At 43.9% G+C, this 116,029-nt stretch overlaps 2 protein-coding genes across 7 annotated transcripts; one reads left to right on the forward strand and one right to left on the reverse strand.

The window, feature by feature from the left end:
* Positions 1-22,179: 22,179 nt before the first annotated feature.
* Positions 22,180-54,046, reverse strand: SYNDIG1 (synapse differentiation inducing 1). 2 transcript variants are annotated; one of them, XM_082234662.1, is made up of 4 exons: positions 53,985-54,046; positions 36,969-37,521; positions 26,293-26,430; positions 22,180-23,465 (listed from the first exon to the last, which is right to left on the reverse strand). In XM_082234662.1, the coding sequence occupies exons 2-4, from the start codon at positions 37,461-37,463 to the stop codon at positions 23,307-23,309; spliced, it is 792 nt and encodes a 263-aa protein (XP_082090788.1). In that variant the 5' UTR covers positions 37,464-37,521; positions 53,985-54,046; the 3' UTR covers positions 22,180-23,306. The 2 variants fall into 2 exon arrangements, with proteins under 2 accessions (XP_082090788.1, XP_082090789.1); XM_082234663.1 differs by lacking the exon at positions 53,985-54,046 and adding an exon at positions 41,503-41,604.
* A 9,561-nt stretch (positions 54,047-63,607) lies between these two features.
* AFAP1 (actin filament associated protein 1) lies at positions 63,608-109,495 on the forward strand. 5 transcript variants are annotated; one of them, XM_082234303.1, is made up of 18 exons: positions 63,608-63,708; positions 73,817-73,945; positions 74,752-74,849; positions 78,436-78,544; positions 79,923-80,134; positions 80,582-80,761; positions 86,488-86,580; positions 88,875-88,959; positions 89,310-89,459; positions 92,890-93,101; positions 93,879-94,024; positions 95,709-95,826; positions 97,015-97,272; positions 99,283-99,397; positions 102,276-102,440; positions 102,883-103,073; positions 104,185-104,346; positions 106,735-109,495. In XM_082234303.1, the coding sequence occupies exons 2-18, from the start codon at positions 73,819-73,821 to the stop codon at positions 106,759-106,761; spliced, it is 2,448 nt and encodes an 815-aa protein (XP_082090429.1). In that variant the 5' UTR covers positions 63,608-63,708; positions 73,817-73,818; the 3' UTR covers positions 106,762-109,495. The 5 variants fall into 5 exon arrangements, with proteins under 5 accessions (XP_082090429.1, XP_082090430.1, XP_082090431.1 ...); XM_082234306.1 differs by having other exon boundaries at positions 63,690-63,708; positions 95,709-95,844; XM_082234302.1 differs by lacking the exon at positions 63,608-63,708 and adding an exon at positions 64,251-64,368 and having other exon boundaries at positions 95,709-95,844.
* Positions 109,496-116,029: the final 6,534 nt, after the last annotated feature.

The following is a 116,029-nucleotide window of genomic DNA, read 5'->3' on the forward strand; positions in this document are numbered from 1 at the left end:
CACATTTTTTTCTGTCGATCACTGATTCTCCAGATAATAAGGATTCCATTGTCACAATCCCTCTAATGAGATCAATACCGTGATGAATAAGGCAACAGGACCAAACAGAGACCTCTGTCTCTTCTTCAGATCAAGCACCTGTTTAAAGGGAAGGAAATAAAGAATCTGAAATCATCAGTGCTTTTTTCCCCTTAAAAAATATTTAGGGGTACTCTCATTTTCCTACTCATATTGAAATAGTGTCCCTCAATGAGGCCAAACTTAGATTCACAAAATGTTCTGCGCCCTCCCCCCGAAAAAAGCCCTGGAAATCACCTTAAAGATCTGGGAAGCAAAAGGTTTTTTAAAGTGTGTTTATTATAAGTTTAGAAGAAAATCATCATATATTGCTAGGCTGACGGTTGCATCTCTCTGCACTGCAATATCCTACATAACTGATTATTTATCTACAATCAAATTTAGGGCAGCGTGGGCATTTTCATTGCATAGTATGCCAAGCCAAGGGGGCACAAAATTGACAAGATCCATAAGGAGACAAGTTAAATCTACATGATTAGATTTAATGGAGTTAGAGGCTTCCAAGAAAACTGGAGCTGTCAGACATAGACAACATGGTCCGTGGCAGCCTTGGGCCTGGAAAAGGCCTAGAATGGATGCCAAGAGATGGCAATATGGCTTTGTAGTTCAAAATGTTGTGCAGGGAGCTAGCAAGTGACCGGAAGGCAGCAAGTGTTGGAAATGCAGGATTGCTAAGAGAGGGGCTCAGACATGAGACCTTGGCTGTGGCAGCATAGAAATATAGTATAATGTTGCATAAAATTATGACAAGTTCTTTCCCTGGGGGAATGCGCAAAAATCCCAAAGAAAGGGAAGCAGACACAAGTGTATAGGTTCAAAAAGCTTTATTAATCCAGTACTGGATGGGCAGACCTTAGCTTATGCTACTCAAAAAGAGGGTCTGACCACCACATAACGAACTCATGACTCCTTTATATCAGAGCTTTCCAAACTGTGTGTCGCGACACATTAGTGTGTTGGCTGCAGTGTGTAGGTGTGTCACGCGAACACTCTCCGCTCTCCTCCCGGAGACTTTTTCACAACAGTTCATGAGTCCAAGCAGCAAGATTCAAGAGTAATCAATAACATGGCTAGATCCCTTTGGAACAGATTTGGAAAGAATTTTTATATTTGGAGAAAAATTAGCCTCTTATATTGCTGTCTTGTTTAACAAAATAATTGGGGTGGGGACTTACCAGACTCTTGGAGAGAGTCTCATCCAACTGTGATTGCCAAACCAGACAGAGATCCCACTCAGCTGGGGCTATATCGTCCCATTGCCCTCATTAACCAAGACACAAACCTTCTAATGCCCAGGTTGAACAGAGTGGTGGGATACTATGTTCATAGCAATCATCAGGGCTTTGTTCCTTAGAGGACATACTGGATTCTGTGCACAGAGCTCTAAATATGATGCACAAAAGTGAGTCTTTAAAGATACCAACCACTTGGATCTCATTAGATTTGTTCAAGAAGTTCTAACTGTCTTGAATGGTTGTCTCTCTAGAAGGTTTTTGAAGTTATGCAATTTGGAGGTAAACTTATGAAAGTGATATATACTCAGAGTCGCAAAGTGATTCCATGCTCTTTATTCAGCTCATAGTGGTGAGGAGGAATGAATGAAAGTCCCCTCAAAGTATCTGCTTTATATACATTATTTACACAATGGGCTGCACATGATTGGCTAATTCTGGAATTCTACTGTAGGCCAATCAGGTTGTGGATTCACTTATATCTGAAGCATGATTGGGTGGTTCCTGCCAACCAATCATACTGCTGCATTGTTCTAGGACCAATCAGACTGCTGCATTCTGAATCCTATTGTTCTAGGACCAATCAGACTGCTACAATTTGGATCCTATTGTTCTAGGACCAATCAGACTGCTTCAGTTTGGATCCTATTCAACTCAGTACATAACAGAAAGTTATCTGAGTAATTGACTCTGAAGCACGAGCAAGTTTGAACTTTGGTGGACTTGATGCTGTTTGCACTTTTATACGGGAATGTGGGATGTAAAGGTGCAGTCAAGTGCAACATTCTGACAAAGGACTAGCGGCCTCCATGTTCTAACCGGTTGCTGTGACAACCAGTTTGTCGGTTGCTGGTAGTTTTGAAAGGTAACTGCTCAGCTGCAGTCACCTCAGAACCAACTTCCCCCTGGTTTAGTTTATTTGCTTGTTACGTAACCTAAGCCTGCCTTCAGGGACAGTTCTGTAAACCTGAATGAATCTGAGAGTGAAATAGTTTTATATTAACATGAATCAGATTTGTGTGTGTGTGTTCTTTAAGAGGGATTTAAAGAGATTTTTAACCAGGAAGCCATCTTTATTAGTAGAACTCAGACCGCTGCATAAACTTATAAAGGGGATTGTTTAACTCTGCTAAAGTAAACCTTCCCACAGGGAACACAGCAGGGGTGTCCACTATCACATCTGTTATTTATCCTAGCTATCCTGCCCCCAGCAAGAGGCTTAGGCAAGCTGGTTTTATGAAGATGCATGCAATCTCAATTGATTCTGATCCTACGAAGTAATTATAGGGTGGATTGGGTATCTGTGGTATTTTGATGGAGCTGGCTTGGCTATTTGAGCACTCCTGTACCCGTTGAAGAAAACTCCGCAGAAGGTGCTAAATCTTTTTCTTAGGACAACTATTAACAAAACATGGAATGCCATGCAGTGGTGGATTCATAGGTATGCGCAACATGCAGTTTTAGGGGCCCCTGAAGCTGAGGGCCCCACAAGTTATTAATATGCATTGTTAACTGAGAGAATACATCTGAAGCATAATTACAATGCATTGCCATTGCTGAATTATAGTATTTGAATCTTTTGCGTTGTTTGCACTCTTCATTTCTCCTGCTTCCCAATTAAAGTCAGTGGAGGTTGCTTCACCAGTTTCTGTTATTATAAGCACCACAGCAGGAATTGGGGGGGGGGGCAGGGGGAAATACATGCAAAGACAGAAATATTATTACTGTCATCTCCTCATGCACCCCATATTTTCACATAGTTGCATTAATTAAGGTAAATGAATAGAGTCACCCGAAAATGTTTCGCACAGGGTCTTGCAGATTATAAATTTGCCGCGGACACCATTACTTTAAACTCCATTTGAAAATCTATTGCTGCAACAGATTAGAGAAAATAATTTTAATTCTATCTGAATTAAAGAGAGAGCAACTGACATACAGGAAAAAATGGGGAAAGAGTCTATTGAAAACCTAATATTATAGTGCAACAAACTGAATGGGAATGGTTGTTCAAATTCATACTAGCAACTCTAATTAGTACCAACAAGAAGGAAAAACAATTTCAGAACAACTGACCAAGGGTAAAGGTAAAGGAGCCCTGACGGTTAAGTCCAGTCGTGGCCGACTCTGGGGTTGCGGCACTCATCTCGCTTTACTGGCCGAGGGAGCCGGCGTACAGCTTCCGGGTCATGTGGCCAGCAGGACTAAGCTGCTTCTGGCGAACCAGAGCAGCGCATGGAAATGCCATTTACCTTCCCGCCGGAGTGGTACCTATTTATCTACTTGCACTTTGACGTGCTTTCAAACTGCTAGGTTGGCAGGAGCAGGGACCGAACAACGGGAGCTCACCCCGTCACAGGGATTCGAACCACCGACCTTCTGATTGGCAAGTCCTAGGCTCTGTGATTTAGGCCACAGCAATGGTACTTTCCCACATATAGAATGAATAAAATATATTGCCAGCACCTGCTTTGTAGGAAGTACATTAAAATAAAAACATTCTGGGCCACTGAATATAATACAAGAAACAACAGGATATGAATTTTTTTATTCTGAGAACAAGTCTTCTGTGCATGATACGGTCAGGAGTTAGAAGCAGTTGCCATGCTTATTGGCTAGTGTTAAACTTTGCATTACCTACCAATGGGGGGGGGGGAATCCTTTGGCTATAACAGACTAATTGAGAAAATTCTGGGAGATAGCATTTATGACAAAACAAACATCCAAAAGAAAAGCTTTAAGTAATAGCCAATAGGACTAATTCACTGAGATACAGGCTTTGTTTATCCAATTCTGGAATGAACAAATAACAGACATTTCCCCATATAGGCTCTTTCTCCTTAATATTGCTGTTTATTGCTGTTTATTTCCCCTTCTCTCTTCAGGATCTTTTCTTTCTTTCTACAATTCATTTTTTTCCTCTCTCTAACAATTTCCATTGTATAAGCAAATTATAAAAATGTGATGATGAAACAAAACGTGTCATCTGAATTTCTACTATGCAGGAGACTGAGGCTGTTTCTGAGTGTTTTTTAAAATGGTATCCAAAGATCCATTTTCTACCTCATGAGTACAAAATGATATTTATCAGAACTCTTTCAGCTCTTTTCACTATCTGAGGTTAGGTAAGTGGTGACCATGGAGAGGTTTTTATTGCTTGTGGTTTGTTTGGCACTCACCTTGACAAGTCTTCGGTGTCAGGTGAGGTGGTATTTGCCCAGGTATTTTATAGTTGTTTGCTGTTGCTTTTACTGTATTGTGACTGTTGGATCTTGCTGATATGTTGGAAATTGTTACTTTCTGTGGTATTCTTGTTCACCTTATTATTTTATTGTGTGCATATGAACTTTGGACATTTTGTTAATCAAAGATGAAAATCAGACGAGTATTTATATTAAGCAGCAGTACCACTTTTGACAACAGGAAAAGCAATTTCCTAAATCAAACAAAAGAGGGAAAGAGAGGAGAAAGTTGGACTTATATGGTTAATTTTAAAAATCCCATGCTGTGGGTTGGAGGTTAAATGTGGAGTCTGTTTCTAAAGAGGCTGCTGGAGACTGTACTGCTTGAATTAAGAAAGGCAGCAATCTGTAGTAGCAATGCTGTTAAAATGATTATTCTCCCGAGGAGCAACAATATCCAAAGGGTCACTGGTGGTAGTTTTCGACCACATCTCTCAAAAATGGCTAGATTTTCAAACCAAATATTTAAAACTATTCATTTGCTTCATTCTTGAATCTAAAATTTCCCATTTGTTCCAGATTTTTGTTTTGTTTTTTGCACCTGTCTGTGCTCTTGTGTGCAGTGCTTGCTACAAATTTATGGGGTGCCAATCAATTTAAACATGAAGGGTCAACTGATTTCATGGGATGGATCCAAAAGAGGGAAAATAATATGGTAGATTATTATGAGTAGCACACAATAGAGTAGCCTGTTAAGAGCTGACCACTTTCTACTCAGTAGCTGAAATATACTCAGAGTCGAGAGTGGATTTCATGCTCTTTATTCAACTCATAGTGGTGAGGAGGAAATGAAAGTTTCCCCAAAGTATCTGCTTTATATATATTATTTACACAATGGGCTACACGTGATGGGTTAATTCCAGAATTCTCCTGTAGGCCAATCAGGTTGTGGATTCACTTCCATCTGGAGCTGGATTGGGTGGTTCCTGCAGACCAATCAGACTGCTGCATTGTTCTAGGACCAATCAGACTGCTGCATTCTGAATCCTATTGTTCTAGGACCAATCAGACTGCTGCATTTTGGATCCTATTCAACTCAGTACATAACACCAGCCATGTGGGTTAACACCCAATACTACGCCAGAGGGCCTGGTAGTCAGACACTCCTCTTTTGTATATATGTTCCTGATCCCGCTCATGAAATTGGTGGGGAATATAGGTGGATTGTGGGGTGAGAAGATCTCTCGTGTAGATAAACATGGTAGAGACAGCTTGAACACTGTAGAGAGAGTGATGATGGAGGAGGGAGGAGAGCCCAAAACATGTGTCACATTATCAGACTGAATGCGTGACCAGTTCCTGAAATACATTTGGAGGGTCTACACCACCACAGGTGCTGCTGTGTGGTTAGCTTGTCAGTGATTGCCCCTTTGCTCCTGAGGTGGCTCCCTCCCAGATGTTGGTGAGTTACAACTTCCATCCGCTCCCAGCCAAGCCAGCATGGCCAACGGTCAGGGATTATGAGTGCTGGCATCCAGGAACATCTGGAGGGGACCACATTGGCTACACCTTGCTCTGTAGTGACAGCGTTGGCAGAGAAGGGTCTCCTTTCTGTTGGATGTTCCAAGGATGGAGTATCAGTATGGCATATACATCACCTTGGCGACTCGTCCCCAGAAACCTGCAGTAAGGGACAATTGCCCGGCTCTTGCTGTTGTGCTTTGTCAGGGATCCTTTGAAGCAGAAGTTCTGATTAATGAGCAAGGCGCGATACACAGAACACAGCGGCAGCTGCCAGGTGTTCAGCATCCCAGAGTGCTTTTCATCTCCCCCCCTCAACAGCTGAATGTTTTCAAGTGGGTCTGTGGCAAGTCAGAGCACCCTGTGGATAATTTGCTGTTCTCTCAAATGAAGTAGGGCAAGGAGTGTGAAATGCTTTAAAACAGATCCCGTTTAATCAGTTGTGCGGATTCATGTCAGAAAGGAAGGGCACAAACTGAAAATAGAGCTAGCAGCACTGCAGGCAGAAAGTTCCCCTTTCCCAGCCATTCACAGATTCTTTCCTTCAGCTGATTTCATTTTAGATGCTAAGAAAATGATTCATACTGCGAGGTCTTGTAGCTGTCAGAAGGAGAAAGCATGTGGGAGAGGAGTCATTTGCTGCATGCATCTTGTACAGCTCTTGCTAGTTAAAAATATTAAGTTGAATCGCCCAAGTATTGCTCTTGCCTGGAAAGTAGAAACCTGCAGTCAAATATTCTGGGATGCTCAGTCGGTAACTATGAGACTTAATCTCAGCATCATGGGTTTGAGCCACACATTGGGCAAAAAATCCCTGCATTGCAGGAGTTGAACTAGATGACCCTTGCGGTCCCTTCCAACTCTACAATTCTATGAAATGATAGGTTGTTAAGTTAAAATCTACCGTATATGATGTCCAGTACCAAAACCCATTATAACTTTGTTCTTATTGCCCCCTGAGCATTATCAGATCAAACACCCCTCCGTATAAGGATTTTATCAGATTTAAAACCTTTGAGGTTTTAACCCTAACCAAACTGAGAAGTAATCAAAACAACAACAAAATTCCTTCCAGTAGCCCCTTAGAGACCAACTACGTTTGTTCTTGGTATGAGCTTTTGTGTGCATGCACACTTCTTCAGACGAAAGCTCATACCAATAACAAACTTAGTTGGTCTCTAAGGGGCTACTGGAAGGATTTTATTTTTTTTAATTGTTTCGACTACGGCAGACCAACACGGCTACCTACCTGTAATGAGAATTAACCCTTTTGGCAGACAGGTTTGTTCCCTGAATGATTAGGATGTTTGTGAACATACAATGCCATCATACCAGCACAGTCAATCTACATCAGAAGCTTTACTCCTAAAGTACAAGGTGATGAAATAGAGAAGCAAATTACTTGGATTTTTAAAAATATATGCTTAGTGCCACAGTTTTTGTCATAGAATGGGTATCAGGGCTGGCCCAAGATATGTTGGCACCTGAGGCAAACCACAAAATGCTCCCACCCATGTCTGGAAAGAAGGGCTGAGTGATGATTTACCTCAGGAACGGGGTGGGGGGGAATCAAATCAACCTTACCTGATGGTTGAAGTGGGAATTAAAGGCTGCTGGGGAGGGGCGTGCTCTGTGTCACGCTGGGGTGGTGCAGACCCCAGGAGACCCCAGAAGGCAGCCCCTGCTATTTCCTTCCCAGCAGTGGGAGACCAGCAGCACCTCCTGTTCACCAAGAGGCTACTGAAGAGGGGGCATGGGGGAAGGGGGCTTCTGAGGAGGCTGCAGATCTGGCCTCCAAGAAGGAGGCCACAGTCATGGTGGCAACTGTGGAGGCGGCAGCAGGCGGCAATGCATTTCCTGGAGGTTGGATCTGTTGTCCTTGTGGATCCTGCCGCCTGAGGTGCTCACCTCACCTTGCCTCATGGGTGGGCCACTCATGCCTGGTATGAGACTGACTGTGGGCCTGCTGTCTTGAGACAAGACCAGCCTGCAACACCTCAAGTTACTGCTACCACCTCTTTATTAATTTGCTTCCCTGGTGAGAAATGTTAATCTGATAATCTCAAAGAGATAGAGTTATTGTTGCGTGCATCCCGGTCTCCAAGTGACCTCACCTGGAGTACTGTGTCCAATTCTGGGCACCACAATTCAAGAAGGACACTGACAAACTGGAACGTGTCCAGAGGAGGGCAACCAGAATGGTCAAAGGCCTGGAAACGATGCCTTATGAGGAACGGCTAAGGGAGCTGGGCATGTTTATCCTGGAGAAGAGGAGGTTAAGGGGTGATATGATAGCCATGTTCAAATATATAAAAGGATGTCACATAAAGGAGGGAGAAAGGTTGTTTTCTGCTGCTCCAGAGAAGTGGACACGGAGCCATGGATCCAAACTACAAGAAAGAAGATTCCACCTAAACATAAGGAAGAACTTCCTGACAGTAAGAGCTGTTTGACAGTGGAATTTGCTGCCAAGGAGTGTGGTGGAGTCTCCTACTTTGGAGGTCTTTAAGCAGAGGCTTGACAACCATATGTCAGGAGTGCTCTGATGGTGTTTCCTGCTTGGCAGGGGGTTGGACTCGATGGCCCTTGTGGTCTCTTCCAATTCTATGATTCTATGAGATACTCCAGAGGTTCCAGCACTTTCCCAGGGTTTGGTTTCCTTGCATTTGCCTCTCTTGGCTGCTTCTAATCTTTTTAAAAAGGTTATGAAGAGACTGTTAAGCATACCTACCATGTCTGGCTCTTACCTCCATCCTTGGGAAAACTTCACCAGCTCCTTCTCTGTGTGTTTGGGCCACTATTAAAGGTTCATGAGGTGAGGGGAGAAGGTGCAACCATATAATGTGTGCCAAGACCATGGAAATACTGCTTCAATTTTTCTTTTAAGTTAATATGCTTATTTCCCCAGAAGACACAAAATTTAAACGTCAGCCAGTGAACATAGCAGGAGCCTTACTTGCTTTGTGAGTCAAGATGATTGCAGTTTGGAAACTTTTTTTTACACAGAACACCACTTTTGATCTTAGTGCTCTTTATGCAGAACATAAGCTCATTATCAAATTATATTCTAGTAACATTTAAGGTTATTTTTTACAATGAATATTTGCAGTATTAAGAGTAATCTTTACCAATGAATAGTTTCTACATTGGTGCAGGAGTGTACAATGCTGTTTTAAATAGCTTAAACTCTTTATGTGGGATTGAAAGGGGGGGGGATTTCAACTCATATCTGAATATTTGCCACCCACCACTGAACCACCTACTGATTCAAGTATGCAAATCTGCTAACTGTGCTACCAGCTGCACTAGAAGAACTCCAGCCCAGGAAACACTGCACACTGTGAAAATAAAAGATCATATGGAACTGCTTGAATATTGGCATGTGAGAGGTCAAGGACAGAGAAGGGCCTCCATGAGGCAATTCTGCTTGGTTACAGAAGTTCATGTACTGCTTCACTCAGAATCAATAATCCTGCAGCTGTGTCTGTCTGCAGATGCAAAATGCCCTCTACCCTGGAAGGAAGCCACCTGTCAATCCTAAAGCATTTGACCTGCAGTGCTGTCCTCCAGCCAAGCCAGAGGGTTGATTTTTCAATCTCTTTGAGCTGTGCGCCGTGTATCTAGAAATATGTTTGCACTGATGATGGGACTTCTAATTGTTTGATTTTTATTACTAATCATCCTTCTCATTTTCTGTTTATGAGCAAAAATTATTTACATTGCCCGTAGGTTAGCTCACCAGCAAGGAATTTACCAGACCAGAGTCTCCCTGCACCCCATCTCTTGGAGGAGGGGGAGTCCTGTCCTACAAGACAGGGCGGGGGGGGTGTCTCTGCAGGTTTTGCAAAACACTAATAATAGTCAAGCCCTGACACCCCCCCCAATTGCTCGTGTGGGGCAAGCAGTGGCTTGGGAAAGGATTTGTCTCAGGATGATGGCAGGAGGGGAACAGGTTAACCACTCTTCCTCCAGAAATACAACCCAAATCCAAATGGAGCCTTTGCACCTGCTATTACTTTTTAAACTTGTTATACCTTATTCTCGTATCTCCACATCGTGTCTGGTTTGGCAAGAACATAGGAAGTGCCTTGCTCAGTTAGGCCCAGGCCAAGCTCTTGATGCAACTGCTTATTTTCAGCCAAGCTCTTGATGCAACTGCTTATTTTCTGACTTACCGTATTTTTCGCCCTATAGGACGCACTTTTTCCCCTCCAAAAATGAAGGGGAAATGTGGGTGCGTCCTATGGGGTGAATGCAGGCTTTCACTGAAGCCTGGAGAGCGAGAGGGGTTGGTGCGCACCGACCCCTCTCGCTCTCCAGGCTTCAGGAGAGCCCCAGCGCCAGCCCCACAAGGTCGGGGGACAGAGGGAGGCGGAACGCCGCCATCCCACTGTCTCCCGAAGTGGTTTGGAGGCTGAGGCGGGGAGAAGAGCGCTTCTCCCCGCTGCCTGCCCCACCACTCCGGGGACAGCAGGGAGATGCGCTGCGTCTCCCTGCTGTCCCCGGACCTGATCGCAAGGCGGGCGGCGGGGAGAAGAGCGCTTCTCCCCGCTGCCTGCCCCACAAGCGCCTGGGGGGGAAATAATTTTTTTTTCTTTATTTCCCCCCAAAAAAACTTGATGCGTCCTATAGGCCGGTGCGTCCTATGGGGCGAAAAATACGGTATTCTTAGACTTGCAACCTAAGGTTTTATGTCACTAATTTCTCAAACTCCCCAACCAAATGATGTGATCCAATGATGTGAAAAAGCTTTCCTTCCTCGCAAAAACAAAATATTTCTGCTTCTGATCTTAACCTTGTTTTTCCCCTCTACTCCTGCCTCGCCCACCATGCGCACACTAATTTCAGGAAAGGCCGGCTGGGTCTCCCATGTGGAGAGTGTCAGTCCGGCCCTGCAGAGCAGTGATGTTGCTTGGCTTCCCACATGCATTCCCACTTAAACACGTGCCAAAAATAGCACTGAAAAGTGGTGGGGAGGAATGGGAAAATCCCCACTTATGCGTGTCCTGTAACAGAACCTCAGTGTAAGTGGCTTCCACAGGGGAGCTGCAGAAAAATGTGGATGGTCAATGTTATATACGGAAGTTCTCACCCTGGGCCAGCATGGGGAGACTGTAGATAGTTTTCACTCAGGTCCACATATGCAAATAAGGGATTGGAAGTGACATTCAGTGATTGGATAGTTACAGAAAGTGTTACAGTTGTGTTGTTGTGGAGCTCTATATAAGCAGGCTGGCTGACCCCTTCAGTGCAGTTCTGTTCTGGCCTGTGAATAAACAAGAGCTGTTTGAAGAATTGCTGTGTCGTCTGATATGTTCACCCACAACATAACAGTCAAGAGAGCCGTGGACTCAAAAATGTTGAAAACCACTGATTTAGGCAACAGGATAAAGGGATAGGACTCCAATACTGGAAAAAGCAGTTTTCAGAAACCAGTGGGAGAACATTTCAACCCACCACTATGCAACTGTCCTTAAAGTGACAGTTCTTAGAAAAAAGGAACGTCAAACAGTTCCCGTCACATGTTATTCGTGTGAATGGGCAATTCAGGTAGAAATTGCCTGACATTAGTGTGGATGCTTGAGGTGCAAAAGTCTCCTTCTGTGGACTTCCTTGGTTGTTCTAGGTTCCAGGACTTGGGTAAAAATACACACAGGCTTCCCCAATTAAGATGTTCACCCTAGTGTGTGAATAGCAGCATCCGGGCCAGCTGCACATCACTGGGGACAGGGATGCAGCCCTTTGTACCTGTTATGCCTTCACTTGAATAATGTATAACGAGGGCTAAGAAGTTCAGTCCTACTACCAGAGGCCTAAATGTAGATAATGGGGTCTCCTCCCACTTACCAATGTTAAAATGTCTGTTATCATAAAGAACTAAGGTTGCCATGTTTTGAAGAGCAAAAAAAAGACACATTTGCCGACTTCTACTTTTAACTATGGATCTCTATGGCAACTGTCATCATGAAAAAGAAGAATTGTCCTGGAAAAAGAGGACATATGGCAACCATTTGCATAAGAAAATAGTAACTTCATATAGCTTATGAAGTGGACTCTAATCCACAAAAGCTTTTATCATAATAAATCTGTTTGTCTTTAAGATATGATATGACAAGACCTAGACATGTCTTTAAGTTACACTATAAATAAAGTCCAGCCAAAGACGCACAAGGTTTGAATAAGGGTCACTTACAGTCTTAGGTTTGGGGAAACTCAGTCTGACTGAGAGCACAAGAGAACATCAGTGTTGAGAACACTGCACTTTCGACTGTGGAAAGGATAGTGCCAGTCTGGTCACTGCATATATCAGAAGTATGCAATTAAGAAAACTCGTTTTCTGTTTCTGTGGATCAAAGGACATACAAGCCCCAAAAATACATCCTATGTAGCTGTAGCACTTATTGGTACAGTATATGCTATCAAATGCCCTTGTAGGAAATCATACCTTGGTCAAATTACAAGAGCTTTTGAGAAATGTACAAAGGAAAACTAATATAATATAATATAATATAATATAATATAATATAATATAATATAATATAATATAATATAATATAATAATAAGCTGGACCCTCTCAGGGAATGTTTTTGGACCATAATAATATCATTAATTTCTTCTTTGGTAATAGACAAGCTGAACAAACACAACACTGAGCTGTTATTAAAGAAGGAAGTGTGTTGTAGTTTGAGTTTGCACAATTATATGTGGTGGAGTCTCCTACTTTGGAGGTCTTTAAGCAGAGGCTTGACAACCATATGTCAGGAGTGCTCTGATGGTGTTTCCTGCTTGGCAGGGGGTTGGACTCGATGGCCCTTGTGGTCTCTTCCAACTCTATGATTCTATGATTCTATGAACACCCACAGATTTTACTGAACAACATGATTTTATTTCCCTACTTTAGGAGGCTGCTTTTCTTCATCTTTTCTACAATAATTTTGTTTGTCAATTTCGGCATTTCAGACAAGTATAATGCTTGTGGCAAGCGCCTGCACTGGGCTACCTCAGCCTTCCTCAACCTGTGTCCTCCAGATGCTTTGGACTACAGCACTATCACTCCTAGGAAGCCTGGCCAATTATCGGTAATTATGGGGCTGCAGTCCAAAATACCAGGAGGCCACCAGGTGGGAAAAGTTTGGGCTACATCGTCTGTTTATTTCTGAAATCTCTTCATTTTTAATTTTTTGCAGCTAGTATCCTCCCTGTTATGTACTGAGTTGAATAGGATCCAAACTGCAGCAGTATGATTGGTCCTAGAACAATAGGATCCAAATTGCAGCAGTCTGATTGGTCCAAGAACAATAGGATTCAGAATGCAGCAGTCTGATTGGTCCAAGAACAATGCAGCAGTATGATTGGTTGGCAGGAACCCCCCAATCATGCTCCAGATATAAGTGAATCCACAACCTGATTGGCTTACAGTAGAATTCCGGAATTAACCAATCATGTGCAGCCCATTGTGTAAATAGTGTATATAAAGCAGATACTTTGAGGGGACTTTCATTCATTCCTCCTCACCACTATGAGTTGAATAAAGAGCATGAAATCACTTTGCGACTCGGAGTATATTTCACTCCCATTTTTCCTTCTCCACATAGCCCTGGCTGTTAAGGACTGGTCACTGTTGGTTAGAGAGGGGAGTCTAGTGAGGTGGAATGAGTATGGCCTGGTGGAGAAAAAGGGTCATGCACTTCCCTTGAAGGCACTGCGGGAAGTGGAAAAATATTGAAAACTCCAGGTCATACTCAGACTGGGCAACCCTGTCTGAAAGTTGCTAGTTATTTCTTTAGCAACTTTTCTTTAGGCAGCTCTGAGCATTCATTTAGTATGTAGTCATAGCAACATCTGAGGTGATTATTATATTTTTGAACAATGTCAGGTAACAATCAGGTAATTGTAAAATGACAAAGGAGTGATAATGTATCTCTGGCTCAGATAATCATCTATTGGAAGTGAAAGACAAGGGCTGATCTAAATGCCACTGATGGTGGGTGAGATTTTTGGGGTGATTGCCGCCACCCAGAGCAGACCTCAGTAAAGATGTGGAAGGAATGAACAGATTGGGGCAGAGCTCAAACACAAAAGAATATTTCCTGTATGTGAATCTCTATCAATTATTCTGTACAGTGGTACCTCGGGTTAAGTACTTAATTCATTCCAGAGGTCCGTTCTTAACCTGAAACTGTTCTTAACCTGAAGCACTATTTCTGGGTTAGCGGAGTCTGTAACCTGAAGCATATGTAACCTGAAGCGTACGTAACCTGAGGTACCACTGTATAGGCTCTAGTATAGAAATTAGGTTTAGTAAAACACTTCCCACTAAAAAGGCCCAAAGCGATTCACAACGTAGTAAAAAAAGTCCCAAAGCGATTCACAATGTAGTAAAAAAAAGTACAGTGATAAAATTTGCATAGTCATATTAAAAACAGATTTAACAATACCATGTTCTAGTTATAGGAAGCAGAGCCTGGTGAGATGGAGGAACCACAAAAGGGTGGCACCTGGTGGGACAGCAAGGTTTTGCTGTGGTTGGTGGAGCCTAATGAACATGGGTGTTGAAATGTAGGTGGGTTCAAGCATAACCCAAGGCCAAGGTTCAGCTGTGTGTGGCCAGTGGGCTTGCTGGGGCGGTGCTGCAGCAAGTGGCCATAGGGGGTCATGAAGATGAACGACCAGAGCATGCGGGGGAACAAGATCTGTAGGGTCTGGTGCAAAGAGGCCTAGCAGTGGCTTGTGATCTGTGAATATTGTGAAGTGGTGGCCATAGAGGTAATCATGAATGAAATATACCCAGCGTCAAGTGTGAATTTCATGCTCTTTATTCAGCTCGTGGTAGCAATGAATGAAACTTTCCCCAAAACGTCTAGCTATATATACATTATTTACACAATGGGCCCCGTGTGATTGGCTAATACCAGGCTGCTCCTGTAGGCCAATCAGGTTGCAGATTCACTTCCTCAGGAGCCTGATTGGCTGCTCCTGCAGGCCAATCAGGTCGCTGATTCACTTCCACCTGGAGCTGGATTGGGTGGCTCCTGCGAACCAATCAGACTGCTGCATTCTGGATCCTATTGTTCTAGGATTCAGCTCAGTACATAGCAGTGAAACTTCTTTACTCCAGCCACAACCGCCAGGACCTCCTTGTCAATTTGGGCACAGTTCCACTCAGCTGCCGACAAGGTCCACAAGCAATAGGCAACCAAAGCCTCCTGGCTGGCCAGCGAGCAGTTGCTGAGCACAGCGCTGAAGCTGTATGGGGAAGCATCACAGGCGAGTACCACAAGCAGGGACTCACTGCAGTGGGCGAGCACACTGTCTGAGGAAAGGATGCCCTTTGCAGCAGAGAAGGTGTCGCCATGCATGTGGCCCCAGACCCAAGGGGACTTCTTGTCCATGAGCTGGTGCAGGGGCTCCACAACAGTTTGTGCGGCAGGATGGAATGATAAAAGTTCAAGGGTCCCCAAAATGCCTGCAGCTCCTGCTTAGAATGTGATGGTGGAGCGTTCTAGATGCTGGCTACCTTGGGTGGAGATGGGCGGATGCCGTCAGCATCAGTGAGGAAGCCCAGTGAGGACACCCATCTGGCACTGATGCCAAACCAGAGGTGCTTGACTCAGAAGCCCCCCCCCCCCATGTGTCACAATTGTTTGAAATGATGGACATATGTTTGCAACAGGAGCGGGAAACCTGATTTTTAAAAAAGAAATTGTATTAAATTAATTTGGTTTGATTTGTAATAATTTGGAAAACTAATAAAAATAATTTGGAAAAAATAAATAAATTCTCAGCATACACTTTTCAGATTCCTGTGCAATATCTGGTGGATATTTTTTAAATCTGGTTTGCTTCTGCAGTTTACTGGTTTTATGCAAATCTGAAGAATCTTCTCTCTCTCTCTCTTCTGTTCAGGAGCATGCCAGGAAGCACGGAGGAAGGAGTGGGCATGGAAAGAGGAATAGAAGAAAGTGACTGTTGATCCATCCACCCCAAAACACTGGACTAATTTGGAGTCCATTTCTACCCAATTTAGTGGATTAGCCCCATATCAGGTAAACCCAAATTTACAGGGGGGGAAACGTAGATACTAGTGGGTTTTTTGGTGTAGCATCATGTGGACTACAAAAATTAAATGGGAACACAATCATCTTGAAACCCACATTAAACTCTGGTGTGGATAAGCCCTACATAAAAAACTTGGTTCCAGATTGTTTCTTCTTATTTAAAACACCTCACCATCTTTTAACATAATAACTGACATCCTAAAGGAAAGATGAGTAATGCTCCAATCTTATTGTTCAGAACATTGCTTTGGTAGGTGGCCCTATAATTAGCATCCACCAGACGCATCGCAGGAGCATTTTACAAAGGTTTGAGCTAGTGCTGCTGTATAAGTGCCAGAGTGGAAAGTATTTAGAATCCCCTGACATAAAGCGATACAGACAAGGAAGGGATAGTATATCTGGAGGCAGATAGTATAACTCTAGTCCACCAAGAAATTTAAGAGGCATTTAAATAAAGTTTTGGAGTGGAGATGGGGATGTCCCACTGTTTCATTTTTAAGAAAAGAACATTTTACAAAGAGGTTGAGTGGTAGATATTCCACTCTTGAATATTATCCCTCTTCTTGGGTTTTCGTTTATCATCCCTCAGCCATGGCTGAGCACTTTTGGGTTTCAGATTTGTACACAGAGGCTTCTGAGGAATTCTGAAGTTGCCCATCTCAGCCCTGTGGCACTATGGTTGTACTATGACACCAACATTGACAGTGCAGCGTCTTAACATGCTTTCATTTGCCTTCAGCCATAAAATGGAGCAGGAGCCCACAGTGCCTCTTTTGATGTTTACATGTACCAGTTCTCTAGCAATGCTTGATTCCAGAGGGTAGGGTTGATTCAAAGGCTGTAGGAAAGTTTTTGCCACCACTGATTTGGGCCACTTGCTCTCCAAAGAGATGAAAGAAAACTAATTTTGTAAACAAGTTTCCAGCTTAAGGTCTGTTTTAATTTAATATATTTTTCCTGTAAAGGTTTACTGTCTGTGCTGTGTTCATGTGTGCACTAAGCCTATTGCTCCTAAGAGTGACTGATTTCACTATTTTAGAAAACAAATTCACACTTGTAAACATGCAGTTTAAAATTTTGCATGGTGCAGCACAACAGCCAGCTTCCCAAAAGCTCAGTGCAGAATTTATTTCCCATCGCCACATTTCTTTGGGAATAAATGACTTTCCATATGCCGAGGAACAAGAGTCTGTAGAGTGTTAACAAGCAGACTGTGAAAGAGCATCCTTTTTGGCAGACTTCTTCTTAATTGGTGCTTGATTAAACAATGTGCAGAAATGTGCTGAGGCACTAACTTTCCCTGTGAAGTTCAATACACTGTCTGCTCAGGCATTATGAACACAGGGAATATTGGATTTGCAGTCAGGAAGGGCTCCACAGATCCAGACAGATCGGCTGTAGCAGCCCTCGCAAATCTGCCAGCCCTTGCAAGCGGCAAAAGCTGAGTGATGGAATTCTTACACCCCACTCAACACCCCCAGGACAGCAGATTCTAATGTCTTCCAGCCAGCAGAGTTATTTGTGATAAGCAAGGCTATTTATTAATAGATATTATGCCTTACATAAAGTCTATGAAGCAACAATAGAACAGCTCTTTTAGGAAAGGATCGATGTGGGGTTCATACACCCAGCTAAACCTTAAACTGCTGAAGGTAGTTTGGCATATTCACATCCACTCATTTGCAGTAAATGTAGACGCTAGTATCTTAAAGTGACTTTCCTGTTACTCTTCTGGAGCATTCATAACCTTCAAGAAGAAAGCTGTGCTCTTAAACTAACCTTTGTCAGTCCTACATTCATTCCAGATCCCTTTGTGCAGGGCCGTATTAAAAGTTGGGGGGCCTTTTTGCCACTTTCTGCTTTGATAGCCCCTTCCCTTTTTGTCCATTTAAACTTGGCTACCTCACTGTTCAGAGTCATACACCCATTCAGGTGCACAAAGAAATCCATTTACAATCTTCCTGCTTGGGCCACTTCACACACTAAGCAGAGACACATATTTGCCACGGAGTAATCAATACACTGTACAGGCAGGTGCAGCAAATCCAAGTAGAAGGGGCAGGTGAGGAAAAGGATAGCACTCTTGTGCTTTTGATAGGAAGGTAGAAGAGGGTATTCCAACGGGTGTACCTTACATGCTGAACTGCCCCTCTTCTACACACCTATTAAAGATACAAAAGTCTTGGCCGCTTTCCCACCATTCTAATCACACTTTCCTTCTGAGCACCTTTGTATAATATATTTGTTTGTAAACACATTTTTTTTATTTCTAGATGCATCTTTAAAAATCTTAGGTGTGCACACCTAATGTGTGAAGCAGGCAACACTCTTTTTTTTGGGGCCCAAATAAATTATACTTATACTTTGAAATGTCACATACAATGTATTGAATGTTTTAACCAATCCTAAGCATGCTTACTCAAAAGTAAGTCAACAGGGCGTGTTTCATGTTACTGTGCTTATGACTGCAGCACATCTAATGTGGACTTGGGCAGGTAGTGGGGAAAAGACACTCCTAGCCACCAAAATTACCCAAGCCTCCAGTGACGGTGTTGCATCCAGCAGCAAGCTCCCCTTTTCTGTATATCTGTCCATCAGAGGTTTCAATTTTTCCCAGTGACTTGGTCACTTTGGGATTTGTTTTTAATACAGACTGATAATACTTTGTTTTTCTTTCCTACTTTCATTAATAAAGTCCAATTCGGCGGCAGCAGGACAATCCGGCCTGCAATAAGCTGGTTCACAGTGGAGGCCTGGGACCCACCGGCAGAGCTGCTCGCCCGAGAAGGGCAAATGGAGGCTACAACGTCCCCTCCAGCCAAGACTAGGCTTACCCAATGCCTATCCGCCAATCAAGGCGTTATTGAGTAAAGAAAATTCAGTTATTTTCTGTTTGTTTTTCCTGGCACTATCAAAGCTCACATATGGCAACCTTTGCTTGCATACACATAACTGCGCAATTACAGCTCCCATACAGAGCACTGCATTCTTCTTCCCTACCATCTTTCAAAAGAGAGCCCCTGATTTATGTCTTGTTCCCTTTTGAAAGGCAACTCATGCTCTCCACCTGAGATGCTTGCAAAGAAGCTTTCTGGAGTGGCAAAGGCTGCTCCTTACTCACGACTACACATTGTGTTGCTTGCCAGGGATACCCGAAGCCTTCTTAATGCCAGGCTGGTAGTATTTGCTGAGGTGGTTTTCACCATCCCTGAAACTGCTTTTTCCAGACAGGCGAGAGGGGGCATGCATTAGATCTACTTTTAAGCATTAATATCTCCTGTTAGTTCATGTGATTCATTGTGCAGTAGTAAATTGCACACAATTCTGTTTTAGCTTCAGCGTTTTTTAAGAATTAAAATACAATAAATCAAAATAGGAATCCCTGGTTTCAAATTCTGCTTATATAGGGTTATATAGGGTTGCTGTCATGGCGTGTGGGATTTACTTCTAAGTTAGCATGCAAAAGTTTATATGGCAATGTCTGGGAGCTTCCTGAAAAGTAACTTATGATGTTCTCCTGTTGATGTTGGCATCCGTCTGTCTTAAGAGACAATGGAGTGCGCCTCCAAAGGTGAAGTCAAACCACTGGAGAATCGCAGTGCCTGCTGTGGCTGCAGAGACAGGTCAATCGTAACTGCTGCCTCCTGCATTGTTTTTGTTGCTGTGCTGGTCCTGGGGGGGGGGTTACTATGCGGCGTGGTCTAAGTCCGGTCCTAGGTCGAGGGTAAGGAGGCTGTCCATCAGGGGCGAAGCAAGGTCCAAAGATGGGAGTCGGGTGTGGTCAGGAACTCAGAAAAGCAGGTCAGGGTGCCGGCAGGAACAGGTTTCCAACGACGCTATTCCCGCAACCTGGGACTGGGCGGGCTAGCCTTTATCTCCTCCGAGGCCTAGGGCGGCCCTGGTCCACAGATGCCTCGCCTCTCCTGGCCTTAAGGCGAGTACTCCTCCTGAGAGAACTTAGTTTCCTCCGCCTCTCTGCCCTGAGCCTCTGCAGCTCAGGAGAGTCTGGAGGGTTACTGGACCCAGAGGCAACCTCACCTCCCCCTGACAGGGCTGAGAGTGGAGCACCTGCAGGCAATGGGTCCTCGATCACCTCCGGAGCCAGAACGGATTCAGCTGGTGTCTGCTCCTGCACAGGTGAGGGCCCTTCAGATTCAAGCCCCTGCCCCGGCTCAGCCGGCCCTGGAGGCGGGGACTCCTGTGCAGGCTGGGACTCCTCAGGTTCAGATTCTGAATCAGATTCCCAGGCCATCACAGTTGCATTCCCACCACCCAGGCAACAAGACCCTGCTCTCGGCCTTGCATGGTCCAAAGGAAAGCAGAGCAATACATTTAGCACCAGTTTGACTACAGGAGTTGCTGGAAGGAAGTGTACAAGACACCAACCGTCCAACCGTCTTAGGGAATCCACTCTGGATTTGTATAGGGTTTACTCCTTTGTTTTTTTTCTTCCCAAGATGTCTCACAAGGGTGCAGACAGTGCTTTTTCTCAGGGGGGACTCGAGGGGGTGCAGTACCAGCACCTCTTTTTTGTTATTAGAAAGTGTGGAACTTGCTCTAACAACTTCATGGTGAGTACCTCTCTTTCTAGAAAAAAAGTACCGGGTGCAGGTAATGTGGGGAGATGGTTGTGTGCTTTCTAGGATGTGCTGTTAGTTTGCATGGTGAACCAGCAAGACCAAACAGGTTTTGTCAGGTGCGAACCAAGAGTCATATCTGAAGATATCCCAGAGACTCTTCTGTCATGACAGAGCTTCTCCTGCAGACAAATCCATGTGATATTTCAAAACTACAGAACTAAGTTTGAGTAATTAGGAAAATAATATTATGATCCTCAAAAGATTTTTTTGGAGTGGTGGTGGTGGAATCAACATGTGGACTGGTGGCTTACCTTTGGGAGTTCTGGCTTCACAATCCATTTCTAATGTGGACTTGGACAAGTAGCATTCCCAGCTCTAGGACCCTGTTTGTAAAGCAGGGTAGGTATGATATGTGGAAACTGCCTTGTGAGAGAATATGCCTTGTAGGGCAAGGCAAAAAATAAATAATAGGATTATTGTGGGAACAAGAAGTAGCTGTGGAATGATTGTGTGATCTGGGCAAGATGACCACTGTACTGCAGCATGGTTTGCTGCACCCCAAGTGGCGCAAGCCCACATGTGCATGCTACATTCTTATTGCACTGAGCCAGCAGTCACCACACCCACATATTACACAATGGAAACAACTGGTATTGACAATTTCTGTGCAAATCATCGCAGCTGGACAGCATTTCCACCCATCGCGCAAACCAGAGTGTAAGCATCAAATCTAAAGCCCAGTAAACTGTGTTACTACCAGCCATCCCATAGCCACTAAAAGTTCCAGGCAGAAGAGATAGCAAGCTTCCCTCGAAGGCACGGTGGTTAGGAATGTAACTGGCAGGCTCAAATTAAAATTCCGCCTCCAACTCCATCAAGTGATTTTCCAGGGATTGGTTTTATACCGAGCAATGTATCTGTAATATTATAAAAAATAAATACTGTGTAGAAACATATACATACCCCAAATAAAATGCCCTGTCATTTAGGGAGGGAGGTTGTGGTAAAGGCCCAGAATTTTATAACAAAGTCTCTTGATGTTAGTATGGGCTTTCTATATGGACAAAAGTTTCCTGTAGGATATCTTGTAAAATGACTGTCTTTCATCACTTTTGTCACAGTTGACAGTTGTCTGTCCCCATTTTGCTAACTGACTGCGCAAGATCTATGAAGTAGGTAAAAGGTAAAAGCCACCTGCTCCCCTTATAACAAGTAGGCAAATTACATGAACCAACACCTGCATTTCTTATATTTTAATGAACTTCCTAAACTTGCACAAAAATAGTTCCACATCTGTATGCCCTTTAATTTCAAGCGGCACTTTTAAAAAATGGAAAATAAACAAATTCAGTGTTAACAGGACCTTAGATTAACAGCCTTGATTAAAAGCAATAAATAGAGATAAATACAATGGTTCATTGCAACGAGTGGTTTCACAGAAATCTGCAAAATGCGAGGTAAGATGTTGCTTCAGGAGATCAGAAGAACATCAAAGAAATAGAAGCACAGTAATACACAAAATAAATATTATTTTCAGTTGATTTTTAATATTAATTAATTCTTTTCAATATGCCCATTGCCCACTTGAGTTTATTTTAGGCAAACATCGCATCTAGAGAATGGGGAATGTATCACAGCATGACTGAAAGTCCATAAACCAAGAATGAAGGTTTGTGCCATCAGGCTGACACTCCAGGGTCCTGTAACCAGACCTCTTGGTCCATGCTGTGATGTGGAACTCCATGCCTTGTCGCGAAATCTGTGGACAGGCTTCTTATATTTAGTTGCAGGAGAGGCCCCTTTCGTTAAGAGAGATGCTGCCAGAAGGAGCTGCATGCTTTGCAAGCCAGTCGTTTTCAGGGTGGGATCAGGACCAGCCCAAGACACTTTGGCACCTGAGAGGGACAAATCCTCTCGTTAGCAATGCACCAAGAAGCTCAATGTAAGCTCCGCTGAAATGAACAGGAGCTGCGCAAGAACATGACTGTACTTATGCACACCTCATTTTGGTTTCAATGCAGCTTGCACAACAGCTTTTTCCATGAGTTCAACACCCCATATCTGCTGCCCTCAGGCAGCCACCTCGTTTTGCCTCACCTCTGGATGTGATGGACGAGAAGAACGTATCATTTTGAGTTTGTTTTTCCCCGATAGGGCTCCTGCTATTCCTATATGACATTCACTTTGCAGGTAACATTTGAGCCATGGTCATGAATATGCACTGAACCAGCTGTTTCATCCTCTCAATCATCCAAAGCCGAGAGAGGAATCGCCTTTCTTATGTAGGAAACAGTCAGCTGTGTAGAGCTTTAGGTCTCTACATTCAGATGCCTCTCCCTTTTTGACAGATGAACCTCATGTTCAAGGGTATATATGCGAGAGAGCTCCCTTTGGGTTCGTTCCAGCTCAGGACAGCAACAATCTCTGAAGACGTATATCTGGCTCTCAGGAAAGAACCTGCATTTCTTGGCTTCTTGCGATGACTGTACTGCCAACATTCAAAGTGAACTGGAGGGGGTGTATAGATCCTGAACATTCTTCTTCAGAATTCAAATCGTACAAAATTACAGCAGCCCTTCTTACCATCAAAACAAGTGATATTTGAAATGTCATGGCCTCCTGTGGCTTTCTACAGCAGTTCACTTCTTTGAGTTTCATATGTGATTGTTTTTGGACAGGTACGCTATGAGCGCCACGGCAACCCCCACATAGATGCCTGTTCCAATCGTGATGGACAGCACAGCCAGGAAGAGGGCTCGTCGTGAACTGGAGCTTGCATGGTGGAAGTCCCCTTTAGCAATGGCTTTGTTTGTCTGTAGGGGGAGGAAAAGCTCACTTTAGTAAACCTGGATATGGCGCACTCTTCAATTTGAAAGAGGAAAATTATTTTTTTAGTTTTGTTTTGTTTTTAGTATACTGTATAGTTTGGACTTTTAAAGCTGTTGCTAAGGTAGAAATAGCCAAACACTACAAAGTCAGATCCATTCCATCAAGCACAGGAGGATAAAGGATTGCCCTGTCACAGACAAACTGGTGCATTGAATAGGACTTTCTGAGTTAGTAATTTAGTTGTCTTTGCCACCTGGTATCCATTTTTGGCATAAACAGATGAACCACATTAAGCTGCAGCCCCACTTCTTAAATGTCAAATAATTTTGACATCTCTTTTACAATAATGTGCTTTATCCTGCATTGGCTGGATGCCTGATTTAGGGGGTCTGTTTTCTTTTTAGGTGGTTCTTCAACTCCTGTCAACTGCATTTTTTATGAACATAAATGGTGGAAGGCAATTACACTGCAGCTGTTCTGTTTTAAAATTACTGATGAGTTAATTTGCGATATTATAACTGAGCATCTAAATGATAACACTTAAACTATTATAATGTTGAGACAAGCATGTCTAAATAAACATGGTGTGTTAAATTATTGCTCAGCTAATAAAGGCCGGGTGAAACACTTTTCTATGTGCCATGCGAGGTCATAAAAGAACACCTCCTTTGCATGCAGAATGCCATAGGGTTAAGCTTTCAAATCTTCAGTGGTATGCACACCCACACACCCCGTATTTTTCCGTGTAAAGGATGCCCCCATGTATAAGACAACTCCTATTTTTTAAAATCCAAAATGAAGAAATCAATATTTTAAACATGTTGTAGCATGCTGCAACTAGAGTAGGTCATTCTGCCATGGTGAATGGCAAAATCTTGCCTGTGAGTCCTAGAAAACCTGCCCCCTGTCTTGCAGGCTTTTCCACCTGGCCTGGGAGGGTGAGACCCTGACTGGCTCCAGCTACAAAAGCTGAGCCTGCTGAACAGACACTTGGGCTGGGGAATTGCTTTTGGCACGTTTGTAATTATGTAAATCGTTTCATGTTGTAAGCCGTCTTGAGCATGGTTTTAACTACAGAAAGACAGCATACAAATTAAATGATGATGAAGAAGAAAATCTGACCCCAGAGACATCTATCTCACATGACCTTGAGGAACGACATTGCCATCCCCCAAAATCAGCCCTCCTTTGCTGTCCTGCAGGACACCTCTGCAGCGGCTATGAGTTCCAGCACTTTCCTTTCTGGAGGAAAAAAACAAAAAATACTTGGCCAGACTGTGGTTGGCATCAAGATGACTGATGAGCCAATTTAACACAGTCTTCAGGCTGAAATGTTTTCAGTAGCAGGCCAAGAGCTTTAATAAATAAAAAGCTTTAATAAATAAAAAACAAAACACAAACGGAATTCTAAGTTGGGGGATTCCGATCAGCAGCAGCACAGGGCAAGCCAGCTTGTTCAAGAGCAGACAGAATTAAAGATAACAGTGCAGACTTCCTTGTAAAGGTCTTGGATCCTTCAGCACCGATCATCTTTAAATGTCTATTGCCTAGAGCATCCTCACTCATTAAGAGCATCCTCACTCATTAGCCTAGGATGTCTCCACTATTTTAGTTTTCTCTGCAGTAATGTATTTGTAATAGCACTGTACAAGTGGCAGAATGGCAAGCCTGACAGCAGTTCATAGGGGCTGGTGACATTTATATGATCATATGTGCCATGTGCTTGTGAAAATGGGTATATTTTTAGGGATTTTGCAACAGAAGGAAGCCAGTTGCTTAAATCAGTCTATAAAGTGACTGTCAAATTCACAGTAGCAAGAATGCACATTTGAATGACTTCCTTCCACCCTTTAATTTTATTTCTAGAGTGCTGAAACAAAGTAGGTGCTCTATATAAAACACTAGTCAGTGTAAGATGAGAGACACTCAATAGATGGAGAGAGGTGGGAAATAGTAAAGGTGTCAGGTGAGAGAACAAAGATTTGAGTTTCATTGAATTCAATGTGGCTCCTTCCCAGGTAAGTGGGGACTAGATCACAGCCTTGCACAGGCATTTAAAAACAGCAGTGGAAGGAACCAGGTGGATTCTCAGTTCTATCCTGCATTCACAATGTTGGCAGATGGGGAAAATGCACTAAAGAGCCTCAATGCTTCTTTGATCTCTCATCAAAAATGGTCTGGAATGTATTCTAGGATCAAAAGCCCTTCAGTTTGAAAGAAAAATTAAGGTACTTACAAATTCAAATGCACCAAGTATAGACATTATACATTAAAGTGCCCCCATTAACGTCTGCCCCATGTAAGCAATAACCACATCCTGAATATTGTGTTTGCTTTCAACTTATGCTTCATGCACCACATTTCCCCTTGGTCTTTCAGTCCCAATTCTCTTCTTTTGAAGGGTTGAAACTTTCAGTGATATATCAAATTTTAATAAGCTAAGCTTTAGAATTCTAAATTATTACTTCTGACAACTAACCTCTTGCGTGATGAGCTTATCTTAAATACAATCTTGTGCATATTTAGCCTAAAGTAAAGCCATCCAAGCACCTGCACTGAGAATTTATCTCCTCTATTTCATGAAACGGAAAGAACTCCTGAGTACAGTCAATAAGGCAAGCTTAAAATATCAAACCAGGGAGGGGAATAGTTGCTACACAGAAATAAAAATGGAGGCGCAAGGTCATCCTGCCACCTACATACTCAGCTCTGTTTGCCCAGTCCCTGGATGGTTTCATCATGCCCTCAGCATAAACAGGGCAGCGCATGCCTGCACACACTGCTAACTGAGATAACAGAATTCTACATCACCTCATGTGACAAATAGAAGGCAGCAATTCCCAGTGGCCAGAAACAGCAGAGCATGGAGAACACGCTGAGTCCAAGGTGGTCTCTGGGCGGCATCATAAGGAAGTGGTCTTCACTGTCGGTGTCACTTGAATAATCGCTCTGGAACAGCAAGAAGAAGGGCACTGTTTAGAGGCAAGTTCTTATTGCCTGCCCCTTTTGGATCTGCGCTCATTTATTTAAAGTTTGCTATATAGCCGGGATAGTTTAGCTCAGGGGTCTGCAACCTTTAAGACAAAAAGAGCCACTTGGACCCGTTTCCGAAGGGAAAAAAAACTGGGAGCCGCAAAACTCGTCATTATAAAAATAACTTTTTGTCACTTTTTATTATTTCTTTGTTTGACCCCTCAGAATTACTCCTCCTCATAGAAATAAATGTTAAATTAACAATTACCTTTTTTGTGTGTGTGTGTGTTCTTCACTCCCCTTCAAAACAGTGACCAGCGTACATGCCCCCTTTCAAAACAGTGACCAGCGCACATGCCCCTTACAATGTAGCGGGCGGGCGGGCGGGAAGGTGACGTCAGGACGGTGCGTGACTAACGCACGCACCGCCCCCATGCGACATCACAGCCAGTACAGCGCCTGCCACAGTGGGGAGTGTCGGGGCGCACAATGCGCCTCCTCCCCTCGCTAGTATCCGCCCCGGAGCTGCGGCAAAGGTGTAAAAGAGCCACATGCAGCTCCGGAGCCGCGGGTTGCAGACCCCTGGTTTAGCTGGTAGACGATGAGGCTCTTGATCTCAGGGCTGTGGGTTTGAGCCCCACAAAAGATTCCTGCACTGCTAGGAACTGGATTAGAAGACCCTCAGGATCCCTTTCAACTCTACTATTCTATACCCTAAGAAGATATCTTTTTAAAATAACTCACAAAAATTGAACTGACTAGCCAAAAGCTTCTTAAAATCTAGCAAACCTTATTAATAATACTGTTGTGAATTTGGCTGCCCTGACCACTGGGAATAAGCAATCGGAACCTTGGCAAAAATGTATTCTTTCCTAGCGACTGGGTGCTTTCTTGGCTGAGTGTGGGTGGGGTCTCTGGTGGGTGCTCTGCGGTGGGAGGGGGTGAATTAGTGAAACAGGCAGCTTGCCTCAGACCTGGAAGAAAGACAGCTGAGAGTCTGTAGCTGAAAGCGGGGATATGGTTTTGTGAAAGCTGCACAAGTTGCTCTCAGAGAATCTGCTGCCTGTTTTTAAGAGTCTGCATGCTTCTTATAGGCTCTGCTTTATTTATCTGTATCTAGCTATATATCTGGCTAACATTATAAAGAGTCCTTAAGACAGTTGGATGGTGCCTTGTACGCCTCCTTCCGGCAACTCCTGAAGCCAAGCTGGTGCCAAACGTGTTGCTCTGCTTTCCTTTGGAGCACATCAGGACCTTCAGGCTTGCACCCTGGGGCTGGTCCCTTCAGTGCTGCTACTGCAGCAGTTTGACTACACACACACACACCTGCCGCCAAGGTGCACTCCATTGTGTCTCAAGATAGGCTGTCTTTGTCATTTCTTGCTGGGATCTGTCTAAGTCTGCAGTGTGCTCTTGTTCAAAGAAAAGTAAACACTGGCTGTAGACAGTGTGTAGCACATTTCAAATGTTAAAGGCAGGTCAATATCATGATTATGTAATATGAATTGGGGCAGGCAAGGTAGAGACTGGTGGTTTGTTAAGGCTACCTATTGAGGAGTCTCTCTCTTTCATCTGCCTCAGGCCCTCTGGAAGCCAAGGGACTTGTGTGAGTGATCATGGTGACCCTGGATTTCAGAGGTGGGTAGCATCATAAGTAAGCCATCAAGTTCAGACAGAAAGTCCCCTAAACCTAGAGAAGGTGGTATAAAGCCCACAGGCTGCATTCAGTTGTCCTTCCCAGGAAAGTTACACCCTCCCTTTTCCCAGAACCACCAACACATGGATGAGTCACCACATGGCAGCAGCAGAGGACTACATGGATCATAAGGTTGCCACTTTGTGAAATGAAAAACAACAACACTGGGAGATGGTTTGGTTGCAGTAGGAAGGAGGCTTCTGAGTCACAAGGCAGGTCCCAAAGCACATCCATCTGATGAAGCCTAGTGCGCTTAGCCAGGCTGAAGAAGTGTTGAGAAAAACAAGCTTGCTCCATTCATTTCTGGGAATTGACCCCAAAGCAAAAAACAAAACCCAACAGCCAGGCATTTCCCTCCTAATCAATTGGCAATGTTAATGTTTCAAGGGAAATTCTGGGAGGGCTGATGACCGTTTACTTCTATTCCAGAGAGTTCTAGAATACCGTATTTTTCGCTCTATAACACGCAGATTTTTTCTCCTAAAAAGGAAGGGGAAATGTCTGTGCGTGTTATGCAGCGAATGTGTGGTCCCTGGAGCCGAAAAATAAGGCAAAAATCAAACCGCGCTTCAGGGAGAAGGGAAGCCTGAAGAGAGGAAGTGGCGGCTTTCCTGCATTCTGCCTCAGGGTCTTACTGCCTGCCCTCTCTGTTTCGTTACTGTGTTTGCTCAAACGGAACAAAGAGCAGGGAAAGCCCCTCCCCTCCAGGCAAGAAGAGGGGAAAGCAGAGCGTCCGTCCTTCTATCCTCTCCCTGCTCCGGAGGGAACAATGTTTGTGAAGGGAAGAGAGATTACAGGTTCGGCTTAAAATTCTGATTTGACTTCCTGCTTTTTGTTTTTGGAGACACACAGCATTCAAATATGCTTTCTTCCATTTAAAAGGATGAAATCCTTAAACAGTGGCTGGCTTGTGTGGGTGGGTGGGGGGAAACTTTTGCCTTCCTTTCCTCACGTTATAGCCCTCTCCTGCATTCTTAGCCTTCTGTGTTTTTCCTTCCCTCCCCACTTAAAATGTGGTTACAAAGCATGGATCCACATGGATCCTCAGGATCTTTGCATTGGGTCAGCCAAAATTCACCATCAGAGCACACAGCATGTCCATGGCTACAGCCTGCCCCCCCCAAAATCACACACCCATTGTTGCCTGGGGCTGCAATGGTGCAAAAACGTGGTTACAAAGCATGGATCCACATGGATCCTCAGGATCTTTGCATTGGGTCAGCCAAAATTCACCATCAGAGCACATAGCATGTCCATGGCTACAGCCTGTCCCCCCCCAAAAAAAATCACGCACCCACTGTTGCCTGGGGCTGCAATGGTGCAAAAACGTGGTTAAAAAGTATGGGTACACATGGATCCTCAGGAACTTTGCATTGGGTCAGCCAAAATTCACCATCAGAGCACATAGCATGTCCATGGCTACAGCCTGCCCCCCCCCAAAAAAATCACGCACCCACTGTTGCCTGGGGCTGCAATGGTGCAAAAACGTGGTTACAAAGCATGGATCCACAGGGATTCTCAGGATTTTTGCATTGGGTCACCCCAAATTCACCATCAGATCACATGTCTGTGGCCACAGCATGAAGCACAAAAATGATACGTCCACTGTTTCATTCAGAATATTTTTTCCCTTGTTTTCCTCCTCTAAAAACGATGTGCGTGTTATGGTCAGGTGCGTGTTATAGAGCGAAAAATACGGTACATTTCCTTATCTGGGGAAGGTAAAAAAGGTAAAGGTAAAAGTAAAGGACCCCTGGACAGTTAAGGCCAGTCAGAGGCGACTATTGGGTGTGGCACTCATTTCGCTTTCAGGCCAAGGGACAGCTTTCCAGGTCATGTGGCCACCTGTCATGGATGCTTTAGCTGAGATTCCTACATTGCAGGGCGTTGAACTAGATGACCCTCAGTGTCCCTTCTAAGGCTAAGATTCTATGATTCTAAGAAGCCAGGGTTAGCCCACTATGTGTGGGACTATGAGAAAGCATTTGACCAAAAGGGGAACGCAGTCAGGTTTCATCTTTATGATTAGCATTATTTAGAACTTGAACATTAATCTTGGCTGCTTTTGGAAAAAGAAAATGGGGCACATCACAACCACAACCAAGCTCTTTTTCGTTCTTGTAGCTTCTCAATGGCAGAAAGCTGAACAGATGTTCTTAACATTCTACTCTAGGTACACTTTCTCCTCTCCCCTGTTGAATTAAGTCTGTTTGCCCTCCTAGGCAGGCGGTTTTGTGGACGGGCTCTGAGCTGCTCTAGTGAACCAATGAATAGCAGGCAGGAGGTCTTGGACGTTGCCCTGGGTGTGGGACCAATGGACCAACAGGGGCACTTGGACAGAATAAGCTGAGGCCTGCCAGGCTAATTGACCTCTTCCTTTTGCTGGAACTTTGTGCAGCAGTGGATCAAGGGTCAGGACCTGTCTTGAGACTCAGCTGCGGATCCAGGAGGAGTGGCTTCTGTCCAGCGCTCAGACAGGGGCCATACCACTCCTCAAACAGGGACCTCTTGGGGGCACCCCTATCTGATGTAAGTCATAGGGTGCCCCCACCGCCGGCGGGGTTTACCTCCAGACCTCCAACAGACAGGCTGGAGTGGATTAGTGGTGGCTTCACCCAATGCCTATTGCCAAACCTTCACATCTGTAACCAATAAAGCTGTGGCCTTCATTTACCCCATAAATCATTATTCTGTGTTTCGACTGGTTTTTTCACCTAGGGAATGGGGTGGTCTCGGGGCCTTGGCACACGAAGGTCAGGTTATGTTTTGCATCTGGAGAGGCCTTTAGGTGCAGTGCACCAATAGCCACCTTGTATGTTCTTGGAGAAGGAGTTTAATTTGCTGCTCTGGACTCTGTCTGGAAAATGAAGACTGGTTTGTTCTATTTCATCTCTTGCAAAGGTAAAGCCAACAAAGACCGTGAGGTTTTTTTTAAAATGACGTCTATACTATAAGATTCCACCGCCATACTGAGTGAATTCTGTAGACATTCAATTGGCCCAGGCCCAGCAAACATTTGCTGTGGAAAGAGAGACTTTTGGATAAAAGAGCATGGCAGCTCAAGTGAAAAGCTCAGTGCACTGACACCTCCCATGAAATGTTAATCTAACTTTTCATAATTCAGAACTTTTGTTATTCAATATTTCTCAAATCTTAACATCTATCAATCAGCAATAAATGGCTGAAAGGAATACTAATTTATTCATAATCATCTGAGGTTGCAGCCATTATTCAGGCATGGCAGCTTCAGAATGGTCATAAATAGTTTAGTGCCTGAATAAAGTTAATCTGCAGTCCCCCTTCCTGATTTGCAGTGCAATCCTGTACTGTCTATTTAGAAGTAGGGTAAGTCTCAGAGTTCAATGGGGCTTCTCCCAGGTAAGTGTTCTAAGACTGCAGACTAAGACATTTGTCTGGGTATGTCTGCTTTTATCTTTGTGTTCTCAGTAGTCTGTACTAGCTTTCCCGCCCCCATCACCAGCCTTCCTGAATATTGAGTGTGTGTGTGTGTGTGTTTGAGGGAGACGGGGCAGAGAGAGAGATAAAGACGTGACTTGGCAATTATATAAAAAGCATCTCACACACGTGCAAAATCTCAAGGTTCTGTCATGCTCTCTAGAATAACTCCAAAGCCTGCCTGGGTTAAGATTGTGCCTTCAGCAGGGTGAGTGAGGCACAAGAAAAAAGACTAAGGCTAAGGAAGAGGTTATCAATAGATAACCTTCAGAATGAAATGAGAGAGGACCTACAGTACGTTCGTGAGGAGGGGTGAAATTCATGAAAGTGGAAAATATATCAGGGGCAACCAAACTGTTTGAAATGTTCAGTGCGGGCAGTTTTATCATGGGTGACAGATGCAAAGTAACAATTTCTTTAGAATAAAAACAAAAAAGAAAAGATATTGGTGGTGCAGCTCTTCTCAATAGCCATCAGCTGGCACCTGCCGTTTTTATTTCCCAGAATGCCTTAGACATAACATTATTCTGGACTTTCTGGGAAACAAAAATGGCAGCTGCCCACTGGTGGATACTCAAAGGAGCCCCACCATTTGTGGCATCAACTCTTCAAAGAAACTGGGGAGGGGGGAACTGCTACTGCTAATAATTTCACTCTGCTGGAAAAATCACCTTCTGTGCATAGTGTGTCCATTCACCTTCTGTGCATAGTGTGATGAATTTAGAATAGTGGCAGTATTTTTGCTCGGCCATAAATCAGTCCACAAGTTTACTGATTTTAACTTCCGGGAAAGTTTGGTGCAACACGGGCAGGGACTCAACTAGCAGCTCATCTGCCAGCAGTTGAATCTCCAGCCCTTCAGCTGGTTGATGTGTCTAGGGAGGCTGCCAATATGCCACTCCTTCTGCCCACGGTAGCTAGCATGCCAGTCTCAAGTGACGCATCTGTGGGGATATCTGAGAAACATATCACCACCACCCCTTGAATATGGATCCTGTGGGCATGAGGAGCCCACTTCAAAAAAGAAAACAATCAAGTGACCACTCTGCCTCCACAAATGTGCTCATCCCTTGGCATCTGAGCATACAGTGCAAAGAAGTCTATATCTGTGGGTATATCTGCATGTGTGAAGACTTCTGCACAGTTAAGAATCATACACAACTGGGGTTCCAGACTGTGTGAAAGTCTTCATGCATGATGCTCATTCTGTATGTGTGGCTGCTGGGGGCAGAGGAATCTGGCTGTGTGGAGGGTGGGCACTCAGTGCGCCCTTGCGTCCATCTTGCACGCTGATTCAGTACATCAGCAGCTCTTCTGAAGGGGAATAGAATAGAGCGCTGAGTCTATAACAGGTGAACCAATACCAATAAATATATAATTTGCTATTGAAATTATCTGGTGAAAGCACCAGCTCCTAGCTACCAGCCAGGAATCCAGGGAGAATTCCTTCTCAGCCATGCCAACTGGTGACTGACAGCTTGTTCACAGAAAAAGAAGACAAGGCGGTAGGCTGGCAAGAAAGCCATGACTAGCATCAGGGCTACACCTGGAATTTACAGCCCAGGTGTGTATCAGAAACAAGTTCCTACTCTGGTTGGCATGCATGCCTCTTTATCCTCACAACAGTCCTAGGAGGTGGATCAGGCAATGTGATAATGGCTGGTCCAAGTTCATACTGTGTGGGGGATTGAATTTGGGTCTCCTCAAACTAAATGCAGCACCCGCAGCTACACCATGCTAAATCATTTACCATAGTTTCTTCTTCCCTCAATTCCAATACAGTACTTGCTCTCATTCGAATGTTTAGTAAAAAGCCTTCAGATTTGTAGACTAATCTCAAGATTACTGCTGAGGCTGAATTAAAAATATTTCTACAGGTTTCAGTGCAAGCACAGATTATTATTTTCCTGGAGAAAAGAGAACTCTCCAGTGTATCAGCATTTTGCATTGTGTAGATCAGTACTGTGATCAGAAACTCTTAACAGCGAAGATGCAATTGAAGACAATCTGAGTAACACTAAAAATAAGAACACAAAAGAATTTTGGAAGCTGGCATGAAACCAAGTAAGGAGAGACACTTTGGATAAATATCCAACTTAGGAGGCATTCTGAACTGTCTTTTGGAAGGACACCGTTGTTTACGACAAGGGGTGGGACAGATTTTTCAACCTGAGGGCCACATTCGTTTGAGAGCGTCTTCCCAGGGGATTTGTGCGATCGGAGGGTTGAGCCAGAGGCAACAGTGGATGGAGCAAAGGACTGTGCATTTGTACAGTCGGCGACATGCCTCACCCTCGCTCTCTGTGCTGGCAAGCAAGAGGCATGATCTCACTTCAAAGACACATTATGGCAAGATGAAAGTACCGTATTTTTCGCCCTATAGGACGCACTTTTCCCCCTCCAAAAATGAAGGGGAAATGTGTGTGTGTCCTATGGGGCGAATGCAGGCTTTCGCTGAAGCCTGGAAAGCGAGAGGGGTCGGGGCGCACCGACCCCTCTCGCTCTCCAGGCTTCAGGAGAGCCGCAGCGCCAGCCCCACAAGGTAGGGGGACAGCGGGGAGGCGGAACGTCGCCATCCCGCTGTCTCCCAATGTGGTTTGGAGGCTGATGGTGGGGAGGCGCGTGCTTCTCCCGCCGCCAGCCCTGCAAGCTCCGGGGACAGCTGGGAGGCGCAGCGCGTCTTCCCGCTGTCCCCGGACCTGGTCTGCAGGCGGGTGGCGGGGAGAAGAGCGCTTCTCCCCGCTGCTGGCCCCACAAGCGCCTGGGGGGGAAATAATTTTTTTTCTTTATTCCCCCCCCAAAAAAAACTTGGTGCGTCCTATGGGCCGGTGCGTCCTATGGGGCGAAAAATACGGTACTTGCAAAGGGCATGGAGAGGAGGCGCAGCCTAGGTGAGGGGGCCCACCAGGCCTGAAGCTCCCCCCCCCCTGATTTAGGCATTTCACTGAGAGGCACGGTAGAAAGCATATTTCCAAGGAAAAGTCACTCAAAGCAATGCATTAGCTGCCAACAGAGAGGAATATTGCCTATGAGAATTAGTATCTAAACTCCAGTGTGTTGTTGGTGACAGTATTGCCAAAGAAGCAACTCAGAGGCTTGCCAAGCGAAGAAAAAGGCTTGGGAAGACTTTCTTTATTTTAAGGGATTTGAAATTGAGCCATTTAAGACTGTGGTCCCGTCCCCCCTTTATTGATTTTTTTTTTTTTAACCTGGCTGAGAGAATGAGGAAAGCAAGATTATTGCTGTTCATGGACTGTCTTAATTAAATTAAGCCAATCAGCAGACTAAATATCAATGAACCCAAGTTTTACAGCTGGGCAATGCTGGAGTTTTTTGTGCACATGGACTGGTGTCAGTGGTGCACTTGGATAATTTTAGGCTCTGGACTTAATGGAGGATTCCGGTTTTGATGGCTACCACTTTGTTTACTTCAAAAAATGGCAAGCCACTCCTACTCACCCACCTGAGTTGGGCTTTGAACCTCTGCCCAAAGTCCTGCCCTGATGGCGCCATTGGCTGCTGAGATAAAGGAAACTAGATTTTGGTTTTGTTGTTGTTTTTTAAATTTTGGCTGTGTGGAGAAATACCCCTGGTATCTCTATTTCTCTTGAGGGCTGCATTTCAATTAAAATGATAGCATGACTTTAGGGAGGGGGGCTATGATTCCTCCAATCTTAGTAAAAAATAAATAAATAAATCAGATATTCAGTTTGACTTTTTTCTGCTCTTGCAAAAAGAAAAATCAAGAACATCTAATGACTGTGCAATGGAAAAGAAATTGCGCCAGCATCCAGACCTGCATGAATTCATTATATATTCTATACACATTTTGTAATTTGCTTCCTTATTGGCATGGGACTTTTTGTTGGCTGAAGAATGTATTGCTGGCGCTATTTAATGTATAGGAGCAAGTCTTTGCAACAACGTCAGGCAACTAATATAATTGTCTGCCAGGGACCCTGCATCTGAGCAATGATATTAGGGATGGCCGGGTAACTAGGCAAGAATATTAATTCCAGCACAAATTGTACTGCAGTACTTTAACTGCTTCCCACAAAGATTGAGACAGCACACGAGACTACAACTGACGTAAAGCACCTTTGAGTCTCATTAATTTCACGTGTGCTTAAATGTCTTCCATTGAAAACAACTGAAATTAAAACAGTTTCACTTTGCTGCATTGGGCTCTGCAAGGGAAGAGTCTCATTTGCTTCCAAAATAAAAAAATTAAAAATGAAAGACACAAAACAATAGCAGTCTATTTTCCCTCAGTCTTTTAGGACATCTCATAGGGTTGTCACCTGTCCTGTATAATACAGGGTTTTTCTGTATTTCAATGTAAAATGCTATGTCCTGTACTGATAGTCTGTCCTGAATTTCATGTATTCTCTCTCTCTCTCTCTCTCTCTCTCTCTCTCTCTCTCTCTCTCTGCCAAGTTAGGGATGCTCTCCAAATGCATGTTTTCAATTGAAAGGGTGCGTGTAAGATCATGTATTTAAGCTCTGGGTAGCAAAACACAGACTAATTTACAAATTTGTGTGCGTGTGTGTGTGTACGAGAGAGAGAGAGAGAGAGAGTGAGAGAGAGAGAGAGAGTGTGTGTGTAATGGATCTTCCTTTACTCTACACCACATGGTCAAAGGCAGAGGATATTGCAAGTACCAAGCAGGGAGCCAAATATTTACCTGCTCCCCCACCTGATGTTTCAGGACTGTCCCAAGTGTAGCCTAAAAATCCACAAACTGAAGATGATGGTAGTTTTGAGGGGTTTTACTTGTGACTTTTCACTTACACTGAAGCCACACACCATTTTAAGAACCGACATCGTACAAGCTTCGTTTAAATACATGTGTTGACTAACAATCACTCTGAGCAAACTGAACATGTTTCAACTATACGTATTCTCCCACACTAGTCATAATTAAATACATAAACAGCAACACATAAATAGCAACACACAAACACTAGAATCTTAGTGGTGTCATCTGAAAAACAGAAACAAAAACTTGTTTTAAGTTTGTCTTAAAATATACAGTATTTTTCAAAACAAACTCACCACTTGAGCAGGGAAGGATTCTCAGACTGCGTAATTCTGCTATGTCTCTGCACTGGGAATACGTGACCGAGCCTATCACACCTAATGGAGAGATGTAGCAGAATTACTCACCTGCAGTGGAGACCAGCTGGAAGGGTGGCAGCCCAGAGTAGCCACTCAGGCAGAGAGGGAACGGGCAACCTCTTTTGTGGGTGGTCCCTTTGGACTCCAAGTAGTCTTTAATCGTGTAATAATAAAGGCATGCCATTGGACCAGATCACATCATAGAAAAACTCCTGCAACTAATGACAAGAAGACCTGCCTGACCTCTACTTCCTGGAAGTCATCCTCTTCTTCCACTTCATAGGAGAGGGTGTGGATCTTGATCTCATCCGTGGAGAGGCTAACAAATTTGCCATCAGAGTATCCCAGGCTGTCTTTGGTGGGTGACCTGTCTTCAATGAAGGTGGTTTCACAGCACTCCGCACTCACACTCTCTCCCCACGATCGCAGCATGCTTTCCGAATAGAGGATGATATTCGGGTGGTAGCGGGACTCCACTGTCTGTGGTAGGGTATTGGGGTCAAGGAGTTGTTGCACCGGGTCATTCCGTGGGTAGCCTGGAGAGTAGAGAGTACCAATCTGCCGACTCTGATACTGGGGGGTGGGGAACACAGACACCAAGCCTTCCCTGCCCTCAGCCATCAAGTTTCTGGTGTTAATCAGCCCATTCCTCTTTTTGGCATCAGCTGCCTTGGTGTGCTTAAGGACACTCTTCTGCTCAGCCAAGCCATCCATCCTGTTTCCCTTTTCCTCTACCATCTCACTGAAGTGGAATCTTTGTGGACGATTATCACATGGGATGAAGAGATCCTATATCCTGAGGCATGAGAAAGGGAATAAACCACAAATTAGCACAAAAGCCCCATTCATCCCTAGGCCTTACAAATCACTTTTCCTGGGCCATTTGCTTCTTGTGTGGAAATGATAGGGCTAAAAATTATTTCACCACAGAGGATTCTCATGGCATTGAAAAGATACTGTAGTAAAAGGGCTAAGAGACAGAGCTGTTAACCATCACCATCACTATATTTGTATGCCATCTATTCCATACATGCTCAAGGAGGCTTACAACAGGAAAAAGTTTACATAATTATCACTAAATGGACTTAGGTAAGTTAGTGTTCACTCAAACTCAGCACCTGCTCCCCCTTCTGCAAGATGACAATATGGTCTAGACCAGGGGTCACCAACCTAAGGCCCAGGGGCCGGAAGCAGCCCACGGAGGTCGACTGACAGGCCCACGAGCCGCCCCCCAACTGAGCTGCCCACTCACATGCTGCGCTAAACCAGCAGAGCGCAGCGGGGCAGGGGACTTGCTTCCAAGGCGCCAGAAATCGCGTCTGCGCATGCGCAGATGCCAAAAAACGCGAGTGAGCATGCGATCCGGCCCACGGAGGGATCTCTACGGGACCGATCCAGCCCAGGCAAGATAAACCTTGCTGACCCCTGGTCTAGACCCCTGTTTCTCAAACTATCTGATGTGGTGGACTAGCAATTCTGCCAACGCCAATGTGCCAGGGACCAGTACTATATTTGGTCCCTGAAGCACCCCCCCCAACCTTGGGTGTCCCTGAGGAATGACAACAAATGGCTTGTGGACCATTACCCAATTCATGAACCACCACTTTGAGTAGTCCTGGTCAAGAGGGACTGCTGTTTTACCCCCACCACGTCTCCTATGTTCTAACACCCAATTTCATTTGATTGACAAATGTTTACACACTTGTATTAGCATGGGAAGGGAAAGTCAAGCCAGAATTGCAAAAACTATTTTTAGCAGAATCTTTTCATGTTGTATTTGGCACTACAATGGCATAACCTGCTGTGAACATAAAACGAATGCAGATTTATCAGGCAAATCAGGGCTGCATTTCACACAGGAATTAATCTTAATGCTTAAAATCTCCTTTCACAATAAAGATAAAAAAGGGATTCTCAGGAACATTACAGAGTCCTGAAATACAAAGGTTTTAACCATGTATGTTTGACATTAATTTCTGCAGCGACAGTATTTTTCACCCTTCTCTAAATGTGCAGGGTGGGTGGGAATACACTCCTATAAAGATTTTTATACCATGTCTGGTAATGTGTCCCAATGACATATGAGGCCAAAAATATTCTGTAGAACTTGCTACTCTTATCACAGTGCTGCAGTGAAGGGTGAAGTGGCAACCTCAAACTTCTCCCTGCTGCACAAACCACCTATGGCACTTCCTGGGGTGGGATTGCTGTACTTGAGCTATTCATTCACTTGTGAGATTTGCACCCCGCCCTCCATCGTAAGACACTAGGAAGGGTAACAACAAACATACAAATCCACAAACAAAGTCCTGAACCCACTCATCAAATCAGATAAAATGTCAACTGTCTGTCGGCTTTTCTTTTTACCACAGAGACCACCTCCACAGCATGCAAAACATCTGAAGCAAGAGACAGATCTGCAACTGGCACCTAAAGATAGCGCTGGCACTGGGACATGATTCTGGCCTACCGAGAACCAGTCCCTTTAGATGACCCAGCTTCACTAGTCCTCCATCATGTAAAGAGGTTGCAGCTCCCTTCCAATACACAAACTGGTATTTTGACAGCTCCCGTCTCCTTCCTTCTGCTATCTTGCTTGCTTCTTCCTCCACCCCTGGGCATCTTCTGTGCTATGTGCAACCCCAGTGAGTCACCTGTCCATCAGAGCCCAAGCTGCCAATATTGCTTTGTCCCTCATCCCCCCCCCCGTGACCATCCAAGATGCTGCTTTCCCTGAAGAGAACCCTAGGTTTGTGCCATGAACTCCTAGGCTAATCTCACTTTCTAAAATTATTCATTCGCTTTCTTGAAGCACCATTCTGCTTTCCACCTCTGCCCTCTTGCCTCTTATCCTTAAAAAACTTCTAAAAAGTGGTTGTTGGGGTTCTTACATGTCTGTGCACCAGACCCAAAGGTGCAAAATGAACACTCAAGCCTTTCAAGGTCCTATTAAGCAGGATTGCTTCCAAATGATTCTTAAGGACCATCTGCTTTCAGAGTTCCCTGATAACATTGAGGAACACTAGGTAAAGGGACACCTGACTGTTGGGTCCAGTTGCAGACGACTCTGGGGTTGTGGCGCTCATCTCACTTTATTGGCCGAGGGAGCCAGCGTACAGCTTCCGGATCATATGGCCAGAATGACTAAGCTGCTTCTGGCACAGAAACGCCGTTTACCTTCCCGCCGGAGCGGTACCTATTTATCTACTTGCACTTTGATGTGCTTTCAAACTGCTAGGTGGGCAGGAGCTGGGACCGAGCAACGGGAGCTCACCAAGCTAGAAACATCTATTATTGCAGCCTGTGAGCAAACTACAGTTTTGGATACCAAACCAAGAAACACCAGGACTGGTTTGATGAGAATGACAGTGGGATTGAATGAATGACTGACAAGAAAAGGAAGGCCTTTCAGATCTGGAAAAGAGATAGAAACTGCGCCACTAAGAAAAATATCTATGCCAACGCTAAGGCTGAGGTTCAAAGAAGAACCAGAGAATAAAAAATGTTGGATAAAAAATGCTCAAGAGATCCACCACTGAGCCCACATTCATGATGTACAGAGTTTCCTTAAAGCCACAAAGACCATCTATGGGCCATTAAATTATGGTATAAACTTCCTATGCTCTACAGATGGTACCACATTTCTAAAAGATAAAGAAGCTATTGAACTGCACTGGAAAGAACATTACCAGCATCTCCTTAACCACAACTCCCCCGTAGCTGCTGAGGTGTTCTCACAAATTCTGCAAAAACAAATTAGAGATGAGCTTGCAGTATCTCCAAATCTGGGAGAGTTGTGTACAGCTATTAACCAAATGAAAAACAACAAAGCTAGAGACCTGGTGAGATACCTGCCAAAGTCTTCAAAGTGGGTGGAATTTAACTCACTTAACTTCACAATCCCATCAAAAAAATCTTGGAGACAGAAATCCTAGCAGGCTTTAGGGGTGTCAAAATTATCAATCTTTTTAAAAAAGATGATCAAGCGGGTTACGGAAACTATCAAGGCATGTCTTTATTAGCTGAGGCTGGTAAAATTCTTATAAAGATCTTAGCAAACCGTCTCTTAACAATATCCAATATCCAATATCCAATACCCTTCCTGAATCCCAAAATGGTTTTGACCTTGTAGGGGAACAGTGGACATGATTTTCACCGCTCGACAGCTTCAAGCAAAATGCAGAGAGCAAAACCAACCCTTGTATATGGTGTTTATTGACCTGACTAAAGCCCTTGACACTATAAATCGTAATGCCCTGTGGACTGCCCTTCTGAAAATTGGCTGCCCAGATAAACTTGTGAACATCCTTCAGCTCCTCCATGATAATATGACAGCAATAATTGCAGATAACAATGGCTCTCAAAGTGACCATTCACAGTGGAATCAGGTGTTAAACAGGGTTGTGTTATTGCCTCTATTTTTTTCATTGCCATGATCCTACACTTTGACGAAGGGAAACTCCCCACCAGAGTAGAAATCATATATCGAACAGATGAAAAGCTCTTTAATCTGAGCAGGCTGAAAGCAAAGAATAAGGTTACCATAACTTCTGTCATAGAGCTTCAGTATGCTGAGGAAAATGTAATGTGTGGACACTCAGAGGGTGACCTCCAAACCATCCTAAATATCTTCGCAGATGCTTACAGAAAAAAATGCCTATTGCTCAATATCCAAAAAACCTAAGTGCTGTACCAACAAGCACAAAAGAACCCATCTGCAGTGCCACAAATCCAACTCGATGGTGTAATGTTAGAAAGTGCTGATCACTTCTCCTACCTGGGCAGTTGTCTTTCCACAAGGGGCTACATTGATGCTGAAATCCAGCATCGCCTGAGCTCTATGAATGCAGCCTTCTCCCAACTGAAGTGCAGAGTATTTGAGGATTGGAACATTTGCAGGGAAACCAAAATGCTTGTTTACAAAGCTATTGTACTGCCAACCTTACTGTCTGCTTGTGAAACATGGACCTCTTATAATTGTCATCTCCAGTTCCTCAAAAGATTCCATCAACAGTGTCTCTGAATTATTTTTTTTATATCACTCGAGAAGGCAGGCGAACTACTGTCAGTGTATTGGAAGAAGCAAAGATCACCAGTGTTAAAGCAATGGTTCTTGAACATCAACTTCGCTGGACCGGTCATGTTGTTTGGATGCCTGATTTTTGTTTTTGAAGACAACTAATCTATTCCAAACCTAAAAATGGAAAGCGTAATGCTGGTGGTCAACTAAAGAGGTTTAAAGACTCTCACTTCCGGGTTAGTGCCATCGGCAATGGCGGAGTTCCTCTGACCGAGAGGAACCCGCTCCGCAAAAATCGGGTCTTGCCGCCACGGCGAAGGCGGAGATCCCTCAAAAATCCCAGGCGGAGGAAGCCTGGGAACGTGGGATTCGGCTGACACCAAGAGCGCCTCCCCTACTCGCAGGGAAACCCTTTTTCGGGGATCCGAAGCGAAGTGGGGTGAGTGGCGCGGTGTTTTGAATCGACCGCTACTTTTACGGAATGAAGCCGCATAGCCGTTGCCGGAGAGCGCTGACTTTTTCCTGTGGACAATTGGACTCTAAACAAGTACCAGTGAGTAGAACGGAAAATTGGACTACAGAACATTTTAATTTGGCACCGAAGCGGGAAGGTTCTAAACAGGAAGTCCGCCTTCCGCTTTTGTAAATAGATTGAAGCAAAAATTTGCAAGCTAAAGTCTGGAAAGTCGTATATAAAGGACTAAATTTCCTTCAGTTTAAACCACCAAAACCCCTCTTGGAAGCAGGAGAAGAGGAGGGGGGAATCTTAGATTGTTTAAGCCTGCAGGAGAGAGAGTAAAGAAAGATAAATTTCCACCGTCTCAAACCTGGGAATGGGGTGTTAGAGACAGAATTTTTTGGGGAAGTTCATTGACTGTGAATGGAACGTCTTTTGACAGATAGTTAAAAAAGAGAAACATATTGATCCCAATGTTGCCTTTTGCATCCAAAAGAAACAAAATATTTGAAAAATGAAAGTAATTTTCTTTTGTTGGACGTGCTTTCAAAAGATGGATACAAATTGAAATTGTCTCCTCTAGAGGGAGCTTGTTAAACTGTTGCTGGAGTCGATCTGGGGAATTTCACAGCTGTGGAGATTAAGGATCGTGAGACCAGGCTCTGACCTTGGATAAGAATGTGTTTAGAAGTTTTGGTGCTTGCTCTTTGCAAGACAAGCGCTTTGTTGGAGCAGCTGCATGAGAAGATGGATTTGATGACTGTTGCAGTCAAAAACTTTGGACAAACAGTGAATACTCACATAGAAACCATTCAAGAACCAACCCAGGAATCTGTTTTGACAGGGCAAGTGCAAGTGCAGAAGATAATGGAGGAGGTTGTTGTTGAACCTCAAGTAACACAAATGGAGAGACCCAAGGCCCTGCAGGAGCATAAGCTGCTGTTTTTGAAGACTGAACCTGGAGAAAGTCAGATTTGGAGAGAGGGAGTATTGTTTGGCTTGGAGATGGGAAGTTGGTTGGATTCCCCCTAGGCAGGGACATTTTGGCTTTTGGGATTTGGTTTTGGGCCAGGGGGGGTCTGGAGTTGTGGGGGCTCTTAACTTTGGAGGAACTTTGAAACATGCTTTTAAATACTTTCTGGATTACAGTGCTGACTGTGGAGAATGGGCTGACCTGTCGAGGGGGGACGGAGATATTGTTGGGTTGGAGTCTCCCCAAGACCTACTCCTCAATGAGAAAGGAAAGAAATTAAGAAAAAGGTCAACAAAAGACAAAGTAAAGTGCAGGTATAAACAAGAAGAAGATATGCAGAAGGGACATGGAAAAGACTTAAGAGCCTCGGACACAAGATCACCAGGTTGATGGACTAGATGGAATGGATAGAAAGGACTGACATAACCCGAGACCAGGAAGAAGAGACGTTGGATGAAGATTGGAAGAAAATTTTCAAAAATTTATTTTGAGAATTAGTGTAAAATTAATGAGTGTTAGGAAAAATGTTGGAATGAAACTATTTGGCTTTAGTAGAAATGATATAAGGAGTTATGTACAAATAAGTATTAAGGTTTAAGTTTTAAGGCTTTTTATGGTAAGATAAGGTTAAAATAAATTAAGGTAAATTTAATGACAGAATATAGTGAAAGATGGAAAGGATTTGCTGAGTTAATTAATAGGTTAGACCGTTATACAACAAAAATTGAGAAAGATGGAAAGAATTTGCTGAAACAATTAATTAAACTAGAATACAAAAAGGGAGGTGTGAGGAGGTCGATGAAACAAGTAAATGAAAGATAATGATATGGAATATTGGATGTGTGTTTTAATGTTATTGTCCTTTTTTGCTGTATTGTTGTATTGTTTTTTATGTTTTTTCTTTTTATATATTGTAATGTATGTCCTGTTAAATTTTTTGTTGTTTTCTTTTCTTCTTTTTTCTGTAATTTTTAAACTTCTAATAAATATCATTAAAAAAAAAAATAAAGACTCTCTCAAGGCAAATCTAAAAAAATGTAGTATAAACACTGACAAGTGGGAAACAATGGCCTGTGAGCGCTCCAGTTGGAGAACAGCCTTTACCACAGGTGTCATGGACTCTGAAGACGCTTGAATTCAGGACGCAAGGGAGAAACGTGCTAAGAGGAAGGCACGCTTGGCAAACCCTCACCGTGATCAACTCCAACCCGGAAACCTATGTCCCCATTGTGGAAGGTCATGTGGATCCAGAATTGGCTCCACAGTCACTTACAGACTCACTGTTAAGACTGTGTTTATGGAAGACAATCTTACTTGGCTTCGAGTGATCGCTAAAGAAGAAGCAGCTGTGTCTGATGGCAGCTGAAATTTCTGTTTCTTCTCCCAAGGCAAGCTCAAGTACCCTGCACTGGAGTAATTCGGCCACAGTCCAATTGTGCACCAATGACCACTCTCTGGTTTTGTTTTTTTGTTTTTGGTTTTTTTAAAAAAAGATATTTATTGAGCATTTTAAAGTTACAAAGAAAAAAGAAGGAAAAAATACGAAAGAGAGAAAAAGAAAGAAAAGAATAGATAAAAATAACAATTAAACAATACAAATCAATACAAACCAAAACCAAAAAGAAAAAACAAAACACACAATGCAGCACAATCAAGAAACAAAAATATACAACAAATTTAAAAACAAATCCAATATTCCCAAATCCTTAACTTTCATTAACTTATTTCATCGGTCTCCTCACACCTCCCTTTTTTGTATTCTAGTTGTTAATTATCTCAGCAAATCCTTTCCATCTTTCACAATATTCTGTCATTAAATTACCTTGATCTATTTTAACCTTATCTTACCATGAAAAACCTTAAACCTTAAAACTTAAATCTTATTTATACCAAATTCTTTTAACCATAACATATTCTTACATATTTCTTTTTAACATTTCTGCTAAAGCCAATTAATTTCATTCCAACATTTTTCTGATACTCATTAATTTTGCGATACTTTTCTAAATAAATTTTTAAAACTTTCTTCCAATCTTCATCCATCGTCTCTTCTCCTGGTCTCGGGTTTTGTCAGTCCTTTCTATCCCATCCATCTAGTCCATCAACCTGGTGACCTTATATCCGAGGCTCTTAAGTCTCTTCCATGTCCCTTCCGCAGGTCTTCTTTATATTTATACCTGTACTTTACTTTGTCTTCTGCTCCTTTCACTCGGGGAGACTCCAACTTGACAATATTTTTGTCCCTTCTCGACAAGTCAGCCCCTTTTCCATAGTCAACACTGAAATCCATGTGGCATTTAAAAGCATGTTTCAAGGCCCCTCCAAAATTAGGGGCCCCCACAACTCCGAGCTCCCCCCAGCCCAAAGCCAGACTTGAAAAATCAAAACATCTCTGCATAGGGGGGTCCATCCAGCCCCCCATCTCCAAACCAAGCAGATCTCCGTCTCTCCAAATCTGACTTTTTCCAGGTTCATTCACCAAATCCAACGACTCATGTTCCTGCTGGACCACAGCTCCCTCCATCTCTGCCACCCGAGGTCCAGCAACAGCCTCCTCCATCATCTCATCTGTCAAAGCACATTCCTGGGTTAATTCCTGAGTGGGTTCTATATAGGTACCCACTGCCTGTCCAAAATTTCCTATCGCAACTGTCATTTCTGTTTTATTTATTTTTTGATGGGTTTTAACTTGTGAGTTAGCCACCACAACAAGAACCTTTTGGCTGAGTAGTACAGTGTAAACAAAGTACAACAAATATACCAAAGCAAATTCTAAGTATGATAATTCCTAGTTTTAGGTTTTAAAAATTATCTTCTGAATTAATTTTTTAATCCTCCTTGAGATAAACATATGAGAGCATAGCATCTAATTATAATATGTAAATGACAATCTGTCTTATAGTCACACTTTGCTACATTAATTTAAGAAGCTAAGTTTGCAAATTGAATTCTAAACTGGTTTCTGAACCTGCAGACATGACCAAATACAGTGCAAACGAACACAGCTACCGCTAGTCAGTCACATGCATTATGCTCCTCCTATCAAAGATAGTGAGGGTGACTGGCTGCAACATTGGTTACCCCACTGATCGCCAGGGTTGATCTGGCTCACTTGCCAGGAGTCCCCTGCCTCCCTCACCGCTCAGTGTGCTCCTCCTCTCCCAAAGCAGTGAGCTCAGTGGAAGAGGACAGGTATCCCAAATGGAGAGGGAAGGATTCTGCTGCATATTCCGAAAACATGGCAACCCTAAATTGTTCACACCCAGCTATTGGCATGCACCGTGCGCTTTGAGACTGCAATGCAAAAGCTGGTTTGCCTGTTAACCTTCAGAGTGAGGAAACACGTACTTGTTTTGCCTGTAGAAGGGAACAAACTCTGTTGCACCACCAGAGATACAAGAAGACCTAACCCATTCATGTCTTAAGTAGCAGAATAGGAACCAGTCATACTTCGTTTACCAGGGTATATCAGCTATTTTCTCTTCATTAGCTTTTTTTTTTAAGCTAGGTGCCATATCACAAGAAGAGGTTTCTCACTTACTGTTCAAAACATGTGACAATTTAAACCAATCTTGGGAGCATCTCATTCCCGATCTCTTTATTGGCCTCTGGTGGAAGATTTACAGAGGAGTAGCACAGTTAGCCTGCTGCAGCAAACAGGACAGAGTCTTGTGTCATAAGCTTTGTGGACTACAGGCCACTTCAGCAGATGTATGAAGCTATGGCCAGAGGGCAATGAAATGCAGTCAAGTACAGACAGTGATATTTATGTAATTAACAGTACGTAATTTGCAAACTGTTGTTGATATCACAGATAGCCTGGCATTGGTAAATCAATTTAAATCCTTTGCTGGATATCCACTGAAATCTTGATGGATAGTATTGCAACGCCGCAGTTTCATGCCAATGTTTAAGCTTCCACAGGATTCTAAAACAAGGTCTGAAATACAGGCATTTTCCTCATTAGCAGAGTAATGTGTGAATCTACTCTGTCACCTTCTACTCTGAGAAACAGACTACTTAGAGTTAATGCTGATGCTCAGGCTCAGCACCACACAGCTCTCCCCAGATGGCAAACAGGTTGGGTGAAACATTCACCATGAGCAGAAGCTGCAGTTTTGCATGTTTCCACAGACAGACTCACTCAAACTCTGTGGGCACAAAATCAAGCTCTTGTGCTTCATGTTAATTAAATCTATGTTTTAAAAAACAGCCTTTGCCTCTGTTTGCAATCATTAATGCATTAGAATGTTGTTTGCTACAAAAGCACACAATAAAATAAGGTAATGGATTTATCTAATGTAACACTCCTGGAGAACAGGGGAATTCCTCACCTCCTCTTCCACACTGCAAGCTCCTGCGTTCTCCCCCAAAACAACACCTTTCTCCCGGTGGGGAGCTCAGGAAAGGCCTGGAATGCCCTCTGTGCATCTGCTTGCTTGTTTTTTTCCATCCCACCCCTTTCCTAACTCTTAGGAGAAGCTCTTGGGTGCAGGGAGAGAGACTGCAGTGGGGAATTACATTTGTGTGACTCTACATGTCCTCACACAGCCATGGTTATTTGCAACCTATTAATAAGCATTTATACAGCGCTCTTTTTTTTTTTAGCTCTCAAAAAGTAATTCACAGCAATCCTTCCCAGCACTTATCAGCACCCCTGAGCTAGGGCTGGGGAGCAGAGGCTGAGAGGACAATGATTTACCTAAGGGTGTCCAGCATGCTTATGGCAGAGGCAAGATTTGAAGGGGCACTTTCTGATTTGCTGCTATGCTATAAGGGCTTCCACCTGCACTGCAAATGCAAAGAAAACCTACTTTTTAGGGCTTCGCAGCTCCTTGCCATGGCCTCAGCTGGTGTTTAAGGGGAGGAAAGAGATCACCAGGATGCATTATGACCCCAAATATGCCACCTAAGAAGCAATGCGCTTGATCAAGTTACTATCTGGATAGAAAGTGCCCTTGCCCTGAAGCAACTGAAGATGCCCACTTTTACCACAAATTAAAGACTGATAAAACTAATATGGCATTTGTGATGATAAATAGTTCTTATCCTCCCTATTCATACAGGTTTATTATTACCTCGCTCTGAAGGTGGTGGTGGCAAAAGGCTAGATGTGTAGTGAACTCTGCAAAGGTCAGTCTCAATCGATTTGAGGTTTGCTCAAACCTAAACCTTAAACTTCATTGTATTCTTGCTTGCTCATTGCAGACCACCAGTTTTTCTGACATTATGGCCTCCTGTGTATTGCAGCAGAAATGGCTTCCGAATTATATAGAACATTTGTGTGGAAAATTAATGAGAATTAAACTGAGAAGTGCACTTTGGCATCACGTGGATTATTTCTGCTTCAGCATTACCAGGATTACAAAGGTGGAATTGACATCCGGGGGGGATTTCTGAAGTGTGGCCCTTTGTCCTGGATCTTAGGCAAGTCAATGGGAAAACTGCATTTTTTTGGCATTATTGTAAAAACAACACATCTCAACAATTTTTGGGGTGTCCTGGTTTTTACCTTTTGAAATATGGCAACCCTACAATAATGATCTGAGACTATGTGTAACAATCATCACATTGACCTACTTTTGGCAAAATGCAAACTCTGATATCCCACTGATACTTGCCAAAATGGGCTTCATCCTGAATAAAACTACTAAAATTATTCAGGTTGTTATATTGAACACTGCTTGTGTAACCTGTATGTATTCAGGAAAAGTATTTATAACCTTATGAAGCAATATCTTGCATTCAGATAATTGGTGCTCTTCCATTTCCATTAAGAAAAACTGTGAATAGCTTTTGTAAATACTATAAATATTTCAACAAATTCCACATTAACAGGAGCATTATGTAAAAATTTTACTTGGTTGTCTCAAGAATCTCAGGAATTAGTTATAGAAAATGGGCAAACCTGCAGTAAAAATGCATGAAACTGACAGTGGCTGGAGACCCAAGGTCCAGAATTCACAAAGAGAAAGGAAAAATATATGAAAATAACAACAAGAGATGTGGAAAAATAATAAGAAAGGACTGGATAGTACTGTGAACATCATAAGGTTAGATTTGTGGACATTAAAACAGCAGTAAGAAGCAAGAAGTTGATTGGATCCCTTCAGAACTTGAAATATGGGTACCCCCAACAAAAATTTAAAATTCGGCTGTGTAATTTGGAATTTATGTAATTTGGTTTGATTTGATTGGTCGGTTAATAAAAATTATTCAGAATTCATGTGACAATAAATCAGTGTCACTATATCAGGTAAATTTGGAGTTGTGGACTACCATGCTAGAACAGGTGTGAACCACAGTTTGGTCAGTATCACTGAGTCTTTTTTCAGTCAAGACATTTTGGCATCTATCTGTTTCTCCATTTCCTTCTCTCTGGACTTTCAGTGTAGCTGCATTAAAGTGCAGAAGAAAGAGTTACAATTTGACATTTACGGTATCACCATTTGTCCTGGAAATACAGTTTAGAAGCTTTTCTGAATTACTGTCGCTGTGATAATGGGGACCACCTGAAGGAACGCCATAGAGCACTGGTGGCCCATGGACCACAGCTGAAGAATTACTGCAGTAATGCATTGGATCCATAGGCGCCGACTCCATGGGGCTTGAGGGGGCCCGAGCCCCCTTAAAAATTTTATTGGGGGGGCGGAGCCCCCCCAATAATCTCGGGCGCCCCTCCAGCAGAGCGCCGCGCTGGCTCTGCCTGTAGACGCTTGGCGCGTCCGCGGCTTTTATAGGGCGCCCGGCGCGCACCAGCTCGATAACGGGCACCGGCGCGGCGGGGGGCGCCGGGCCGGGGGCGGGGGGCGGCCGGCCTGTCTCCTTGGCAACCCCATTGAGCAGCGCCGGCTCCCCCGGGAGGGCCATCCCCCCGCGCCGCCGATCGCCAACACCGCCGACGCTGTGGCTGCCCGAGCCCGAGCCAAAGCCCGAGCCGGAGCCAGAGCCCGAGCCGGAGCCCGAGCCCGTCAGTCAGTCAGGAAGGAAGGAAGGAAGGAAGGAAGGAAGGAGAGAGAAATGGGGAGGGAGACGAGGGAGGAAAATTGCGCGCAGGGTGAAGAAAGGAGAAGGGCGAACGAGACAGCTTCCAACCCAAAAAAGGGCTGGAAGACTCGGAGGATGCCTATGGCGACGTCGCCCACTTGTCATTGGCAGCGCAGCGGGCGCCCAGAGGGGCTGGGCACTGGTGCAGGGCCACTCCGCAGCTGCGGAGGACAGCTGCGCGGCTAGCAAGGTGCGCCGCGTAGAGCGCGGCCCTTGTGTGGCCCGGTGGCCAGGCAAGCTCGGGCGGGGACCCCCATGCGAATCTAAGACGGGAGAAGAGGGCAGAGCAAAGGGGGTCCCTTCCCCAACCTCCGGCTCTGAGACTTCCCTGCACCCCAGAAAAGCGAAAGGATTTTCTCTCTCTCTCTTTTTTAATAAATATTTTATTAAGTTTTCAAATACAAAGTTAGAAACATACACTGAAGAAAAAAGTAAAAGAACAAGAAAAAGAAAAAAAGAAAAAGAAGAAAAGAAAACCAACCATTCAACACATTTTTTATATAACTAACTGGACTTCCTCGCATCTCCCTTACCCTGCATTCTTTATAATAAAGATATCAGCAAATTATTACCTTGTTTCGTACCTTATTTTGTACTTTTCAAATACTATACCTCTAAATTTAACATACTTTTCATCAGTTACTTATATCTTAAATTAAACATAGTATTACCTTAGATTTTGACCTTTTCTTACTTAAAATATAATTTCCTGTTTCCCAAATCTAATTGCTGAAGCTATAGTTTCCGAATCGTGTAAATTTTTAACATTCATACAACTTATATTGTTTTTGTAAATAGTCCTTAATTTTTTTCCAGTCCTCTTCCATTGTTTCTTCTCCCAAATCTCGGATTCTGCCAGTCATTTCAGCCAGTTCCATGTAGTCCATCAATTGCGTCTGCCACTCTTCCAGTGTGGGCAAATCTTGTGTCTTCCAATATTTTGCGATAAGTATTCTTGCTGCTGTAGTTGCATACATAAAGAAAGTTCTATCCTTCTTTAACCCTTTCTGGCCAACAATGCCCAAGAGGAAGGCCTCTGGTTTCTTGGGAAAGGTATACTTAAATACATTTTTTAACTCATTATAGATCATTTCCCAGAAGGCCTTCACTTTTGGACAAGTCCACCGGAGGTGAAAGAATGTCCCTTCAGCCTCCTTACATTTCCAACATTTATTATCAGACAGGTGATATATTTTTGCAAGCTTGACTGGGGTCATGTACCACCTATAAATCATTTTCATAATATTTTCCTTCAAGGCATTACATGCCGTGAATTTCATTCTGGTGGTCCATAACCTTTCCCAGTCCTCAAACATGATGTTATACCCAATATCCTGAGCCCATTTTATCATGGCTGATTTGACTGTCTCATCCTGAGTGATTTTCTCTTCAACCTGCCCTCCATCCTCTTGCGGAAAACTCTTTGCCTGCCCTGCCCGTATCTCGTTTTTGCTTTTTAATTCCACACACGCACCCTTCGGACTTCATGGCAATCGGGCGCGCGGGTGCGTTTCCTAAGAGAGTGAGGACCCCCGCCTCCTCCCCACCTGCTCCCTCGCCAGCCAGCCAGCCAGCCAGCCGCGTGCCCTAGCCGGAGAGCCCCGGCCGTCCCCGTCGCACAATCGGCTGGATCTCCCTTCAGCAGGCCGGGCTCACAACTCGGCCCAGGGACCCCCCAGCAGCGGATCTCCGGCCCAGCTGAAGAATCCGGCAACAAGCCCCCTCCTCCCCAATCGCTCCGGCTCCGCCGAAATACGCTCCAAAACCCCCCAGATAGGCTGCCAGCCGCCAAGTCTCGTGTCGCCCTGAGCGAGGGTCTCTCCCCAACACCGCCACCTCGAACTGCGTTCTCCCGGCTACCCGAGCGAAGCAGCAGCAGGACCCCGGTATGGGCCCCCCCAATATTTTTTATAAGTCGGCGCCCCTGATTGGATCAATTTTTAATTGGAAATAAACAGCAGTTTCACCCACACAATCCTATAGACATCTACTTACTTCCAGGTTCCATTGAATTTTGTGGGACTTCCAAAATTCAGTGGAGCTTACAAATAGTTGCACTTTTACGAGCAATGGCTCTTTCTACCTGCCTTGCGCCCCCCTCCAGGCCTGGGAATCTTTCTCAGACTATGACTTTGAGAACAGCAGGCGCAACTGGGAAGAGAGGAGTTCAGGGATATTTTTTTTTTTTAATTTTAAGAATAATTTGTGTGTCCTTGTTTCTCAATTTGATCATTTTATATGGTTTTGTATGTTTTGTGGTATTTTATGCATTGTGATTTGCTGTTATTTTTATTGATTATACATTTTTTAAAAATAGCCTACTAGTTTTTGTATAAATTTGTTCCAAATATTGTTGTATTTATCCAAGCAGAGTCTATGTCTTTAAGCAGTCCACTCATAAATTACAAGTTCATATTATCAATCCACTGATTAAAGGAGATTATGCCTTTAACTAAAATTTTCAGAAAAAGTATATTCTGCTGTACTATATACCTACTGTATGGAACTTAACAACTGGACAACGAAAATGGATTTTACATGCTCTAATGGTAGCCAAGAAATTTATATTGATGAACTGGAAGAATACATGATCTCCTTTATTGATTATAGATTAGTAATTATTGTAACTGATAAGTGTAAACAATTTAATTATTATTTGCTGATGTTTAATTTTACTGTTTACTATTAGATTCTAATGGATTATTGAATATTGCTTTATTTGATATAAGTTGTTTATTTTTAAATTGTTGTGACTGTTTTATATTGGATCAGATTGTTGCTATTAATGTTTGATGTTTTATTATGTTTTTGTATGAGTTGGAAGCCACCCAGAGTGGCTGGGGGCAACCCAGCCAGAAGGGTGTGGTTGTTGTTGTTATTGTTATTATTATTATTGCTGCTCTAATAAGTTTCAACCTGGGAGTAAGGCCCACTGCATTCATTGGGACTTACTTCAGAGTAGACTTGCATAAGAATGTGTTGTTCGTCGTTTTCACAGAAGTTTGTTCTGCATTCTAAGCCAAAGGGACTTCCTTTAGCATCTCCCCATAAATCTTCACCCTTTGGGAAGGAAGCAGAGAGCGCGTCCCTTGGGGAGAAATCACTGGAAATGGTGGCGGAGCTGAGCGCGGGCGGCAGGCAGTTCTCCGCCCGATGCACCCAGTGGCCAGTGGCAGCCTCTCTTCCGCGGAGGCGCCTCTCTGCCGGCCGGACCCCGGAGATGCGTCCTGCTCAGGGGCTCCCGGCGCGCCTGTGCAGCTATGGGCAGAGCAGGAGGCTACTATCTCCAGGTCGCGAGTTCGAGCCCCAGGCGGAGCATTGCAGGGGGCTGGACTAGATGACCCTCCGAGTCCCTTCCAACTCGACCATTCTGCGAGCCCAGGTTCGCAGGTGGGGAATTACCGGAATGGATTTGTCCCACGGGAGCCCTTCTCGGAGTCTCCCCGGGCAGCAATGCCCCACGCGGCGCCTTGGGGGAGCCCAGCTGGCGAAACCACATGCCTCGCCTGCCGGAAGATCGGGGCTGCCGACTCCGCGTTGCCGTCGGAGGACCCGGCGACTCAGCCTGCGCTCCCGCGGGCAGCAGCCGGAGCCCTTCCGTCGAGGGTCCTTCCCCGCAGCGCTGCGCCACTTCGGAACCGCGGGAGAAGAAGGGGAAGGCGTCGTGTCCCCCCCCGTCCCCCCCCCCGCGAGGCTTCGTCGCCGTCTTGGCTGGGGCAGAGGCGGGACGGACGCAGGCTCCATCTCCCTCCCGGGACTTACCTCCGGGCCAAGCGGCGGCCGCAAGGTGACCTCCGTCGGGCGGGCGGGCGGGCGGGCCGTCGAGGCTGCGGCTTCACCCTGCGGCGCCCCCGGGCCGGGCAGCCCCGCAGCGGATGGCGAGCAGCCCGCGGGGAAGCAGTCGCCGCGGCGGGGGGAGCTGCCGCATGTCACGAAGGCTGCAAGCCGGGGCGCAGCGCCGCCGCCCGGGGAGAGCCGAGAGCGGCGAGGCGATGCTGCTGCTGCTGCCGCATCTGGGGCTTGACAGGAGGAATTTACAGCCCTGCACCGAGAAGCGGTTCGGCGAGGGGGGGGCGCGCAAAGATCCCCCCGGGTCCTAGAGGGAGCTCCGGGCTGGGCAGGCGGCAGCCAGGCAGGAGGCTGCGAATCTGCGCGAAACGTCGGCGCCAACCCGCGAAACGCAGGCGATGCCCAGCGGCGGAGAATGGCAGGCGAGCCAACGCGGTCGGGCGCCCAGCCAGCCAGCCCAGGAAAGCCTTCTAGGGCACAAGACCAACAGCAAGCCAGCTTCCCGTGAAACAGGCAAATCACATCACTGCAGGAGCAGTGGCGTAGCGTGGGGGGGGTGCAGGGGGGGCCAGCCGCACCGGGCGCAACATCTGCGGGTTAGGGTTAGGGGGCGCAAATCCACGGGTTAGGGGGTGCAAATTACTTGCCTTGCCCCGGGTGCTGACAACCCACGCTACGCTACTGCAGGAGTAAGCAGCAGCCGGGCTCGAGAGCAAAGGCAATTGGAGCCCCCAAGTGAAAGGCCTTCTGGAAAAGAAAGATCACCTTCTGATGCTGCAAAGGGCAGGAGGGAACTTCTTTTGGGAGAGAGTAGGCAACTGTGCTGGAATGTTCTGCTCATTGGCCAGAATGCTGGGATGGAAATATTGTTGCATCCGGCCCCAGTCTCCGAAGGGTGCAAGACTCCAGGGGTTCCAGGGGTTTACCCAGGGTTTGGTTCTCCAGAAGAAGCTTGCCTGGTCAGTTCAACAATTGAATCCTCCATTAGATTTTAACCCTTGCTGGATCCAGGACCCCAAGGGACTCGGGCATCCTGCAAGCTAACCCCCACCAACTCACAAACATATAAATTGGGGGCCAGGGGGCCAGACTGGCCCTGATTCAAGCAAGTTCCTCCCTGCTTCCTTGGCCACCACTCTTCAGTAAGGATACCTCTCAGGAAATAAAAGAGACCTGTCTCTTAAACAACCCACTTGACAGGATCCCCAAGGACGTCCTCTAGGGGGCGCTGGCCTCCAGCACCAGGGCAATTGGCAGATCAACTCTGTGTTCACAAAGATTTCTGCAAATGTGACATGAAGGTCGGCAACTTCAACATCACTGTGTGGGAATCCTTTGCAGACGACCGTAGTACCAGTCAAGTTCATAGTAGTGATGGGGGGGGGACGACCACTGGGAGGAGTGCAAAGCAAAGAACTGCTGCGGTGCATCTGCAGCAGCACAACAGGACGCCTTAATCTTCCCCAGCTGCAACAAAACATATCTGTCCTGTATCAGTCTCTACAGCCACAACAGATGTTGTAACCTTCCAACAGCTTGATCTGAACCCCAAAGGTTTACTCCTTCATTGTCTCCTGGGACAGAGAGAAGCCAGCCATTTTGGTCTCTGGTAGGGATGAAGGGGCCTCCACTGTAGGCAACTCTGCTGGGCTTTGGAACAAGGATTTATTCTCTGTCTTGTCCACTCTTCTCCAGGGCGTGTCTGCAAGGGAGGCTGGGAGCCCTGAAGTCATCCAGGGACAATGATTTCTGAAGCAGCTCACAGCTTCCCCCCCGCCCCCCCCGCCACCCCTAGAGCAGCTTCCTGTCCTGATGGTTTGCTACTGGTGTGTGCTTGCCCTCTCTGCTGGTCACTGTCACCTTTGTGAAACAGCGTGAGCTGAAGCCTCCGTCCAACCCATTTTGGGCAGGACTAGGAGGAGGGAAGGAAGGCACTTTGTCCCGAAAACCAGACCTGTATAAACAATGGCATTAAGGCCATTGGTTTATGTTCGGTTTTTGAAATTCCTGCATTCCAGCACTTTTTAGTTCACATAATAGCCTTAAACGACAGAGAGCTAGAAACTTGACATTCACTTTCCATCCTCTTTATTTAAAGTGGGTCTTTATGGTCTGGTTCACATTTTTTAACATCTAGAAATATCCTATGTAAGGGATTTCCATGATAAAAACATTAGAAAAGCTTATATTTGCTAGTGAAAGGTTCTCTGCATAAAGCGCTTATCATTCCAAGGCCACAATCCTGCACAGAGTTAAACACCCAGACTACTATTCTGTGTGCACTTCTCTGGAAATAAGTCCCATTGAATTTGAGTGGGGATTATTTCTGATTGAACACGTTTAGGATTGCTCTGCACAGGACACTGAAATCCATTGTTATGACACAGATCTTTGGGTAGAAGCACGGAGGACCTTACATACTGTTGACGCGTATTTGTGACTTTCCTTTTGAATCAGAGCCATTTAACCATGATAAATGCAAATGTGTATGCTTCTATTTTCCAAATACTTCACTTCTCAGATGTATGTCTGAGCACAATTCCCCTCCTTTAAGCACATATTAGAAGGAGAGTGGGTGGTGGTGCTGAGGGGCCCACACCTCGTGGGCATCTGATTCTCCTCAGTGCCGCCTGCCTCTGCTTCCTCTCCTTTTGCTCATCTGCACCGCAGACAAGGCAAAGTGTGAGGTCAAGGCAGCCAGAGGGTTGCTCAACATCACATTTCACCCCTATTTTTAGAGAAATTTTAAACACATTTCTGGTTTAGTGCTAAAGTGTCAGCTCAGAAGTGTATGTGCCATCATCCTCCCATTTTAGAAAAGAGCTAGAATGGCCAAACTCATTTAACTTATGTTCAGTCCTGGAATCATGTTAGTTGCTCTTGGAGATGCTTTAGCTCTAACCTGACTTCCCTCTTCAACACTGAATACACAATGACAGATGAGACTTGCCTTGCGCCTGTTAAGAAGACTTAAGCGGATGCTTCCAAAAACTGTATTTTCTCCTTCTTTCATCACATTGTTGGCTCAAAATTATGAAACTGCTTCAATCTGCACATTTAACACTTCATATAAGTTACTTCTTTTTGTGTGCACAATCAAGACTGCAATGTGACCAGGTGTACATTTACTTTGCTTGTTTGAACAGAAAATTCACATGCATTGTTACATATGCAAGTTGGGTCTGCTTCACATCACTGATAGCAGTTTCCTTCCCTTTAATCATAGCTACAAGGCTGAAGTTGATTCTCAGTTCCCATTTCTTCTGATTCAATGCAACATTGCTTAAGTACCCTGAACAAAGGTTGCATGAACACACAGACACACACTGCTCCCAAAAATAAGTTTCATTGTCGCAATGAAGTACACACAACCTTCCTTGTTCACTTTTTGTACCCCTTACATAGCCATTCTTATAACACTGGTTGTTTGCTGTAATATGTGATTCCCAACAGCCAGTGGCATAGCGTGGGGGGTGCAGGGGGGGCCGGCCGCACTGGGCGCAACATCTGGGGGTTATGGTTAGGGGGCGCAAATCCACGGGTTAGGGGGCGCAAATTACTTGCCTTGCCCCGGGTGCTGACAACCCACGCTACGCCACTGCCAACAGCTTTGGGTAAATAGATAAATTAAAATTCAAGATGATGAAAGGAAGTGATATGGTAGCTTTCCATGTTAGGTTTCGCTCTTGCTTTACAATATGTGTGTGAAGTGCATTTCCCCCCAATTATCATTCCCCTATTCATGAAGTTATGGAATACACCCTGTTCCTTAGAGGCCTGTCTCCTCAGTCACTTGCCACTGCCATAATATGTGGAGGGAAGGATGCAGGTCTGAATGTGAACAGCCACCACATGCCTTGTAGCCAGATGAGATTTCTGCATATATATCTATATCTATATCTATATCTATATCTATATCTATATCTATATCTATCTCTATATCTATATCTATATCTATATCTATATCTATATATTGATGAAAACTCCTCTGTCCTCCACACATAGAGATGTGTGAGGGCTATAACCCAGTGGTTCTCAGACTTTTTTATTGATAAGAAATACGCTGGAAAACAAAAGGAAACAACTCATAGCAATCTTTGATTTATAGCATAGAACACAACTACATTATTATGTGATCAGGGGACACCCGGAAAGTATCAAACAATGCAGCTGCATAAGAACACGAAACTGGACAAAAGAAAGTTGTCGGAGCCCGAGCACGATTCAGAATCACCTGAGCACAAAAAAGTAAAATTAAAAATCAACCCCCCACCAAAACCAGGCAATTGCTATAACTTGTAAAAAATCCCCAGATGGGCATGTAGCCCCCCCCCAAAAAAAGAGGACGTGTGCAGGATTTCCTTTCTTTCTTGTTTGCTTTGTTACACAAGAAAATCTTTAATAAAAACTAATTAAAAACAAATCAAAACAAGGATTGTCCTCAGTATCACTTGATGCTCTTGCTCTCATTTTGAAAAGATATCTATCCATATTCTGCAATTTTTAATATATATACTATACTACACTACACATTATTGAAATGTTTAATTGTTTCTTTGACTGTCCTAGAATCTTCCAGGCACATGTGCCATCAAAGTATTGGTGCTGACCTTTAAAGCCCCAAATGGTCTCAGACCAGAATACCTGAAGGAGTGTCTCCACCCCCATCGTTCAGCCCAGACACTGAGATCCAGCACCAAGGGCCTTCTGGCAGTTCCTTCCATGTGAGAAGTGAGGTTACAGGGAACCAGGCAGAGGGCCTTCTCGGTGGTGGCACTTGCCCTGTGGAACGCCCTCCCATCAGATGTCAAGAAGATAAAGAACTGCACAACTTTTACAAGACATCTGAAGGCAGCCCTGTGTAGGGATGTTTTACTATGTTTTTATATGTGCTGTAAGCAGCCCAGAGTGGTGGTGGTGTTGTTGTTGTTGTTGTTGTTGTTGTTGTTGTTGTTGTTGTTGTTGCTGTTATTAGGAGAGGGGTTGGAAGATTGTATTTTGTGACAATCCAACGTTCATATTACAAGGAAAATTTCCCAATACCAGGGGCGCCATCTAGTGGGGGCTGGGAGCCAAGGCCCCTCTCCAAAATTTCCACTATCCCACAGCCTGCCAGCCCCATTGGGTCTTCCTGCAGCTAGTGGAAGGCTGCCCCAGACTGCATGGTGTCCGGAAAAGCAGTGGGGACTAGTGCGTGAGGTTCCACTGGCCTGCACAGCATCCTCTGACGCTGCGTGAAGGGGTGATGCATGTGTGAAGGGGTGTTACGCACATATGTACATAAGCCTAGCGCCCTTCCCTGTGAAGAGAGAGTCTGTGCTAAGCAGTCTCCTCTTTGTGCAAAGGAACTTCGTACATGTCTGTCACTCCATGCAGAGAGAGCCTTCCTCTTTGCTGAATGTGTGGCCAATGGGAGTTAGCCTGTGAGGGCTAACACAAATGCTATAAGCCTTTTAATGCTGATTAAGCTTCAGGTTAAAATAAAATAAAAATTAATATTTTGGGGCTTTCCTTCTAAGCAACAACATACCGACAATAATATTCAACCAGGGGTGGCGAATCCCTTGGGGCCAGGGATCTATGGTCAACTTTCTGGGGGCCTCATGCCCAAAAGGGTGTGGCCAAAATGGGCTTTTGAATTGTGTGGCAACAAATTTAAAAGACAAACTGGGCACAAGACTAATAATAGAATCTCAGTAGGAGACTTGCTAAAGTGGTTAGTGTGTGTGTCATACCCTCCAACATTCTTCAGATAAAAACAGGGACATTTCTGCCTCCCTCCCTGACCCTCCTCAACCTCCCTGCAGAACATTTCCTACCAGAGGAAGGGTGAGTGCCACCACTTCTACACCAACGGCACACAGCACATGCCCTCCACTGTCCTGAGAAAACCCATAATCCTGATTTGATTTTATTCGGTAGATTTACGAAAAGAAAAGCACACACCAATAAATTTTAGACAGGGGCAAGATTAGACACACACACACACACAAGTTTTTAAATCAAGGCTCCTTGTGTCTTTCTCCTCTGCCTTTCTTCCCACCCAGGGCGGTCCTGCCCCTCTGCCTGCCCCTCAGAGCCAGTGCGTCCCATAGGGCTGGCCCACAGCAGCAGCAGACCCCCCCCTGCTCTCCAGCAACCGCTACAAGCTGCCCAAGGGAGGAGGCCAGCAGCTGTGTCCATGGGTCCCACATCTGCCTGCAGTATTGCGCTCGACAAAAGAAGTGTTGGCTTGTTCAACAAATTGTAGAACATGAAGTGTTTCCCAGCTGGAGAAGCCAAGCTACTCTTTACTGGTTTTAAGGCAGAACTGGGTAAATTTATGAAGGGTTTTCAACTGTGTTTATTCTGGCATGTCAATTGCTAGCCCGAAAGTTAATGGAAGGCACCTTCATGTCCACATCCTCATGTGGGTCACCCCCTTTCTCTGAACATGGCAGCCACAATTAGAGACAGGCACGACATGTGGCAATGTGACACCGCACCCCAGTGAAATGATGTTTCTGAGCAACTTGTTGAGTGGGTTTAGTTTCAGAAGCCTGGTGCGTTAAGCCAGGGGTCCTCAAACTACGGTCCAAGGACCAGATCCAGCCCGCCAGGGTCCTGAACCCAGCCCACCCAGGGTTGGGAGAGGAAGATGAGTTCTCTTGTGTTTGGAGGAGGAGGAGGCAGTTAGGGAGGGAGGGGGTTGCGGAGGAGAGAGGCGCTGCCTGGGCCTCTCCCTGCCCGTCTCCCCACCCCGGATGGGTTGCAGCCGTGAGCAAGGAGGGGCCTGGTGTGAGAGCCTTGCTGGCGCTGCAGCACACCGCACTCTCATGCCACCTCCCGGGGTGCCCGCCTCGCCCCTGGCTGTGCCATTGGTTCTGATGCGCCTGCAGGGCTGTGACATGGAGTTTGTGATATGCCAGGCGACAGTGACGACTGGGGGTAGGAAGACGCACGGGCAAGTTGGCGTGTGGGGATTTGGGGTTGGCGGACAGGCGTGCAAGCTGGGCGGGTGGGTGGGGGTTAGGGAGACACGCGGGCAAGTTGGGTTGTGAGGATGGGGCTTAAGGAGACACAGGTGTGGGCTGGGTCTTGGGGATCTGGTTAGGGAAGCACATGCATAGGCTGGGTCGTGGGGGTTAGGGAGCCATGTATAAGCTGGGTTGTGGGGATGGGGGCATGGAAGGCCCACATGTAGACTGGGTCATGGGGGTGAGGGAGATCCATGAGTAGGCCATCTCATTAGCCAAAAGCAGGCCCATACTTCCCATTGAAATGCTTATAAGTTTATGCCGATTAAAAGACAGTGGTACCTTGGGTTACATAGGCTTCAGGATACATACACTTCAGGTTACAGACTCCGCTAACCCAGAAATAGTACCTCGGGTTAAGAACTTTGTTTCAGGATGAGAACAGAAATTGTGCTCTGGCGGCGTGGCAGCAGCAGGAGGCCCCATTAGCTAAAGTGGTGCTTCAGGTTAAGAACAGTTTCAGGTTAAGAACGGACCTCCAGAATGAATTAAGTACTTAACCCGAGGTACCACTATAGTTCATTTTAAATATTGTATTGTTTTTCCTGTTCTTTGTGCACTACAAATAAAATATGTGCAGTGTGCATAGGAATTTGTTCACATTTTTTTCAAAGTATAGTCCGGCCCCCAACAGTGTCTGAGGGACAGTGAACCGGCCCCGTTTAAAAAGTTTGAGGACCCCTGAGTTAAACTATTTTATCTGAGAGGAAAGATGGGGTGCTTGGCATAGTCCTTACCACACAAAACAATAATGCCAAGCACCAGTCTCTGCCCACAGATCTCGCTGCCTCTGACAAAGAAGCGAGGAAGGACAATCCTGACACAGTTCCATCTTGGTTGATTTTAGTCTTTTTTTAAAAAAACAAAACCCTCCAAGATTAATAGCAAAGAAGGGATAAGACATCTTACTCTTTCGTACTGCTGCCTTGTTCATATGAGGTATAAACAGTGTCTTCAAAAATGAGTGAACCCTGTTTGTTCTCCAGCAAAGATACACCTCTCTTGAGGGAGACCAGGGAGCTCCCCCCCCCCATCCTGACTTACACCACCACCACACTATGGACACTTTTATTATACGTCATTTTTAGAAATCCCTGTCTCCTTTCACTTCATTTTCCTCTAGTGTGAAGCAGGGAGGTACCACCATTTCTGGCTCCTGGGGATGCAACTACGCTTCCAGATCCTCAAGTGTAGAGGGGAGCGACACAGAAGACACACTCACACCACCTTAGGCCAGGTCATAACCCCCAGTTCCACCAGCTTTTTATAGTCAGCTGGCAAGGTGATTCAATCTTCACAGGGTCCCTAGCCTCCATTTTAAAGAGCAGCCTCCAGGACGCACCACCAAGACAAATCCCACCAAAGTACTAAAAGCATGCACTTCTGTTGGGATAAAGATCTGGGTGTCACAGGCCTTGCAGCAGCTACTGTGGGGTCATGGGGAGTAAGCGCTGCTCTTCCTCTGTTGATGGCAGCGAGTTTCCTGCCTGCGGTGAGGATTTCAGCATTTAGTCAAGGGTTCCTAGTCCAGGCCTGCTCCCTCTGGACTACCTTCCCATCGGAGGTCCACCGATCCATCAACCTAAGGCAGGAGACTGAGAAGAGATATGATAGCCATCTTCAAATGTCTAAGGGGCATTTCGCATGGGAAATGGAGCAAGCTTGTATTCTTCCATTAGGGAAGGCAGGACTCGAACCAGTGGATTCACGTTCCAATCAAATCTTGACTAAACATCGGAAAGAACTTTCTGCTGGTAAGGGCTGTCCAACAGGGGAACGGTCTCCCTCGGGAGGTTGCGGTCTCTCCTTCGTGGAGGTTTTTAAGCAGAGGTTGGATGGCTGTCTGCCATGGATGCTTCCCTTGTGATTCCTGCGCTGCAGGGGTTGTACAGTACTGGATAGCCCTGGGGATCCCTTCCAACTCTACGATTCTATTAGGATCCCTTTCAGTGGCGTAGCGTGGGGGGTGCAGGGGGGGCGGCCGCACCCGGGCAACATCTGGGGGTTAGGGTTAGGGGGCGCAAATCCACGGGTTAGGGGGCGCAAATTACTTGCCTTGCCCCGGGTGCTGACAACCCACGCTACGCCACTGATCCCTTTTATAAAAGAGAGAACTTTCATGGCCCGGCCATTATTTATTTCGTCTTCTCCCAACGGGGCCACCAAGGATCAGAAAAGCTGAAGAAGAGACCCTTCCTCAGAGGAGGCGGGAGACCACCGGACCCGCCCGGGAGGGGAATCCGGCCGCCCTTCCCCGCAGAGGCTTCGCTTCGCCTTTTGCCAAGTGGCGCCGCGAGGGCTCTGCGTGGCTTCAGGCGGAGCCCCGGAGCCGCTTCCCGGCCGGGAGGGCAGGCTGCGCGCGGACCCCGCCGCTCTCGGGGCGCGACCCGGACCCGCCTGCCTTCCAACCCGGCGGAACCGGGGCGTCCCGGGCGAGGCTGTCCGGCGCAGCCCTCGCCCCTTCTCCCGGGCGCCCCCTCCCTCCTTTGTTCTCTGGGGCCCCGCCTCCCCCTCTCCCCCAGCTCGCCCATTGGCTCGCGCCGCCGCCACTCGGGTGGGGGCCCGCTTTGGCCCCGCTCCCCGGCCGCCGAGAGAGAGAGCGAGCGCGGGAGCGCGCGGGGCGGGCGGGCGTCTCCTTCCCTGCTTGGTCTGCAGCCGCCGCGGGACCCGGCGGGCGCCAGGTAAGGCGGGCGGGCGGGCGGAAGGGGGGGGGGTCGGCAGCGCCGCGCTGGGCTCCCGGGAGGCGGAGGAGGGAGCCCGGCGGCGCCCCGAGCGCGGAGACAAAAGGCGGCCTCGGGGAGCCCCGGCCGCTCCCTCCCTCCCTCCCTCCCTCGCTGGCTGCCAGGCCGAGGCGCGGGAGGCGAGGGCGCCGCGGCGGAGGCCAGCCCTGCCCGGCCGCTCGGAAGGAGGCGTCTCTCCGCCGGGCAGCCGCTGCCTGCGCGCTCCTCGCGGATGGCGGGGGCGGCAGATGCGGATGCACTTTGGGGAATTCCTGTCACGGGGAGCAGGGCAGACGCGGAGGGCGGCGGGGCGCGGTCCCCGGGGGAGCCCGGCCAGTCTCGTCCCACCACCCTGGAAAGGCTCTCGCGTAGCCTTTCGCTAATGGGAACTCCTCCAAATCCGGCCAAAGTTAGTTGTGAGTGGCAACCCCCGTTGGAGGCCGGGGAATGGGACTGAGCGAAGCCACGCAGAGTTAAGCGGATATCCTGTGCATACCTGCCTAGATGCAAGTCTGTGCATTCAGTTGGGCTTACTCCCAGGTAAAGGTGCCTAAGATGGCCCACTGTGTGTGTTAGGCTCCTGGTGACTTCTGGCAAGGAGACTGAAAAGTGCAGCCCCCAGTAAGTTGCTGGTGTCTCCCTCAAGGATCAAATGACTTTTGCATCTCTAAATAGGGACTTGCCTGGTGCTGAGGGGAGTTGCTTCCAGGTGACCAGGGATACATTTATTATTATTAGTTTGCACTTTCTTCTTCCTAAATTAGCCTGTCAGTATGCTGCAAATTGCTAACATACATATTTGTAAGCAGGTTAGTAAAAATCTTTGAGGTAGCAACTTTTGTGGACTTACTAGCAACGGGATGCTACCAAACACATTGTTACTAAAGCCTGATAAAAATCTGACCACCTGGCTAAAGGAATACTTTAGTTACACTGCAGAATGTGTCAGGTTAGTCCCAATTAATAAACTTGTGAGGATTAAGGAAAGCATATACTGTAACTGAATAATGGATATGAAAATAATTGCCATCCTTAAAAGTATATTAGAGTAAGAAATGTAGAGCAATTGTCATTCTTACAATTTATTTTTAATTCTTTGAGAAATTGTTTTAATTTCTACTCTCAAGTTTTCCATTTAAATATACAAAATTATAGCTCAGGAAAATATTACTAACAGAAAAATCTGTAGAAAAATATGCCTCAAACTGAGAGAAGGACATGATGAAGTAGAATGTCCCTAGATATATTTCACCCATATTTTATATTTCTAAAAGTTCAAACAGTGGTTCCACTTTCCACAGAATACACCTGGTTTCTTTCTTCACTTTAAATATTGGCGTGTAAGTGCCACTGTCAGCAGAGTATTCCATACTTAGATATTTTTCATATGCTTCCTTCTTAGATGCCATCTCTCTATAATTAACAGATTAGTTAATGGGTTCCTTCATCATACAGTTAAAAATATATTCCAGCAAACTGTATGAGGACATAATGATCTCTAGCTTCATTTATTTTTTATTGCATACAGTATTTCCAAAAGAAGGAAAATAAACTTTATTTTTGTGGACGGCACCAAAAAAAAAAAAATGCCATGCTTGAGCTTCATTTTTTATTTATTTGGCTCTGGGTTTCCTCCTTCACATTGGAAATTTTAGTTCTCCCATGTTAATTCAATAATTTTGTTCTCCATATAAGTATAAAAAATGACAGAAAAAGCATAACACATACTCTAATTCTGTTGAACCAATCATTAAGATTCAAAACTTTACATACTGTGACTCTGGTTCCCTAACCCCTTAATCCAACAACATATTTTAATTCTGATGATTTCCAGGAATGTGAGCCTGAGTACTGGGTAGCTGTAATGTTTGGCTTTAGCATCTTAAAAGGAAGTCAGTGTCTTAGCAGTCATAAGGAACTGTAGAAAAATGGAGACAGATTTTCAGGTTCAGCTCTGGTCCAGTCCAGGCCAAGACATATTTAAAAACAATTATGCTAAATTTGGGACCCATTTGCAAGAAAGTTATTTTTCCATTGAAGTGCAGTCCACTTAAGGACTACTTTGCTGAGATATTTTAGTAGCCAACCAGAGTACCCAAATGGGATTGATATCCTGTCCCCTCAACTCCCTGAGCTCTTGTAACCATAAGTGAAATCTGAAAGTTAATTGTAAGATTGTCCAATAGAAAGATGCCGGAAGAAGACACATTGCCACACAAACTTAAAATGATGGCCATCAGTCCTTGTTATTAACAATACAGGTCAAGTCCCCAAAGGTTTGACCCGAATCTGCAAATGTGCTCGCCATTGGCAATCATACTTTTTAATCTGGCAAGTGCTCCCAATCTGCTCTGGAACCTAGAGGACGGCAGGGTTTCTTCCCATCCTCTCACTGAACCCTAAAAACACTTGGAAAACAATGGATCATCTTTGTGCTTTCCAAGCGTCTCTGAACTCAGCACAAGCTCAAAGAGAAACTGCACCCTTATTTGGGCTCCAAAGAAAGGCAGAGGCTCTCCCTGACTCCCAGTGGCCCTCTTTTCTTCTGCAGGGTCCTGCAACTGGCAGCCCAGGGGGTGCATTCTGCCCCTGATCTCTTTTGATGCCTCTTGGTTGCCGCGTTCTTCCATCTCATCAGAGTCCCTTCCTACCAGTTTCCTGCTCCTTTTTCTGGTCTTTTCAAAATGTGTTTCCCCTCTTTCTGTGTGGTTGGAGAAGGGACAGAATTTTACTTGACTAAAATATAATTTATGCTTGGTTTTATTTTATTTATTCCTGGTTGTATGGTTTAGGGGACAGCTGTGTTTTCCCCAGATGACTGAAAACAAATTGGTAGCCTTCTGTGATTTGTGCATCTGTATAGAAATTACTTTCATGTACTTTGTTAGAACCGTAGCTATATTTGTCTGCTTTAAAAATATATATTTAAAAATCCTCTGTATACTTAATTTAAGACCAATCCTATTATATTTGGTAGGGCTTGCTTTTGAGAAGAATTGAAAATTTTAATTTGAGGTAGTCTTTCTGAAAATTTTCGGGGGGTTTTTTTATACCAAATTAAATAATTCCATCATTAATCTGCTCTGCATCTCCTCCTGTATGAGGCATTGCCTCAAGAATGACCAATTGTCATCTTTATTCCAGATTCAAGTTCAGTTCTCCACGTTCCCATATAGGTTTGCAACTTAAAAAATCATTGTGAAAGTTTTCCAACATTTTATTGCCAGTCTCTTAATATTTGCATGTAATTTCGTTTGATTTACACATTTTTGCAAATATAATGCATTTTGATATGCTATTTTAACTAATATATGTGTATCCTTGTGCACATTTTTATATGCATCATTTGGACGGAGAACAGCATCACAAAATTTGGAGAAGTGAAGATTTAGAAGGCTAGCAGTCTTTGGGTTTACATATTAGGCAGGTTAGCATTAAGATCCGAACTGAATTTCTCAATAGGTTAGTTGGGTATGACCCATTATCTTTTCCTTTAGGCAGAGGATTGAGGAGAGGACCAGCAACTAAGAGCTGCAGAACAGGGGGATCAAAGAAGAAAAGTGTTTTAGTTCAGCAATTTCCTATAAATTGGAGATGACTAATATTCTTGGAGTGAGGGCCAAATTTGTCCTTGGCCAACTCTCCAGGGACCTCATGCTAGTGGTGGGGCTTTGCAAAAGTGGGTGTGGTCATCATGCAAACTCACACATGCGCTTTAGGATGTGCAACCACGGGCAGACAAGCACAAAAGGCTCCCACCCATCTCTCTAATCGATCTCATGACCAGAGTAGAGGCAATTTACATCCCTATCAGTGTGCTGGGCTCTATCTCTGCTCACCCAAATATCTATTTTAGTTCTTCATTCTTTATTTTGCCTGTGCCACCAAAATCTGTAGGGTCTGAGGGACAGGAAAAAAATATTGGGGAGTTCAGATCAGGACCCAAACTGGGGTTAGCCTCCCCTTCTCTAAATTATTTAATTCCCTAACCTGCAGGTAAAACTCGATAACTTCTCTGTTTGACTTTGATTTGACCTGGCTGTTTTGGTAAGCAAAATTTGACTTTGATTTAAACTGTAACTTGCTAATATCTGGAAAAGGGTGTATGACCATCTTATTGATAACATTGCTACCACCAGGGGAATTTGGGAATGCAACCTTATCTGTCTATTCAAATTAATGTCATTAACTCTTATGTCCACAATATATTTTGAAGACGCATTTGGAAGCAACAAGATTCCAAGGTCTGAAAACAATAAACGAGTTAATGACAAATATGCTAAATATTGCTTAATCTAAGGGAGATAATATATTTTCCTGCTTTTAAATAACTTTACATGGAATATTGCCTTTCAAAGATGTTTTGGGACTGAAGTATGGAGCACGGTGGACCCAAAATTTGTTTTTTTGAGGTCTGCTGCAGTTAGGTCTTCGTACATAGGAAGTGGTGTTGAGGACTGAAGTAGGCTTTTGGACAATGACCTCCTGAGTGTGTAGCACATTTGCTTCAATACTGGTTGTAGTTGCATTTCATAAGGTGGCAGTTGTTTGTTAACCAAGTAGTTCTCTTTGAAGCTACTTGCGAAACCCACATTCAACAATTGGATCTTAGAGAATGAAAGCTACTCCCAGATGATTTGAGGGCTGATGATGATAATAGAGCTAGGAAATGAATGAAGCACAGATTAAAAGGAGGATGTGGAATGAATTATAACCTGCACTTTTTTTTGCTGGTGTTGCCTTTTAAAATCAACTCTTATTTTAGAATCTTGAACGTATGATTTACATCTAGTTCCTTGACAGATGCTTGCACAGCCGTTAACTTCCAGACTATGTGAACCACCCTGGGACCTCTGAGTATAGAGCACTATAATAATAATAATAAGATGTCAGTGACCTCTTTGGAAGGAATGCAGAAGATGGTACGGGTTGGCAGTCATTCTTATCATTGTGATATGGTTGGCCGGTTTACTCACTGTGAAAGAATGGTCATGGCCTTGACAAAAAGAATCATAGAACAGTAGGGACCCTGAGGATCTTCTAGTCCAAGCCTCTGATATGCAGCTGTTCCATATGGGAATAGAACCTGCAACTCTGGTGTTATTGCCACCATGCTCTAACCAACTGAGCTATGCAATTTTCTTAGTGTCCCCTTTCTCTGGAATGGACAATTCATCTGCATGAGTAGGGGCTTGGACCTGTGCACCGCAAGGTGTGTTTATATGTGTGTGTGCGGTTTTTGGGAAATGAATAGGTAGAAGAACATAAGAGCAGCCTGCTGGATCAGGGCAGTGGCTAGCCAGATGCCTGTGGGAAACCCGCAGGCAGGATTTGAGCACCAGAACAGTCTCCCTTCCTGTGGTTTCCAGCAACTGGGGTTCAGAAGCAGGCAGAGAGAGACAGTTTTGTAGGGTGCCACTTTAGAGCAGTGTTTCACAACTTGGGTTTCTAGCCGGTTTTGGACTACAACTCCCATCATCCCTAGCCAGCAAGACCAGTGGTCAGGGATGATGGGGACTGTAGTCTGAAAACAGTTGGGGACCCAAGGTTGGGAAACACTGCTTTAGAGCAGCCTGCCATAGCTGCTCTCTAGGAGCTGGATTGATTCTCTCTGCTTATAGGACCACTTTGCTTATACAGTATATTTGTAAATTAAAGAAATATTGTAAGAATGCCCTAAATCCCCAGCATAGGTGCTGACTCCTAGGGGCCAAAGCAGTTTCGGCCCCCATAATATTTTTTGGGGGGAGTGGGCCCCTCAGTATTCAAAGGATGTGTCTGGTGCTTCTGATCATCTGGATGAACTGGTGTGTCTGATCTTCAGTGCTTTCTCATTCAAAGGAATTTTAACCTTGTTGTGCTGTCTTGGAACACCTCACCACTTGGAAATATGTGTGCTATGTACTAATATGATGGCTGACAACAAGCAGGTGAGGATAATGGTGCACTATTTTGTTAATGGTGTGCTCTCTCTAGGGAAAGATTTGTCAGCAACTCTTGCCAAAATCATTCTTACCTTGAGAATGTGTTACTTTGATAAGTTTGGAACATGCAAAGAGGAATTGATCGCAATTGTTGCCCATAAAATCAGACTAAAATTTTCTGATGTGTTTCCTGCCAAGGTGAGCCTTTGGTTGGTTGTTTTGGTCTGCCATGCTTTCCCCTGGATTCTGTGGTTATAAAAAAGTAAATGAAACTGGAGTCATACCAAGGGGGAGCCTAGCAGGCTGGTGCTGAGTAACTGCATCTCCCTGAAAAAGCTGCCACCTTGATCTGGGGGCCAGTTCACACTTAAATGTAAGCAGTTGGGCCCTTCCCCAAACATAGGTGTGTTTTGGGAAACACTGGCATCTTCCCTCTTAAGGTGGTAGACCCGTCAATTGACTGGTGAAATGCTGACAAATGACTTGGTTATTTGGCTGTTGTCCATTGTGTACATGACAGCTTAACTTTTTATTTATTGTGAATAGCACTAGAAAGAACGATATTTGCACATTTTTGTTGTGGTGGAGATGGGGTGTGTATGCTCGTTTTGATCACTTCTGGCAAACTGATGCCTGATGTAATGTTTCTTTTAGAGACTTGTAGTCTCTCTAAGCTACGCCCCTCTGCACTTGGCATATAGCTGCTCAACTTTCTCCAATTAGGTGTGGTTCTTGTGTTTTGGAGTGTTAAGTCAAAGAAACTCCTGGCATCTGAACTTCATTTGTGGAGAAGTAGTGCAGAAAAGGAACAAAGAGGTATAATGGCATATGGCATTTCAAACAATTTGCATAATTGTAAACACTTTGCCTATGTTCTGCTGGATTACTTGGCTAATAAGATCCAACATACTGTCTTTTGAAAACTTGGAACTGTGGTATCGAAAGACACCTAAAAAAGTGATGTGAACAGAATTATGTTTTACTCTGGTTACCGTGTCAACTTCAAACTTACGTATGTTGTTTACAATTAAAAGATTGAAAGCATAAGATAAAAGAATACAACATGGAAGTTGAATCACAACAGAATAAAACCAGCAATAGTGTAATGTGAATTATCTCTGAGCATTGATATACACACTGAAACTTATTTATGACTTAGTTCTCTCTTGGAAGTTCAAATACCTAATCCATACCCTCCCTCGTGTTAATGGAGGATGGGGTGGGGAGAGGATTATGAAATATACTGTAATGTGATATCTGAAGCAAGACCTCTGTAAGATTTGCCTCTACCAGTCATTTGTGTGTGTCTCAGCTGTTTTCTACAGACAGTTGGCAGCTGCACACTCAGACAGACAGGCCATGCCAAGTCCCATAGTGACCATTTTCAGCCATATGTTGATGAAGGCTTGATAGCGTTGATGGTAATGGGGAGACTTAATGAAGGATTTTCCCTTTTCCTCCTTTGCCAAGAAACATGCCGCCCCCCCCAGCAAAAGAAACCTTTCAGTTATACTTCTAGTGGTGGGTTTTGACTTGGTTGTACAAAATATAAAATCATTTAAATATTTAAGAGGTAACTCAAATGTGTAATTCTTTGTGGAGGGCTAAAGATGAAAACAAATGAAAAGTGCTATTAGGAATTGCAGGTTCACAAAATGAAATGGCAAATAAAGTCTTCTGGCTTTTTATTTGCAAAGGATTCTGTTGGTGCAGAAGTAACTGAAATCACATAAAAGAAATGTGTGTTTGTTTGCAGGGTTTAATAATTCAGTGTGGTGGTGTTTTAAGGAAGACAGATGGCAGCAATAGCTTCTTAATTCTGACATGAGCCTTATTAATTTTCAAGTGAGCAACAGAAGCAGCTGGCAAGATGAGAAAACCCATCCCCGTTGTAGTGTGGTTAGTGGCTGTCATGCCTGAGCCGGAGGACTCAGCTGGGTGCAGCCCTGATGGCCAACGAATGAGAGTCTCAGTGTGTAGGACAAACATTCCTCCTGCCTTTGAGATGGTATGGGGATCGGCATATCAGCGTATTTATCCATATTTTGTTTGCACTTAACATTTAATATGCAGCAGATATGTAGAGCTGCTCATAATGTGTGTCTCATAATTGGAAATGCATGCTCCATCTTCTCTTAAGGTAGGAATTGTCTTGGTGGAAGAGACCAGAGCTCCTCCTCCTCACTTAGCGTTCTGCTTCCAACACAGCCAGCCAGATTTCTCTGGGAGCTCACAACCAGGGGGGACTGGCTCCTTCTCCATGAACATTGGGAGGGAGGTTATTGGTTTGTTTTGTTCATTCTGTATTTTTATGCTGTGAACCACTCTAAGATATTCAGATAATGGGCATAAAAAATGAAATATAAACATTTCTAATTCCTTTAAAAGCAATCTAGGCTTGTGGCCATGATTAATAGTTATCCAGGTGTTTGTACACTTACATCTAAGTGTTCATATACAAAATTTTGTTTCTGAGAACATCTGAACCAGCCAACCGAATTAATCTTTACATTCTTTTTTTATAGTCTTGTTGAAAGTTAGGCTTGTTCATTATGGGAGGGCTGCCCCCATTTGTGTCTCTGCCCTCACTGTATCCTTTTTTTTATACTTTTCATAGAAGAAATGTGCTGCCAGATCAAGGGTGAGGATGAATATAGACCACCTGGGAATTGACCTTCCCCTGAGATCTCTCAGTTGTGCTGCTTTCCCCTAGGCAACATAACAACATCTTCAGTAACAGTATCTAATTATACCTTGCTTCTCAGAAAGTTACCTGGTTATCTTTATGGATAGCCTTAAAGAAAGGGTGATGTAGTTTGATAAATAAATCTAGCAGTTGATTTTTCCATGGCATCAGAAATTTTATGGTCAATAAATCTGTTTTGCTTTTTCCTAGAAAACAGACAATATTAACTCTGTGCTATACTGTCAGTACATGAAAGATTTGTTCTAATCTATTAAGGCTCCCTGCATTCCATCGCCTGGATCATCTTAGCTGCTCTGCTTCTTTCTTTCTGTGCCTTTGCATATGAAGGGCAGGTTCAAATGTTACTAGAAAGCTCAAAGCTCTTCCTCATGGTGCCTCAGACATCTAAAAGCTGTTTACATCACACATTTCCCCAAATATGTGTAGTGTCCTGTTTCACCATCATCATCTGGCAGTGTAGGGCACTTTATACCCATCCCATCCCTTGGCTTCCACATGTTAATGTTTGTAGATGAGCATCAATAAAGGGAAGAATGTGCTCTAGTCTAAAGAGGGAGTAGGTAATGCTTGAACTGGCTTTGCTGCAAACTGTTTATCCCTCTGTCCAAGGGAGGAGCACTTCCTGAATCTTCAAAGATCACTCATTTTCCTGACAGTAGGCTAGAGGCCAGAAGTAAGGTAAAGGTAAAGGGACCCCTGACCATTAGGGCCAGTCATGACCGACTCTGGGGTTGCGGCGCTCATCTCACTTTATTGGCCGAGGGAGCCGGCATTTGTCCGCAGACAGTTTTTCCCGGGTCATGTGGCCAGCATGACTAAGCCACTTCTGGTGAACCAGAGCAGCGCACGCAAACGCCGTTTACCTTCCCGCTGGAGTGGTACCTATTTATCTACTTGCACTTTGACGTGCTTTCAAACTGCTTGGTTGGCAGGAGCAGGGACCGAGCAATGGGAGCTCACCCCGTCGTGTGGATTCGAACCGCCGACCTTCTGATCGGCAGGTCCTAGGCCCTGTGGGTTAACCCACAGCGCCACCCGTGTCTCATAGAGGCCAGAAGTATGTTGTGCCAAATAAACAGACTGTCAGTGAAGGTGGACTATAAATGCAGAAATGTGAAAAATGGCATCAAGCGAAGGGTTAGATGAAATTGGTTTGGGTGGTGGATTTACCAGTTGGCCATCTTACCCCTATCCATAGAAGTGTGCTTTCCCTTCAGTTGCCTGTCACTGGAGTGCCTTGGTATAAATACCATTCCTACCTAAGGGGGAACTGTTGTTCAAATGGTCTCAAACAGCAATAGACGGGAAGCTGCTATGTACAATTTAAACCACTACCAGCAGCTTCCTTTTACAGTTCTGCTAGGCTGCCTGTTCTAAATGTCATTTTTACGCTTATTTTCATTATACGAAATTGTGTTTTTTTTTTGTTTTGTTTCAGCCATGGAAGAATTAATAGTTGAACTACAGCTGTTTCTTCAGCTTCTGGACCATGAATACTTAACAACCACAGTCAGGGAGAAGAAGGCAGCTTTGAGTAACATTCTTCTGAGGATACAATCATCAAAAGGTTAATGCCAGGTTTATGTTATTAGCATATGGTGTGGGGTGAGGTAAGACTGTGTTTAACCCAGAGCACTAGGAAAACAAAACCTCACCCAGTTCCCCCCTCCTCATCTTGTTGCAGTCTGGCTTACAGGTTCTGCACCCGAGTAGAACAGCATTTCCAAGTGGCCATTCTTGCAGGGGTGAACCTTCTGGTGGTTCCCTCACTGCGAGAAGTGAAGTTACAGGGAACCAGGCAGAGGGCCTTCTCGGTAGTGGCACCCGCCCTGTGGAACGCCCTCCCATCAGATGTCAAGGCAATAAACAACTATTCTTTTTAAGGAGTGGTGGTGTCACAGGGCATGGAGAGTGGAGGGTTGACCACTTACTTTCTGACCCTTCTAAAACTGCCACCCCATGGCATTTTGTCTTGAAAACAGCCATTGGTTTCAGTTAAAGGCTGTTTTCAAGGGAGGAGGGGATCTTTGCACTGGATAGGCCACAACACTCACTAGTGCCCCATTCCCAGAGGAAAGATTTGCACCATTCTCTTCATGCCTCAAGTGGGGGCAAGAGTGCCTTCCCATTCTTTTCTTTGCAGCTTCAAGGATGTTCCCTCATGATAAACTTTAGTGGCTTCTTAAAGTAAGGATTCTTAACTCCCCTCTTGTTTTTATTTTCATTTAGCAAGTCACTGCCCTTGTAATGTGTTATTCCTTCTCTCCCACCCCATGTCCTATGTGTAAGCTTTGAGTTGATGCCATGGTAAGCGTCACCAACTCCATTAATTAATATCAATATTACATAGTCTTTTCCCCATCCTCACATTAGATTTTGAAATAAAAGAAAATGCACAGAAACAAGAGGTTACCAGTAACTTACCTGCTCCTCCCCAGATGCCTCTGCCAGAGATTCCTCAGCAATGGCTGGTGAGTATATTCTAAGTGTTTGCTAATGAAGAGATCTTTCTCAATTTTTTTAAAATAGTACAGCTTTGGAATTCGTTTACCTATTTATTTATTTGAAGGTATAACCTGCTCCCTCATATCTATTTAAAGTGTGAAAGCAGCATATCCAGTAGGATGATTTGCCATACCTTCCTTGCCATACCTTCTACTTGTAGAGCAATTTGACTTTCACTTTGAGCTAATACTTAACAGATTATCCACCAGGTCTTCCTGTTCATACTTAAATATCATTGAAACAAATTTGCTTATTGACTCTTCCCAGTGTTTCATTTTCAATGAAGATACTACACCAAATTTTCACCCAATTTTAATTGATTTCCATATTTGATGCCTGCCAATTAATATTTTGCGATATTGGATAGCTGACATGTTAATCAGTCTCAGTTGTTTTCATACTTCTATCTTCAGGGAATAATTGCTCTACTGACATATGCCAAGGAATTTATCTGTGTTCTCCACAGAATCCCTGAACATTGTATAAGATGCTGCAGTGTGTTCTTGGGTCTTGTACTCACTTGGGTCTTGTAACGCCAGACATTCCTGTGGTTCACACTGCAGACCAAGGGCACAAGCTGTCTTTAATCTACTCCTCCAAAGAACTCAGGGTGCCCTGGGACATAGTGTGAAAATCCCTGTTACAATGTAAATCACTATATTTTATGGCTTGAATGCAATAGAAGTTAATATTAGACAGTATTTGACAGCTAGTGTATAATTGTATTTAACGTAAGTATTTGATAGACTATTTTTGTTAATATTTAGTTGTTATTTTAGTATTTTGACTGTTGATAATTGATTTATTTAGGAGAATTAAAAACAAATACAAAAATACCACTAATTTCCCATTTTTGACACAATGAACAACTAAATAGTGCATCTTCTTAGCACATTATGCATAAAAATCAGCTTCACAAATGGAAATAAAATTCTACATTGTAAAACATAGCAAACTCCCAAACGAAAAATCCGTTAAGAACTAGAAAATAGAATATTACAGATGAAAAGTGTAATTTCCACATTTTAAACAACAGGATCAACAATTGGGCAAAAGACAAATCAAGTTTCTCTTCCCATCCACATATGCAAAAACAGTCACAATCCAATTGCATTCCCAGCCCCCTATACAACAAAAACATAATTACTGCTAAAATACATCACATTCTGTTCCACCCAAGCACATTCTATACATGAACAACACATTCACACTAATGAAACTCAAAAACACCCTAAACTAATATGCTCATAATTACTATTCTAGGACACTGTCAGATCACACTCTTGACACTATTCCCACAGCTCAGCTTCCCATCCTCAAACAACAACATACTCGCATGCCTACTCTGTGAGACCCAGAGAAACCTGGACAAACGCTGACATACGAGCAATAATCCATAAACATCCCATGAACAAAGCCTTCATACCAAGCACTTGCCCTCTCCATCTCTCTCTCACTCTGCAGGGGCAGGTGATTCTGGAGGTTATAGAAACTACTTCCTCCAACTTTCTCACAAACCATTCAGTGACGCTGCACCATCTTCCTCACACTACACCAAGAAAAACAATTCTGTAAACATGATGCCTCATATAAATACCCCTCCCTTCCTCCCATCATCTCTCACCTACAGGACCAAAGCTATCCTAATATCAGGCTGCCTGCATTCTCCACCTTAAAGAAAAAGCACATTCTAGCCCACTAATAATGTTTATATGCTGCCAGAGAAATATCTGTTCAATCCTATAACTAATAGTGAAATTCTTCCAGGTGTGGCTGCTTGGAGTCCTAAAGAGAATTAATCCACACCACATATTGTTTCAGGTCCCACTTGCTTTCTTCCAATTCCCAGCATGAGTAATTTTTACTTGTATTTGTTCATTCTACCACAGCTGTTATAATAGCAACATGATAATGTTTAGGGATCTCCATCCCTTCTTCTAATGACTTTCTCAACTCAGTGATTTTATTATTCCCAATCAGTCTCTTCAACTTGGTTCAACCTGCATTTTTATGGAAAGCATCTGACTCATCTAGGCACATTTTGCTGTGGACTATCTTTGTAAATGCTGCCACATCTTAGCCCTAGGCCCATGTGATATTTTAACTGTTGGGCAAGTACTTTGATAATTTTATTCTTGAATATTTAACATCTCTGTCTTTCCATTTAGAATCACAAACATTTGTGTTATTGTTTTAAATGACTACCCGTTGCTTGGTTTTGCTTGATTTACGTTGCAACCAGCAGATTTGCTGAATTTGTCAGGCCATGCCATCCTTTGGTCCTGAGTGCCTTGTGTGGGACTAAGTCCTTTCTGGTAGGTCCCCAAACCAGGGGGTGAATGATGCCAGCCCTGGAGGTGGCATAGTCTGGGCCCTTTTATTTCCCTCCCATTGCTTTCTATAGAAGGCAACTAGTTAAAGTGGGGGAAAGGAAAAGGGTGGAGGGACACAAGAGCACTCCTCCACCCTGTTGACAAGACCAGCAGGTCATTCAAGTATATTTGGTTCTCTGTCCTTCTTTAAGATAACAGCCTTGCAGTAGCCAATAAATTCTCCACTGATGCAGAGTCCATCATAATCACTCTCTCTACTTTGTTACACATCGTCTTGATGTGGAAGACTTTTGGGCGCAGTCCTGTGCTGCTAAGTAATTGGTAGAACACTCGGATCACATTTCCCTAACTTAGAAGAAAAGGCAGCTTAGCAAAAGCTGCGTTTGGACGTTTAAATTTCCATTTAGGATTCCTAAAGAAGTTGCAAGATCTGAACATAATATAAAAACAACAACCACAACACCTTGATGTTTTCTTTTGGTCATTCAATGTGCTTCACTTTTGTGGAGCTGCCCTTGGGTCTGGTTCAGAAGCTCTAGGTGGTGCAGGATGCCGCGGCCAGATTGATGATGGGAGATTCTGGTTGAGAAGAACATGTGACTGTGTTGTTAAAACAGCTGCATTCGCTGTCCCATCTGCTAATGAGCCACGTTTAAGGTTCTTGCATTGATTTACAAAGCCCTGAACAACTTGGGGCCAGGATACCTCAGGGACCGCCTGGACCCTTATATTCCAGCTCAGCCACTGAGATCATCTGCAAGAGAGTTTTTGGTCATTCCCAGAGCTGGTGAGGCTTGTTTGACAACAATGAGAAATTGAGCTTTAAGTGTCATCGGCCTAGTCCTGAGAAACACCCTACCAACAGAGAGTCAGGGGGTGGCTTCTGTGCCAACTTCTAAATGCCTGCTGAAAAGTTTTCTGTTGTGCGAGGCCTATGTAGGCAATTGGGAGTACACCCCCCACAATGGTCTATTGATGCTTGGTTTTTGGTTTTTTGCTTTTAACTTGCTTTTAACTTTTTATTCTTTTATTGCCTGCTTTTATGTTTTTATATTGTTGTAAACCGCTGCAATAATAGTTTTTTGATAGTGGTATATTAATATAATATAATATAATATAATATAATATAATATAATATAATATAATATAATATAATATAATATAATATAATATAATATAATATAATAATAACAAAAATAAACTTTCTTCCCCCATTTAGCCACCAGATAATGGTCCACCACCATTACCTTCCTCATCCCTTCCTGAAGGTTACTATGAGGAAGCAGTACCGCTCAGTCCAGGAAAGGCTCCAGAATACATCACATCCAGTAAGTAAAAGATACACAACTGAGTAAAGTCAACTGCAAACAGGAAAAAAATGCAGACAATATATATTATATCTGCACAAAACTGATAAACCTGTTTTAGCTAAACTAGATTCCATTTCATTTGTTGGTAGGATTGAGAAGGTAAATGTTGAGACACTTGATCAGTATTCTAGGTTACCTACCAAGAATTATTTTTGCTCACTGTATGCTACTCAAGCATTCAAGACTGTCTTGCACTTTTCAAATAATGATCCGCTTGACCTTTTTACCAAGCAATTCTAACTATAGGAAGCCAGCAGAATCTACTCTGGGTAATTTAAACTGGCATAAATGAAGCTAGCATAAGTTACCCTTATTTCCAAACTCCATTGAGGAACAAGGCTACTGCCAGCTGAGCTGGCCTGAGTCTGGCAGAGAGAAAACAAGCCTTTATAATAGAGTTTGACTTTCACCACCTTTTTTGACAGTGTAGCTTCCATAGGATTATAGAGTTGGAAGGGATCCTGAGGGTCCACTAGTCCAATCCCTTACCAGGATCTTAGGTCACATGACCAAGCTGAAGGGGGTTTGGAATAGGTGCAAGTCGCCCATGTGTTATCCCACCCAGCCACACTCCTTTTTACACTGGCCTCAGTTCAGCCAGCTTTGGCTGAGCTGGGATAGGAGACTTCCCCTGCTGTGCCTCTGGCTAAGCCAGGATAAGGGCTCCGCGAGAAAACATACTTATCATCCTAGTGGATCTTGGGTTTGAATTGTGCTGTCACTATATCTGTGGCTTCAGTGTTAGAAACAGAATGTCTTTGAGCACAATTTCTGGGGATTCTGAGCAAGAGAGGGCTTCCCGTAGATATCTGGTTGGCTCACTTAAGAATCTTGAATTGAAGTCATTGTGGGACTGCACAAACTGATTAAATATTTGCCCTTTCATGGGCATATAAAACTTATTTTATGTATAAGGAGGCAGGCCTGGGATTTGGGTGTCTTTCAGATCAGCATTTTCCTTCTCACATTATGAGGAGGTGTAGTTAATGAGAGAGGGCTGGACAACAAGACCCTTAAACATTTGAACCAACTTCCCAAACAAAAACGTTTAGGATTCTGCATTTCTTCCTTTGTTTCATAGTTATTGTGGCTTTGGTTATTATTTGTAAGCTAACTTTGATAGTGAAAATGTAAATGTGATACTTCTATAAAAAGTTACTCAGTAGAGTTGCGTCTATTGATCTTTTAATCTACTGATATTACTTAAGAAAATGTTTTGATAGACATGAAATCATTCTGAGCAGACTGTTTTGTTCCAAATGTTGCTTTTTTGGGATGTGCTGTTTGGTTAAGTTTATTTTAATAGAACTCCCCACCCCACCACTTTTTCCCTAAGATTACGATTCTGATGCTATGAGCAGCTCTTACGAGTCTTATGATGAAGAGGATGAGGATGGGAAAGGGAAGAAAATGAGACACCAGTGGCCTTCTGAAGAAGCATCGATGGACCTTGTTAAGGATGCTAAAATCTGTGCCTTCCTTTTAAGAAAGAAGCGATTTGGGCAGTGGACTAAACTGCTTTGTGTGATCAAAGAAAACAAACTACTGGTGACTAAAATTTATGGTTTTTGTGATAATGCCAGTTATAGTGTATTGAAGCCTGGGAAAACTATCCATGAGGCTGTGAGCCACCTGCCTGAGTGTGCTGGCTGACTTGCTGCTGCCATTAGCCTGGTGAAAATACAACCAGCAGGACAACCCACTTATCACAAAATCTCACAGCAGCAAAATTTATTGCCATAGGTAAAAGCTTTGTGGATCAGAGTACTAGAATTCAGCTGGGGCTTCTGTTTCATTACTAGTTTTTCTGACAACAAATTTTATTGCTATTTTAGGAACCATGACATGGTCTCAATATAGTTGTGTTAATGTTGATGCTGTTTATCTTTGATTAGTGGAAAGATGAAGCAAAAAAATTTTTTTAGCTTTAGATTGGAACTGCTTTTTGCACACAATGAAGCTTTGTCCTAATATCATTCTTAATTGTGTGTTTAGTGCTATAAGAGTTCCAAGGACCAACAGCCTCAGATGGAACTTTTGCTGAGTGGCTGCAGTATTACATACATTCCCAAAGATAGTAAAAAGAAGAAGCATGAGCTGAAAATCACACACCAGGGGCAAGATGCTTTAGTGCTTGCTGTACAGAGCAAGGAGCAGGCAGATCAATGGCTGAAGGTACGTACTGCAACTTTAACCAGTCCCGTTTCCTATAGTGATCTTGGTGCCATAAAAGTGTGTTTAAGAATGTGAGTAAACTTGAAGATCTGTTGGAAGTGTGAAGTGTTGGCACTATTCCATTACTCGTGGCCTTGGGGCATGCAGCAGCGTTGGCCCATGGTGTGGTGCAGGTGGGTCTACATTGCTCTCCCAGCTTCCCAACACCATGTTTTGGCTGCTGCTTACTGAGAGGGTGAGGTGCAGGTAGCACAGCATGGTTCCTCACACTGTGGCAGGAGAGTCAAACTGGCTCTGCCGCTGCGCATCACACTGAGCATCATGCCATGCCCCTTGGTAAGTAAGTAGCAGCCACACATGGTGTTGGGGAGTTGGGAGAGCAGTGCAGCTCCACCCCTTGCATCCTGCCAGCTGCTACTGGTGGAATGATAATTCAGCCCACGAGTATCCTTAACCCATACATAAACATTGTATGAGATGGCTTAGTGTGGTGTTGTTGTTGTTGCTGCTGTTGTCCTCCTCTGAGGATTCAATCAACTGGTGATGTGACCTAGTACTCATTCATCTTTTAATCTGCTCCTGCCTTCTCAAATTTTCACTCCCAGCTTCTACTTTTGGTTGTTTTACTTTTTCTGTTCATATGTTTGGTTATTTAAAAAAGTGTAATTATTCAGGTGTCACCAACAATCCGAAGTAGTTGAAATGTAAATAGCCCTACTTTTAGCTAAAGTTAGTCCTGATTCAGTTCACTTAAAAGTCACCAGATTTCACTTCTCTTGTTCCATTGGGACTTTGTTCCAAACAATTGCAGCTTGGCTGATGACTGCACATTGTAGAATGTTAGGGCTATCTTTTTGCATGCGGAAAGTATTATTTCTCTAAAAAGCTAAGGCAAAAAGTGTTACATTTGTATTTATGATTCTGTAGTAGCCACTTAAAATTTTCCTGCCTTAGGGGGGCTCTGAAACGTCCATATTTTGAAATCCAACTGCATGCTGACAAAGCACAATAGAAAGGCAGGTGATTAATTTTGGCAGAAAGTTGTCCTTGACCTCAGAAACGGAATGAGCTCAATGCTGCTACTCTTATCAAGGCACTTTTGCCGCATAGTAAGCAGTTGCCTGTAATTGCTAAAGTTCAGTTTTTCATATACTTCCACCTCCTTTGCAGTGTTGAAGCCTAAATTAGTTTCAGAAGGACTCTCAGGCAAAGTAACTTTTCTCCAGTGGCTCTTGAAATTTATTAAAGTAGTTTATGAAGTATTATTTCCCATTTGCTTTTACATGCTGTTTCGTATGCAAATTGGCATTCTGATTCATGCCCGTTTTCACAAGGAAGCAGCTACCTTGTAAGGACTGAAGGGCTATTTTCACACTGCCTGTTCTGCTTCAGAGACAAGATACACTGGCTAGAGTGGAAGCCGGTCTCTCACATGCAGCCGTCTCTCATTCTAACTCCACTCCTTTCTTGCAAATGAGCTATTTTGCAATACAGGAACCTTCCCAGAATTGGACATCTTCATTAAATGCTTTATAAAATGAAATGCTTTCATTAAATGCTTGGTGGCAAATGGCAGTGTGAATACAGTCACATCTTTCCCCTGCTTGCCCTATCGTAGGGTGTACTGTATATCTCCTTTAAAGTTTTGTGTTTGAAGCAGCAGGTTCCCCACTAACTCTCCACACAGCTGGCTGGTGCAGCCCCTTGTTCTTTGCCTCAGGTCTGTCGTGTCTTGTGCCGTCTTGTCCTGTCTGGAATCCTCCTTTGATGGGATCTCCTCCTATGTGTCCATGCTCCTTTTCAAGTTGGGAGTCCTCTTTTGAATAAGTGTGTTTTGGAGCTGTCCTGGTAGCGGTAAGCTTCAGAGACCCTTTGATCTATTCTGGAGCCTTCCTACTATGTCTGCCCTCTGTTCTGCCTTGTAGCCTGAGCTCAGCTCCTGCTCCCGACTTCTTGCCCTGCCTGCATGACGGCACCTTTTCGGTTCTAACTGTAAATGCTTCTTCTGAGTTCCCTTTGTGTGAGCCTAGGTCCTGTGCCTACTTGTTTGTGCTGGATTCTTGCATAACACCTTTCCCAGATCCGTAAAAAACCTTCCCCTTGCATGTTACTTGAACTCTGATTTTCATCAGGTTATAAAGTCTACTTCCTTGGTCTAAACCAGAAAAGGGTTGGAGGGAAGTCTCTTTCACAACATTGATTTGTAGTATTTGTCCCTTGCCTTTTGATCTCAAAAACGGAATTGTTAGTTAAAATTTCTGATACAGGATCCCCTCCCTCTTTTGTCTCTCTGTGCCCAATTACCTGATAAGAACTTAGCCTAAGTGCTGATCTTGGTCTCTGAGCTCTATTTGGCTTTCTGAACTATATTGTCTGACTTCCTCTGGTTGCTTAAACTATTGGTAACAGGTTCTTGACACAGAGTGTGCCTCAATATGGAAAGCTACTACTGTACCATAAACATCAGTATGCCTACCTACCTTCCTACTTTTTCCCCTGTGTCTTTCAATTCTCGTTTGATGGGCTATCTATCTATCTATCTTCTCTGGAGCACTAGGAAGGTTCAGATGGATCAGGCAGGTTTGTTTGCTTTCCCTACTCTATGGCCTGCTTATTTGTGGGGAATTTAAGATAATCTTCTTTTTAAAAATATATTATTTCATTTCCTTTGCCTTTCTCCTTTAATCTCTGAGGTAGGTCTTCCTAAGTATAAGTAGGTGAGGCACATGGTGTTGTTTCATTCCAATACTTGAGGATGGATTATGTAGCCAAGAATCCCAAAAACGGTTGCAGATTTCTAATAGTTGTCTTGTCAAAGCACTTTTAAGTGACTTCATTCTAAGTGTTTTTGTACATTGTTCAGTAGTAATAAGGGGAAATGTTTAATCCTATGTAACATGAAATAAAATAAATCTTGTTCTTCAGATTTTACTTTTGGATAAAATTGGTCAAGTCTTGTTATTTAACATACCCACTGCATAATATACACCAAAATTCTTCTTTAGTCATCTGCCGCATATTGTGAAATAATCAACCATATATCTATTCCGATAAAATTCCTGGGGAAAACTTTGCACCTTTTACTTTTCAGTAGCTGTTCTGAATTTTTTGTGTGTGTGGGAATAATTTATCATCATGGTTTTCCCCCATGGCTGGGGGAATAATTTATCATCATGGTTTTCCAATGGTTTCATCAGTGAAAGCATTTCAGCTTGCCCAGCAGAATGATCTCCCCTCTCCCCCTGCACAGGCTGTTCAGGGAGGGTCTCCAGACCCCTCAGAGGTCATTGGGGGGAGAGGAATATACATGGGGGAGGAGAGGAATGTCTCATTCTGCTAGCATTCTGCATCTGCTTAGTTGAATCTGGTCCAAAGTGCTTTAAAATATTTGCTTAGACATAATCATAATCCCATGTGTGATCATAAGTAAACAGATTATATTGATTTCAGAAATAACAAGCATAAGTCATTTTGGTTATAGTGTAAAATCTCAACATTTTATTTACCGTATTTTTCGCTCCATAAGGCGCACCTAGTCTTTTTTTTTGGGGGGGGGGAATCAAGAAAAAAAATCTTATTTCCCCCCCAGCCCCAAAGAGCAGTGGACAGGCTGCGCTTCTTCCAGAGCTTCTGGGGCTGTCAGGGGAAGCCCGGGTCCCCCCCTCCCAGCCCCAAAGAGCAAAGAAGCCAAGACAGCGAGTGGGATGCTGCAGGATCTCTTCTGCCGTTTTATAATTTTCAGTTTATTGATGATTTCATTGTTTTTAATTTGTTGATTTGTGCTTGAAGAGCATGGTTAAATCAAATAAAATTGCCACTGCAGTGGGATTGAGGGTGTGCAGGTCTCTACCCACAACCCACCAAAGCTTCCTTTGTAGCGATCTCTTTTGGATGGAAAGAGCTGTCTTGATGACTGTGAGGACTCTGGATCCCTTCCTGCTGTAGTGGTGAAATAAGGCTTTTGAGAAAATGCATGACTGCACAGATACAGCTCCATAATCACTGCCAAGTTATTTCTTGTGTCCTCTCTTTGACTTCCATTATTGTGTGTGGCCAAAACTAATTGACTCTGTGGGATGAGCAGATGCTGAAAATATGAGCAATTTTGTCCGGGTCATGAAAGAGGCAGCAGCAGAAGTGCAGCTTTTTTGTGTAAATACAGTACATTTGCAGTAAAGGGAAGTACATCCATTTGAATTTTTTTGAATACTTCCAAATCTGTTTTAGAATTCACATTTTTGGATAAAAATGCTTAACACTTTGTCCAACAAATCAGCCTTCCTACCAATTTTTTAAAAAGAGGACGCTTTGAAAAGAATTATTAACTAGTCTTGTGGGGGTGCCTGTGATACAGAAGAAAAAGTTGTTAAGTATAGTGGTGTTGCTGAAAAATCCCTCAAGATATATTCTAGAGTGGGAGAACAGAAAATCTGTATCCCATCTGGCTATAATGCCAAAATAAGTAGGAAGATATGGCTGGCACTAGAGGAAAAAAAGAACTCATTCTATTGTGATGTTGAGAAGGAGGTTTCATGCAAGGACATGTCTCCATTCCAGCCTCGGCTTCTGTTGCTGTCAGGAATGACTGGTGAAAACAGAAGTGGGAGCGAAAATTTCCCATGTATTCTTGTTTGTCTCACACCCAGAACTGAAATCAATCAAGTGAATACTATCTGTATTTACTGTTGCTGCTGCTGTTTTCATTCCACAAATGATATGTGATGGATTGCCCCCCCTCCCACATGCATCTCTGGGTTATTTGTGGGGCCTTCCTGGTGTTTTTGCATAAGTATAATGTCTGCTTTTATTTTAAATGCATCTCTGGGTTATTTGTGGGGCATAGGAATTTGTTCATTTTTTTCTCTCCAAAATATAGTCCGGCCCCCCACAAGGTCTGAGGGACAGTGGACCGGCCCCCTGCTGAAAAAAGTTGCTGACCCCTGGCGTGGAATAATGCAATGACAACATAAATTACATAATTTACACTTGCTATAAAATTGTTTCGATATGGTACATGATGCTTGAAAAAATAATAGCATCAATGGAAATTTAGAAAATTATGAAGGGTCAGACAACTGTTGTAAGCTGTTTCTATAAATGGTGGTTGTGCAGCAAGGCTAAGAAGCGAGATGGGTTGAGCAATCCTAAGCCCTGGTCCTGAGCAGCAAGGCTGAGTTAAAGGTCGACCCCATACCTGAAGTCTTGTTGGCTTGTTCCAGCCAGGGCAAAAGTGGCATTTGTGTGTGCATTTCAACATTTTTTCATGCACCTCTCAGGGGAATGGACTATATTGGGATCCATGGCTGTCCCTACTGCTGCATTTGCTGTTTTGAGGCTCCTACATTGGATAACTTGTTATTTAATGTGTCTGACACAGTATTATTTGCCTCAGGGCTCAGTCCTGTTATGTTGGTTTGCAGGGCCCTTTTATGCAAGCCTTTTTCTGTCTCAGATTTGGGTTTAGCTATTATGGAAGTTGAAACCTTCCACCTCTTTACATTGTGGCTCCTCCAAGACATGCATAAAGAAGCTGACTAAACATAATGAGAAGTATAAAAAGATGGCATCCTTGAGAAGTATCAGAATTCATATTTTCATGATATTTATGATATTTTCAAGATAGCAGCTAACTACAATCACAATCTCTTATATGTTCTCCTCCCCTCCAGTACAATATCTTCAGTTTCAAGAAAAAATGGCTCTTTTCTTTTTGCATTTCTTTGAAGGTAATTAAGGGAGTTTGCAGCAACTATATTGGAGCTACAGATTCAGATGGACCTTCATCTAATTCTCCTGTGCACAAGACTGAACTGGAAAAGGTAATTGTACAATAAGACTACTGGAAAATGCAGTGTATGAGTGTTGCACCATGAAATATGGGTAGTTAACCTTTTCTAAGAATAATGGTTTGGTTGAGAGTCTCTTCATATATGTCACTATCTCAAATAAGGATTTCTACATTTTTAAGTAATACATTTTTGCTAGTTGTGTGCTAATCATTTCAGGCACACAGACTTGCAAAACAAGCCCCCTTCCCCGTGCCTGTTTTGAAAAAATTGGAAGATTGCTGTCCTTTTAGTTTTCTTGTTAATTACCTTTCATTTTTGGTTTCCTGATCTGCCTGATCTTTAAAGTCAAACATGGTAGACAAATGATACCCTCCAGTTTCAGGGCATGAAGCCCAGGGAACCATTGGAGACATACCATACTTTTCCATGGATAAGACGAGGTTTTCCCCTTTTAAAATCATGCTAAAAAGTGGGCATCGTCTTATACATGGGTAGTGCATAGGGTGGACGTTGGATTGGTTGCTGTCAGCGGCTATTGTGCATGTTATTGGTTGCTGCGTCAGTGGGTGGTGTTGATTGTCCGACGCTGCAGCAATTGGGCAGGCAGTTGGCAGCTTCTGCCGGCGAGGGGACAGACGGGAGGCGGATTTTGAGAGGTGTGTGCAGGTGAACGGTTTTTGGCATTCCCCCCCCCCTTAAAAAGCTCAACAACCCTCGGTAATCCCACCCCCCCAAAAAAGCTCAACAGCTCTGGGCAATCCTCCACAAAAAAAGCTTTGCCATCTCCCCCATTTTCTGAAATTTCAGTCCCCCAAAATAGGGGGCATCTTATACATGGGGGCGTCTTATAGATGAAAAAGCACGGTAATTTTCCTCTGGGCTGCTTTGCTTAGTCCTCTGGGTGTTCTGCCCTGATGTGCTGTGCTGCCCAGGGCATTAGGGTGATGGAGGAGAGAAAGGAAAACTTAGTTTCCATTCACTGCACACCCCTGACGCCGCCACTGTTCCTGCTGCTGCTGCTGCTCCTGCCTGCAAGTTAACAGAACAGAGGAGGAGGAGAAGTGTGCTTTGGGTGCTGGGGCATCAGCCTGTGTGGAGGAAAATGAATTACAAAAAAGTTTATTTTTCTTTTACTGCAAAAAGGAAATGGGAAAAAGGCTTTCCCTCAAAACAACTGCAAGACACTCATACAGGAATAAGAGCAATCTTCTTCTGCAACTGCTGTGAATGTTGTTTTTGGCCCAGTGTTTGCCAAAGAGAGCTCTGACTGTTTGTGAGCACAGAAGTTATAAGGACAGGCAGGATTCCAGCACCATTATTCAGATATTTTCAGGAACATCAGCACAATGAAGGAATGCTTAAATTTTGGTGCACAGTGAGATCAAGGACTCAATATATGCATAAAGAAAATGAACATAGAAATCCCTGGGAGGTGGAATGAAGAGAAAGAGGGTAAAAGGTGTACTGTGAAAAGATTTAACAGCTCTTTTCAGATGTACATGTGGATAGGCTAATTTTCTTCCTGTTATCTTTTCGTAGCACCACAAATATAAAAAGCATTGTGCAGTAAGGCTGCTATCAGTTGGGACCTCTGCATGACTGGGAGTTCTGAGTTGATGGAAGTCTACCCAGAAGCAGCAGCTGTTCATAGCTAGGCTCCTTTCCTGCAGGCATCCTCTCTGACACATGTCTGTCCAGGGGCAGGCCAGTCACAAGTAATGGGTCACAGTTGTGGCTGGGTGGGAATTTAGAGGTGAAGCCAAACGTTGCTGAAAAAGTGGTTTTAAGGAGGCATTTAATCGCAATGCAAGTGATCTGGTGTCAGATAAAGGCTAGAATGAACTCCCTCTTCTGTTAGGAGAATAGCAAGAACACTGAGGAGAATGACCCAAGGGCGGTCAAGCAAAGGCCATGGGCAGAAATGTGATGGGAAATAAGGGCAGAGGTACAGTCTCTATTAGGAAATGCAATACTTTACATTTTGTGACTGAGCTCCACATGACTCCCCCGGGTCATTTATAAATAACTACAGAAGGAAAGTAAATCTGGACTCTGGTTTATATAGAGAGAGTCAAAGCACTTTGATCATTTTTTACAAAAGTATTGTACAGATAATTCCACAGTGGAGGAATAATGTAATATTGAATGGGTTTAACAAGTATTATGCATTTAATGCTTCTGTGAAGAGGTTAATTTTTGAAAATAAATTATTGATTGTCTCAAATTTGTCCCATGGCCAGATAAATAGTGGGCACATTCTGATTCATAATACATCAGTTCCACTGTGACCCCATTACTGATGACCTAGTTCTTTTGTCCTGCAGAAACTATCTTCAGAAAGACCAAGTTCTGATGGTGAGGGGATTGTAGAAAATGGAATAGCTGCCATCTGTAATGGAAAAGAGCAAGGTAATATGCTACTGACAGTGTTTGAGTCACACCATAAAATGTTCACAGTATTTTAAGTGCTGGAAAGGTGAGAAGAAAAATGGAATTTTCATAGACATTCACTCTGAGGAAAGGTTCATTCTGCCAGCTTGATTCATAACGATGTCCAGTTGTATTGCAACGTAGCTGAAAACCTGTTCCTTAAGCTCAGGAACCACCACACAAAATCTGGTTACAATATCTTAAGAGGTCTCCAAATGCATAGACAACAACTTTCCAAAGTATATAGTAGATGCCAGGCTGCTGTTAAAGATGCAGGTGTGAAATTTTGAAATCTTGCAAGACTGACACGTGCATGCTTTTCTTAATAGTAAAGAGGAAAAAGAGCACTAAGACAGATTCCAAGGGCACTGTGTCTAAAGTAACAGGGAAGAAGATAACAAAGATAATTGGCCTAGGAAAGAAGAAGCCCTCCACAGATGAACAAACCTCATCAGCTGAAGAAGATATCCCAACTTGTGGTGAGTAACTTCCCATGTTGCTACCTGCAATTAAACTTGAAAGGGCAACAGGTAAAAAAAGCTCCACCAAACTTCAGTATTTAGTGGTGTTTCAATCTCCTAGGTTTACTGTTACGTTCCTCTTTCACCCACTGAATTCGGGCTCTGATGATTTAATAGTAGCTTTAAAGATTGGCATCTCCACTCTCATCTGTGTCCCAACTTCAAATGTGGTTGAGAGGACTTAAGCAGGGCTTAGGTTCACTTTCCGCAAGACCTGGCTTGCTTTGTATGGACCACAGATCATAATTTAAAACAAATTCTGGTCTGTTTTTAAACAATCCAGTATGGGTTATGAAGCTTAAACACTGTTCGTTTTAACCAAAATCTTTGATTTGCAGGTACTGACAAGCCAGGTTTTGTGGAAAGTGCAACTAAACTCTGCTGAATTCCTCCTGGTTGCTGTATAGGAGTTGTTGAGAGAGAGAGAGAGAGAGAGAGAGAGAGAGAGTCATGTGCTTGTGGCTGTGTCTTCCTGCGCAAGTACCGTATTTTTCGCTCTATAACACGCACCCGACCATAACACGCACGTAGTTTTTAGAGGAGGAAAACAAGAAAAAAAAATATTCTAAATGAAACCGTGGATGTATGATTTTTGTGGTTCATGCTGTGGCCACAGACATGTGATCTGACAGTGAGTTTGGAGTAGCCCAATGCAAAAATCCTGAGGATCCATGTGGATCCATGCTTTGTAACCACGTTTTTGCACCACTGCGACCCTAGGCAACAGTGGGTGCGTGATTTTTTTGGTGCAGGCTGTAGCCATGGACATGCTATGTTATCTAATGGTGAATTTGGGGTGACCCAGTGCAAAGATCCTGTGGATCCATGCTTTGTAACCACGTTTTTGCACCATTGCAGCCCCAGGCAACAGTGGGTGCGTGATTTTTTTGGTACAGGTACAGACTGTAGCCATGGACATGTAATGTGATCTGATGGTGAATTTGGGGTGACCCAATGCAAAAATCCTGAGGATCCATGTGGATCCGTGCTTTGTCACCACGTTTTAAATGGGGAGGGAAGGAAAGCAAAAGTCCCCCCCCCCTCCAAGCCAGACAGGATATACGAAGTATGATTTCTTTTTTATTTACGGGTGTTTTTTTTGCCACCTCTGTCACTGCAACCTTTGCTCTGTGCTTGCACCCTTTTGGGCAATAGGGCATGTAACACACTTTTTTTCATCTGCCAAGATAGTTGATATACAGCATATAAATCCAGAGATTTCCATGTCTCACTCTGCAATCTAGCCTGCTGTTACTTACGAGCAGGGAAGCAGGGTTTCTCTTCCAAACAAGCATACTGTTTCCCTCCAGCAGTACATTGCTTGGAGAAGCTGTAATTTGGAGGGGGCCTGGGGGCAGGGCTCTCTGCTTTTGGAAAAGAAATGAGAAACCTACCATTGTAAAGCAAAAGTCGTTCCCCCCACCACCACCCAAGCCAGCCCTCTCTCTCTCTCTCTCCCACCTGCATGCTTTTCGGCTGCCTGCAAGTCCCTAGAGCACGGAGAGGAGGAAGTGGTGGGCTGGAGCCTGCACGCAGTGTGACTAGGGACGATTAGAAGGAAGGACGCGATCCTTTCCTTAACCCTCTGCTTGCCAGGAGGACAGGGGATTCCCTGCTCTTTGTTGAGTTTGAGCAAACGCAGCAACAGAAGCGGGCGGGCAGTAAGACCCTGAGGCAGAATGCAGGAAAGCTTCTGCCTTCCCTCTTCCCTCTGCCTGCCCGCCCGATCTTATTTTTGCCTATTTTGCCCCTGCACTCCGTGAGTCAGCTCCAGGGACCACACATTCGCTCAATAACACGCACAGACATTTCACCTTACTTTTTAGGACAAAAAATCTGCGTGTTATAGAGCGAAATTTACGGTACATAGTGCTAAAACATGGTTTACTATTACATGCAGCCCCTTTTTATTGCTCTCTAGTACTTTTTCCATCTCTACAGTGTTGAGAAGTGTGGTGCAGTGGTTAAAGTGTCATCGTAGGACCTGGGAGACCAGGATGCAAATCTCTACTTGGCCATGAAGCTCACTGGGCCAGCCACTTCCTCTCAGCCTCACCTCCCTCACAGGGGGGTTGTGGGGATTAAATGAGGAGGGGAAGAACCACACACACCACCTTGAGCTCCTTGGAGAAAAGGTGGGATATAAACACAACAAACAAACACACAAACCAGAAGTGGGTCCTCATCCACTTTCAAGCAAGAGTAATAGAGAAAAATGCCCCAGGGTGAAGAGTTTTCTTTAAAGTTTCCATGGCATTCTACAGAGGCAGCCGACCTTGATGCAGTAGCAATCATCAGAGATGCTTGGCTGTGTACCTGGCTCTCCCTTAGGTCTCTGGAAAAAAGACAATATGCTAATGCAGACTTGTGTTGATTTTGATTAAGCGACTTGTGGTGGGGGCAGTCCTGCTACCCCACCCTCAGTGTCCCTGAATGTGCTGGCCTGCCTACTCCAGCCCCCAGCTTCCAGCCCTGAGCAGGTCTGAAGGAGGCTTCTAAGTGCAGTTGAATCAATGCACTTGGAAGCCTCCTTCCTGTTCTCAGTTTTCTGTTGTGGGGAAGATTCTAAGCACACCTGGAAACCGCCTTCAGACATTTCCATTGAGCAGTGGCGTAGCGTGGGGGGTGCAGGGGGGCCGGCCGCACCGGGCGCAACATCTGGGGGTAAGGGTTAGGGGGCGCAAATCCATGGCTTAGGGGGCGCAAATTTCTTGCCTTGCCCCGGGTGCTGACAACCCACGCTACGCCACTGCCATTGAGAGCTCTAGTTTAAAAGAAAGATGGAAGCTGCTGCTTCTGCTTCTTGGGGGAGAGAGCACATGTCTTGTGTGTGCGTTGGACAGTCGTGCAGCTGCATGGTAAACACTTGCGCTGTCTCCGCCACCCCAACTGGAGAGTGCCCAAAGAGAGACGTCTTTTCTGTGGCTCAATAAACCTTTAGTTAAAAGCACCCCCTGTTTCTGCTCAGCTGTAGTATTTATTCTTCAGTTTCACATCCTTAATTTTGATGAGCACCAGAGTTGACTTGGTTTTTTAAAAAATATGTTTTTGTCGTCATCCCCAAATAAACACAATTATGATACAGCTGAGATGAACAACAACCCTAATAAGCATTGGTGGGTCAAATCATTTACATATTCATATGACTCTGTCCTGAGGTTTATACACCTTGCACAGGCTGACCAGTAATACAGCCTTGTGGGTATATATCATTTCAAAGGAGCCCATGGTGTTGTGGTGACACAACCACAGGCACTCCTTGGCCACTGCAGAGAGAGAAGGGCATTTGTACGACCACAAGTTTGCCGTTGATTTTGGGGTCTTTGTGGTGGGTCCAGTTGAATGAACTTTTTATTTAGTGGAAAGTGCCTGTCTTTGTGTTTTGCAGGATATCTTAATGTGCTGTCAAATAACCGGTGGCGTGAGCGCTGGTGCAGAGTGAAAGATAATAAGCTCATTTTCCACAAAGACAGAACAGATCTAAAGACCCATATTGTCTCTATTCCTCTCCGTGGCTGTGAAGTTATTCCAGGATTGGACTCCAAACACCCCTTGACATTCCGCCTGCTTCGAAATGCACAAGAGGTTGCCGTATTAGAGGTTAAGTTGTTTAGTGTGCTTATCCTTTGCCAATAGTGACATAAGCAAAATCCCATTCTCTGACCAAACAATGTATGCCATACCTAGGAAAGTCTCCAATTATATGTTGGAAGCAGGGTTTCCTTTGTTCCCACTCTTGTCCCACACTTTTCACGGTTGGATCAATTTACAGCTTTTGAAACTTCTTTATTATAGTGCTTCCATTATTTAAAGTGTCTAATAATTGCTTCTATTCTGGGGAAAATTGATCTCTCTTCCAAATATTATCTGTAGGGCACATCAGTCTCAAGATTACCCTAATTTGCAAGGCAGTGTACAATACTATTGATCTATAATATCAGGCTAGAACTGAAGAGAGAATCCATCTAAGCCACTTTCTAGCCTGATATGTCACCTGGGGGGGGTGCCATTCATCCGATGTGAGGGAGGTGGCAACTGAAGAGAGACCTCTCTTTTGTGGTGCCCCACTTAGGACATGGTCTTCTCTACAGAGGTGCCTCTGTTGCCAATTACACTTTCTTTACGCTTTTAATTTTGTGTAATTGTATTAATTGCTGCTTTGATCCTGCTTACTTGTTGTTTTTGTACATTCTTCTTCTTGTTTTTAGCTTGATTTTGGTGAGCTGTCCTGAAAATGTTTTTCTGTTGAAGCGTGAGGCATGCGTTCACTAGAATGCACTGTTTTTGATAATGAAAAAAAGTACACTTGAATGAAAAGCGATGCCTTTCACGTGACCAGAGTGCATGTTTGCCTGACATTTCCCCATCTTTGTGTAGGCTTCATCTTCAGAAGACATGGGCAGGTGGATTGGTATTTTGCTGGCTGAAAGTGGCTCCTCTGCAGATCCTGGCACTCTGCACTATGACTACATAGATGTGGATGTGACGGCAAGTGTCATTCAAGCCGCAAAACAGACCTTCTGGTAGGAGGAGCTAAACCAGTTAAGAACATTTTCAGGAACTCTAGGTTCTTCATTGTTTTGACTCTATGCTCAAAAAGATGTAAGGAGCAATCCTATAGGAAGATCCTCCCGGATGCGTGGGTTAGGGTTCGGTGGATCTCCGGCTGGCCTTAAGGAGTTCCTCGCGGAACTGGGCTGTGTCAGCTTAACTCCCTCATCCTCTGCTCAGCCAGAGATGCACCTCTGTATTTCCTCCATCCCAGATGGCTAACATAAGCTGATGTAAACCCTTAAAAAGGGGTGTGGGGGCAGGAGCAGAGAGGAAGGCTCCTTACCCCGCTCCCCGGTCATGTAACCTGGCAACCAGCTGGCAAAAAGAATGGTTAAAGGCTTGTTTTCCCTCTGCTAGGTTCAGGCTCAGCCAGCCAGCCATAGTCTGGCTTAATTTAGACCAGTGGTACCAGATTTGTCTGTGACAGCTTGACGTTGTGAGTAGAAGCCGAAGGTATCTATTTCTAATCCATCAAACAACTTAAGCTACAGTCCTAAACACATTTGCCAGAAAGTAAATTCAATTGAAGCCAGTGAGACTTACTTCTGAATGAAGTATCAGAGCATAGCGATGTTATTGTTAAACACTCGTGTTCACTCAAAATGCTTCACAAAAAACCTGCTGTGAATTAGGGCTGCAGCCCAATCAAATAAATTCTAATTGTTTAATAATGTTGAATAACCAATAAATTTGCATAAGGATAAAAGCAGTATTTCTGAAGCAAGAAGCAAAGGAGGAAGTTTTTTTTCAGATGGTGCTTGCCAACTGCAGTTTTATAAACACTGTTAATAAATGTATGTGTATTATTTTAAAATATTCTGCATGATACTTTAACATCATTTAAAGTAAATTAAAAGTGTTGAAATAGATTAATCCAATCAATGAATTACATGCTGAAGCCCTACTGTCAACTCAAACCCCCTTTAAATATCAAATGAAGTACTTCTTCCCTGTTGGCTAACATACCTATAATTATAGATGATAGCAGCCCCCCATGGCAGTTTTCAAGTGTTATCAGTATTACCATGTGGAGGGCCAACCTGCAAAAATAGAGAAAGCTTTGGAAATCTTGAACCACTGCCAGATACTTGAAAGAGAAAATACCATGGTTTGGGGAGGAAGGACCAGCCTGCAGTTCTCTTAGGACCAAGTTTTTACTCAAGTTACTAATTTAATCAAAGCAACTTGTATATGCAGTATATCCATTCAGCCCCAGACTTCCCCCAGGCAGCATTGGGATGCAGCAATCATCATCTGGCTACAGACAGGCCCTAGGGAAAGAGCCACCATTTCTTAAAACTTCAGCCTTGTTCCTAAAATCTTGTAGTCATCTTTGGCCCTTTTCTTCAGAATCCTACTTTCCATTGCTATGGGGAGTACATAGCTATATTTCCTAAAAATCAATTAATGTGTACAGGAACTGCTCTCCCACCACCACCCACACAGTGCATTGCTAAATGATAGATTCCTGGCTTACACTTCAGCCTGTGATACCATACTGGGTGTGTTTGTAATGAAAAACCCTTCGGTAGGCAGGGAGAAATGCAAGGAAGAATTTGAAGGGTGGGGGGGGGAGAGATGAAGGGCGAATCATGCTTACTCCCTGTGTGTGCTTTCAGCATAAACTCTGTTCTGTTTTTGCTTTTGTTTTAGTTTTATGAACAGACGGGTTCTGTCTACTAATCCTTATCGAGGAAATGCTGCCAATGGCTATGCGTGTCCCAGCGGGATGGCACTTCATTATGACGATGTTCCTTGCATAAATGGATCAGTAAGAATTGATTTTTGTGTAGGTCAAATCATTTATGTGTGTTGAGCCCCCAAAGTCACTTGTCAGAGTTTTACTGGGCATGATCCCAAATACTGCTATGTCTCAAGTACAGATTCTTTGAAAGTAGGGCATATAGTTTTAATACTACATGCTCATGTAAATCAGCATAAATATATACAGTTCAATAGTCCTCTATTAGCCAAAGCATTAATGCAACTCCCAGAGAAAAGTTTAAAGTTAAGATTTGATCAGATCTGAACCTCACAAACTAAGAATGAAATGAGAATGATGCTGCTGAGGCTGCTGTCTCCTTCATCCCCTTTCTCTTCTCTGGGCTGCAAAGGAGACTTCTTGACTTGTTAAACCATTTGCACATTATATTCAAACTAGGAAACTGTGGTTTAAGCACTGTGTTCAAACCAGGGTGAGAGTCTGGTTTCTAGGAAGCTCTTAAACTGCTTTGGACTTCATGGAAACTGGTTTGAGGTTGTCTCTACCAAAACAAACTGGTTTCTTAAGCATCTTCTCTACATATGAACCAGGCCACATCCTAGTATGGTATAGCCAGATGCTTGCTATCTCATTTTCCGTGTGGTTTTGACCCACCAGCCAACTTCTGTATCTTTATTATGTCATTGGCACTTGTGTTGTAGGTTCAGTAAGGACAGATAGCATAAATGCTGCATCTGGAATCACAGGGCTGGATTGAACTAAATAGTTGTGGTGGCAGGAGCAAGCGCAATGAGTCCCATTAGCACAGCAGAACGTTTTCTCTCCCCGCCCCCCCCTGCCAGATTGGCTCTGGGGGGGGGGTCAGGAGAATCCCCCAGAACAGTTCACGGGGGAGAAGAGGGGAGATCATTCCACCTGGCAAGCAAAAATACTTGTGCTGACTGAACAATCCTAACAGCATGACGCTGAATTCCTCCCATATTGTGGCCGTGTGGGGAATAGACCCAAGATGGCAACCCCATGATATCCCTTTCAATAGAGCCTTGATGGACCTTACTGCAGCTTCCTAAAGTAACTCAAGAACTGAGAGAATTATGGTACTTAAAATTAGAGCAGATCCTTATGGAGGCAATGCATGCTGAGACGGGGATCTCAGAGATAACTTTCTAATGGTTTCATGTTTCCCCCCCCCAATGCATGAAGCTTGTATTAATTTACTAAGTATGTGTGTTTCAGTGGGAACCGGAAGATGGCTTTCCTGCTTCTCGTGGCAGAAACCTGAGAGAAGATGGGCTTTATGATAATATGGGCCTGTACGATAACTTGCCGTCTCCGAAAATCTTTGCACGCTACCCACCAGCAGACCGAAAAACCAATAGGTTATCTACTGACAAACTGTCCTCTAACCACTATAAATATCCTGTCTCATCCAATCTGTCTTCTGCTCAATCTGTCACTAATACCTCTGCTGTGGGGAGGGGATCTGTGTCACAGGTACTGTGCTGCTTATTTCTCTTAATCCAACTTTCTTTTGTGTATCTCTGAGATAATGCACTGGCACCAAACGCTTGAAATTTAACCAAGGCGGCATGCTGCATTGCGCATTGTGTTGCTAATAGTCACAGAAATGCGTAATATTTTTTGGAGGGTGGAGGAATCAGTGAAATAAAACACAAGCCCATCAACCCATGCTATGCTCCCAGGGGATTCTCTTCATTGGGTTAGTCTAGGTCAGAGCTACCAAACCACCGACCCTTCAGGTGACATTGTTCTACAAGTCCCACTAACCACGCTGGCATGGAGTGATGGGAATTTGGAATCTAACAAGATCTGAAGGGCCATGGGTTGTTCATGTCTGGGCTAGATTTTAAAAGTAGAGCATGCACATGCACACACACATTCACACACAGGTGTTGGCAGTACTGTACTGACAGTTAAGAGTGCAGAAACCACATGTAATTCATACTGTCTGAGCCTTTCCACCCTGTTGAATAGGAGGCACCCTTCAGTTCCACAAGAAAACATCCACTAATCTTGAATACAAAAGTTACATTTAGAATCTGTATGTGTGCTCAATTCTATGCCCCATTCTCTTTTCAAATTCGTTCTGGGATGTTATTCTTTCAGAAGCTCAAAACAGTCTATGAACCCCGTGCATGGTGGGAATTTTCAGATTAAAAAATGAGCTGGTGAAAACCTTCACAAGCAGTTGGGCAGGATAATAATAATATAATAATATCTTTATTGTCATTGCCCCCTTCGGGGACAACAAAATTACTTGACTGCTCCATAAAAACACTAATTAAACAATACAGTATAATACAGCAAGGATGTTGTTGTTGGCAAGGTAGTAACAACCTAGTGGCAAGGTCACCACTTTATCTTGGAATATATTTGAACTGTGGAGCATCTTTTTTGTTTGTTTGTTTAAATGCTTTGGTAGCTCATCAACTAAGCTGCTCATCTGAATCCAACCCAAGGTGTTTCCTGAGCTATTGCAATTGCCTTTGTTTTTGACCCCTGGGTATAGGGCGGTATATAAATTCAGTTAATAATAATAATAATAATAATAATAATAATAATAATGCTCATTGCAAACAGCTGAAAGCCTGTAAATTTCGATAGTAAACCTGATTTGCAATAGGGGTTGAATAATTTTGATTTGCAACTGTACATGTTCCCCAAGTTTGAAATTGTTATATGTAAAACAGCTTTGAGGTAGAAAAGTCAAAATCTGGCAGTATAGTTACTTTTGAAGTCAGGCAGCAATTAGGGCTGAAATTCTGCTTTTTGTATGCAAATTTGAAATTGACTTCCTTTTTTGGAGGGTAAAGTTTCACACTCACCTGATTCATGCTTCACTTCAAACCATAGCAAAAGGGGGCAAGCAATTCTGCTCAAGGGTACCCCCCCAACTCCCCCCCCCCCGACTTCTTTCTCCAATGTGCTGGGGAGTAAACCAGCACTCATTGTTTATTTCTCTTCCAACAAACCATGATGGTGAGCCAAAGTTTGTTTCTGGCTTACCTTGGTAAGTTGTTAGGCGAGAAGTGAACCACAAATGCTGCTTTATACAAAACAGTAAGCCAGCACTTGTGGTTTGCTTCCTTCCCAGGTTCCTGAAGAGAGGGACAAAGTGTGGTCTTTTGAGCAGCATGCAATGCGATTAATTAGCAACATAGATCCTTGCAAAACCATGTGGCACATTCTGAATGGTTCCTCAAAATTTTGAATAGTCACCTGTAGCCTGTGACTTAAGAAATGTGCAGTCTCACTGTTGTGTGCTGCTCAGTAAGAAACTGCAGGTGCTTTTTGTTTTATCTTTGCGGCTTTAGAAGAAGCATCCTTCCCAGCTGACCTAGTTTTTTAAACTTGTAACCTGCTTCCAATTGGGCAGCTTGGGACAGTTTTGAAGCTTTGTTCTAGGAAAAGTGTAAACCCTGTCATTGAATAATTACTGCTAAATATATATTTAATTACTAAACACATATTTTTTTCTATCAGTTTAAAGGAAAGAAGGCTTCTGCTGCTACAAATGGAATAATGGGGAAAGGAAGAACATTAAACAACCCACAAAAGAAAACAGAATCTGCTTCAAATGTAAAACGCAGCAATTCTAGTGAGTGTTTCCTGTTTAAGGAAAGAAAAATCAACTTTTTCAGTCAGTTAAAATATTTTTAATCAGTTAACTGATTAATCAGCTACATAGAACTGTAGAATCTTAGAGTTGGAAGGGACCCCAAGGGTCATCTAGTCCCACCCCCTGCCAATGCAGGAATCTCAGCTAAAGCATCCATGGGAGATGGCTATCCAACCTCTGCTTAAAAACCTCCAAGGCAGGAGAGTCCACCAGCTCTCGCAGGAGTCTGTTCCACTGCCAAACAGCTCTTACTGTCTGAAAGTTCTTCCCGAATGCTTAGTCGGAATCTCCTTTCTTGCAACTTGAAGCCATTGGTTCATGTCCTACCCTCCAGAGCTGGAGCAGGAAGAAAACAAGCTTGCTCCTTCCACCATGTGACAGACACTAGGATATTTGAAGATGGCTATTATATCTCCTCTCAGTCTCCTCTTTTCCAGGCTAAACATGCCCAACTCCTTCAAGTGCTCCTCATAAGGCTTACTTTCCAGACCCTGGATCATCCTGGCTGCCCTCCTCTGCACACCTTCCAGCTTGTCAACATCCTGCTTAAATTGTGGTGCCCAGAATTGGACACAGTATTCCAGGTGTGGTCTGAGTAAGGCAGAATAGAGGGGTTCTATTACTTCCCTTGATCTGGACACTAGACTTCTCTTGATGCAGCCTAGAACAGCATTCACTTTTTTTGCTGCTGCATCACACTTTTGACTCATGTTAAGCTTGTGGTCCACCAAGACCCCTGGATCCTTTTCACATGTACTGCTAGTAAATCAGATGTACCCCATCCTATATTTATGCATCTGCCTAAGTGCAGAACCTTACATTTGTCCCTATTGAAATGCATTTTGTTAGCTTGTGCCCAGTTCTCCAATCTGATAGGGTCATGTTGAATTCTGATTCTGTCTTCTGCAGTATTAGCTATCCCTCCCAGTTTGGTGTCATCTGCAAATCTGATGAGCATCCCCTCAATTCTTTCATCCAAATAGTTTATGAAGACGTTGAAGAACAATGGGCCCAGGACAGAACCCTGTGCCACCCCACTTGTCACTTTTTCCAGGATGATGAGGAACCATTAATGAGTACTCTCTGGGTTTGGTCTGTCGACCAGCTACAAATCCATCTAACCGCTGCCTTGTTCAACACACATTTTACCAGTTTCATCGTGAAAATATCATGGGGGACTTTGTCACAAGCTTTACTGAAATCATGATACGCTATGTCCACAGCATTTCCCTAATCCACCAAGTTTGCAGTTTGATCAAAAAAAGAAATCAGATTGGTCTGGCATGACTTATTTTGAGAATCCCGTGCTGGTTCTTAGTAATCACAGCTTTCTTTTCTAAATGCTCACAGACCGACTCTTGAATTTTCTGTTCTAGGACCTTCCCTGATACTGATGTTAAGCTCACCGGTCGGTAGTTATCTGGGTCTCCCTTTCCCCCCTTTTTGAAGATTGGGACAACATTACCCTGCCTCCATCCGTTCTCCAAGAATTCTCCAAGAATTCTCAAATATAATAGACCAAGGCTCTGAAATTACATCCGCAAGCTCCTTTAGTACCCTTGGATGTCACTCATCAGGCCCTGGAGAGCTGAATTCATTTAAAGTAGCTAGGGGTTCCCTTCTCTTTTCCTATCTTGGGCTGCAGCTCCTTCCTTACATCATTTATTCTGTTGTCACAATGTTGAGCATCACTTTCCTTTTGGTGAAGACAGAGGCAAAGGAGGTGTTGCGTAGTTCTTCTTCGCCACACATAGGACCTACCACTTGCTTGTTTTTCCTCTTACTTTGGACATAGCCAAAGAAACCTTTTTTATCTTTTTTAGCCTCTCTTGGGAGCCCGAGCTCATTCTGAGCTTTAGCCAGCCTGACTTCCCCGCTGCAACTGTTGGCTCCTCCTCCTTTGTGATTTCCTTTCTTCCATTTCTTACACATGCCCTTCTTAACTCATCTGAAAGTTACAGTCCTACCAGTTAGCATTTGGTAATTAATTTGGTGATTTCCAGTTACTAGTTAATCACTGAACAACTAGGGAACTTAATTCAACTCTCATCTTCTTTTCTTAGTCTTCCTGTTCATTACTTAAGAATTTTGGAACCATTCTGGATTTCCTTTACATGTAACTTCGCTGACATGTTTGCCACAGCCTTCCTGATTGCTCTTGCTTTGGTCCAAGTATTTAAACCCACATGGGTTTGATTCCTGGTGTGTTTTACAAACCACACAAGTGACAGACATCCCAAGGCTGCAGGTGTCATGTGTGGTTCATAAACATGCCGGGAAGCTAAAACAAATGTGCCGAAAGGTTTACACCCCTGGACCACAGTTGGCGTGGGTACAGCAACCATACTGGGAAAGAGATGTGACAAGCAGAGAGATCTTGGAATACGGTTCAGAGATTTGGTGGTTACATTTGAGAAAGGATTTGTATGCCTCGGAAAACAGCCACATCTGCTGGATGGCTGTTAGACTGTCTGTGTTGGGACTTAGCTTTTTGATTAATAAGAACCTGGGGAGTTGCCTTACGCTGAGTCAAGACCCTTCATCCATTTAGCTCAGTATTGTCTACGTGGCAGTGGCTCTCGAGGGCAGTGTTTCCCGAACTTGGGCCTTCAGCTGTTGTTGGACTGCAACTCTTGCCATCCCTACCCAGCAGTAGTGGTTGTCAGGATTGATGGGCGTTGTAGTTCAACAGCAGCTGAAGACCCCAAGTTTGAGAAACACTGCATATTCCCAGCATAAGGAGTGACCCTTAGCTCTCCCACAGGCAAAGCAGATACTTAACCACTGAGCCATATAAGAAGGTAAGATTAATAGCATTCCTGCTCTCTGATGCCTAATAGTTAACCTTTATGTGTAGGTGCTGAACAGTACAAATATGGAAAGAACCGTGTTGAAGCAGATGCAAAGAGGTTGCAGACCAAAGAGGAGGAGCTGTTGAGGAGAAGAGAAACTCTGAGGAATCGCCTGGCTCAGCTTCGAAAGGAAAGGAAAGACCTTAGAGCAGCCCTGGAAGCAAATGCAGGTATGCTGGGTGTTTGATCTTCTTAGACCATTGTATGACCAGAATCTCAGGAAAGATACTTCCAGTAGCAGGAGAAGGTACATGACTAGTTAGTTAGTCTTTTCCCACAACAGAATGCCCCAAAGCAATATGCGGAAATAAAATAGGATAAAAATGCATAAAACACATTAAACATAATCAGAAATATTATCATTGGTTCTTCCTATTACTACTACTAAATAATCATTAAAGGAGTCATGGGGGTAATGGCACCAGGACAGAGATGTAAACTCAACTAGATATTACAGAGGAGGAAGAAGCCAAGATTGTATCTGGTCAAATTGCAGTAAGTCTTATGCCTCCGTCTTGAAGTTGCTTGCAGGGTTGTGGCCTCATTGAGTAACTAGGAATGTACAAATCTCCCCCTGCCTCAGATATCACTCACCTTGCCTCTGAATTTCAGGTAGGAAAACACTAGTTATCCTTGAAGATAAACTAAAGAAGTTGGAAGAGGAGTGTAAGTTGAAAGAGTCTGAACGTGTTACTCTGGAACTAGAGCTGACAGAGGTGAAAGAGAACCTAAAGAAAGCTTTGGCTGGTGGCATCACATTGGGACTGGCGATTGAGCCTAAATCAGGAACCTCAACTGCACAGGTACTTCCATTAAAGCAGCGGTTCCCAGTTAGGGATCCGGGGATCCCTGGGGGTCAGTGGAACACACCCAGGATGTCCGTGGCCCCATCCCTGGCCTCCTCCAAGCGATTTTTTTGTCATTTTTCATGGTAATATCACAAATTTTATGGTCTATTCTAGCACTGTGCAATTTTTCAATGTATTGGCCCAAACCAGTTTTGAAATCATACCACAATAACAATTTTGACCTGGCAATATGCAGCAATATAACGCTCCTCACGTGAGGGGAGAGCAGAGCAGCCAATTTCAAGGTGTTGTCAATATTGCATGATGATCTCAGCCGATAACGCTGCTGATCTGAGCTGCCTTCCCTCACGCGGATGGAGAACAGGGCAGCTGATCGCCCTCACTTCAAGGAACTGTGGCACTACCTTCCCCTGGCACTGAGGCAGAGCGGCTTTTCTCAGTCAGCAGGAAAGCAGCAGCAGCCACAGTGGACGTGCATCTTCCCTGGCTGCCCCGCTGATCGTGACTTGATGCACCCCCCATCCCCATCTCCTCCCACTCAAACCATGCAGTGGAGGTGACTCCCCTTCCTCGCCTCCCACCCCCATCTGATCTCCATGGCTGCTCCTTCCCTCATCCCCATGCCTGATCTCCAGTTTCAGACGTCATTATATATTGGAATATTGTGCTGTCTAGCTGCTGATGTATCACGATGTTGAAAACCAGATATCACTTAGCCCTAGTTTTGTTTTTTAGCGTACCTAAAATTCTTTGCTTATTAGGGGCTAGCCAACATTTTGTTCAAAAAATTGCTTTGCGGTATCAAAAAATTTGAAAGTAGGGGGTCAGTACTTGACTTGTGAAAAATAGGGGGCCCTCAGTAATTAGCTAAATGGGAACCACTGCATTAAAGTACTGATCTTGTTACCAGATAAAGGCAATTAGTAAACCATCTCAGATCAGTCACACTCTGTAGTCCCATCTATACATTTTGGAAAGTCGTTTGCCCATGGTCCACCTGCACACCTCTTCAGCTATTGCATCCTAAATTTGCGCGATGGTTCCTGAGACCAAGGAGCAGGTTTTGATAGCTGTCATGATTTCAAATGGTTTTGTATTCTTACAGTCTCCAGTTCTAAAACATCAGACTCTGGAGAATTCACCTATCTCCAGCTGTGACACAAGTGATACTGAATGTTCTGTGCCTGTGAACAGTGCTGTAGTCCTGAAAAGACATTCCTCCTCAAGCACCTCTCCATGCAGAGGCCATGTGCTTCAGAAGGCAAAGGTGAGCGTCCAATGTTACTCTGCCAATATTTACAGGCTTGGCTTATTTGCTTTTTGCCCACTCTAGAGGAGCCAGTTTTCTGTCTCACTTTGGTTCTGAAAGGGTTGCCACTGTTCAGAAAAGAAAAACTTAATGGCTATCTTGTCTTATAAGGCTGTGGTTGCTCTTTTAGTTCACACTGAAGGGAAGAATAGTTGAACATTTTCAGGTCCTCTTCAGTTTCCTATAATACACTCCTTGTATTTTGCTTTAAGAGCTGAAACTTTGTTAAATTATTGTATTTCCCACGGCTTACAAGAATGAGGACTCATCCAGACTTGCTCTTGCCCTGCCCCTTTCCCCAGGGAGACCTGATCTTTGCTACTGAATTGGAGCAAATTTCAGTTTGGTTTTCTACAGATTGGTGTCTGTTCCTATTTATTGCTACAGAGTGGGTTTTTCTGGTGAAAGCAGCAGGGTAAGGACAAAACCACTCAGTCCTGTGCTTAGGAGGTGTGGGACAAGCAGAAATCCACACAAGCCCATGCTTTCTAGGCTTGGGCCAAGCGGAAGGGCTGATGAGCCCTAAGTTTTTGAAATACGTACTCATACATGCTTTGTTGTTCTCAGTCACTGATTGCATACATTTCCCTGTTTATCTTAAGATATTTTTCATTTTCTTGATGATGTGAAAAAGTACTTTCTAAATTTTATCTATCTGTGGTGTGACCTCACTATTTTAATGTTGATATACATGAAGTCAAATTACTCAACTGAAACAAAACTGAAAATTGGCTCTACTTTGGTTTTATACAATTGGGATTAGCATTCATTCCTGTCAAAGGTCTGCATTTTTCTTACTGGACTCTTGTGCTTGGTATTGTATAGAATTCACTTCCTGAGCCAGGGGTTTATGTTTTTTTAAAAAGGAATTTACACTGGCAAGGAAATAACGTAAAAAGGGCACTTTTAACCATGCAAAAACTTCCATTAAACTTCCATTTAAAAAATCAAATTACATAATAAATATGTTAACTGTATTTTCACTTTAAACATGATTTAAAGAAATTTAGCACTTAAAATTAGCAGCAATCATCTCTACCAACTCTTGTACCACTAGCAAGTGGAACAGTCCCATTCTCAGAGTTCTGTTTTTGCTTCCACTGTCCGTATTCTTGCCAACTGTTCACAGGAGGCAAACACACTTTCCCTCATTTTTAACAGCCTCAGATAATTTCAGTTGTAGGTTTTCCCCCAGAAACAAACTTCACATCAAGACTTGTGCCTGGATAACAACCGACTCCCTCCTTTTTCATTGGTTGCCTGTTTTGTACTGCACTGCAGTCCAGTTTCCAGTATATATTTTTTCTGATGCTGTGATTCACATTTTGGTTACAAAGAAATGCTTTGCCCAGTAGCTGGTGGTGGGTGCAGGAGAGACAAGTGGGACATTATCTCAGTCGCAGAGATGATGCAGTCTTCTTAGGACACTTTCCCTGTAGGGAGTTGCTGGTTTAAAAGCCTGAGGATTTTCTCCCACATGCTTCCTCAGAGGGAAGGCCTTTCTTTTTCTGTGGTTTTAACAGGGTGTGTAGTTTTCACTTCAGGGTGTTTTCAAGCAAGCAGATCTTCATGTGGAAGGCATGGCATGCTGTCATGTGAGAAATGGACGTCTTGGACCAAGCCTAGAATATGAGATAAAATCCACTCACAATTTTGATTTAAAAAGGGGGAATTTTGCTTACACCTTAGGCTGCACCCTTTCTTAAGGGGATGGGGCAGGCTTTAGCAGTCTCATTTGTGATCTGGTCCTATCCGGTCCAGTTACTTCCATTCTTCTGGCTGGAAGCCAAGCTTTGAAAGGTCCCGAACCCCCGTCTCCTACCCCAGAGGGAGGGAGGAAACTGGGCTGGATTCCACCACTACAGTCCTGCTCTATCAAGTTCACACATACTCCTCCAACAGGCCCTTAGTTGCAGTAACTTCTTAAAATCGTATAGCCACATTACCACTGCGGAAAGCCTTTGGGGCCTTATTCCAGCAGTGAGCAGGGGCGGATATACAAAGAATCACAGGATGTTAAATAGTACAATTATTTTTTCAAGCCAGTAAGAATTTTAGGTTCTAGAATTTCTTTCTGGACTTGCCTGATTTCTTCCCTTCCAGTAAGCTGCAGATAATGGAATGGCAGCATGTCTCTCTTGTGTATTAACCTCATGTTCTAGTTCATGTGAAGTAAATACAGATTTGACAAAGATTACTTTTAACTTGCATAAATTGCAATTCGGCCCCTTTTCTGCATAGGCTGTGGCAGCCTGGAATACAGTAAAGTCCACTGAACAACTATTGCATTTTAGATGTACTTGAGTCAAGTATTACATGACTTTGATATAATTTCTCCCCCTCTAGGAATGGGAGATGAAAAATGGAACATAAAGAAGTAAAATCGTCACTAGTGCCTGTTTGGTATGGCTCAAGATGGACTGAAGAAGATTTACCTGCACCAAGATGTAAAGGGTTTGTCAATCCTGTTCAGTCAGTGGTCCATATAGCTTAACACAGCCAAGAGGAGGGCCATCTTGAATGTGTCATTTTTGTTACTGTGACACTTCTTCCAGAAATAACATAATATAAAAGGAACATTTTAAATGGTTACGTAGATGGATCAGGTTAAACTAGCAATTGTGTTGGATGGAATTTGAGATTGGCATGTTTCGGTACTCATTTGAAATAGTTTTAGATAGCTTTAATCATTTGGTACAAAATCAGATGTTGGCTCTCTGTAGAAGTTGCTGGATAAATGTGGGGATTCTCAACTCTGTGGCATTCATTCAGTTCTTACAAGGTTTTTAAAGTAGAAGACTGAAAAACTGCAGCCGCTGTGGAAGTTGTGGACCTGCTGTTTTCCATGGTGATTAGAGACCAAGAAGGATAACACAACTGAAATATTACCTTGGTACTAGTGTAGAACGGCTCCTCCCAAGCTGTACTAGAAAGAGCTTCCATCATTTTTAAATGTTATTTTTGAAGATGTTTTTATTTTCTTCAAATGTTTTAGATGGATTCCCCATTCCCACAAAAAGCCAATAGAAATGGATCCCACTTCACTCAAAGTAAACAGGACCAATAACTCTCTACTTCAAATTCCCCTCCAGAGTTAAAGTTGTTTTAAGGAGGATATATAGGAAGAAAATAAGGAACAACTAATGTATCATTGCATTCAGAAACATTCCAAGAAAAAATATCTGATTTTTAAAAAATGTAACACCCCCCTTTTTAAAATAATACCACTTTTCTCTCAATGCTAAAAGGCAAAATTCTTTCAACCTCCGATGAATGTTTAGAATAAACCAATTTTTAATTGTTATCCTTAAGCACCTCTTCTCTTCAGTGATCTCTGCTTAGAAGATGGTATGTGTCCCTGTATTTTTTAAAGAAAACAATTTAATGTTTATTTTTCTAAGTTTATATGACGTTTCTTTTTCCTGCTAAAAGCATGAGTTGTAAGCCAAGAAGTTTGCAGCTGAAAACCCACTTCGGCTGTGAACCTGCTAGGTGGCCATGGGCAGACTGCAGTGTCTTGGCCTCACCACCCAATCTGCAATATGGGGATAGTAATAATAATAATCATCATCATTAATGGTAATGATACTGGCCTCTCTTGCAGGGTTGTTGCAAATAATGTGTGCAAAATGCTTCAAACGCTTGAAAAGTGGAATATAAATGATCATTTATTATTCTGCACCTCCCAAAGAAATGTCTCATAAGTGTAACAAAAATTTCCTCTGGTACTCCTGAGTATATCTGTTGCCCCAGTCCAGAGTTTTGTGTGATCTTAGGAAAACAGCTGCTGTGCGCATGGGCTGCTCCAAGGTCTTTCCCTCTTCAGGCATATTGTGCAAGGCAGCTGGGAGGCTGCATCCACTGGCTGGTGCTTCTTGCTCCTTCTGTTTCTTTCCTGAGAACAGACAGAAGAGACCACGATAGGGAAGTTTACGGTGTGATCCTAACCATGTCGACTCAGAAGTAAGCCCTATTGAATTCAGTAGGCTGAATTGGGGTAAGTGGGGTGAGGGTTGCAGCCCTAGTTAGAAGGGTGTGTCTGCTCCCTGAATTCTTTTTTGCCTCTTTCTGTAAGCAGGCAGTCCTTCCAGGGAGAGCGTCTCTTTATCCCTTCTATGGAGCTGAGTTCAGGTCAAGCTACAAGATAGCCAGGACGCTCTCCCGCCCTGCTGCAACGCTGACTGAGCAGGCTGCTCTTCTGACCTACCTGCCACTTTGGGGCTGCTCAGCTAAGAGCCAGAGCAGGAACAGTCCCTCCCCAAATGACAAGTTTTCCATCCTGCCCTCCCCTGCAACTCAAGGGGTCCAAGGCACCCCATCACCATGTCACGGAGGAGACCAAGCTTGAGTCAGAGTTTTAATTTTATGTATGTATGCATTTTATGTTAATAAGATAAGTAGGGAGGGGGGAACTACTCAAGAGAGGTGGCATCCATCTTCTTTTGCGTCTCCTATCCCAGCAATATCCTTCCACGTAAGATCAGGTGGGCCCACCAGGGACTTTCCAGAAAGGAATAATCAGACCCAAAGTGAAAGTTTCAGCCACCACCCAGAAACTGAGGATAGGGAAGGTCAGGGCGTAGGCAAATGGCACCTTCTGGATGAGTGCTGTGTTACAGATAAATGTAACAGAGCATTTTTATGTTTGGTTTTATGCTGTTTTATTTACTGTGCTTTACAAATCCATTGAAGGCACCCCATGGGCCATAGGATGGCCGTAATCCCTCCTGGTTGGTGGAAAGAGAGAGCTTTGATCCTAAAGAGGGATCTGACGTTGGAGTTCTCCTCTGTGCTGTCATGACAACTTCAGTAGCCAAAGGATCCACAGCCTCCCGGCTCCCCTGATGTCCCCAAACCAGGGAGAAAATTACGTCAGCCCATCAGTTCACCCCATTTAATTTCCAATGGGAGGGAAATTGTGTTTAAAAATCAAGGCCAGAGGTGGGGGGCGGGACACCCTTGCGTCCACCCTCCCTGTTGGCAGGATCCCTCCAGAACATGGAAGAAGGTGGATAAACTGACTTTGTTTTCCCCACCTTGAGATGTGGTATATATTGCAGAGTAGAAGCAGGAATTAAAGCAAACTCATGCAATCCAGCAGAATGTGTAAAATATGCTGAAATGCTCAGATCTTCCTCTGGTGCTAAAATGACATCATAGTTGGAGACGACAATCCACAAATGGGGTGCTATGAATTAAAGTGTCATCTCCCCCCCCCCCCCCCGCTGGCCACCACCTACCTAACTTTAATTGGCAGGGGCTTACGGAGGAGGACCTCAAGTTTGGACAGGCTGGTGTGATGAAAGGCGGCTCTTTTACACAGTTCTGCCCTCCATCTGCATGATTTCCATCAGAGGAAGGTTTAAAGTTCCCATGAAAACTCCCAACATGTTCCTCGTGCTCCTGTGTTCCTAATCTAATCATTCACACTGACCACACTGTGAAGCTTTGAGGCACTGTCCTTGTTCAGAATGATTAGAGCCAGATCTGAGCACAGGACCATTTGTTTTGCTGCATGTATCTTGAATCTGCCGCTGGTGTCAATGGGCACCACTGCGCATACAAAGAATTAGAGGGCTTTGTTTCCTGCATATGTGACTGGAAAGGCAATCTACTGCCATAGTCCATTGGTGCCCTACTGACCAGCTGTTTGGATTGTCTGCCTGTGGAGGGGAAGCAAACCAAATGTCCCCAGAAAGCCCATGCTTTGCTTTCCTATCGAGGAAGTGATGAGGGCAGCTCTGCACATGCAAAGGAATTTGTATAAGAACAGCCTCCACTAGTGTCCTGAATGGAGCAGCCCATGGACGGAGTTGAGTAAACCCTGTAGATGCATCACTTGTTGCAAATTGGTCGCAGAATAAGCTTTTTGTTAATTTCTGAAGTGTGTAGGGAGGATAAAATGCTCCCTGAAGGGGTTAATTGTGGCAAGCACTGCCCAACTCTCTCATTCCATGTTGCTTTTTCCTTTAATTCTCTGGCCTGTATGGCGGTTTGGCAGGTGTGCAGAAAGGTCATCTATATCCCACAAAATGTCCCGTGCAAGGAAGTGTATACAAAAGTTATTTTATTTAGGCAAATTATTTTAAACTAATTTATTTGTATATTTCATTAAATGTTTAATTTATAGATGTACATATTTATGATATATGCTAGACCTTAGATCAGCACGTTTAATAAGGAAGCAGCTTCTGTTGCTGTCCCTTTTAAACAGATCACAGAGCACAATAACTAGAATAAATTACCAGATATGTGCAATTTTATTTTTCCCTTGTGAAACTTACTTTGAGCAGAGTGTGTATTCTAAATTTCAGTTGCTGCATCTTCATATTCGCCCCCCTGGTTGGTAAATTTCACTAAACTCAGGCCCAAGACAGACGTGCGTAGCTTGAGGAGGGAGGCTGCCTGCTCTGTCTCTGCAGCTTTTTAAGGAAAGGTACATAAGTGAATGAATGAAATGAAGGAACATCAGGGACCTCCTGTTCCCAGTAAAAGTGGGCTCAGTGGAGTTCTGGTTGGCTAACCCTTTTGACAAGCACAAAGTTACCTCCTCATCTGAATTAGCAGAATACTAATTGACTGGTTAGTGTGGCCATCAAAAAGCAGGCGTCCCCCCTTTTTCTTTTCTTTTCTTTTTTTTTTGTTAAAATAATAATATATATATGTATTGGTACATTTTTAAGAAGGCATAAAAATGCATATCTAAAAATTCTTAAGACGTGCAGAGGACTTTTTAAGAAAAAGGGCCCGAGAGGGAAATGAGTCCCTGTGTAGTTACACCCTTTGAGGGAAACCTTTCAACAGAGTGAGGGTTTGTGTGCAGAAGGTGGAGATTTGTTTGGTATGCTGACTTTGCAGGAACCATTTTTGTAACTGCATTATTGAACTTCTTCTCCACGAGAGTTAGTACTTTTCAAAAACAAGGCATTGTAAAGGGATTGGGCTGCCTCCCCACAGCCCAGTGGGAGTCCTTCTGATGTTCCTGCTGTTATTTGGTTTTTGTCTTGGAAGTGCCAGGTATATACAAATAATATACAGTATGGATTTATACAGATAAAAAAGCAGAAACAAACCAAAACAGAAAGAACCTCTAAATAGACCATATTAAATGCTGTGAAATATACTCCACCCCTTTCTCAGTGTGTATGTTTGTGTGTGCGCATGCGCAGAATAGTGCTGTGGCAGAGCTCTGAATGGCCAGGAAGACCTCTTGATGTGCTTCCAGGGGAGCAGTTTCCTTGATTTTAGCTTGGGCAGAAGGGTTCCTGTGCAACCTTCTAGATAATCCAGTTACAAGCATTCTGTCATGCTCTGCTGCGACTTAGAAAAACAGAATCCAGGATAAGTCTGCAGATTGGAGAGAGATCTACTCCTCACCTGCTCCCCCCCCATTCCCATCATGCATTTCACACAGGCCTTTAGCAAAGGTTTTACTAATGATCAAGAATTGCTTTAAGGAAGTGGTTTTGTACACTGCATTTCTATGTTTGTGAGGACATTTTACTGATCTAGTATTCCAAAATAAAGTATGAATCAGGAACTGTTTTTTATTTTTGTTATGGAAGTTGTAATTTATGTCATTGGATGGGGATGTGGGTCTACTTTTTAAATATCAGGTTATAATTTGGGGAGCAAGACTTTGCAAAAAATAAATTTTTAATGTATTAATAATTCTGTATCAGTCTTCCATTATTACCAAACCTACCAATGGATCTGAGTTGTTTCACTTAAAAGAATACTCTTGTATTAAGAATGTAATTATTTTTATGATTGTATTTTCAAAGACAAAATCGTATTTAAAGTTTTCCATGAAGAAGGAACACTAAAGCAAGGGGATTTTTTGTGAGCTGTTATTATGTTTTCATATCTCCTATGTTTTATTTCATTGTATTTTACATTTCATTTCTCAGTGTTGGTGTGGCTGCTGTTAGTTATGAAATGCTGGGTCAAGAGCAATCTCTCTCTTCTGAGAAAGACAATAGAAGTTTGTAGAAGCCCAAATTGGAAGGAGAAAAGGGCCACACGAAATGCAGGCCTTACTTGTTTTAGTTTTTTACCTTTCTTTCCCAGAAAATAATATGACAGGCACCTAATTGGTGTAACACATTAATTGACATTATTAATAAAAATACCCTGTGAAAACTCAGCCTTTGTATCTTAACTGTTCACTTTTCTGATCTGTTGCACGACAGCTTTTTGGTGATGTCTTGAAGCTGCTGGGAAGTTATTTCTGTCTCTGGGTTACACTGCCAACTTTAGATTGGTTTAGAACAGTAGGGAAAACACAATAACACGTTCCTGTGCCTTCCTCTACTACCGGAACATACCTCTAGCATGCAGCTGCCATCCAGATCACACTTTGGTTTGATCTGGGCCACCTCCAAGGCAGCTGCCACTTGGGGAAATGAAAGCAGAAGCGGAAATATGTTTGGAAGCTCAAATTTCACCTACAAGGTTAAATTGGGTTCCGGTGATAAGAGTGGAAAACTTTCAGTGTCGAGTGTGTTTTGCTTTCACCATCTTTGGCATAGAAGTAATTACCTCTGGACCCCTCCTCCCGTTTCCATGCCCCCCCCCCGCTCCATGTTCCTTGTGGCCGCAGAGGGTGAGGCGCAGGATGTGATGGCAGTGATCCAATGGCAATTCCACACAGCTTTTTTTCTTGGGGTATTCGAGGGTATGCAGGATCGGCACCATTTTTCTAGAAGAAAAGCACTGAATTTACCTCGTGGGATGCTGGAGCCAGTGGGACGGCTGTGTCCTCGTCACAGGACACCAGGGAGGAGCAAAGAATGGCGTGAAGTAGGCTAGGCGTCCCCAGTTTTTTCCTCCTGCCTGGCGCAGCAGTTCATTCCTCGTGGCTCTACTTTTTCGCCAGATAAGTCTATTTCATTTCTTCTCATTTTCAGTTTAATTTCCTTCCCTGTCATTTCCTCTAGAATCATAGAATCATAGAGTTGGAAGAGACCACAAGGGCCATCGAGTCCAACCCCCTGCCAAGCAGGAAACACCATCAGAGCACTCCTGACATATGGTTGTCAAGCCTCTGCTTAAAGACCTCCAAAGTAGGAGACTCCACCACACTCCTTGGCAGCAAATTCCACTATCAAACAGCTCTTACTGTCAGGAAGTTCTTCCTAATGTTTAGGTGGAATCTTCTTTCTTGTAGTTTGGATCCATTGCTCCGTGTCCGCTTCTCTGGAGCAGCAGCAAACAACCTTTCTCCCTCCTCTATGTGACATCCTTTTATATATTTGAACATGGCTATCATATCACCCCTTAACCTCCTCTTCTCCAGGCTAAACATGCCCAGCTCCCTTAGCCGTTCCTCATAAGGCATCGTTTCCAGGCCCTTGACCATTTTGGTTGCCCTCCTCTGGACACGTTCCAGTTTGTCAGTGTCCTTCTTGAATTGTGGTGCCCAGAACTGGACACAGTACTCCAGGTGTGGTCTGACCAGAGCAGAATACAGTGGCACTATTACTTCCCTTGATCTAGATGCTATACTCCTATTGATGCAGCCCAGAATTGCATTGGCATTTTTAGCTGCCGCGTCACACTGTTGGCTCATGTCAAGTTTGTGGTCAACCAAGACTCCTAGATCCTTTTCACATGTACTGCTCTCAAGCCAGGTGTCCCCCATCTTGTATTTGTGCCTCTCATTTTTTTTGCCCAAGTGCAATACTTTACATTTCTCCCTGTTAAAATTCATCTTGTTTATTTTTGCCCAGTTCTCTAATCTGTCAAGGTCGTTTTGAAGTGTGATCCTGTCCTCTGGGGTGTTAGCCACCCCTCCCAGTTTGGTGTCATCTGCAAATTTGATCAGGATGCCCTTGAGTCCATCATCCAAGTCGTTGATAAAGATGTTGAATAAGACCGGGCCCAAGACAGAACCCTGTGGCACCCCACTAGTCACTCTTCTCCAGGATGAAGAGGAACCATTGATGAGCACCCTTTGGGTTCGGTCAGTCAGCCAGTTACAAATCCACTGAGTGGTAGCATAGTCAAGACCGCATTTTACCAGCTTCTTTACAAGAATATCATGGGGCACCTTGTCAAATGCCTTGCTGAAATCAAGGTAGGCTACATCCACTGCGTTCCCTTCATCTACCAGGCTTGTAGTTCTGTCAAAAAACGAGATCAGGTTAGTCTGACATGACTTATTTTTCAGAAATCCATGCTGACTATTGGTGATCACAGCATTCCTTTCTAGGTGCTCACAGACTGTTTGCTTAATGATCTGCTCCAGAATCTTCCCTGGTATTGATGTCAGACTGACTGGGCGGTAATTATTTGGGTCCTCTCTTTTCCCCTTTTTGAAAATAGGGACAACATTTGCCCTCCTCCAGTCTGCCGGGACTTCGCCTGTTCTCCAGGAATTCTCAAAGATGACTGCCAGTGGTTCTGAGATCACATCTGCCAGTTCTTTTAATACTCTTGGATGCAGTTCATCTGGCCCTGGAGACTTGAATACATCTAAACTAGCCAAATATTCTTGTACTATCTCCTTAGTTATTCTGGGCTGTGTTTCCTTTGCTGAATCATTTGCTCCAAATTCTTCCGGTCGGGCATTGTTTTCTTTATCGGAGAAGACTGAGGCAAAGAAGGCATTGAGTAGTTCAGCCCTTTCTGTGTCCCCTGTTTGCATTTCACCATCTTCTCCTCTGAGTGACCCCACTGTTTCTTTGTTCTTCCTTTTGCTACGAACATACCCATAAAAGCCTTTTTTGTTGCTTTTAACCTCTCTAGCAAGCCTGAGTTCATTCTGTGCTTTAGCTTTTCTGACTTTGTGTCTACACGTGCTGGCTATTTGTTTGAATTCCTCTTTGGTGGTTTCCCCCCTTTTCCATTTTTTGTACACATCCTTTTTTAATCTTAATTCAGTTAAAAGTTCTTTAGATAGCCACCCTGGCTTCTTTAGGCACCTTCCATGTTTCCGTCTCATTGGTATTGCCTGACGTTGTGCTTTTAGTAACTCCCTCTTAACAAACTCCCAGCCATCATGAACTCCCTTTCCTTTTAGTATTGTTGTCCATGGGATCTCACCCAGCACTTCCCTAAGTTTTATGAAGTCGGCTTTCTTAAAGTCAAGAAATTGAGTCCTAGTATGCTTGGCTGCTCCTTTCCGCTGTATAGTAAACTTCAGAAGAGCATGATCACTCGTGCCTAATGATCCTTCCACTTCTACCCCACTAACCAGGTCATCAACATTGGTTAGGACCAGATCTAAAATGGCTGTTCCTCTTGTTGCTTCTCCCACTTTCTGGACAATGAAGTTGTCTGCAAGGCCAGTGAGGAATCTGTTTGACCTTATGCTCTTGGCTGAGTTTGACGTCCAACAAATATCCGGGTAATTGAAGTCCCCCATTACTACTATCTCCCTTCCTTTTGCATGCTTGGCCATCTGTTCCAGGAAGGCATCATCTATGTCCTCCGTTTGGCTTGGGGATCTATAGTAAACTCCCACAATGGGGTCTCTGTTATTCTTCTCTCCCTTAATTTTGACCCAAATGCTCTCACTTTGGCTTTGAGGATCTAAATCTTGGATCTCTTCACAGGTATACACATCCCTGACATATAACGCCACTCCTCCTCCTTTCTTGTCTGGTCTGTTTCTCTGAAATAGATTGTATCCCCCCAT

The sequence above is a fragment of the Podarcis vaucheri genome (genome assembly GCF_965113315.1).
Source record: "Podarcis vaucheri genome assembly, chromosome: 8".
Classification (NCBI taxonomy): domain Eukaryota; kingdom Metazoa; phylum Chordata; class Lepidosauria; order Squamata; family Lacertidae; genus Podarcis; species Podarcis vaucheri.

Bases quoted from the DNA above. Each gene is read 5' to 3' on its own strand.
- SYNDIG1 (XM_082234662.1), bottom strand. From the start codon at position 37,463: ATGGTAGAGGAAAAGGGAAACAGGATGGATGGCTTGGCTGAGCAGAAG. The intron at 26,431-36,968 runs GTCAGGCAGGTC...TTGCTGTTCCAG, and splicing joins ATGACTTCCAGGAAGTAGAG to AGCGATTATTCAAGTGACAC. The intron at 23,466-26,292 runs GTGATGTAGAAT...CTCCCCCTACAG, and splicing joins CCTTCTATTTGTCACATGAG to ACAAACAAAGCCATTGCTAA.
- AFAP1 (XM_082234306.1), top strand. From the start codon at position 73,819: ATGGAAGAATTAATAGTTGAACTACAGCTGTTTCTTCAGCTTCTGGAC. The intron at 89,460-92,889 runs GTGAGTAACTTC...TGTGTTTTGCAG, and splicing joins AGAAGATATCCCAACTTGTG to GATATCTTAATGTGCTGTCA. The intron at 93,102-93,878 runs GTTAAGTTGTTT...ATCTTTGTGTAG, and splicing joins AAGAGGTTGCCGTATTAGAG to GCTTCATCTTCAGAAGACAT.